General features: G+C 47.8%; 1 protein-coding gene, 1 long non-coding RNA gene and 5 pseudogenes across 2 annotated transcripts; 2 read left to right on the top strand and 5 right to left on the bottom strand.

Moving 5' to 3' along the window:
• The window catches only part of LOC138444681 (UL16-binding protein 1-like), an 11,904-nt pseudogene extending 1,633 nt beyond the window's left edge, over positions 1-10,271 (bottom strand).
• Positions 10,272-18,471: 8,200 nt separating this feature from the next.
• LOC138444680 (homeobox protein NANOG pseudogene) lies at positions 18,472-21,819 on the bottom strand (annotated as a pseudogene).
• Positions 21,820-44,520: 22,701 nt separating this feature from the next.
• Positions 44,521-46,683, bottom strand: LOC138444679 (tyrosine-protein kinase RYK-like; annotated as a pseudogene).
• Positions 46,684-51,599: 4,916 nt separating this feature from the next.
• Positions 51,600-93,642, top strand: LOC138444982 (uncharacterized). Its single transcript, XR_011258687.1, has 3 exons — positions 51,600-51,825; positions 72,900-72,999; positions 90,953-93,642. It is a non-coding gene; the product is annotated as an uncharacterized lncRNA (long non-coding RNA).
• LOC138444969 (retinoic acid early transcript 1E-like) lies at positions 59,011-61,925 on the bottom strand (annotated as a pseudogene).
• Positions 88,337-103,865, bottom strand: LOC138444963 (UL16-binding protein 1-like). The gene is made up of 5 exons (XM_069598711.1): positions 102,418-103,865; positions 93,579-93,842; positions 93,068-93,343; positions 92,286-92,418; positions 88,337-91,124 (listed from the first exon to the last, which is right to left on the bottom strand). The coding sequence occupies exons 1-5, from the start codon at positions 102,488-102,490 to the stop codon at positions 91,100-91,102; spliced, it is 771 nt and encodes a 256-aa protein (XP_069454812.1). The 5' UTR covers positions 102,491-103,865; the 3' UTR covers positions 88,337-91,099.
• A 21,714-nt stretch (positions 103,866-125,579) lies between these two features.
• On the top strand, positions 125,580-138,617 carry LOC138444953 (UL16-binding protein 2-like; annotated as a pseudogene).
• Positions 138,618-143,829: the final 5,212 nt, after the last annotated feature.

Below are 143,829 nucleotides of genomic sequence, written 5' to 3'. Positions count from 1 at the left end.
TGGGGGGAAGGGAGGAGCCCAGTCCTCACGGGGCTCTGACAGCTAACGGGGGAGCAAGGTTTCCGACACAGCCACTCAGTCCTGCTGTGACACCAGAGATGGTGACCTGAGGATGCAGTCCTCAGGAGCTATAGCAGAGGCGGTATTGACAGATTGCCCAAAGTGGAATTGATGACATTTGAAAGATTCTGGAAAGAGGGTATAGTGAGAAATAAATCCAGAAATCAAAAAGATGTCTACAGGTTGGGATCAGCAAAAATCCATGTTCAGTCTTCCAAGGCCTGTGCTGTGAGGAGAGACATCAGGAGTGGAAGAGGAAGGAGGATGACAGGGCGTCCCCGGGCCATTGCTCTCCCAGGAACAGCTCACCTCTGACGGATCACATTCTAACACACACACACACACACACCACACGGGAGTGGGTCCATGTCACCAGGAGAGGACGACCACTTTCTCCTACTCTTCTCACTTACCCGAGGTCTTCAACATTTTCTCCCAGCGCACCAAGAAAGCCTGAAGCCAGGCCCGACAGCCTCCCATGGAGACCTTCTTGAAGAAGTCGGTCACAGCCCTGTCATTCTCCCATTTCTCTCTCATCTGTCTCCCTCCAGGATGAACCACTGTGCAGTGTCCATTCTCCGAATCAAAGAGGAGGCACAGTTGTCCATTGAAGCCAAACCCGCAGGATGCACTGGTGTGTCCATTGTCTTCACGCCAGCATGTGATCCTGGCCTGCAGGGTCAGAGGGCCTGATCCCATGGAAGGAAAGAAAGAGCTCAGCCTCTGGGCTTAACAGATTCTTAACCACCTGGGTCCACCTTCCCTGGGCCCAGCTAATCTGGCCCTGGTCTCTCCTGCAACAGCTGTTCTTTCAACTGGACTACTAGGGAAGGACAATATCAATTTTTTTTTTTTTTTTTTTTTACCCAAAAACAGTGGATGCAGCTAAGCCCCGAGTCTACTCCTCCTGCATTTGGATTTTCCAACTCACCCTTGTCTGTGTATTTCTCCGGTGTAACGTCAAGCACGTGCTCCTGGAGCAAGTCTCCAGTGTCTCTGAGTGTGCGAGTCTGTATTTCCCAGGTGCTCATATTTTTCACTTCCTCTCCCAATGGACTCATGTACTTGATCTGAGCTGTACCACAGTCATAGGAGAGAAAGATCTTTTGATCAACTTCTCCTTGAACCTCACACCATGGCTGACCATATCTGGGCTGAGGATCGATGGTGAAATGATAGGAAAGAGAATGAGGGTCTGTGAAGGCAAAACACAGTGAGGGTGAGGTTGGGGAAAAAGACCCTGAGGCCCCTTCCCCCAGTTATGTGAGAGCGGAGTAAAGTGCAGGGCTGGGCTGACAGAGCAATGACACCCCACAACACACACCATACAGCCAGTGCCCCTCCTCTCCTTGTGGAGAAGGAGGAGTCCCCTGCCTGGCAAATTGCACACATCCTGGCTGTGTCCCCTGGTCCACCAGGTCTGTTCCCAGCATCATAACCTTTGCAGAGACGTGCCAGGCTGCTATGCAGGAAAAGTCTAGATGACAGAGGACGGTCAGAATCTAACCCCGGGTCCTGTGAGAGATGGGGAGCCTGTGGGGATGCCCCTGAGGAAGCAGGACCACAGGGAGAGGGGCAAAGAGGTGACAGGTGAGCACAGAACCCCAAGTTGGAGAAGGAAGAGTTAATAATTACAGGTCACAGGACTTAGCAAGGCCGGGGAGATGCTGCTGATCTCCCATTAGGATGGGTCTCGGGAGCCTGGAGAAAGGCCTGGCCCACATGGCATGAAAGAGAAAGTCCAGAACTTCCAAGGCAGGTGGTAGAGGAGGGAATCAAAGCCTTAGGGAAGTGAATCTGCCCAGGCAGACACGGTATGAAAGGGTGGGAAAGTGTGCAATCCACCAGCTCCATGGGACAGCATGATGAACTCTATGGAGCCTGAGAGGAAAGCGTGGATGAGAAACATCTGCAACAGCTCAAGGTTGACTTTTGTGAAAATCAGGGATAGTGGTAGGAGAACATGTTCCCATGGGCTTCCGGCAGGAACAGGATGGTAAATGGGGAAAAATCAGATTTCAGGTGGAGTGTTGTATGTCAGCAGCAAAGTTGGTACAATGGTCAAAGTGATTAGTGAAAGTCGCTAGTCGTGTCTGACTCTTGTGACCCCCATGGACTATACAGTCCATGGAATTCTCCAGGCCAGAATACCGAGGTGGGTAGCCTTTCCCTTCTCCAGAGGATCTTCCCAATTCAGGGATCGAATTCAGGTCTCCCGCATGGCAGGCAGGTTCTTTACCAGCTGAGCCACAAGGGAAGCCCAAGAATACTGGAATGGGTAGCCTACCCTTCTCCAGCAGATCTTCCAGACCCAGAAATTGAACTGGGGTCTCCTGTGTTGCAGGCAGATTCTTTACCGACTGAGCTATCAGGGAAGCTGAAAGTGATTAGAGAGTCCCAGTGCCAGCCAGGGCCTGACTGCCGAGAGCACAATGCCGGCTCAGAGCACAGGGTGATCTAGAGGCAGAGAGATGGCCAGTGAACCTGGATGCAAACTGCTTGACTGAGAGACAGAAACCAAGGAGAGACAAACACAAGACCGGATGAAAAAAAGGGAGGCGGATGAAAGAGAAGTGGGAGAACGACAGGGCTGTGACGGACTTCTTCAGGACGGTCTCCATGGGAGACTGTCGGTTCTGGTATCACACTTTCTTGGAGCTCTGGGAGCAAATGTTGAAGACCTCGGGTAAGTGAGAAGAGTAGGAGAAAGTGGTAGTTCTCTCTTGGTGACATGGACCCACCCCTCTGTGTTTGTGAAAATGATCCGTCAGAGGTGAGCTGTCTTGGGAGAACAATGGCCCGGGGATGCTCTGTGACCCTCCTTCCTCGTCCACCTCCTGGCGTCTCTCCTCACAGCACAGGCCTTTGTACTGTTGGACACGGATTCTCACTGACCCTAAACATGAGAGCATCTCTGTGATTCCAATCTCCTTCTTACTATTCCCTCTTTCCAGAACCTTCTTTTAAATGTCACCAATCCTCCTGGAAATCTGTCAATACCGCCTCTGCTGTCAGCTCCTGAGGACTCCATCCTGATGTCACCATCTCTGATGTCACAGCAGGACTGAGTGACTCTGTTGGAAATCTTGCTTCCCCATTAGCTGTCAGAGTCCCATGGGGACTGGGCTCCTCCCTCCCTCCCATCTCGCCTGAGGACCTGTCACAAGGGCCTCCACGTGTGGGTGCAAACAGGCTGCATAGTAGGGGTACCTGGGTCAGGGGGGCTGAGGCGGCATCTGCCGAGTTTGGGGTCTGGACGAGGGCTTCACCCTCATTCTCCTTGCAGCATCACCGACCACGGGGCCCCCTACAGTGAAGTCCTCGGTCACAGCCAGCAAGCACACCACCTGGATCCTCCCCGTGCTCCTCACCAGTTTTGTCATAACTATCTTCCTGGGCTGAGTCCTTTCCAGGAGCAGGTACTGAGGGCAGAATTCAGAGGGAAGGCAGGGGCATAGGGCCTGGTGTGAGGCCGGGGTAGGTGAATCCCAGCCAACCCCTGCTGCTCACTGAACCTCCTCACCCTGGAAATGAGCAGGGGGATAAGACCCCATATCACCCAAGAGCAATAATTGCAGACCCAACTCCAAAGGCCTGTTCTCACAGGAAGTGGCCTGGGTCAAGCAGGCAAGGCAGGAGCCCCACAGCAGAGACTGGGGGAAGGGCTGAGGCCAGGCCTGTGCTCCTGGAGCAGCAGCAACTGTTGTTCAGCCTGTGGCCTACATGTCAGCAGCCTCCTGGGGACCCAGAGCCTCCATCACTGAGGGACCCTACCTTGAGCAGAGGTGCCTGGGGGTGGTGGGCCCCAGCTGGGGTGGAGGCGCCCAGCTGGGCGGGACCGTGAAGAGATGGGGGGGCAAAGACCCTGGTCCTGAGAGCTGTGTGTGCTGCTGCCTCAGAGGCTGGAGGGGCACGAAGGATGGAGGTTTCCCTGCAGCTCCCCAAGGCTGTCAGGAAGCAAGGCCCCTCCTCCGGGGACCTGCTCCCTGGTCCTTTAGGCCCCCCTCGGGGAGGATCAGGACCTGAGTAAAGGGAGCAGATTGATTCCTCACTAGTTCCAGTCCTGAGCCTGAGTAGGGGGTGTCAGGGCCTGGGGTGACTCTGTGATGCAGGAAGGAAAGAGGAGGTGACAAGAAGCTGCGGCCTAGGGTGGGGGTGGAGGATATAGGAGCCAGTGAGGGCAGGGCTTGACGGGGGACTGGCGAGGGGCAGCCCCAGGAAAGTGACAGGAGTTCCTCAGCCCCCTGGACCAAGGCTCTTTCTTTTCTGCAGGTGACTGTGCTCCCAGGAAGCGCGGCAGGTGCTCTGTCTGCCTTTCTCCTGCTCTTCACTTTAGATCCAGGAGATCAGACCCCATGAATCCTGAGTCTGTTTTCCAGTTACAATGTCACAGTAGATGCATCACCTCATGGGCTTTATCACATTTGGGGAAATCCTACTCAGCATCTCTAAAACACTAAACAGAAACAGTTTATTTCTCCACTTTCTCCTGGTGCTAAGTGATGGAACTTCTACACTGAAATGCTCAAGTAGTTGAAGAAATCTCCACAAACAGAACATTTTTCATCATATTCTAGTTTGTGGATAATTAGATTCTGCCTCGTGACCTCGTTCTTTCAAATGATATTGCAAGAAAAATACCATCTGCTATTACAGGACTCAGAGATTCTTTCTGTGTCTGGGGAAATCACCTCAGCCTATTTTCAATAGAAGATAATTTTATTCATGACTATTTCCCTTAATAGTTTATTATGCTGAAAGGGAAAGTGTTAGTCACTCAGTCCTGTCCAACTCTTTGCGACTCGGTGGACTTTAGCCCTCTAGGCTCCTCTGTCCGTGGGTTTCTATGGGCAAGAACACTGAAGTGGGTTGCTGTTTCCTTCTCCAGCTGACCTCTCCAACTCAGGCATTGAACCGCGTCTCCTGCGTTGACAGGCGGATTCTTTACGATCTGAGCCACTGGGGAAGCCTGTTTATGATGCTAGCGCTATTTAAATCAACATCTCAGAACTCCAGAAAACTTGAAATATTTAAGATTTTTGTTTTGTAACCCACAAGAGAGGTCATGATGTTTCACCGTTTCTCCGTCTTATGGGATTCAGTGCCCCTGGAGATTCTGAGGAAACAGGGTCTGAGAGGACACCCTGTGTTCACGGCAGCGCTGCTCACAGTAGCCGGGACCTGGAAGCCACCTAAACGTCCACCCACAGGTGAATGGATAAAGAAGATGTGGGACATATACACAGGGAAGTATTACTCAGCCGTCAGAAAGAATGAGATAATGCCATATGCAGCAATGTGGATGGACCTGGAGATTGTCATATTGAACAACATAAGTCAGACAGGGAAGCAGAAGCACCTTCTGACGGCCCTTATATGTGGAATCCAAAAAGTCGTGATACAAGTGCTCTTACTTACAAAACAGAAAGAGACTCACAGACTTAGAGAATGAATTTATGGTTGCCAGGGGGAAAGGATTGGGGGAAGGGATAGTTAGGGAGTCTGGGATCAACATGTACACACTGATTTATTTAAAATGGATAATCAGCAAGGACCTACTGTATAGCACATAGAACTCTGCTCAATGTTATGTGGCAGCCTGGGTGGGGATGGGAGGGGATTTGGGGAAGAATAGATGCATGTATGGAAGTGAAAGTGAAAGAAGGTTAGTTACACAGTCATGTCCGACTCTTTGGGATCCCATGGACTGTCAGCTGCCAGCTCCTCTGTTCATGGAAATCTCCAGGCAAGGGAGTACTGGAATGGGTTGCCATTTTCTTCTCCAGGTCTTCACGACCCGGGGATCGAACCCGGGTCTCTTGCAGTGCAGGCAAATTCGTTAGCAACTGAGCCAGCAGGGAAGATAGAGACATGTAAGTAAGTAAGTGTTCGTTGCTCAGTCGTGCCCGACTCTTTGCAACCCCATGGTTGCAGCCCACCAGACTCCTATCCATGAGATTTTCCAGGCAAGGATACTGGAGTGGGTTGCCATTTTCTTCTCCAGGGGATCCTCCCAACCCAGGGATTGAATCCCGGTCTCCTGCACTGCAGGCAGATTCTTTACTGACTGAGCTACAAGGGAAGCCCTGTATGTGTGTTAAATCCCTAGCCTAGCTTCTCTGTGCTGCTCATTCAGGACTCCTGCACTTCTCTCTGGGTGTATATTTCCGCCTTGCTTCCGTCTTAAAATGAACTATTTCTGTATGTCCCCAGTAATAACTTTGGTATCTGTTTTTACAGTTTTTGCCTCCTTGAAACATTCTTGCTTTCAAAGATGGTAAGAGCCAAGGGAACTTTGCATCTCGCCCCTGGTGTTTAGTGTCTAGAACTCCTCATTTTACACCAAGCTACCCAGGTTCAATTCCTGGGCAGGAAACTAAGATCCCTCTTTAGCACCGCTCACTGCTGTCTCTCTGAGATCAATATTAAGGAAATAGACACCTTATATTACTACATCTTATATTAAGGTGTAAATATGCACCTTAAATATACAGGTAGAGGGGCTTCACAAGTTTTTCATGGGAGATTTCGCCTCTGCCAAGAGCTTAAAAAAAGAGAAAGTCCTTCCAAAGTTAACCCGGGTCCTTCCCTTTCTAGGCCCTTTAATGGCTATTGTTGTTCTTTCCTTTCTAGTCCTTGTTTATTTAACCCTTTGATTGACTTTGTGTCTGTAGGATCTACCAGTTTGAAATAACACTCCTGGTGGCTCAAGGAATATAGCCTGTTCCAGTGGAGGGAGGCCCAGATCCATGTAGGTCCTTGTGAGGGACTTCTGCACCTTGAGGGGAGGCTCAGTTCAGTGGTCTCTGTCCAGTAGGGAGAAGTTTTGATAGAAGAAAGCTTCAGCCCCTTAACCCTTAAGAATAAGGGTGTAGACCCCTCAGTGGGTAACGAGACAGGCTGGGACAGTTTGCTGCAGTGAGTGTACCTGGACAAAAGTCACATCAAGCATCAAAACACAAAGAAATTGTAAGGGGCTAAAAGTAATTGCATGCATGTGCAGTTGGCGAAAATAATCAACAACAAGATACAAATAGACCAAAACTGAAGGCAATTTCAGAGCAGCCAGGAGCAAAAGCAGGGTACTGGTCATGATCCCTGCACACAGCACCACCAAGGGGGAACAAACACCCAGGTCACCCCCCTGGCCTGAATCCAGGACCCGCCCCCACCCTCATCTCATATGCAGGACTGGCTCCCCTACCCTCTGGAGCCAGCAAGGAAACATGTTACTTGTTTTTGCTCCCTCATGAGAGTCCCAATAAAGCTTTTCTTCCCCTGAATTTGTGTCTGGCCTTTTACCAACTTCTATTGATGGAGTCCAGGAGCCCTGGTCGGTAACACAGGAGGGCTTTTGCTGAAGGTCAGGATGCTGCTCGCAGGTGTCTCCAGTGGGCTTCCAGCAGAAACAGGGGTTGCACGCATGCAGATCCCAGGTGGGGTTGCACCGTGTCAGGAACAAAGCAGGCGCAATGGTTGATAAGATTAGAGAGATGGGACGGCTGCCAGGTCCTGACTGTAGAGTATGACACTGGTTCCCAGCACAGGGCGATCCTAGAGGCAAACACCCAGATGGGCGGCCAACCTAGACACAAACTGCACAACTGAAAGGGATGAGACAGGGAATGCCCTGGGGCTCCACTGGTAATTATTCCTTAAAAAATTTTCATTTTATTTATTTATGGCTACACTGGATCATTATTGTTGGGTGCCAGCTTTCTTTAGTTGTGAGAAGCAGTGGCTACCCTCTAGCTGTGTGCTGGTTTCTCACTGTGGTGATTTATCTTGTTGCAGAGCGTGGGATCTAGGAGACAGGGCCTCAGTAGTTGTGGCATACAGGTTTAGTTACCCCACTGCACGTGGGATCTTCCTGGACCAGGGATCAAACCCGTGTCCCCTGCATTGGCAGGTGGATTTTAACTGCTGCACCACCAGAGAAGTCCTCAATCCTATCATTTAATGATTCTTGTGTCCCAGTGGTTAAAACTGTGGTATTAATCTTTCTCTTATTTTCAGTGTCAAAAGTACTCAATGAGTAAACTTAGCAGAATCTTTCAGTCTTTTGTAATGTATTTTCCAACTTGAAAGTGCTCAAAGAATAATAGGAAAATAGCTAGATTTTATGTGTATTTCATGCCTTGACTAAAAGTACCATTTTGGTTTTTCACTGATGCTTTTAGACTGATAATTGCTTTCAATAAGATTTAACTTGTTTTCTTCATTTGATATTACATTTGTAACGCAGCATTTTAAAAAATTCCAATAAATTGAATGGGATGTTCAACAAGATCTAAGGTAAGTATAAGAATTCTGTTTATTTTCAAAGGTAGTGAGAATGGTATGATTTTGTCCTAGCACTTTGAACTACACAAGGCTCAGAATGTACTTTATGGTTAAAGATTTGCCATATGTTATCATGAGGGGATGCTAAGGAATTCAGTTTAAAGTGATGAAATCACTATCTGGTTCTCATTTTCTGTCCCAGAACAAATTCATAAATCCCCTCATAAGGATGCTCCTGTTTAATAAATGTATGCAACTAGTATTTAGCATGGAAATAATACAGGTTGAACTGTGTACATTTACTTTCTAAGGCAAGGTAAGAAATTAGAATATATGTTGAAAGATGGAAAGTACGTTATTTTCAGGTCAAATAAGTTGAATATAGGAAAGATTTGTTCTCTAGTTTTGTGCTCTTACAGCTTACTGAAGGATGTAAACATATTTATCTATATGCCTATATATTTAACAAATAGCAAAATGTGTGTAGCCTATGTGTATGCTATGTTTGCTGCTTGGGTTTCAAATGATAGGCTACTTACTTCCGTCAACAGTCAAAACTATTTGAGTGTGAATTTGTCACCAACTTATTCTTTTTTTGAGTAAATAATTTATTAATTTATTAAATCTGAGTCTAGCTAAAAAGTATATATATATATATATATATATATATATATATATATATATATATATATTTCCAGAGTTTCCAGCTGACCTAGTAGTTAGGATCCCAGGCTTTCCCTGCCATGGCTTGGGTTCAAACCGTGGTTAGGTAACTGAGATCCCACAAACCACAAGGCGCAACCAAAAAAAGAAAAAGAAATTTCCTTGTCTCCTTTATGTGGAGCTCAGAGTTTGCATTTAAAATAGAAGCTACTACATATACACACTACTATACATAAAATAGATAAACAACAAGGACTTACTATATAGCACAGGGAACTATACCTGATATTTTGCAATAATCTATATGGTATATATATGTATGTATAATATATAACTGAATCACTTTGCTGTATACCTGAAACTAACAAAAGATTATAAATCAACTATACTTCAGTAACATTTTTAAATTAAAAATAAAATAAAATATAAGCTACTATTAGCACAAACAGTGCATTGTGTTACCATGTGCATATTTAGTGTTTGTAAATATGATGTTTATAATAAAGTATTTTGAGTCCATCAAGAAGAAAAAGGGCCCAGGTGAATAAAGAAAAAGATTGCTTAAGAAAAGGAAGTCAGCATTTCTGCAAAGGGAGAGATTTGGGGTTCTCTAGTCAGAAGGGAGTAGAGGGCTTCTCTCTGGGGGATCCTGGAGAGTTTAAAAATAACTGAAGCTTCTTCAGTCAATGAGGAGAGCTGATATTTGTCGAGCATCTCTTGGGCACCAAGTGAAACCGAAAGTCATGTCTGACTCTTTGCAACCCCGTGGACTATACAGTCCATGGAATTCTCCAGGCCAGAATACTGGAGTGGGTAGTCTTTCCCTTCTCCTAGATCTTGGCAACCCAGGGATTGAACCCAGGTCTCCTGCATTGCACGTGGATTCTTCACCAGCTGAGCCACAAGGGAAGCCTGAGAATACTGGAGTGGGTAGCCTATCTCTTCTCCAGCGGATCATCCCGACCCAGGAAGTGAACCGGGATCTCCTGCATTGCAGGCAGATTCTCTACCAACTGAGCTATCAGGGAAGCCCGCTCTTGGGCACCCAGGGCTTGGCAAATGTGACCTCACTTTTTCCTCGCTCCTTGGTGAGAGTGGTCCTGCTTCTCTCCCTGAGCGACTGAGGAAGAAACTGAGGTGAAGTGAGGCTGCCCACTCACCCAGCTCACCAGTCGGAAAGGAGTCATGAGGGGAGGCGTGGGCAGCTCTGGCTGTGGCTTGAGTTTTGTTTCACCTCCGTGCTTTGCGCCTCTGTAAGACGACATGACACTTAGGACAGTAGGAAGTGGAGTCACCGCTGCAGATGAGTGTGGAGGTGCGTCCGCAGAGAGAGATTGAAGTTGGGGGTAGTTCAGGGAGAAATCTCTCTGGACACCCCAGAAGCTGTGGGTGAGCCCAGCGGAGCAGCTATGACAGCCCAATGGCAGCCTGGCTGGTGACGCCCTCTGTCACGGGCTTGGGGTGGGCACTTCCTCTTGGTCCAGGGTGAGGGTGAGGGAGAGAGCAGTGACTGCAGGCAAAACCCTCAGCTACTGGGGCACACGTGGCTCATACCAGGCTGCGTGTTGCTTCCTGTTGTCTTGAAGCTGAGGCAATCCACACAGTGACTCACACCACCTACTTGATGTCTCCTGTTGACATCGGTCAAAGCTGAGACAACAAGGATCTGACCAAGATTAGCTCAGTCCCCAGGCTCTCCTGATCCCTGACCACACCCACCACTCCTTATAAGGAGCTCAGCTGAGCTGAGAGACACCTAAATTAACACCCTTACTGTGAGAACACAGGCCAGAGTCTGAACCCAGAGGAAGTGCAGCTCTCATTCACTTTCCCCCATGGGATGGCCTGCGAAGAGCCCACCTCCCTGATCAGAGAGCCCAGAGCAAAAGGCTCCAGCAGCTTTATGGACCCTGAGGTGGGGGTAGGGGAAGAACTCAGTGTAAAGAGACCTGGGCCTGAGTCCGAGTGGGGACAGGAGTCTTCAAGCTTTCTCCATTCTCTTCTCTTATGGAGGCCTTAGCAGAGGCACCACAAGAGAACCTTGGCCCAGGGCCTCAGAAAATGAGACTAGGAAGGAGGAAAGTGTGAGCAGTGTGAACATCTCTCAGGTCCGGGCCCTGAGAGAGACTGCAGTGCCCAGCTGTCAGCAGTCTGGGGTGAGGAGGGCAGCTCTCCACGTGAGGCTGGCCAGAAAGGTCACACAGGTTTTCCAGCCCAGAGTTGGACTCTTCACCTCTCTGTGGAGAGGGTTGCTTCTTTTGTTTTCCCATCACCTTTCTGTTCACTGGCTTGTACCATCTCTTCCATTCCATCAGAGTTAATTCCAGTCCCTGCCAAAAGTTTTGGAGAGTTCTGGAAAAGTGTCAGCACACAAGCTTGTACCCTTTCTCAGGCTCTGGAGAGCAGGGCGACCTATTGGGCAACCCACAGCAGGATGAGGGGTCTTCCAGCTTTAGGCAATGTCCCAGGTCCACGTTTTCAGATCCTAGTTGTTGGCACTTAGAGCTGCCCCCATCCTTTTTACCAGCCCAGTGGCAAACACCCACGTCATCATTGCCCGGGTATGGCCTCTCTGTGGCTGCTCCTGCTGTAAACCAGTTGACTCAGAGCAGAAATCAGGTGCAGGAAGGGTCAGGGTTGAGGCCTGCTGCCAGGAAAGTAGGACCAGTGATGAGCCAGAATTGTGCCCCCTTAACTGTTTTGTGTGTGTGATAAAATACACATAGCAGAATCTACCATCTTAGCTAATTTTTTAAGTTAATGACTTAATTTATTTTTGGCTATACTGGGTCTTGGTTGCTGCACACCGGCTTTCTCTAGATGTGGTGAACATTTGTTGTAGTGCACGGGCTACGGGCTTCGCATTGAAGTGGCTTCTTTTGTTGTGGAGAACAGGCTCTAGGCACACAGGCTTCAGTAGTCGCCATGTGAGGGCTCTAAAGCATGCCAGCTTCAGCAGTTGTGGCATGCAGCCTCAATAGTTGTGGTGCATGGGCTTAGTTCCTCCGCAGCACATGGAATCTTCCTGGACCGGGGACAGAACCCATGTCCCCTGCATTTGCAGGTGGATTCTTACCCACTGTACCAACAGGGAAATCCCATCTTAGCTATTAAATATTTTAAAGTGTACACTCCAGTGATATTAAATGCTTTCACATTGTTCTGCATTCATTACCACCATCTTCCTCCATAGACCTTATCACTGCAAAACTGTAACTCTGTACCCATCAAACATTAGCTCCCCATTTCACCTTCTCCTTGACCCATGAAAACCACCATTCTACTTTCTGTCCTAGTATTTTGTCTACTCTAAGAATCTTGTATATGTGGAATAACACAGTATTTGTCTTTTTGTGACTGTCTTATTTCACTTAGCAGAATGTCCTCAGTTCAGTCCAGTCACTCAGTTGTGTCTGACTCTTTGGGACCCCATGAACCGCAGCATGCCAGGCCTCCATGTCCATCACCAACTCCCAGAGTCCACCCAAACTCATGTCCATTGAGTCGGTGATGCCATCTAAGCATCTCATCCTCTGTCATCCCCTTTTCCTCCTGCCTTCAATCTTTCCCAGCATCAGGGTCTTTTCAAATGAGTCAGCTCTTCACATCAGGTGGCCAAAGGATTGCAGTTTCAGCTTCAACATCAGTCCTTCCAATGAACACCCAGGACTGATCTCCTTTAGGATGGACTGGTTGGATCTCCTTGCAGTCCAAGGGACTCTCAAGAGTCTTCTCCAACACCACAGTTCAAAAGCATCAATTCTTTAGCACTTAGCTTTCTTTATAGTCCAACTCCCACATCCACACACAACCACTGGAAAAACCACATCTTTGACTAGAGGGACCTTTGTTGACAAAGCAATGTTTCTGCTTTTCAATATACTGTCTCGGTTGGTCATAACTTTCCTTCCAAGGAGTAAGCGTCTTTGAATTTCATGGCTGCAGTCACCATCTGCAGTGATTTTGGAGCTCAGAAAAATAAAGTCTGACAGTGTTTCCCCATCTATTTGCCATGAAGTGATGGGACTGGATGCCATGATCTTAGTTTTCTGAATGTTGAGCTTTAAGCCAACTTTTTCACTCTCCCCTTTCACTTTCATCAAGAGGCCCTTTAGTTCTTCTTCACTTTCTGCCATAAGGGTGGTGTCATCTGCATATCTGAGGTGATTGATATTTCTCCTGGCAATCTTGATTCCAGCTTGTGCTTCCTCCAGCCCAGCATTTCTCATGATGTACTCTGCATAGAAGTTAAATAAGCAGGGTGACAATATACAGCCTTGATGTACTCCTTTTCCTATTTGGAACCAGTCTGTTGTTCCATGTTCAGTTCTAACTGTTGCTTCCTGACCTGCATACAGGTTTCTCAAGAGGCAGGTCAGGTGCTCTGGTATTCCCATCTCTTTCAGAATTTTCCTCAGTTTATTGAGGTGTTAGAAAAAAAAACAAAAAACTTGATCTTTCCCTGGTTCAATTACTTGAATTTCACTCTATTCTTCATTATCAGAAATGTTTTGACAGAGAATATTTGAGGAAGAAACCATCTCAATCTTGGCTAATACATTTCATAAGGAAAATAGGGAATCGGAATGTTCTTGAATAGTTGTTTCTAAATTTTGATGTGCAAAGAGGCTGAAAAATGTAATGGCAAGTGGATAAAAGGTTCAGAAGAGAATGTAGGTATAATCCTGTTACAGTGTATTAATACTCCATTAAAATTGACATACAAATACCACCCATATTACACATATTGAAACACTTGCAGGAGTATATACTAAATTGTTCACTATTTAATATACTCACTTCATTATGTATTTCTCTATTGCTTACACTAGGTTTAAAAATAAAATTCTTTTAATTTGGCAATCAAAATTTCTGGTCTTTTAAAAAAAAGACATTACGGTTTTAAAGACTTCCTTTGATTCCTTGGTGGTTGTGGATTTTTACTATCCTCTGCCTTAATTTTTTATCTTTTGATACTGATTGGGCACAGACATCAGAGACAAATGGCATTGCTGTAAATGACTTATTTCCAAAAGCAAATCAAGTGATGAATATCAGAAATCTGTCTCTCTTCTGCTTTATTTTCTATTCCCCCCCTCCTTTCTCCCTCCTCTTACTTGTTTCTTGCTTCTCCAGTATCTAGCATGACCCTAGAGAAGGAAATGGCAACCCACTGCAGTATTCTTACCTGGAGAAACCCCTGGACAGAGGAGTCTGGTGGGCTACAGTCCACGGGGTCGAAAGAGTCAGACGCGACTGGTGACAGCACACCACACATCTCGCTTGACACTTTAGACGAGGTGCTCCTGTCCTTCCTGCCCCTAACGCATCTTCCGGAATTAGCTGTCCCTTGCCTCTTCCCATGTCTCACAGCTGAACTTAACCCAAAGCAATGACAAGGTTGTAGGAAATGGTAACTGGGCGCAGCTCAGTGCTGGAGAGCTAAATTTGGAGTTTCCTGGGTTTTACCACTTTATGTGGCTATTTTCCCAAAAGTTTTCAGGCTCTCGTTCACCATTTAATTATTTCCTCAAATTCATTGTCAATTCATCACATGCAGTTGTTTAGAGCCAAAAATTTTGTAAACATCAGACATGTTATCTTTTAAAAAATTCTACTTTAATCTCTTCTAAGAATTTTTCCTTTTACTCATGCATCTAAAGTATAAATGAAAAGCCAGGTGGTAGCAACGATATTCTGATTTTTTTAAAGTCACACTCAAATCTGCTTGAATTACAAGACTAAACAGTGCTGGCTCAGTGATTTCATGTGGTACTATCAATCAGTGCTTTCTGTTTCGATTATCTGCTTCATTAAGCATGATGCTTGGCACAAAATCCATGTATCTGCCAGTCAAATGAATATTGCTTTGAACTTAGGTCTTGGCACAAATTAACAATCCCTGACTTCCTCTTTAGTCAAACATCTATTATGATGTGGCAAAATACAAAACTTCTTTCTATAAAAATTAGTAATGAACAAATAAGAGGTTGTAGTAAAATAGCCAAACAGGACAGAGGAAACAACAGTGAAGTACATGGTATCTTAGCCCTTCATCTTAACAACTGAAATTCTTAACAAGGAAAGCCTCTCACTCTCAGAAAATATGAATAATCCTTTGTCACACATCTTTGTTCTTTTGCTCCCTGTTCTTGAGGTTAGATTCTAGATCCTAGAGATACCCAAAGATGGTGTTATAATTTAGCTATCCATAGCCAGACACTTTTTATCATGTCTGAAAGCTTCTGAAATCCCTTTGATTGGACTCCAGTCATACCCTCCCCACAATTCCCACCCCTCCCAAATTGATACAAAAGGCACACAATTGGCACACAAGGTAGAGAGGTTGTTTTTGTTTACTTGCTGGCTCAGTTCAGTTCAGTCGCTCAGTCACGTCCGACTCTTTGCGACCCCATGGACTGCAGCATGCCAGGCTTCCCTGTCCATCACCAACTCCCAGAGCTTGCCCAAACTCATGTCTACTGAGTCGGTAAAGCCATCCAATCATCTCATCCTCTGTCATCCCCTTTTCCTCCTGCGTTCAGTCTTTCCCAGCATCAGGGTCTTTTCCAATGAATCAGTTCTTTGAATCAGGTGGACAAAGTGCTGGAGCTTCAGCTTCACCATCAGTCCTTCCAATGAATATTCAGGACTGATTTCCTTCAGGATTGAGTGGTTTGATCTCCTTGCAGTCCAAGGGACTCTCAAGAGTCTTCTCCAACACCACAGTTCAAAAGCATCAATTCTTCACTGCTCAGCCTTCTTCATAGTCCAACTTCCACATCCATACATGACTACTAGAAAAACCATAGCTTTGACTAGATGGACCTTTGTTGGCAAAGTAATGTCTCTGCATTTTAATATGCTGTCTAAGTTGGTTATAGCTTTTCTTCAAGGAGCTTTTCTTCAATCTTTTAACTTCATGGCTGCAATCACCATCTGCAGTGATTTTGGAGCCCAGAAAAATAAAGTCTGATACTGTTTCCATTGCCTCCCCATCTATTTGCCATGAAGTGATGGGACCAGATGCCATGATCTTCGTTTTCTGAATGCTTAGTTTTAAGACAGCTTTTTCACTCTCCTCTTTCACTTTCATCAAGAGGCTTTTTAGTTCTTCACTTTCTGCCATAAGGGTGGTGTCATCTGCATATCTGAGGTGATTGTTATTTCTCCCGGAAATCTTGATTCCAGCTTGTGCTTCACTGAGCCCAGTATTTTGCATGATGTACTCTGCATAGAAGTTAAATAAGCAGGGTGACAATATACATCCTTGACTAACTCCTTTCCCAATCTGGAACCAGTCGATTGTTCCATGTCTGGTTCTAACTGTTTCTTCTTGACCTACATACAGATTTCTCAGGAGGCAGGTCAAGTGGTCTGGTATTCCCATCTGTTTAAAAATTTTCCACAGTTTGTTGTGATCCACACAGTCAAAGGCTTTGGTATAGTCAGTGAAGCACAAGTAGATGTTTTTCTGGAATTTTCTTCATTTTTCTATAATCCAGCAGATGTTGGCAATTTAATCTCTGGTTCCTCTGCCTTTTCTAAATCCAGTTTGAACATCTGGGAGTTCACAGTTCACGTACCATTGAAGCCTGGCTTGGAGAATTTTGAGCATTACTTTGCTAGTGTGTGAAATGAGTGCAATGGTGTGATAGTTTGAATATTCTTTAGCATTTCCTTTCTTTGGGATTGGAATGAAAACTGACCTTTTCCAGTGTGGCCATGGCTGAGTTTCCCAAATTGCTGGCATATTGAGTTCAGTACTTTGACAACTCCAATAATTTGGCCACCTGATGCAAAGAACTGACTCATTGGAAAAGACCCTGATGCTGGGAAAGATTGAAGGCAGGAGGAGAAGGGGATGACAGAGGATGAGATGGTTGAATGGCATCACTGACTCAATGGACATGAGTTGGAGTAAACTCTGGGAGTTGGTGATGGATAGGGAGGCCTGGCAGAGAAGGCAATATCATCCCACTCCAGTACTCTTGCCTAGAAAATCCCATGGATGGAGGAGCCTGGTAGGCTGCAGTCCATGGGGTCGCTAAGAGTCAGACACGACTGAGTGACTTCCCTTTCACTTTTCACTTTCATCCGTTGGAGAAGGAAATGGCAACCCACTCCAGTATTCTTGCCTGGAGAATCCCAGGGATGGGGGAGCCTGGTGGGCTGCCGTCTATGGGGTCACACAGAGTTGGACATGACTGAAATGACTTAGCAGCAGCAGGGAGGCCTGGAGTGCTGTGGTCCATGGGGTTGCAAAGAGTTGGACATGACTGCGTGACTGAGCTGAACTGAGCTGACTTTGACAACATCCTCTTTTAGATTTGAAATATCTCATCTGGAATTCTGTCACCTCCACTAGCTTTGTTTGTAGCGATGCTTCCTAAGGCCCACTTGACTTCACATTCCAGGATGTCTGGCTCTAGGTGAGTGATCACACCATCGTGGTTATCTGGGTCGTGAAGACTTTTTTGTATATTTCTTCTGTGTATTCTTGCCACCTCTCCTTAATATCTTCTGCTTCTGTTAGGTCCATACCATTTCTGTACTTTATTGTGCCTATCTTTACATGAAATGTTTCCTTGGTATCTCTAATTTTCTTAAAGAGACCTCTAGTCTTTCCCATTCTATTGTTTTCCTCTATTTCTTTGCATTGATCAGTTATGAAGGCTTTCTTATCTCTCCTTGCTATTTTTTGGAACTCTGCACTCAGGTGGATATATCTTTTCTTTTCTTCTTTGCCTTTCATTTCTTTCCTCAGCTATTTGTAAGGCCTCCTCAGACAACCATTTTGCCTTTTTGGATTTCTTCTTCTTGGGGATGATTTTGATCCCTGCCTCCTATACAATATGTTGAACTTCCGTCCACAGTTCTTCAGGCACTCTATCAGATCTAATCCCTTGAATCTATTTGCCACCTCCACTGTGTGATCGTAAGGGATTTGATTTAGGTCATCCCTGAATGGTCTAGTGGTTTTTCCTACTTTCTTCAGTTTCAGTCTGAATTTTGCAGTAAGAAGTTCATGATCTGAGCGACAATCAGCTCCTGGTGTTGTTTTTGCTGACTGTATAGAGCTTCTCCATCTTCAGCTGCAAAGAATATAATCAATCTGATTTTGGTATTGACCATCTGGTGATGTCCATGTGTAGAGTTGTCTCTTGTGCACGTTAATTATTAAGTCCTGTCCAACTCTTTTGCGACTGCATGGACTGTAGTCTGGTAGGCTCTTCTGTCCATGGGATTTTCCAGGCAAGATTACTGGAGTGGGTTTCCATTCCTCTCTTCCCAACTGAGGGCTTGAACTGGTGTCTCCTGCACTGGCAGATGGGTTCTTTACCACTGAGTCACCTGGGAAGCTCCAAGGTAGAAAGGTACAAAATTCTAAAAGAAGAAAAATTCTAGAGAATACAGTCACTGCTCATATTAAAGATAGAATAATATAGCTATCTATAAAAACCATCACTCTGCATTTATAGAGTAATTTTGGGATAAATCCATGATTTGCTGCTGGGAACTCATATGCTTAGCAGTTTGCTATGTTACATTATAGCTTTCTCCAGCAGTCTCCAAAGTGCCTTCCAAATCGCTGACAGGACAGTTTTGCTGGCCCTGGATCTGGGGCGGCAGGAATTCCTCGATATGTTTGTTGAATTGATTGTTCCAAGTCTGGCTCTTCCAGGCTTGGGGATACCAGCTCTGACTCTTTCTGGGGTGGTTGCTTCAAGACCAACTGTTTCAGCTTTGGCTGCTCCCAGGTGGGATATCCTAGGTCCGTTCACTCCGTATAGGCAGGTTTCCAGAAGAGGTCACCAAGCAGGCCTGTGCCAGAAACAGAAACCCAGGAATTCTGTGGCCCTGAGTCACAGAGTCACTTTTACTCGGTCAGTTGTTTTTCTGGTTCTGGAATCAGGGCTTCACCTGTTGTAGCTAAGTTTCAGGATATTGGAAAGTTCTTGCATCTGCTGGAGGCTGATTCCTGCCTCTGAAGTCTGTCGTTGAGCACAGACACCTGGGTCTGATTGAACATGGTTCTGATCTTCTCTTTCTTACCTGGGACCTTCTCTTCCTTCTTCAGTGCACTTTTCTCGGCAGGTATGGGCAATAGTTTTACTCTGGAGCTTGTGGAAGAATCAGGACTGTCCAGTCTCCTTGTCAAGGGTCTCAGCAGATGACTCTTGCAAGGACACCTGGTTTCCTTCAGGCCCAGAAATTTCAGACATTGGTGAAGAGTCCCTGGAATTGGATGCTTTGGGGCCAAGCAGGCTGGGTCTACACTCATGTTGTGGAGTTGAAGCAGACAGAGAAAAAACCTGTGAGCTAGATGGTAGGAAGAGTTCAGGCTTAAGAACCTAGGTAGAAGAGCTTAGAGAAAGGTGAAGATCTCCAGGTGTAAAAGAATTAAGAAGATGGAATGAATGGAATCAACTGTCAGATAACAGGAGCCAACCAGCCCAATCTAGAGAAAGGAAAAAAAGAAAGTCTTGATTCTTAAATGAGGCCATACTCTCCAGCAGGCAGGGGTCCCTCCCTTGCCTCTCCTGTCTTTACCCAGCGTACCGGCTGCCCTCCTAATAATGACTGTGACCAAATTGAAATCAGGTGAGAGATGCTTGCTGCGATGACCCAGTGGAGTTTATGACTCCACCATAAAGTGGATGGTGGAGGTGTGTGATATTGTTGAAAAAGAAATAGAAGATAAAAATCCTCGTCTTTACCTCTATTCTGAGCAGATGTTGTTCCTAGATGCTGTTGTCTTCAGTTTAATAAAAATATTTTGTTGTTGTTTAGCCACTAAGTGGTGTCTAACTCTTTGTGACCCCAAGGACTACAGTCCACCAGGTTCCTCTGTCCATGGGATTTCCCAGCAAGAATACTGCAGTGGGTTGACATTTCCTTCTCCAGGGGAACTTCCTGACCCAGGGATCAAACCAGTGTCTCATATACATGTCTCCTGCATAGTAGGCAGATTCTTTACTGCCAAACCACCAATAAAAATACTGTTGTTGTTTAGTCACTCAGTCATGACTGACTCTTTGTGACCCCATGGGCTGCAGCCAGGCCTCCCTGTCCCTCACCATCTCCTGAAGTTTGCCGAAGTTCATGTCCATTGCATTGATGGTGCCATCCAGCCATCTCATCCTCTGATGCCTTCTTCTGTTTCTGCCCTCCATCTTTCCCAGCATCAGGTATTAATAAAAATATTAGTTCTTTGCAAATGTTCTGCTCCTCTACCACACGTAGCCACTATTTTCTGACTAGAAACTGAGGGAGGGAAAGCAGTTCAGCCCCTGGGCCTGGGGGAGGCATCAGTAGGTAAAGGCAGGTGACCCCAGCTGGCACCTGTCCCCAGGCAGCTATTGTGTGGCATTTCCAGGCTAAAAGAAAAAAAGTTTGACAGGCAATGTCAGGGGGGTGTCAGTTTCTTCCCTGTCCCTGCCCTTTTTTGGTTCTCTTACAGCCTCCCTCCCCTTCCCCCATCCTCACTGGTGTCTCCATTTAACCCCTGATGTGCTGTAGACACCTCCACATGGATGGCTGAGGACTTCCCCAGGGAACATGCTGATGCCACTACAGTAGCCTTAACACATATTGGGGAGGGGTCAGCCGTGTGAAGAGGAGAGTGCCAAGTGACTCAAGAGACAGAAAGCCCCTCCTGAGTCCCGCAGTTAACCACTGAGCTGAAAAAACAAAAACCTTCTGGTGGGAAGTAAACATGATATGATCAGTTGTAGGGTGGCCTCTTGTCAAGATAAAGTCCTTGTATGGGGCCTGGGAGGATGCCAGGAGTAGAAGACTCTGGAAGTAGAGAATTCCTGGAGTCAATGCTGTGGGTGGGGTGGAGTGTTTCCCAGGAACTTGGCTCAGGCTCCTGAGCCCTGTTTCCCCTGAAACTGCTTCTCCTGCTGCTAGAAAGAGTCCAGGACACATGTGGCCGTGGGTATCTAAGGGTGGGCCCGGTGAGGGAGGTGGGTCTCTCTGTGCAGGTTCCTAGCTTCCTGCCTGAGCTGCTGGACAGACCTGGGGGAAAGCTGGGACAATCTGCGATGGGGTGGGGGGTGGTAAGAGGAAAGACAGGAAGGGGAGGAGGAAGGTGAAGGGAGAAGAAAGGACTAGGGAGCGATTAGGGGACAGTGAGGGGGACCCAGCCTGGAGAGGGGCACAGCAAAGTGCTAGTGGTAGAGGGTTCGCGCCCCGCCCCTCCCCACTACCCCCTCTTCCTTCTGGGTCATTTCCACCTCCAGTCTTTGCCCCACACTGCCCATCCCTTGTCACCAACACCTCTTGACCTCTTCCCCACCTCCATTCAGTGTCTCACACTCTTCTCTTCACACACAAAACTCCACTTCCCTTGGTGTCCCCACTCCCACCTGTTGCACCCCCAGGAGTCCCTCCCCGTGAGCTTTGTAGGCAGGAGGGGACTGAAGGGAAGACAGTTGCGCAGAGGCTCCAGGCTGATTGGAACCTGAAGGAGGGAATGCAGCTCAGCCCCTGGGCCTGGGGGAGGCGTCAGCAGGTGAAGGCTGATGACCCCAGCTGACACCTGTCCCCAGGCAGCTATTCTTGTGTGGCATTTCCAAGCTAAAAGAAAAAAAGATTGAAAGGAAGTGACAAGGGGGTGTCAGTTTCTTTACTATCCCTGCCCATTTTGGCTCCCTACAACTTCAGTTCCAGGTCCAGGCCAGGAATAAGCCTGTTAATTTATTCCAAAGTCCAGGCCAAGGAAAGGCCAGTCATAGGAAGTCAGTCGTTATGGCAACCGCTCCAACAACAGCCATCACCCACCTTGGCCCCATACTCCCCATCCATGTTTCTTCTCCCAGCCCCCACCCTCACAGACACCAGCCCCCTCATACTGCACACTGCCCTCCGTCACCCACACTCCACCCTGACTCTCCAGCTCCACCCACTCACACACCCCTCATACACTCCGTGCTTCTCACTTATACTCCTTCCACCCTTGTGCACAGAAGCCCTCGAGAAATTTTCCAGGCAGGTCTCCTCACACCCTCTCCCCGCTTTGCACACCCCCACCCTCCACCACACACTCTCTTTCACACACAAGTGCCTGCTTGCCTGCCCTCCACACTCTCCACTCTCTCCCAAGACACGCTGGGCTCCCCTCCCACAGGGACCCTGGCTTCCTCACACTGTCTGTACACACTGCTTCACACAAATTCCACACAGAAGGCTCCCATCTACATCCACTGCCATCCAGAAAATTCCCCCTCACAGGGCATTTCCCTTCACTGTCTCTCTCCTCTCTGGGGCCCCCAGGGCACCCCCCTCCGGGCCCTCTGCATACACATACTGTCCACTCCCCTTCTGTCCCAGGCTCAGCTGTCCACAGTCACACACACACACACACACACACACACACACCATCAAACACCCAACGTCCTGACATACTAATGAGTTGTAGTTGCTCCCCTCACACCCAACACACTCTCCCCAGTGGCCCCTCACTCTCCTCACACTTACCCTCCTCATCACAAATAAGTGTGTCACTGCCACACACACTCCTCTCTTCTGCCCTTCTCTCAGGCACAACCCCCTTTCTATCTCACACACACACACACACACACACACACACACACACACACACTCATAGTCTGATGAGTCCTCCCCCAAGACAGGGGGCCCTGCAGCAGTCTCAGAGCCCACACAGAGCTCGGGGTGGTTCTGGGGAGAAAGCTGGCTGCCAGGACTCTGTCCCAGGGCTGAGCCAGGAATTTTAGGTCTCTATCAGTCAGTCCTAAACTAAATCAACCCTGGATATTCATTGGAAGGACTGACGCTGAAGCTGAAGCTCCAATACTTTGGCCACCTGATACAAAGAACTGACTCATTGCAAAAGACCCTGATGCTGGGAAAGATTGAGGGTGGGGCAACAGAGGATGAGATGGTTGGATGGCATCACTGACTCAATGGACCTGAGTTTGAGCAAACTCTAGAAGATAGCAGAGGGCAGGGAAGGCTGGCGTGCTGCAGTCCATGGGGTCACAAAGAGTCAGACAGGACTAAGTGACTCAACAACAACCTGGATCCTACCCAAAACAGTGCTTTCTCTCTTTTGCTGCTCTAGCCCCACACCTAAAGGAACTCACCAAATACACTCCTACTAGCGTACAGCCCTGAGACCCCACGAATAGTCATATTCATGTATTAATCAACCTAAAATTAGTTTTTGTATATTGTGTCAAATAGAAATTCCTTCTTATTTACATCATCAACCAGTTATCCCTTTCCTGTGTACTGATCAGCACACCCTTCACTGGCATTTCTTGCCACACCTACTAGACGTCAAGTTTCTAGACATCCCTGGGTCTATTTCTTTGCTCTTTTCTAAAACTGGTCTCCTGTCTGCATTATGACTCACCAACTACCTTTGGTGTTAGGGATGTAGCTCAAGCCAATGCTGGCTGGGTTGGAAGTTAAGTCCTTTCATAAAAATTACCAGACTCAACAGCTTAAAACAATCAAAATTTATTCTTTTGCAGCTGTGGGAAATAGAAGTCTGAAATAATTTGTATCCTTGATATACAGGAGTTTTAATAAAAATTTGTGATTCTCATCAGAAAAGAAAAATGTACAACATCTTTATAACCGATTTAACTGATTTTATTCCAGACAGGAGAAAACTTCCAATTTGTCTAGATATTAGTGAAAACTGAGATATTAATTTTTTGTTGAAATGTGACACCCCTATAGTTTAGTGCACAAATCTCAACAAATGGCCAGTCAGTCAGTTCAGTTGCTCAGTCGTGTCCAACTCTTTGTGACCCCATGAACTGCAGCACGCCAAGCCTCCCTGTCCATCACCAACTCCCAGAGTTTACTCAAACTCATGTCCATTGAGTCGGTGATGCCATCCAACCATGTCATCCTCTGTCGTCCCCTTCTCCTCCTGCCTTCAATCTTTCCCAGCATCAGGGTCTTTCAAATGAGTCAGCTCTTCGCATCAGGTGGCCAAAGGATTGGAGTTTCAGCTTCAACATCAGTCCTTCCAATGAACACCCAGGACTGGTCTCCTTTAGGATGGACTGGTCAGATCTCCTTGCAGTCCAAGGGACTCTCAAGATTCCTCTCCAGCACCACAGTTCAAAAGCATCAATTCTTCGGTGCTCTGCTTTCTTTATAGTTCAACTCTCACATCCATACATGACCACTGGAAAAACCATAGCCTTGACTAGACAGACCTTTGTTGGCAAGGTAACGTCTCTACTTTTTAACATGCTGTCTAGGTTGGTCATAACTTTTCTTCCAAGGAGTGAAGTAAGAGTCTTTTTATTTCATGGCTGCAGTGATTTTGGAGCACCTTAAAATAAAGTCTGCCACTGTTTCCCCATCTATTTCCCATGAAGTGATGGGACCGCAATGCTGTGATCTTTGTTTCCTGAACATTGAGCTTTAAGCCAACCATTTCACTCTCCTCTTTCACTTTCATCAAGAGGCTCTTTAGTTCTTCTTCACTTTCTTCCATAAGGGTGGTGTCATCTGCATATCTGAGGTTATTGATATTTCTCCCAGCAATGTTGGGTGAGTGGTGGCTGCTTGGTGCTGGAGCAGCCGTGAATAGGTACTCCATGTCCAAGGTCAGGAGCGGTGGCTGCGCTTTGCTGGACTGGCCGTGTGGAGATACCCCATGCACAAGGTCAGAGAAACCCCAGTAAGACGATAGGCACTGAAGCGGCTGTGAGGAGATACCCCTGTCCATCACCAACTCCTGAATTGAGTCAGTGATGCCATCCAACCATCTCATCCTCTGTCCTTATTAAGGAATGTAGAAAAAAAAAAAATTGTCCTTTCCTCCTCCTTGGGAATTCCAGACCCCTATCTCCTTCTTTAGAGCTCCAGACCCCTTTTTCCTCCTCGGGGACCCTGGAATTCTTATCAACCTGCCTAGGAATTGACTCTCTCAGCTTGAAGATGAACCTCTCTTCCCTGTGTCTTCACATGACCCTCCATGTAACATACCAGGTCTGCTCCATTTTCTTACAAGAATACCAATCAGATTGGATTAGGGGTAGACCCTAATGGCCTAATTTTAACATTATTTATATAAAGGCCTTGTTATTAAATATGGTCATATTCTGAGGTCCTGGGGGTTTAGGGTTTTAACACATGAATTCAGGGGAATACAATTTTGGCCATAAAAGCATGAAGTAACTTAACTATACATAAAAGTGAGAACACATAACGTATATCTCATTAAACCACACATATTTATTCCTAACTCATTTTCCTCTTGCTGCTGCTGTTGCTACTAAGTCGCGTCAGTCGTGTCCGACTCTATGCGACCCCATAGACGGCAGCCCACCAGGCTCCCCCGTCCCTGGGATTCTCCAGGCAAGAACACAGGAGTGGGTTGCCATTTCCTTCTCCAATGCATGAAAGTGGAAAGTGAAAGTGAAGTCGCTCGGTCGTGTCCGACTCTTCGCTACCCCACGGACTGCAGCCTACCAGGCTCCTCCGTCCACGGGATTTTCCAGGCAAGAGTACTGCAGTGGGGTGCCACTGCCTTCTCCGCATTTTCCTCTTAATGGAGTTTAAAAGTGCCAACAAACACTCCAATTCCGCCTAACATGGAGGGAACTCATGGAAAAGCATCAGGTAAAGCTGATACTCTGATTATGAGCAAGCATCTTATTTAGCAAATTCTTCAACATGACTAAGTCAATACATGGTAAGGGCCAATCAACAGCCATGGAAAGTCAGGAGTTCTTTAGCTTCTTGGTAAAAACACCTCCGAGTAGAAGAGAATATACTAGATTGGCAGCCAGACTGTCCATAAGGATCAGTTTCTTCATCCAAGGGCTCATCTAACATTTCCACCTTCTCATGGTCAATGGAAGAAACATCAGATGATGGAATGAAGAGCTGTTAGAACATTAGGTAAACTGTTGAACTGAATCATGGTATTGTCAGAAAGGAAACATTTTTTTCATGAAAGAACTGGGGAAACGGTAGGTGTGATCTCAAGAAGACAACACCCCACCCCAGCCTTTTGAAGTTTAGACCCTGCCTCTCCCCTCCCTGCCACAAGAGGGAAACTGGATTTGCTGCCTGCACAGCCTCTTCTACCACAACAACTGAGTAATTTTAGACCTACCAGGAAGTGTGGGGGCCCCTGACTACGAAAGAGCATCCTTCTAGGTGCCAGTAGACAGGGGCTTGGGTGAGACCTGTGGCTCACCTCTCCCAAGTCCTGACCAGAACAAACCTGCCCAGGAACCAGAGGCCAGCCTGATTCTCACCTGCCGTGGTCCCTGATTTCTTCATACATTTCTTGATGATGATGACAATTAGGCAGGTGAAGATGATGATCCATAGGAGGATGTATTTAGTTAACGGGATAGATGCAGGCTGGTTATTGGGGGCCTTTGTGAGCGGTTGTAAAACAAAAAAGCACAAGCTTTGTCATATCTAAGAATCCACTTTCCTCAGCATCTGCTGTCCCCAGACAGCACCTGTCCACGTAACATAGATGCTGGCTTATTATGTGAAGCCATTGGGCTAGAAAGAGGAATGGAGTTGGGCTCTGTCCTCATAACAGAGCTCATATTTCTACTGAGGGAGACTATTTGATAATCTTGCAGGTGGACACGTTTACTGTGGGGAGTCCTTTTTAGGGAGAACACAGCTGGAGAAGTGCTTAATTAGGTCTGGGGAGGGGTGAGGGCTTCTCTAAGTGACATTTGAGCAGGTTAAAGGATCAGGACAACAAGAAGGAGAGAAGGTATGGAAACACAATATGTATATAAATCTGGGGGCCATTTAGCACGGCTAGGGAACTGGGTCATTGGTTAATGAGGAAGGGGGCTCCTGTGCTGAGGGAGGTGGGCTGGGACAGGAGGATGCTGGCAAGTTCTGTGCTATGCCCATCACTGACTCTCCAGACAGGAAGTCCACCAAGAGATCAGTCACTCCATCCATCCATCATATTTTCAATTACACACACATATGTGCTCACATCCACACATAAAGGCTCTAGACCTTTGAAGAGAGCTGCCACCTCCCCCACACCCCGCTCAGGTACCTGTGGGCTCTGGGAGCAGCATGTTCTCCCAGTGTTTCAGGAATTCCCTAAGCCAGTAGCTGCAGTCTCCTGTTGAGATGGTCCTGAAATACTCTGCCAGTTCCTGGTTGTTCTCCCACTCCTCCTTGATGCCTGTGGCGCCAGCATCGATGACTGTCCAGGTTATGCTCATGGTGTCAAGGAGGAGGGCTGTCCATCCATTGAGGCTGAAGTGCAAGGATGCACCAGAGCATTGCTCGGCTTCACACTGACAACACAGGCTGACCTGCAGGGAGGGAGGACCTGCACCCCACACACACAAGTAATCATCCTGGACTCTCCACAGTCCCTCCTCCCCAGTCACTCAAGTGTGTCTGCACATCTAGGGACCTGTGATCTTCCGACCATGACTTCCCCCTCTTACCCATCAGGTCCACCGGGTCTCTAAAGCTGGATCGTGTTCAGTCCTTTCACAGGAATCTCCTCCTTGCGTGCACTCTTTCTCTTGCTGTCTCCAGCTCCCCACCCCCTTCCCATACTTACCATTCATCTCCTTTTTGTTCAGTTTGGTGACAGGCAGGACCGTCCTGAGCTCTTTTCCTGCTTCTGCCAGTGTTTCGCTCAATTCAGTCCACACTTTCGTGTCGTTTACCTCCTTCCCCAGGAAACCCAAAGGTTTGACCTTGTTGCTGTCACTGTCATACTGGAGGAAAGGCTTTGTGTCCACAGAGCCCTGGACTTGGCACCAGAGCTGGCCAGGTCTGGACTGAGATTTGACAGTGAGGTCAAGGCACAGAGGGTGGGCGTCTGTGAGAGAAAACCACAGGTATGGCTGGGAGATTCCCCTCCAGGGCCTGGTTGCAGAGGCAGGGGTCTCTATCCCAGACCCCCTCCCTCTGCTGCATTCTCAGTCCTGCCTCACCTTTAACTGTCTGAGGTTTAATCTCTTTGATGCCACCTGGATCCCTTGGGTCCAATATTGTTAGCAGGAAGATTTATCTGACATATTTTTACCATCATGTACCAACATCTGAGGCAGCAAAAACAAGACAATCTCTGCCTTCTAGTGACTTAAAAATCCATCTGAACAAACAGGACTTTCAACAGGAATGGAAAAAAAAAAAGGCCCCAGAACACAGGCTACATTCATGATGGGCCCCTGGTCATCAGGAAGGTTTTACTGCAGTAGGAGGTGGGGTTTGCCAGGAGAGGGAAAGCTGCTACAGGAGTCTTGGGCTGGAGTCCCTGCACACTGGGTGTCACCTCCTGGGCAGCCAGTCCAGCTAAACCACACCCTCACCATCCTAAGAGCAGGGGGACAGGCCCCCACCAGGGTGGAGCCCCTTCCTTTCCCCTCCTCCCATGCTCCACTTCCCCTGCCAGAACCCCAGGTCCCAGGACACTCACTGCCCAGTCTTCCTGGGTTCTATCAGCAGCAGTATCAGTAAAAGACGGCCTGCAGTGTGAGCTAGAGACAGTCCTTCCAGCAGTTTTAGGAGAGTAAGGGGCAAATTGTAGCCTGGAGGGTGTCTATACCTCTGCCCGCTGCCCAAAGTCTTCAGTCCGAGACTGAGGAAGCCTTGTTGAAAAACAATGCAAAGAACAAGTATACCGAGGAAGTATCTTGCAAGTATTCAAATTCATTAAAAACAGCAAAAACAACCAGAAAAAACAGCGGCGACATTAAAAAGCAAAATTCACTTTAATACCCCACCCTTGAAGACCCCTTAACTTTTGTGAACAAAATGCTCCGGGTAGTGTTGGCTTCTCCCCTCCTTCCAATAACAGCTGCCCCACCCGACCCCCGACCCCCGACCCCCAGCTGCCTCTTTTGCTTCTTTTTCCATCTTCTGCTCAGTCATTCTGCATCCCTCCCCCCGCCCCCCAACTTCCTTCTCCATCCTAACCTGGCGGACATTTTCTTCAGTGATCAAAATTCACTCTCACCCAGTGCACTCCAGCGTTAATCAGACTGGCCGCAGGCGACCGCATGTGATCAATGGAAGGCGTGTGTACAAGGAGTTGGAGCCAAAACTCCAGAAAGGCCTGGACGCTGTAACTAAATAACTATAGCAATAAATGAAGTGCCCTAACTTGGCATTCTGCCAACTCCTAAGACCACTTGAGCAGCAAGCTGAAAGCTGAAAGCGGAGCTGTGGGAATCTCAGTCCTTTCTTATCAACCAGCAGTCCGAAAACTCTCCTTCCAGATAGTTCCCCCCAGCCTTCGCATCTCCCCCCGCAGCCCTCTTCGTCCCCACCCCCTCCCGTGGCCCCGAGCATCCACCGCGCAAGTGGCTCAACTCCGCGGTCTCAGGGGTGGTGCCTTCCGGGTGGCGGGAGAAGACGGAGCCCTCGGTGGGAAGGCCCGCCCTGGGGTCTCACTCGTCGCCCACTCCTCCCTCCTCACCCGGCTCCCGGGTAGAACGCCTGTGATCGGCGGGGCGCGGTCCTCGCCTGCCCGCTCCGTCCGAGGTGGCAGGTTGAGATGGTCGGTGTTCGAAATCCCAAGAGAAATCCGGAACGGAGATTCCAGCTTGAATCACTCTCGCCCGTCGCGACGCGGAGCCCTGACTCCGCAGGGGCTCTGTTGGCTGCGTCCAGTCGGTGACAAAGAGGGGCCCCGGGGCGGGGAACAGACAGCCCCGGGAAGAGGCGGGAGCACCCAGGCTGCGGAGCCCCGCGAGCGAGGTCTCAGCCCAGCAGCGCCGCATGCGTGGTGACCACGCGGTTCTGGCCTCTGGCGAAACTGGACGGACCGGACTTCGCGTACGCGACTGGAGACTGTTCTCTCTCTCTCTCTTTTTTTGTCTGTACCTGAAGATGTGTACCTGAAGGAGTAGTTAATTCCCTGCTAACACTTAGAGGGTGGTCCCAAGGAGCTTACACTGTGCCTTGCCAATCGTCTGTGTCAGGACTCAGAAGCCTAGCGTGTATCCCAGTCGCTTGTGCCCCCTATTTCCTAGAATTCCAGCTTCTTCTCCCCAACTACTTCTACTCTGCTATTTTAGGAATTTGCCCCCCTAACCCCTCCCCGCACCCATGCTTCCTAAACACTAAACAGACATTTTTACTGCAGCCACACTGCAGTCCCTCTTTGATGGGGTTATGATAAGTCCAGCTAAATAAACAGATGAAACACACACATAAGTACACGACCCCGGACAGCTAGTTTACTCTCCAACTGTCCTCCCCACCTCCCATCTCACTAATCTCACCAACCTTCTCGGAGGTCTATCATCAAGGCTGGGACAAGTCAGAGGGCAAAGGGCACCACCCAGCCTCTCTAGCCACAGTCCCTCACTGCCCCTCACCCAGAGTTGCCCCCTTATTCACCTTGAGCCTCCAGGGTCCCAGGCATACAGGTCTTCCCCAGCCTACACGCACCCCTCACTTCACACTGCCTCCCACACTCTCTCTCTTGTGGTTTTGGTTCATGTAAGATGTGTCAGAGTGCCATTTCCTCTGTTGTGGCTCATAATCACTTTCCAGATCATCTGTCCTGGGGCACCACTGGGTGCTTGTCCTGAGAATGTGTGAAGTCACCATGGCAGAGGGTACTAAGTTGCTTCAGTGGTGTCCGACTCTTTGAGGCCCCATGGAGTGGAGTGGGCTGCCATGTCTTCCTCATGACAAAGGGACATTTAGCCTATAAATACCAAGAGTTTGTGAGGAGTGTCTGAGAGTTCCAGTCTGGGGAAAAGCTGATCTAACTTTTCCTTAAATCGTTTGTTTCCATGAGAAATCTTGGGCTTCCCAGGTGGTGCTCGTGGTGAAGAACCCACCTGCCCATGCAGGAGACCTAAGAGATGTGGGTTTGATCCCTGGGTCAGGAAGATCCCTTGGGGGAGGAAATGGCAACCCACTCCAGTGTTCTTGCCTGGAGAACCCCATGGACAGAGGAGCTGGCAGGTTACAGCCCGAAGGGTTGCAAAGAGCTGGAAATGACTGAGGTGACAGGCGCACATGAGAAATCTTGCACGTCAGGACTTCTGCTCTCATTCTCCCTCCATGTTATATAATGATTTGGTATTTGTATATATTGTGAAGTTGAAAACCATAACCGTCTAGGTAACAACCATCACCACACCCATAGTTACAATATTTTTTATCCTTTTGGTGGAAACGTCTAAGATCTACACTCTTAGCAATTTTCCAATATATTGATACATTCCAGTTGTCCCTAGGTGTCTGCTGGGGATTGGTTCCAGAGCCACTTAGGATACCTCAGTCCTCTGATGCCTGGGTCCCGTAGGCAGCCCTCTGTATCCATGGGTCCCCATTGGAGAATTCAACCAACTCCAGAATCAACCAATGACAGATTGGGTAGTACTGCATTTATTGAAAATAATCTGAGTTCAAGTGGACCCACAGAGTTCAAACCAGTGTTGTTCAAGGGTCAACTGAACAGTATTATAAACCATGCTATACACTACATCAAATCCCGTATGATTATACAGTGGAAGTGAGAAATAGATTTAAGGGATTAGATCTGATAGAGTGCCTGATGAACTATGGACAGAGGTTCATGACATTGTACAGGAGATAGGGATCAAGAGCATCCTCATGGAAAAGAAATGCAAAAAAGCAAAATGGCTGTCTGAGGAGGCCTTACAAATAGCTGCCAAAAGAAGAGAAGCAAAAAGCAAAAGAGAAAAGGAAAGATATAAGCATCTGAATGCAGAGTTCCAAAGAATAACAAGAAGAGATAAGAAAACAATCAATGCAAAGAAAGAAATAGAGGAACAGAACAGAATGGGAAAGACTAGAGATATCTTCAAGAAAATTACAGATACCAAGGGAACATTTCATGCAAAGATGGGCACAATAAAAGACAGAACTGTTATGGACCTAACAAAAGCAGAAGATATTAAGAAGAGGTGGCAAGAATACACAGAAGAACTGTACAAAAGAGATCTTCATGACCAAGATAATCCCGATGGTGTGATCACTCACCTAGAGCCAGACATCCTGGAATGTGAAGTCAAGTGGGCCTTAGAAAGCATCACTACGAACAAAGCTAGTGGAGGTGATGGAATTCCAGTTGAGCTGTTTCAAATCCTGAAAGGTGATGCTGTGAAAGTGCTGCACTCAATATGCCAGCAAATTTGGAAAACTCAGCAGTGGCCACAGGACTGGAAAAGGTCAGTTTTCATTCCAGTCACAAAGAAAGGCAATGCCAAAGAATGCTCAAACTACCACACAATTGCACTCATCTCACATGCTAGTAAAGTAATGCTCAAAATTCTCCAAGCCAGGCTTCAGCAATACATGAACCATGAACTTCCAGATGCTCAAGCTGGTTTTAGAAAAGGCAGAGGAACCATAGATTAAATTGCCAACATCCGCTGTATCACTGAAAAAGCAAGAGAGTTTCAGAAAAACATCAATTTCTGATTTATTGACTATGCCAAAGCCTTTGACTGTGTGGATCATAATAAACTCTGGAAAATTCTGAGAGAGATGGGAATACCAGACCACCTGACCTGTCTCTTGAGAAATCTGTATGCAGGTCAGGAAGCAACAGTGAGAACTGGACATGGAACAACAGACTGGTTCCAAATAAGAAAAGGAGTACGTCAAGGCTGTAAATTGTCACTCTGCTTGTTTGACTTCTATGCAGAGAACATTATGAGAAACTCTGGGCTGAAAGAAGCGCAAGCTGGAATCAAGACTGCCGGGAAAAATATTAATAACCTCAGATATGCAGATGACACCACCGTTATGGCAGAAAGTGAAGAGGAATTAAAAAGCCTCTTGATGAAAGTGAAGGAAGAGTGAAAAAGTTGGCTTAAAGCTCAACATTCAGAAAATGAAAATCATAGCAGCTAGCCACGTCACTTCATGGGAAATAGATGGTGAAACAGGGGAAACAGTGGCTTCCTGGGAGCACCATCTTCTGCAGAAAAGAAAGAGGTGTTGGTCCAGGAGGCTGAGGAACTCCTGTCATTTCCTGGGGCTGCCCCTCACCAGCCCCTCCTCCAGCTCCGCCCTCACTGAGGGGCTTTTATGTCTCCACCCAACCCCCACCTCAGGCCCAGCAGCTCCTTGTCACCTCCTCCTTCCTTCCTGCATCACAGAGTCAGGGCAGGCCCAGACACTCCCTGCTCAGGCTCAGGACTGGAGCCAGTGAGGAATCAATCTGCTCCCTTTACTCAGGTCTGGATCCCCTCTGAGCGGGGCCTAAAGGACCAGGGAGCAGGTCCCCAGAGGAGGGGCCTTGCTTCCTGACAGCCTTGGGGGACTGCAGGCAAACTCCTTCCTTCGCACCCCTCCAGCCTCCGAGCAGCACACACAGTTCTCAGTTCTCTTCCTGGTCCTCCCAGCTGGGTGCCTCCACCCCAGCTCAGGCCCACCATCCCCAGGCATCTCTGCTCAAGGCAGGGCCGCTCAGTGATGGAGGCTCTGGGTCCCCAGGAGGCTGCTGACATGCAGGCTAAGTCACAACTGCAGCTGCTCCAGGAGCACAGGCCTGGCCTCAACCCTTGCCCCAGTCTGTGCTGTGGGGCTCCTGCCTTGCCTGCTTGACCCAAGCCACTTCCTGTGAGAACAGGCCTTTGGAGTTGGGTCTGCAAAGGCCTTCCCACCCCTTCCTCCTGGGATGAGAGCCTGGCCCCTCTCATCTTGGCCCCTGGGTGGGTCCCCTCCCCACTGACACATCAGGTGGAGCCCCCATGCTGCTCTCAGCCCCCGGGAGTCCTGCCCTCAGCCTGAGTGCCTGCTGTTCTCACACCACCTACCCTGGGCCCTGCCAGCCAACAGTCTGTGCTCAGTCAGGGGACTTGGCTAAACCCTTTAAGCATCAGTGGGCCCTCAGCCTAGTGAAGGCCCCTCCCTTTTCACAATGTCACCTGACAGTGGGGACCTCTCAGAACTCAGGGCTGAGCTTGTCTGAGTTCTGCTCTCACGTGATATGGGGTCTTATTCACTGGCTCATTTCCAGGATGAGGTGGTTCAGTGAGGGGCAGGGCTTGGCTGGGATTCACCTTTCCTGGCCTCACACCAGACCCTGTGCCCCTGCCTTCCCTCTGAATTTTGCCCTCAGTACCTGTTCCTGGAAAGGACTCAGCCCAGGAAGACAGTTATGATGAAACTGGTGAGGACTACAGGGAGGATCCAGGTGATGTGCTTGATGGCTGCGGCCGTGGACTGCACTGTAGTGTGGACTGTGGTCGGTGGTGTTGCAAGGAGAGTAAGAGTGAAGCCCTTGTCCAGACCGCAAACTCGGCAGATGCCTCCTCACCCCCCTGACTCAGTACCCCTACTGTGCAGACAGCTGGCACCCATCACATGGAGGCCCCTGTGATAGATCCTCAGGCCGGACGGGGGGCGGTGGGGGAGGGAGGAGCCCAGTCCTCACGGGGTTCTGACAGCTAATGGGGGAGCAAGGTTTCCAACACAGCCACTCAGTCCTGCTGCGACATAAGAGACGGTGACCTGACTCAGCAGATGTGGTATTGGCAGATTTCCAGAAGAAGGACTGGTGACATTTAGAAGAAGATTCTGGAAAGAGGGTACAGTGAGAAATAAATCCCAGAAATCAAAAAGTTGTCTACAGGATTTGAATCAGCAAAAATCTACATTCAGTCTTCCAAACGCCTGTGCTGTCAGGAGAGACGTCAGGAGGTAGAAGAGGAAGGAGGATGACAGAGCATCCCGGATCATTGTTCTCCCAGGAACAACCCACTTTTTAAATTTATTTTTTTACATTCAATTTTTATTTTTATTCACTCCAAAAACATTGTTAATTGGGGAATAGCCATTAACAATGTTATGATAGTTTCAGGTGAACAGCGAAGGGATTCAGCCATAGATATACATGTACCCCTTCTCCCCTAAACCCCTCTCCCATCCAGGCTGGCACATACCACTGAGGAGAGTTCCATGTGCTATACCATGGGAGCTTGTTGGTTATCCATTTACATATAGCGGTGTGTACATGACCTTCCCAGAGTCCCTAACTATCCCTTCCCCTGGGTAACCATAAGCTTGTTTTCTAAGACTGTGAGTCTCTTTCTGTTTTGTAAGTTTTCTTGTACTATTTCTGTTTAGATTCCACATATAAGGCATGTCGTATGGTATTTCTCCTTCTCTTTCTGACTTAGATCACTCAGTATGACACTCTATAGGGCCATCCATTTCAGGGACAGCTAGGATGGATCACTTTGCCAAAACATACACACACACAGACACACACATGCACACACACAGGGTGGGTCCATATCACCTTGAGTGGACTACCATTTCTTTATACTCGTCTCACTTACCCAAGGTCTTCAATATTTTCTCCCAGCGCACCATAAACTCCCGAAGCCAGGCCCGACAGTCTCCATGGAGACCTTCTTGAAGAAGTCGGTCACAGCTCTGTCCTTCTCCCACTTCTCTTTAATCCACCTCCCTCCAGAATGATCCACTGTCCAGTGCCCATTCTCTGAATCAAAGCGGAGGCACATTTCTCCACTGAAGCCAAAATGCCAGGATCCACTGGTGCGTCCATCCTCTTCACACCAGCACGTCATCCTGCCCTGCAGGGTCAGAGGGTCTGACCCCACCAAGAAAATGAAAGAGCTCAGGCTCTGGACTTGACGAATTCTTTGCCTCACCATGTCCACCTCTCCTGGGCCCATGTAATCTGGCCCTGTTCTCTCCTCCAAGGCCTGCTCCTTCCACTGGACTACTAGGGAAGGACCAATACCCAATTGAATTTTGTATCTATAAACAATGGATGCAGTTCCTTCAGTATTTGGACTTCCTAACTCACCTCTGGACTCGATGGACATGAGTTTGACTTGATGGAAATGACTTAGAGAAACCTCTGGGAGATGGTGAAGGACAGGGAAGCCTGGCGTGCTCAGTCCATGGGGTTGCAAAGAGTGGGACGCGACTGAGCGACTGAACTGAACTGAATTGAACTCACCTCTGGAAGTGTCTTTCTCCAGTATAATGTCAGGCAGTTGCCCCTTGAGGAAGTCCCCGATGTCTCTGAGTGTTTCTCTGTTTCCCAAGTGTTCATAGTTTTCACCTCCTCTCGCAATGGACTTGTGGACTGGATCATGGCGCCAGCACAGTCATAGGAGAGAAAAGCATTCCCATCTACCTGGCCTTGAACCACACACCACGGCTCTCCAGGACTGGGCTGAGGATCGACGGGGAAGTTGTAGCAAAAGGAGTGAGCATCTGTGAAGGAAAACACAGGTGAGGGCAGGCTTTGGAGAAGAAGACCCATTACCTCCTCCCCCCACTTATGTGAGAGCAGAGGAAAGCTGCAGGGCTGGGTTGGTAGAGCAGGAAGACCCCCCTGCCCTCCAACACCACCTATAGGCTGAGCAAGTGGAGGAACCACATAACATTATCTCTACTCTGCTCATAAGGCCCACACAGAACCCAAAGCTCTAGAAAGGAGAATTCACAATTGGGGTCACAGGATTGAGCAAGGCCAGGGAGATGCTGCTGATCTACCATGTTGATGGGTCTTGGAATCCTGGAGAAGGCCTGGCCCACATGGCATGAAAGAGAAAATCCAGAACTTCCAAGGCAGGTGGTAGAGGAGGGGATCAAAGGCTCAGAGAAGTGAAAGTGCCAGGGTGGACACGGTATGAAAGGGCAGGAAAGTGTGCAGTCCCCCAGGTTCTATGGAGCCCGAGAGGAAAGAATGGATGAGAAGCATCTCCAACAGCTCCAGGGTGACTTTTGCTGAGGGTCAGGGTCGGTGGTGGGACTGGTGTTCCTGTGCGCTTCCAGCAGGAGTGAGGATGGAGAAGGCGGAAGAGCTGATGCCAGGGGGAGTGTCCTATGTCAGAAACAAAGCAGATGCAGGGGCCAAGGGGACCAGAAAGCCCCCCTGTAGCCAGGCCTCACTGCAGAGAGTACCACGCTGGCTCCTAGCACAGGGCGATCCTAGAGGCAGACAGATGAGCAGTGAGCCCGATTAAAAACTACACGATTGAAAGGAAAAATTATATAAAAAAACAGAGACAAACACAAGGCTGGATGTTCAGGACGCTGAGTGCAGACATCCCAACAAAATGTTCAGATCCTTTGTGCAGTATCCAGCACTGAGTCAGGTCTTATATTCAGAATCCATTCCTAGAGACAGAGATGCCAGGCATCAGCAAGGAGGGCCCTCTTATCACCACAGCAAGTGCAAAAGTCCTTCTGGCCTTGGAAGCCACACGGTCATTGACTGGGGTAAGTGTACACTTGGCAGAGAAGCCACCACCACGTTCATAAGGACCTAGAGTGGGACTGTCATCATGTCCAGCAGTCTGAAACATCATAATGGCCCACCTGTTATTACTGTGGTGCCTGAGATCTGTGTAAGGAATACACATCTGTCCTACGTCCTGCCCACAGGAGTGTCACCCATTCACTGGTCCTCATAGTGCTCATTTCACATCCACTGCATTTGCATATGAATGGAAAATCTTCACAGTTAGTAAATTACCATGTGGTGAGGGCTACCACAGCAGCGATTTCCAAGTTCACACTTCTGACACGGACCTTCATCCCCCAATAGTACATGCAAGCAATATCATATTCTGGAGAAAATGACAGAGAGGAGTACCAACCTACAACCCTCCAGGGCTGCAGAAGTGTCGTCCCTATCCTATCTCCATTTAATTCCCAGTGTGTCCATAAATTTCTATAATTGTACATATGACATATTCAGGCTCTGCAGACCATGGTTTTCTGTTACAACTGCTATCCTAGCACAAAAGCAGTCACAGATGAGCGGTGAATGATGACCTGCTTCTTGGGCAGATGAGCCAGCAGAACCTGTGACGTCAGAGGTATCTGTGGTGGGAAAGATGCTATGTGCTGAATATGGCATTTTACTTGGAGGTTCACAACACAGACCCTTTATGCCCTGAAGCAAGGCGATGTGATTTGCAGTGAGGACTACTACACCATTTAAATGTGGCTCCTGGTATGGTCCTGGGGGCTGGTGGAGGTGAGGCCTCTGGTCAGGAAATGTCAACATTGTCTATCATGATTTGGGCTCATCAAACCCTAATCATTAGTTCAGATAGACCAGCCATCAGAGGATTAAAGAAATATTGTGGTTTGGCATAAGTAGGGCCAGAGGCAACAAACAAGAGAGAGCATCAGGTGGTTTAGGCCTGACATCAGAATTGTTGTAGGAGCACTATTCGCCAGGGCCTGCCCCTGTGGCTCAGTGGTAAGAAATCCTCTTGCAATGTTGGAGCTGGAGTACAGGTGGGATCTATCCCTGAGTGAGAGGAGATCCCATGAAAGAGAGCATGGCAACCTAGTCCAGTGTTCTTGCCTGGACCCTCGTGGGCTATCGTCCATAGGATCATAAAGAGTTGGACATGACCGCAACGACTAGGCATGCACACACTATTCTCTGCGCATGCCTGAGGCTTCGTGCAATGTCCCCTATGTCTTCATGGACCATGGAAACCACCCTAGAGCAGAGGGGTCAGGGGACATTAGCCCATATCTGCTGGACCCACAATCCTTTCACATTCACACCACCCAGAACCTACAAGGCAGGACAGAGCAAGTTTTTGGTTCACCAACAGGCAGCTAAGGCATCCCTTGCACTAGTCCCTAGGGGATGAGTCATCTGTTAGCGTATTGTGGCCCAGGGCAGTCACATTGTTCTTCTTTTTTTTTTTTTTTTTCAGGTCATCTTTGCCTGCTCTTGTAGCACAAACGTGGAGATGTATAATGCACACAGACACCAAATGGCCTGTCGAGACCAACAGTGTTACTCTCTGTCTTTTGAAGAAAAGGTTCTCCAACTCCTGTCTTAAATAATAGCTATTTTAGGCCACTGTCTCCATAGTCTCAGGGAATATGAATGTGGGACCGAAGGGTAGAAGTGGGGGTGCGCATGCTCACCCTCATGCCCTGTGTCACACACTTTTGGAAACTCTTCTCCCATCTCTCCTGCTTTATGTCCTGGGGGCCAGGCTGGGAGGCTTCTGCTGGGGTGAATTCTCAGGCAAGAGGATAGGGTGCCAGTTGACAGAGAGAGATTCAGGATCCCTTTACAGATGGGAAGTTGTCGGAGGCCATGAGGTTCTTGGGATGGGGAAGGATACGGAAAAAATAGTGTTGTAACCAAGCACATGGTATTAAAAGATGCTTACTCCTTGGGAGGAAAGTCATGAGCAACCTAGATAGCATATTCAAAAGCAGAGATATTACTTTGCCAACAAAAGTCTGTCTAGTCAAAGCTGTGGTTTTTCCAGTAGTCATGTATGGATGTGAGAGCTGGACTGTGAAGAAAGCTGAGCGCCAAAGAACTGATGCTTTTGAACTGTGGTGTTGGAGAAGACTCTTGAGAGTCCCTTGGACTGCAAGGAGATCCAACCAGTCCATTCTGAAGGAGATCAGTCCTGTGTTCTTTGAAAGGAATGATGCTAAAGCTGAAACTCCAGTACTTTAGCCACCTCATGTGAAGAGTTGACTCATTGGAAAAGACTCTGATGCTGGGAGGGATTCGGGGCAGGAGGAGAAGGGGTCGACAGAGGATGAGATGGCTGGATGGCATCACTGACTCGATGGACATGAGTTTGAGTGAACTCTGGGAGTTGGTGATGGACAGGGAGGCCTGGCATGTTGCGATTCATGGGGTCGCAGAGTCACATAACTGAGTGACTGAACTGAACTGTAACTTGAGATGAAGCTTGAGCTCATTCCAGACTCTAGGCCTCTGACTTCCCTTTTCTTAGAACATTTTATTTCAAAATCTTGTTGTCACTTTTGCTCTTACCAGTTTTACAACTCAGGCCTGTTTTCTCCAGGCCCTGGGCGCCATCTCTTTCTTCTTTCTCTTAAGGTGACTTACTAAGGCCATTGCTTACTGAGACGCGCCAGCACACTCTGTGACCACGCCCACCCAGATGAAAGGGAGAGTGAGAGACTAAGACAAGCCACACACCTGGTGGAAACGGAGTCAGTGGCGGACACTGCTTTGCCAGTCTGTGTGACATGAGCTTCCCTACTGGGTATTATCTGAAAATGTATAACTTCCCTTGCTGCTGTTTGGTCCCTAAGTCATATCCAACTCTTTGAGACCACATGGACTGTAGCCAGCCAGGCTCCTATGTCCATGGGATTTCCCAGGGAAAAATATTGGAGTGGCATCTGTTTACAGATGTTTGTTTTTTTGGTTGCCCTAGCCTATGTTTCTGCGTGCAGGCTTTCTCCAGCTACAGCTAGCAGGGTCTCCTCTCTAGTGGCGGTGCTTGGGCTTCTCACTGAGGTTTGTTCTCTTGCTGTGGAGCACTGGCCTTAGGCACGTGGGGTTCAGTGGTCATGGTATTGGGTTTGGTAGTTATGGCCTGCAGGCTCTAGAGCATGGGCCTTGGGAGCCATCTCTTTGAATCTGAAGTATTAAAGGAGATAGTGCTGGCATCTCCCAGTCTCTGTAGGAGGGTAGGAGCCTATATTTGGCTCCCAAGTAGCTCAGTTGGTAAAGAATCTACCTGCAAGGTAGGAGACCCTGGTTCGATTCCTGGGTTGGGAAGATCCCTGGGAGAAGGGATAGACTACCCACTCCAGTATTCTTGGGCTTCCCTTGTGGATCAGATGGTAAAAGAATCTACCTGCAATGTGAGAGACCCAGGTTCAATCCTTGGGTTGGGAAGATCCCTTGGAGGAAGGCCTGGCAACTCACTCCAGTATTCTTGCCTGGAGAATCCCTACGGACAGAGGAGCCTGGAGGGCTATAGTATGTGGAGTCACAAAGAGTCAGACAGTAATGAGCAACTACGCACAGCACAGCACAGGAGCCTATACTAGTCAGCTGGTCCTGCCATACAGAGGACCACAGACTGGATGGCTTACACAACAAACACAGGTTTTTCTACAGTTCTGTAGGGAGGAAGTCCAAGATCATGGTGCAGGAGGGTTTGTATCTTCCTAAGATCAATGTATCTTATTTTTTGATGCATTTCAAACTTGAAGACAATACAACATTTGCCTCAAACACTTTATCATGTAGTTCAGTAACGAATGGTCTTTTCTGCCTTTGAATCTGTACTCTGTTTCCCCATGTCACCTTGAACTTCTAATGTAATGAATATTGCTGCATTTTCTTTAATGGACTGTATTAATTTTTTAGTTTTGATATTTAAAGGTTAAGGTTTAAATTTTAGTTTCCCCAGATAGAAATTAAGATGCACCATTTTTATTTTTTGGTTGTGCCATGAGGCATGTAGGGTCTTGTTCCTTAACCAGGAAACCCCTACCCCTAGCAGTCTAAGCATGGGGTCTTTACCACTGGACCACCAGGGAAGCCCCTCGATCCACCATTTATATATATATATATATATATATTTATTTATTTTTTATAATATATATATTATAAATATATTTTATATTTACCTTTTATCTCAGTAAGAGATACATGATCACTAAAGGGAGCCTCCCCAACTGCATAAATAGTACAAATTGAAGAGCTCTGGTCCATGGATGAAAATGAAGAAAGAACATAAGATAAAAATAGACATCGGGAATCAAGACAGCCTTTCATTACCGTCCCTTTTGGTTGTTGTTGTTAGTGTTAGTCCTGTTTAGGATGATCATCTCCAATACATTTTTAGGGGATATATCAACCAGGCTCCCCTCTAAGTTTCAGAAAACAATAGGGACCTCAGTTCTAGAATTCTCCCAGAGGATTCATGAACGTGATGTTAGCAAGACCACAGTCATAGGAGAGAAAAACCTCTCTGTCCACCTGGCCTTGAACCTCACAGCATGGCTGTCCAGGTCTGGGCTGAGGACTGATGGTGAAATTATAGGAAAGAGAGTGAGCATGTGTGAAGGCAAAACAGTGAGGGTGAGGTTGGGAGAAAAAAACCCATAGACCTCCTCCCCCAGTTATCTGAGAGTGGAGTAAACCTCTAGGGCTGCCTGACAGAGCAGGACAGCCCTGTCTTTGCCCCCTACCCCAAACACACCCTAGCTACTGGCTGAGGAAGAGGAGGTAGCTTTGATCAGGCAAAAAAATCACATAGCCCTAGATATGCCTATGTCCACTCTGTTCAAAAGCTCCACACCTAGCATGAACTGACACAATTTTTTCTAGAGGTGGGCCAGGCCAGCTCAGAAGGAGAGGCCTAAACACAGAGGACTATGAGAATGTCTCCGAGTGTCCTGAGAAGAAATGGGGAGCTTTGGGGGCTGCTCCCGAGGAAGCAGGATCACAGTGGGGGAGGATGAGCACAGAACGCAAAGCTGAGGAAGGGGGAGTTTATAATTATGGGTCACCGGGTTTAGCAAGGCTGGGGTGACATGTTGATCTCCCACTAGAATGGGTATTGGAAGCCTGGAGAAAGGCCTGGCCCACATGGCATGAGAGAACATCCAGAACTTCCTCGGTAGGTGGTATAGGAGGGGATCCAAGGCTCAGAGAAGTGAATCTGCCAGGGCAGACACAGTATGAAAGGGCAGGAGAGTGTGCAATCCACCAGCACCATGGGAAAGCCTGATGGACTCTATGGAGCCCGAGAGGAAAGCACGGATGAGAAGCATCTCCAATAGCTCAAGGATGACTTTTGCAGAAGGTCAGGGATGGTGGGAGGAGACTATGTTCCTGTGGGCTTCTATCAGGAACAGGGATGGAAGTTGTGGAAAAATCAGATTCCAGGTGGGGGTGCTCTAGGGCAGCAGAAAAGTAGGTGCAGTGGTCAAAGTGATTAGGGAGTCTCAGTGCCAGCCAGGGCCTGACTGCAGAGAATATGATGCTGGCTCATAGCACAGGGCGATCCTAAAGGCAAACAGATGGGCAGGAACCTAGATACAAACTGTACCATTGAAAGAATTAAAGAGAGACAGAACACAAGGCTGGATGATCAGAAAGCCAAAGGCAGCCATCCTGATCCAGGCCCATTTTCTGGATCTGAGCCACCAAAGATAGAAGCCACGTTCTAAAGAGCAGGGCCCTTTCATCACCACATCTAGTGCAAAAGTCCTTCCATTCTTTCCCAAAGAGCCACATGGTTATTTACTGGGGTAAGTGAACCTGCAGAAGCAGAAACTACTCTCACATTCACATTGCACTAGTGTGTTTCTAGTGCACAGGAACCGTAGCATCATCATGGTTCCCCAAGTGTTGAAGCGATGCTCGGAGTACCAGGCCATCAATGGACAGCAGTCTCAGGTTCTGCTTACAGTGGTTATCACTGGGTCCACAGACCTCACAGCAGTCATTTCACATATCCTGGACTTGTGACGGGCATGGAGACCTGAGTAGCTAGTAAATTATTGTGGGATGAAGTCTACCATATTAGTGAATTCCAGATTCAAACTTCAGACCCTACCTCCCCATCAGCCAACAGTATGTGTACACAATATCCTGGAGGAAATACAGAGACAAGTACCAGTCTACAACCACTCGAGGGCTGCAGGGGTGTGGTCCCTATCCTATCTCCGTTTAATGCCACTGTGGCCTTAGGTTTCCTGTAATGGTATAGAAGAAATATTTGAGGCTTCGCAGACCTTAGGTCTCTGCTACAACTTGCTGTCCCAGCACAAAAGCAGTCACAATTGGCAAAGAATGAGCATGGCTGGAGCTGCTTCTTGGGCAGATGACCCAGCAGAACTGGTGATGTCAGAGTATCTGTGGTCAGAAAGCTGCTACGTGCCATTTTCTACCTGAAAGCTCACAACACAGACCCCGAGTGTCCTGAAGCTAGGCCACGCCACTTGCAGTGGGGAAAGTCACACCATTTAAACGTGGCTCCTGGTGTAGGCCTGGGGCCTGGCAGAGATGAGGCCTCTGGTCATGGACTGGGGTTGCCCACTGTGGTGTGTGCTCATCAACTGCTAGTCATTAGTTCAGCTAGGCCAGCCGTCATAGGATAGAAGTGGTTATGTGTTTTGGCATAAGCAGGGCCACAAGGAACAAATAAGATGCACCAGCAGCTGGCCTAGATGTTTCACTAGAATTGTTATATGGCCACTATCCTCTGCTCACACCTGTGGATTCCTCTGTGGCACTTTGGACCAAGATAGCTACTCTGTAATAAAGGAGCGGGGGCGTTAGCCCATAGCTGCAGGACGGTTTTTATTTTCCTAAGAAAAAGTACTCCATGTTGAAGATAAATCATTCCCAAGACTAGTGAAAGAAAGCAAAACTTTAAAGGTGAATCAACTGCATTACCTTGTAGAAGTTAAGAAAATAAAAAGCAGTTGGTAGTAAGATTGTTAGTTCAAATATGTGTGTTTAAACAATTTTAAAAACTATTTTGTAAAAATGTACCTATACCTCTAAGGCAACTATGTGTAAAACATTTACACAAACTTTTTCAGTTAAACCTAATAAAAGTAATATTGAGAAAGTATTCCACATCATTAAGTCTGTCTTAGGAAGTTGAGATGCTAAAGCATTCCTAAGGCATGGTGTTCTGGAAGATAAATGTGCTTCTGTGGTACTGGGTGATGTATGTGACTGGCTGGCTCCAAGTGGGCCTTGACAGGCACCTTCCTCCTGACGCTGGGGGACTGAGAGGAGAGTCAGACACAGGCCCCCAGGGCCTCATGGAACCCTGTGAGACACCATGCCCTTTGCTGGAACTCCACCTCTCCTCTGGATCGAAGGCCCAGCACAAGCCATCACAGCAAATATTTCATCAGGACAGTTGATAGTCTGGGCTATTTGGTAACCCTCTTTCAGGTACTGGGCCACATCAAATGAGTAGACGTCCACTGAAGGGCATTTGGCCAGAGTCATAAACACATGGGCCCTTTTAGTAGCAGCATGCTAAGTTCTTAGTTGTGGCATGCAGGATTCAGTTCCCTGACCAGAGATCGACCCCAGGCCCCTGCATTGGGAATTATGGAGTCTTAGCCACTGGATCACCAGGGGAGGCTGGAGAACTTATTTTTAACCGGAATTTCAAAAGCCATCCATCGATCCTGTGTTTTTGTTGTTCCTCAGTGAGAGTCCATGGAGAACAAGACTTGGAGAGGGATTGGCTTTGCTCTTAACTTGAAGTTGTCATCAATCATAGAGCTCCTAGCTGCCAGGTCTTTGTGGATGACTTCTTTCTGACCAGGTAGCTCATTCCACAGGTAATCTGAGCAGCCATGTGAACTAGGTTTTGTTGAGAAGTTTCCTGCTGAGTATTGGCCTCTACATATTTGCACTGTCATAAGAACAATTTAAGATACCCCCAGTTCATGTAAGGCAATCCACCACGGGCTTTTCCCATTCTTCTGTTCACACATGGGTAATAGGAAGATTTCTGTGATGAAGATCTCATAGCTCACAACTTTCAGGAAGCATTGTTGTCCCCTGAATTTCAGAAGCTCGATCTCTAACTGTTTTTACAAATGCTTGTTGTTCTTTATCTGAATCTTTTTCATCTACATAAACCCCATGGAAAGTATATCAGAAGGTACCTCCTTAGAGTACATCTTTTGAGTTCCCCTCTCTGGAAAGATATTTTGATATCATTCACCTTAGCTCTGGCCTCCAAAAGAGCGACACTTCTCAAGTCCTCCTCCTCTACCCAGAGGGTCGGATAACTGGAGATGGGAGTTGTACTGTTGGGTGTGTTGCCTCCCACATACTGAGACATCTGGGAATGACTGGGACTGAGACAGCCCTTGGGAACTACTGCTGGCGCTGATGCTATCTTCCAGTTCAATCCTTTTCATACGATGAAGATGCAAAACAGCTAATACTAGTACTGCAAGAAACATAACTGGACAGCAGATCCCTAGGCTGATATAAAACACACGTGCAGACATGGCTGGAGCTGCCTGTACAGGATCATAAATGGGTTCTTCTGCTCGTCGTTTTGTCCAATGCTGAAGTTTTCTTTCCTCAATTTCTGGATGGCAACTTTTCCTTCGTTTCAACTCTAAGATGTGAAGCTTTTTGAAGTTACTGTCAAGTTGAGCTGCATTTAGTATCATAACTTCAGAATCTACTTTGCCAGAACAGGACAGCTGGAGCCCAAACACTGATACAGTGCGTGGGAGTTCCAGGGCAGGGGCGCCGGGCCGCAGGCAGCCTAGCAGACCCGAGCGGTACCGGCGGCGGCCTTTGGGACTCGTGTCCGCGGGAGACAGGCCAGCACATCCGTCTGGCTAGGAGCTCCCGCCTCCAGCGCCCAGGAGAAGCTCGGCTGCCCGTTGCCGCCCACCCCAGCCGGAGCCCCTGAGGGCTGCCGAGCTTTCCTCGCCCTGGCCGTCCTGCAGGTGTTAACTGATCGGTGATAAAGAGCGCTGGTCCTTTAAGGGCCGAGAGCAGTAGGGACCAGAAGGGGCTCTGCGCACACATCTCGAGCTTGCGCTTTTCGGGGCGGCTCTTGGTCCCTTCCCCGCGGGGAGGCCGACGGGTCCCAGCCCGCCCGGGCTCCAGGACTCCCAAGGGGCGGGCTGGGCCCTGGGGGGCCTCAGCAGCATTTTCTGTAGCGTTCTGGACCTCTCAAACTCCCCGCATTACTGCTTCACCCAAGGCACCCCTGTTCTGCCCAAGAGAGCAGGCAAGTAGCTTGGGGGAGCTACCGAGGAGCAAAGGGGCCCGAACCCCCGCGCACACCACCACCCCTGTTCAGGTCGTAACTCATCCAACTTCCCTGAGCCCTCCCACAGCTTCATCCCCGAACTGAACCGGACAATCAGAAGCAGCAGCAACAGGAAGCCAAGGCGGGTCTCAGGGCCACCCATCTCTCCCTTTGCCACCTGGATCCCAGTTTTGCAGGAGGGAAGGATGCCGGGTGAGAGAAGCGGGTCCTTTCCTCCGAGGCACGCTCAGCACGTCTGTGGCAGCCGGCGTTCCCCGCGCGGAGGCGCCGCCCTAGGGCTCTGCCTGCGCTGTAGGCACTGGACGCTGCCCAGAAGCCAGGGCTGCTGCCACTCCCTCCTCTTCCCACTCCTCGGAGCTGTACTTGAGCGGTGCTTGGGCTGACAGCCAGAATATTCCTAGTTAGATCATTTTGTCATTTTGGTCTCTCTAATTAATAGAAATTGATCAGAGGTCAGGGAAGAATTTCTGGCAAGAAGGTCATGGAGGGGTGAGCTCAGGGCTTCCTGCTTCGCCATCTTGAGCTTGCCTTGGATGATCACTGACCTCTTCATTGTATTGAGTTTCCTTAGGCTTTTCCATACCATCTTATGAAAACCTGAAGGAACTTCTCTGCCAACCCAGTTACTGTTTCCGGTGCCAGTTCAGGGGGCAGACTTAGTTGATAAATGCTGACTATGTTCTGACTGTTCCACTGACCTGCCCTTCTCTCATCCCTCTCCCTCTCCTCCGGCTTCCTGAGTCCCAGAGACACAGCAGTATTGAAATCAGGCCAGCTCATCACTCTGCAAGTTTGCTTCGGTCCCATTTGTTTCTTTCTCCACAATTTCAATACCAGTGCATTTTGAAGAAGGATTCTGTGTAATTCTACAGGTTGCTTGCCCCTCATTTTTTTTTCCTGTATAATTGTACAACCTTTGAAATTTATATAAAACAGAAAACAAAAAGATGAGGGAAAGCAATAAAGAAATAGGTCCTCATCAAACTTATATACTTTTGCACAGCAAAGGAAACCATAGACAAAACAAAAAGGCAAACTACAGACTGGGAGAAAAGATTTGCAAAGGATGCAGCTGAAAAGGGCTTAATTTCCAAAATATACGAAAAGCTGTTACAACTCAATAATAAAGACAGGGAACCCAATCAAAGAATGGGCAGAAGGTCTGAATAGACATTTCTCCAAAGAAGGCTTACACATGGCCCATAGGCATGTGAGAAGATGCTCAATATCAATATTTTTATTTTAATTAATTACAAATTTTTATTGTATATTGGAGTATATAGTTGATGAACGGAGAAGGCAATGGCACCCCACTTCAGTACTCCTGCCTGGGAAATCCCATGGATGGAGGAGCCTGGTAGGCTGCAGTCCATGGGGTCAAGAAGAGTCAGACACGACTGAGCGACTTCACTTTCCCTTTTCACTTTCATGCACTGGAGAAGGAAATGGCAACCCACTCCAGTGTTCTTGCCTGGAGAATCCCAAGGATGGGGGAGCCTGGTGGGCTGCCGTCTATGGGGTCACACAGAGTCGGACACGACTGAAGCGACTTAGCAGCAGCAGTTGATGAAAAATGTGTGTTAGTTTCACGTGTACAGCAAAATGATTCAGTTATACATATACATGTAACTATTTTTTCACACATTCTTTTCCCATTTATGTTATTACAGAATATGGAGCAGAGTGCCCTATGCCACACAAGTCCTTGCTGGTTATCTATTTTAAGTACAGTAGGGTGTATATGTCAATCCTAAACTCACAGTTTGTCTCTCTCCATCACCTTTCACCTCTGGATATATGCCAGGGAGTGGGACTTCTGAATCATATGGTAGCTCTGAACCTGCCTGCAATGCAGGAGACCTGGGTTTAATCCCTGGGTCAGGAAGATCCCCTGGAGAAGGAAATGGCAACCCACTCCAGGATTCTTGCCTGAAGAATTCCATGGATGGAAGAGCCTGGAAGGCAACAGTCCCTCGGGTGGCAAAAAGTCAGACACGACTTAGCAACTAAATCATCCACATGGTAGCTCTGTTTTTAGTTTTGAAAGGAATCTCCATACCATTCTCCACAGTGCGTGTATCAGTTTACATTCCCACCAACAGTGTGGGAGGGTTCCCTTTTCTCCACAGTCTCTCCAGCATTTATTGTTTGTTCAGTTCAGTTCAGTTCAGTCGCTCAGTCGTGTCCGAATTTTTGTGAGCCCATGGACTGCAGCACACCAGGCTTCCCTGTCCATCAAGTCCTGGAGCCTACTCAAACTCATGGATTTTCAATATGGCCATTCTGACCAGTGTGAGGTTCCTTGAAGGGGGAAGGAGAATAAATGTCAGAGAATGAGCAGTAAAGGCTAAAGCGTCTCAGCCCCAGGATCCAGGGCACCAACTGGGCAACAAGGACAGACTTTAGGAGACAGAGCAGGGTTGGTTGCATAGGCCTCTCATTGCAGTGGCTTCTCTTGCCCCAAAGCACTGGTTCTACTTTGCTTGGGCTTCCAAAGCACATGGGTTTAGTCGTCCTGTGGCATGTGGGATCTTCCCTGACCCGGGATCAAACCTGTGTCCCCTGCATTGGCAGGTGAATTCCTATCACTGGCCCACCAGAAAGCCCCTGCCACATCTTCTTTATCCATTCATTCGTCGATTGTCATTTAAGTTGCTTCTGTGGAGTCTAAATAGCTCAGACTGTAAAGAATCTGCCTGCTATGCGGGAGACCTGGCTTCAGTCCCTGTGTTAGGAAGATCCCCTGGAGGAGGGCATGGCAACCCTCTCCAGTATTCCAGCCTGGATAATCCCATGGACAGAGGAGCCTGGTGGGCCACAGTCCATGGGGTCGCAAAGAGTTGAACACGACTGAGCTACTAAGCACACACACATTCTCCTTCCCCTGATGGTGTCTAGGCCCTGGTTCCCACCTCTTACCCTGGGCCCACAATTCTCCAGATGAACAGCCTCAGGTTCTGAGTCCTTGCCTCATGTCTCCCCCAGGGTCTGGGTCTGTTCTGAGCAGGCCTTCAAGGCGTTAATTCTCCTCCAAGAGAAGGGTTTGGGCCTGTTACTGTCATAATGAAGGAAAGTCTGTTTCTCCAGTGCCCTCGTGGAGCCTCCACCTCACATCAGGGCTGGAGTGACAATGAAGTTGTAGACAAGTTAAGGGTCTGTGAGGAAACTCAGGTGCCAGCTGGCATGGGGAGTGCTGACTCACTCTTCATGTGCCCCACAAAATTCGTCTGTTGCAACTTTGGCCCTGAATGTGATGGTATCGGAAGATGGGTGTGTGGGAAGTGATTGGTGGGTTCGGTTCAGCTCAGTTCAGTCTCTCAGTCATGTCTGACTCTTTGTGACCTCGTGGACTGCAGCATGCCACGCTTCCCTTTCCATCACCAGCTCTTGGAGCTTGGTCAAACTCATGTCCATTGAGTTGGTGATGCTTTTTGACCATCTCATCCTCTGTCGTCCGCTTCTCCTCCTGCCTTCAATCTTTCCCAGCATCAGAGTCTTTTCCAGTGAGTCAGTACTTCACATCAGGTGGCCAAAGCATTAAAACTTCAGTTTCAGCATCATTCTTTCCAATGAATAATCAGGACTAATTTCTTTTAGGATTGACTGGTTGGATCTTCTTGCAGTCCGAGGGACTTTCAAGACTCTTCTCCAACACCACAGTTCAAAAGCATCAATTCTTTGGCACTCAGCTTTCTTTATGGTCCAACTCTCACACCTATACATGACTACTGGAAAAACCATAGCTTTGACTAGATGAACCTTTGTCACCAAATAATGTCTTTGCTGTTTAATATGCTGTCTAGGTTGGTCATAGCTTTTCTTCCAAGGAGCAAGCATCTTTTAATTTCAAGGCCACAGTCACCATTTGCAGTGAGTTTGGAGGCCCAGGAAATAGTCTGTCACTGTTTCCATTGTTTCCCCATCTATTTGCCATGAAGTGATGGGACCAGATACCATGATCTTTATTTTCTGAATGTTGGGTTTGAGCCAGCTTTTTTACTCTTCTCTTTCACTTTCATCAAGAGGCTCTTTTGTTCCTCTTTGCTTTCTACTATAATAGTGGTGCTATCTGTGTATCTGAGGTTCTATTTCTCCTGACAGTCTTGATTCCAGCTTATTCTTCATCCAGCCCAGCACGTAGCGTGATGTACTCTGCATATAAGTTAAATAAGCAGGGTGACAATATACAGCTTTGATGTACTCCTTTCCCAATTTGGAACCAGTCTGTTGTTCCATGTCTGGTTCTAACTGCTGCTTCTTGACCTGCATACAGATTTCTCAGGAGGCAGGTAAGGTGGTCTGGTATTCCCGTCTCTTTAAGAATTTAGCAGAGTTTGTTGTGATCCACACAGTCAAAATAATGGGTGAGAACCATTATAGAAAATGACCCTGTGTTCCCTCCACCCTTCCACAAGGTGAGTGCACCATGAGAAGACAGCCCTCTGTGAACCAGACATCTTCCAGTGCCTTGATCTTGGACTTGCCAGATTCCAGAACCATGGGGAAAACTTTCCTGTCGTTTGTAAGCCACACAGTGTATGGTTACTTGCTATAGCAATCCCATGGGACTAAGACAGGGAGGAAGGGAGCTCTTTCAAGCCTGGTGTCTAAGACATGGGTTTCAAGTCCCCTGAAAGGCAGGACAGGCAGAGAGGACCCCAGACTTACTGGTGTCTCAATTTAACCCTTGATGTTGTGTAGAGACTGTGGCTGAGGACTTCCCCAGGGTACATGCGTATGCCAGTACAGCAGCCGTAACACACATTGGGGAGAGGAATCAGTTATGTGGAAAGGAGAGTGCCAAGGGCAGGACATGTGAAAAAAAAAAATGTGACCCTGTTTGTATCCCGCAGTTAACAACCTAGCTGAAAAAACGAACCATCCTGTGGAAAGTAGTGGTAAGTATTAGGGCGACCTCCTCAGGACAGCAGGGAGGAGTTGGCAAGTGGGCATTGGCTCTAGGGTTTCCTGGATGGGGGCCAAGGGGTGGTGCAGGAGGGGTGGGATGGAGTGTGTTTGGGTTGGCGAGGGAAAGGGAGAGGGAGGAGCAGGGCAGGGGAGGGAGGGTAGGTTGTTATTAAAAGCTGCTGGGGAGTAGTCTCCAAGGTCACAGCTCAGGCTCCCAAGTCCCCACTTTTCTGTCGAAGCTGCTTCTGCTCCCTCTGGACAGAGTCCAGGATACACGGGCCGTGAGTGTCTAAGGGTGGGTCCGGGGGTCTTGCCATGCAGGCTCCTGGCTTCCCACCTGAGCTGCTGGAGAGATCTGGGAACACCTGTGATGAGCGTAAGAAATGAGGGAAGGTGGGGAGAAGGGTGAGGTGGGGAGGAAGGAGTTGGGGGACAGTGAGGGGTCTGGGCCTGGAGAGCTGGGAGGGGCACAGTGGAGAGGGTTGGGTCCCCTCCTCTACCTGTTGTGCCCCCCACAGGAGTCCCTCCCCCTGAGCTTAGTAGGCAGGAGGGGATTGAAGGGAATCCTATTGCTCAGAGGCTCCAAAGTGAAAGGCACTCAGTCGGGTCCAACTATACAGTCCATGGAATTCTCCAGGCCAGAATACTGGAGTGGGTAGCCTTTCCCTTCTCCAGGGGATCCTCCTGACCCAGGAATCGAACCGGGTCTCCTGCATTGCAGGTGGATTCTTTACCAACTGAGCTATCAGGGAAGCCCCAGGCTGACTAGAAACTGAGGGTGGGAACGCAGTTCAGCCCCCGGGCCTGGGGGAGGCGTCAGCTGGTGAAGGCAGGTGACCCCAGTTGACACCGGTCACAAGGCAGATATTCTTGTGTGGTGTTTCAAGCTAAAAAAAGAAAGTAAATGAAAGAGGGTATCAGCTTTTTCCCTGTCCCTGCCAGTTTTTGGTTCCCTTGGAACCTCGGGGTCCAGGCCAGAGGGTCCAGGCCCAGAGAAAGGAGAACCTGGGGAGCCGGTCACCACTGAGGCCTCTTCAGCAACAGTCCTGACACACTGCTCACCCCACACTCTCCATGCACACCTGTCTTCCCACACTTCAGCCCCCACAGTTACACACACAAGCCCCCTCACTGTCCACACTGCCCTCCATCACCCACAGCCCAGCCTGACTCTCCAGCCTCCCACACAGCCCCTCACATACACGTGTTCCCCACCTAGGCTCCATGCCTCTCACTTATACGCCTTCCACCCTTGTGCACGTCTCCCTTCCTGAAACTTTCCATGGAGGTCTCCTCACAGCCCCTTCCCTCTGTGCACACCCCATCCCCCACCCCCACACACATTATTTCACACACAAGTGCCTGCTTGCCTGACCCACCGGCTCTCCACCCTCTGCAAAGTCACACCACGTTCCCTTCCCACAGGGACCCTGGCTTCCTCACACTGTCTGTACACACTGCTTCACACAAATTCCACACAAAAGGCTGCCATCTACTTCCACTGCCATCCAGAAACTTTCCCCTCACAGCCATTTCCCTTCACTGTCTTTCTCCTCTCTGGGTCCCCCAGGGCACCCCTCTCTGGGCCCTCTGCATACGCATACTGTCCACTCCCCTTCTGTCCCAGGCTCGCCTGTCCACAGTCACACACACACACACACACCAAGGTTCCCAATATTCTCACACACTAGTTGTGGCTGCTGCCCACACATCCAACACACTCTTTCCAGCATTCCCTCACTCTCTTCACATTCACCTTTCTATCACAATTAGTGTCACTGCCCCACACACGCCTAAGTAGGAAATGGCAACCCACTGCAGTATTCTTGCCTGGGGAATCCCATGGACAGAGGACCCAGTTCAGTTCAGTTGCTCAGTCACGTCCAACTCTTTGCGATCCCATGAATCGCAGAACGCCAGGCCTCCCTGTCCATCACCAGCTCCTGGAGTTCACTCAGACTCGCGTCCGTCGAGTCAGTGATGCCATCCAGCCATCTCATCCTCTGTCGTCCCCTCCTCCTCCTGCCCCCAATCCCTCCCAGCATCAAAGTCTTTTCCAATGAGTCAACTCTTCGCATGAGGTGGCCAAAGTACTGGAGCTTCAGCTTTAGCATCATTCCTTCCAAAGAAATCCTGGGGCTGATCTCCTTCAGAATGGACTGGTTGGATCTCCTTGCAGTCCAAGGGACTCTCAAGAGTCTTCTCCAACACCACAGTTCAAAAGCATCAAGTCTTCAGTGCTCAGTCTTCTTCACAGTCCAACTCTCACATCCATACATGACCACTGGAAAAACCATAGCCTTGACTAGACGGACCTTAGTCGGCAAAGTAATGTCTCTGCTTTTGAATATGCTATCTAGGTTGGTCATAACTTTTCTTCCAAGGAGTAAGGGCTTTTTAATTTCATGGCTGCAATCACCATCTGCAGTGATTTTGGAGCCCCAAAAAATAAAGTCTGACACTCTTTCCACTGTTTCTCCATCTATTTCCCATGGAGTGATGGGACCGGATGCCATGATCTTCATTTTCTGAATGTTGAGCTTTAAGCCAACTTTTTCACTCTCCTCTTTTACTTTCATTGAGAGGCTTTTTAGTTCCTCTTCTCTTTCTGCCATAAGGGTGGTGTCATCTGCATATCTGAGGTTATTGATATTTCTCCCGGCAATCTTGATTCCCGCTGTGCTTCTTCCAGTCCAGCGTTTCTCATGATGTAGTCTGCATAGAAGTTAAATAAGCTACAGGGTACAGGGTCGCAAAGAGGCAGACAGGACCGAGCAACTAACACAGCCACTCTTCTCTTCTGCCCTCCTCCTCTCACGTATACCCTCTCTCTGTCTCTCTCTCTCACACACACACACAGTCACACTGACGAGTTCTCCCCAAGATACTGGGCCTTGCAGCTGCCACAAAGCCACACACAGCTCAGCGTGGTCCTGGGAAGTGGCTGGCTGCCAGGACTCCGCCCCAGGGCCAAGCAGGAATTTTAGGTCTCTGCCTGGGTCCTACCTGGAAATGTGCCATCTCCTTTTTAATGGCCCAGCCCCATATCTGAAACTATTCAGCAAATGTGCTCCAACAGGCATATAGCCCCAAGCCCCCACGAACAGTCACCTTCATGCATTAGTCAACCTAAAATGAATGCTTGTGTGTTGTGCTGAATAGAAATCCTCTTTTAGCTACAGGATTAGTCTGTTCTCCCACTGTCATCTATTGATCAGCATACCCTTCGCTGGTATTTCTTTCCTCGTCTACTAGGTGTCACATTTCTAGACATCCCTGGGTCTGTTTCTTGGCTCTTTTCTAAAACCACTCTCCTGCCTTCCTTCTTGCTCACCAGTTCCCTTTGTGCTGGGAATGCAGCCTAAGCCCCCACAAGCTGGTCAGGACAGTGAAGTCTTCATAAAAATGACCACAAACTCTATGGCTTGAAACAACCAAAATTTATTCTTTCAAGATTGTGAGGGTTAGAAGTCTGAAATCAAGCTGTCAGTAGGGCCCTCTCTGAAGGCTCTAAGGGAGGCTCCATCTTTTCTCTTCCTGACTACTGGTGGTTGCATGGAGAAGGACATGGCAACCCACTTCAGTATTCTTGCTTGGACAATCCCCATGGACAGAGGAACCTGGTGGGCTGCAGTCCATGGGGTCGCAAAGAGTCAGACATGACTGAGGTACTATGCACAGCACTGGTGGTTGCCAGAAACACTTGGCATTGCGTAACTCCAGTGTCTACTTCTGTCCTTCCATGACACTCATGTGTCCTGTTTTCCTATATCCATCTCTGCCGGGGTCTAGCCCTGGTGGATCCAGGGTAATTCGAAGCAGGGACAGAGTAGGCGAGGAAAAACTTATTTGTTTAGAAATATAAAAAGAGGTTAGGAAGAAATAGTATAGTAGGAAAATTTAGTGGAGAAAAGAGGCTGAATAACTTGGTTTACACAGAGAACTAATAAAACCTCAGGACAAGAGGTTTGCACCATCTACGTTAGGCCACCAGCGCCCGTTTGAATAGCAGAGGGTACCCCGCCTTGGGCTCCCTCTCTCGTGGATCTTAGAAGCCAGGACAAGTAAGTAGACATGGCGAGCCTCCATGCCCCAGATGGGAATTCAGCCAGAAAATAGAGTAAAGAAGACACGAGGGAAACCAGACTTTCCAGTGACTGGCCCCTCCTCTATTGTCCGGAAAGGCCTTTTATACTTTTGATTGTACATAGAGATCAATGGATAATACAAAATTATGCAGCATCAGCAGCCCTGACTCTTATCGAGACCAGGCTTTCTCTCTGTATACCTAGTTGTATACACAAGTCTTAGGTGATTTACATCATCTTCTGGCCAGAAGGCCAATTAACACTTTACGGCCCTATTCTGATAAGGGTCTGTCAACCAGAAGACTTATTTGTGTTGTTCTTCCCAAAGTCTGGTGCCACTCTCAGAAAGCACTAAATAAAGTTGCATTCTTACATAGCAAGGACACAACAATTTATAACAATGAAAGAAGTACAGTGATTTATAACAAAGAGAAAAGTAATTAACTCAAAAGTCTAGTGTTGCTAACATCAAAACTACTATATTCCTTTTTCTATATCCCAATTACATGGATTAATATCCTTCAGGTGCCTAAAAGATAAAGAATATGGAGGCCTGGCAGCTGTCATTGACTCAACAGTGAAACCCATCACCAATATAGTTTTTAGCTCTTTAGAAAAGGCTCTGTATCTTTAGATGCTTTAAGCTTTGTGCCTCTCACGGTTAGGGACCGTAAACAATCACAAGTTGTAAAAGTCTGGGCAGACTGGTCAGGTAAGTTAGAAAGCCATCAAAGGGGTTTAAACCGAGACATTCTTTTTATATGCAGGAGACTGTTAACTGGAGCCCTAAGTTAATTCCTTTGAGAGGAAGATGATCAGGGATGGCCCTCCGATATGTCAGAGGAGTGGAAAGCACAGTACAATAAGGCAGGCAGACTCTGGTTTTGGGGGGTAGATGTTCAGGAAAACCTAGGGGGAACCCCTGAAGCCAGATCACACCTTTCCATATGTCTGGCTTCCTTTCTCATGACCTTTGCCATGGGCAGGATTCCTCACGCTGGCTCCCGGCACATCTCTTCTTTGTGTGCCTACATTTCTTTAAAGGCATGCCTCCTGATAAAGGCACTAGTCTTTGGATTAGAGCCCAACCTAATCTACGCTGACCTCACCTTGGTTGGATTACATCTGCACACACCCTATTTCCAGGTGAGGTCTCCTTCACCTAATGGTAGGACTTCACCACATTTGGGCCCCTAAAACAAAGGAGTTTCAATAAACATTCATGTGATTCTCATTGGGCAAAAAAGGTACAGTGTATAATTGAATTCTCCGCATCACTGAATATATTCCTGACAGGAGAAAACTTCGTTTGTCTAGACATTAGTGAAAACTGAAAGGTTAAAATTTTTTCTGATGTTGTCTTCTTCTCATCCTGGTATGAATGTATGAGCTCAAACATCCTCTGTGTTTGAGCATTGTTTTTAGGTGTTTCTGAGGTCAGCAGTGTTCTCTGTTAGCCAGTTCAGTGCAGTCGCCCTTTCTAAGTGGAAAATATTCATCCAAGAGCTAATTCTCTACAGTTTTGTTGTGCATGAGCTGGTTTAGAGCACCTGATAAGGGTCCATCTAGGTTGTGGATAGTCCTTTAAATAATATCTTTTCCAGTATGCATAATTTCCTGGTTGCAAGTCATGGAACATCTAATCTTCATCCATAAATTATGGAGATGTGATTTAGAAGCAAGCTTAGAATGTCTTTTTAATAATTTGATTAGGGGCTTCCCTGGTGGCGCATTGGTAACGAATCTGCCTGCCAATGCAAGAGACACGAGTTCAATCCCTGTCCGGGAAGATCCCACATGCTGTGAAACAGCTAAGCTCATGGGCCACAAATACTGAGGCTGTGCTCTGGAGCCTGGGAGCCTCAACTGCTGAGCCTGTATGCCCCAACTACTGAAGCCCACAGCCTAGAGCCTGCGCTCTGCTACAAGAAAAGTCATCACAGTGAGCTGCTTTTGTACCGTAACTAGAGAGCAGCAAGTAGAGAAAGCCCACACACAGCACTGAAGACCCAGCACGACCAAAAATAAATACATCTTAAAAAGATAATTCAGTTAAACTGCACAATCATGTAACACAACAAATAGGAGTACCACAGCGTATCTATTCTTTTGTGTCCAGCACTTGCCTCTCAAATCCTTTTTATGAGGCATCTATGTTTTTACTGCAGTAATTCATTCTTTATTGATTGCGTTATAGTGTTCCATTTCTGGCTATATCACACCTTATCCTTTCTTCTGTCCTGGATACATCTTTATGCATTAACTGTTAGTATCTTAATATGCATATTAATCTACATGATAATTCAACTGGTAGCCTCATACTTTTGTGTCATGACATCTAGGCAGTTAGCACTTGACTGTGGTTTCTGCATATGTATTAATCTGCTAGGTTTCTAAAGAAAAGCTATTTTTCTACACTCAGAACACCAAATATGATACCAAAATGTGGGTTTTAGAAACTCTGCTCCAGGAACCAGGACTCCAACCAAACGTATACTTCCTATTGTGTCACAACACAGACTATAACCACACACCACCGACTGAGTGGTTTCAACAAGTCTTCCTGGAGGTGAGGATTTTATCACATGAATTAAGAACATTCAGCCCATAAAAGCATGTGGTAACTTAACTATACATGAAAGTGAGTGTGAACACATAAATTATGCCTCATTAAATCACAGAAGTATATCCCTAATGCATTATCTTCGTAACAGAATTAAAAAAATTCCAACACTGCCCCCCGTCCCAATTCCACCCCACATGAAGGGAAGTCTGATGGAAAGAATAGAACTGGAAGTCTTAACTGATTGTGAGCAAATATTTGACTTTTGCAAATCCTCAAAACGACCAAGTCAATACATCTTAGGGGCCTATCAACAGCCATGGAAAGTGAAGGAATTCTTAAGCATAAGCTTCTTTAGCTTCTTGTTAAACCCCACTCTGAGTAGAAGGTAGTATATTAGATCAACAGCCAGACTGTCATCAAGGGTCAGTGTTTGCCACCCAGAGTTGGGTTAACATTGTACCTTCTCACAGTCCAGGAGAAACATCCAAATGATGGAATAGCTGTTAAAACATTGGGGGAAATGTTCAGCTAGATAATGCTATCATCAGAGAACAAAAGGTTTTTTTCATCAAAGGGCTGGGAAAGCCTGAGTAACATCTCAGGACAACACCCCACCCCACCACATTGACATCTTGTACCCGAGGCCCCCAAAAGAGAAGACACTTGTCTTCATCCCCACTCCCACTGCACGGTCCTGCTGCCCACACCAGCCTCTTCTACCCCAACAACAGGGTGGTTCCCGACCCTACAGGGAAGTGCGTGGGCCCAAGACAAAGACGGAACATCATCTTGGTAAAGATGGGTCCAGTGGACAGGGGCTTGGTGAGACCCGAGGCTCACCTCTCCCAAGTCCTGACCAGAACATGCCTGCCTAGGAGCCAGAGGCCGGCTGGCTTCTCACCTGCTGTGGTCCCTGATTTCTTCATAAGATTCATGACGATGAAGCAATTAGAACTAACTGGGTGATGATCAATAGGATAATGCAAGTGACCAATCAGATGGATGCAGACTGGCTGATATCTGGGGCCATTATTAGTGGTTCTAAAATGAAAAAGCAAAAGCCTTGTCAGATCTAAGAATACACCTTCCTCAGCACCTGCTGTCCTTAGCACCTGTCCCCCATATAGTTACTGACTCATGTGAAGGCACTCTTCAGGTGCAGGTATGGAAAGATTAATGGGCTTGTGCTCTGTCTTTGTGGAGCTAACATTTCTCCTGAGTTGTGTTAGTCACTCAGTCATGTCCGACTCTTTTGAGAGCTCATGGACTGTAGCCAGCCAGGCTCCTCTGTCCATGGGATTCTCTGGGCAAGAAAACTGGAGTGGGTTACCATTTCCTACTCCAGGGGATCTTCCCAACACAGGGATCGAACCTGGGTCTCCTGCCTTGCAGGCAGATTCTTTACCGTCTGAGTCACTGAGACAGCAAATGTCCATCTGATTGTCTTTCAGGTGGACATGTTTACTGTGAGGAGTTCTTTTTGAGGAGGACACAATTGGCGGCACTTAATTCTCTCTGGGAAGGGATAAGGGCTTCATTAAGTGACACTGGAGCTGGTTAAAGGACCAGTATGACAGGAGGGAGAGAAGGCCTGGAAACATAATGCATATATAGATTTGGGGACCATCGTGCAGTGCCTGGGGTCTGGGTCATTGGTTAATGGGGAAGGGGGCTCCTGTGCTGAGGGAGGTGGGCTGGGACAGGAGGATGCTGGCAAGTTCTGTGCTATGCCCATCACTGACTGTCCAGACAGGAAGTCCACCAAGAGATCAGTCACTCCATCCATCCATCATATTTTCAATTACACACACATATGTGCTCACATCCACACATGAAGGCTCTACACCTTTGAAGAGAGCTGCCACCTCCCCCACACCCCGCTCAGGTACCTGTGGGCTCTGGGAGCAGCATGTTCTCCCCGTGTTCCAGGAATTCCCTAAGCCAATAGCTGCAGTCTCCTGTTGAGATCTTCCTGAAATACTCTGCCAGTTCCTGGTTGTTCTCCCACTCCTCCTTGATGCTTGTGGCTCCAGGATTGATGACTGTCCAGGTTACGCTCATGGTGTCAAGGAGGAGGACTGTCCATCCATTGAGGCTGAAGTGCAAGGATGCACCAGAGCATTGCTCAGCTTCGCGTTGACAGCACATTTTTACCTGCAGGATGGGAGGATCTGCGCCCCCCACACACAATGAATCTTTCTGGACTCTCCACAGTCCCTCCTCCCCAGTCACTCAAATGCGTCTGCACATCTAGGGGCCTGTGATCTTCCGACCATGACCTCCCCCTCTTACCCATCATGTCCAGCGGGTCTCTAAGGCTGGATCATGTTCAGTCCTTTCACAGGAATCTCCACTTTGCATGCACTCTCTCTTGCTATCTCCAGCTCTCCACCCCCTTCCCATACTTACCCCTTGTCTCCTTTTTGTCCAGTTTGGTGACAGGCAGGACCATCTTGAGCTCTTTTCCTGCTTCTGCCAGTGTTTGGCTCAATTCGGTCCACACTTCCGTGTCGTTTACCTCCTTCCCCAGAAAACCCAAACGGTTTGACCTTGTTGCTCTCACTGTCATACTGGGGAAAGGCTTTGTGTCCAGGGAGCCCTGGACTCGACACCAGGGCTGGCCAGGTCTGGACTGAGATTTGATAGTGAGGTCAAGGCACAGAGAGTGGGCATCTGTGAGAGAAAACCACAGGTGTGTCTGGGAGTTTCCTCCTCCAGGGCCTGGTTGCAGAGGGAGGGGTCTCTATCCCAGACCCCCTCCTCTGCTGCATCTTCAGTCCTGCCTCTCCTTTAACTGTCTGAGCTTTAGCTAAACACTTTGGTGCCACCATGGATCTTTTCCGTCCATATACTATTAGCAGGAAGATTTATCTGATATATGGTGGCTCAGGAAGTAAATAATCTGCCTGCAATGCAGGAGACCCAGGTTTGATCCCTGGAGAAGGAAATGGCAATCCACTCCAGTATTCCTGCCTGGAGAATGGACAGAGGTGCCTACAGAGTGCATAGGCTGGCAAAGAGTTGGACACACCCATGGATGGAGGAGCCTGGTAGGCTGCAGTCCATGGGGTCTCGAAGAGCCAGACACGACTGAGCGACTTTACTTTGACTTTTTACTTTTATGCATTGGAGAAGGAAATGGCAACTCACTCCAGTATTCTTGCCTAGAGAATCCCAGGGATGGGAGAGCCTGGTGGGCTGCCGTCTATGGGGTCGCCGAGTTGGACACGACTGAAGCCACTTAGCAGCAGCAGCAGCAGCAGCAAGTGACTAAGTATGCACATGCCAGCTTGTGAGGCAGCAAAAACAGAAGACAGTGTCTGGTTTCTAGAGACTTCAAATCTATCTGACAAGACAAGACTTTCAACAGAATGGGGAGAAGGATGCCATAGGACACATGCCGCATTCACGATGGGCCCCTGGTCATCAGGAAAGTCTTTCTGGAGTAGGAGGTGGGGCTTGCCAGGAGAGGGAACGCTGCTACAGGAGCACAGGCCCAGGCACCATGCCTTGGGTGGGGTCCCGGAAGGCAGGGTGTCCCCTCCTGGGCAGCCAGTCCAGCTAAACCACACCCTGTCCTAAGAGCAGGTGGACAGGCGCCCACCAGAGTGGAGCCCCTTCCCTCCCCATTTTCTCATGTCCCCCCTCCCCCACCAGAGCCCCAGATCCAGGACACTCACTGCCCAGAGTCTTCCCGGCTTCTGTCAGCAGCAGTGTCAGCAAAAGATGACCTGCTGTGTGAGCCACTGACATTCCTCCCTGCAGCTTTAGGAGAGTGACCTGCAAAAGGTAGCCTGGGCTGTGTCTATACCTCTGTCTCCTGGCACCGCCCAAAGTCTTCAGTCCTAGACTGAGGAAGCCCTGCTGAAAAACAAGAAAAATAACACTTATACCCAGGAAGTATTTCTTAAGTTTCAAATGTAATTACTCATTAAAAAAAATAGTCATGACATTACAAAGCCAAATTCACTTTGAATAACTATCCTCCCTCCAAAACGCCCCTTCCTGTGTGAGCAAGCAAAGCCCATGTTTTGCTGGCTCTTCTGCTCATTCCCTGAACCACTTCCTGCTCTGATCTTTCTTTGAACTCACTTCCTCCCTTACCTACACCCCACCGCCACTGCCGCTGCCATCTCCTGCTCAGTTATCCCTTCTTTTCTCCTACATCCACTTCCCATCCTAACCTCTCAAACTTTCTCTGTAATGATTACGATTCCCTACATGGTAGTCACTCAGTCGTGTCCGACTCTTTGCGACCCCATGGACTGTAGAGCCTGCCAGGCTACTCTGTCCATGGGATTCTCCAGGCAAGAATACTGGAGTGGGTTGTCATTCCCTTCTGTTAATCAAACTAGCAGCGGCCGACCCCACCAGGTCTGCCATATCGGAGGAGGGTGTACAACAGGGTCCAATAGGCCTGTTGGAGCAGAGCTCCAGAACAGCAGGGAATTTATTATCATTTGCTCACCTGCAAGTTGGCAAAATCCTCCTAGAGACCCGGAGAAGCAAGCTCACCGTAAAACACTGACGGATTTTCCGGAGCCAAGCAGCAGCAGCGGTCCCCTCCAGCCTTTCCCAGCTCCCTCCCCTGCGCTACCCGTCTCCAGCACGACATCCGCCGCGCAGGTGGCTCAACCCCGCGGGCTCCACGTTGGTGGCTTCAGGGTGGCAAGAGAAGACAGAACATTTGTGGGGACCCGTCACGGGTTCGTACTCTCCGCACCCGGCTCCTGCGATCAGCGGGGCGCGGTCCTCGCCTGCCGGTTCAGCCAAGGTCAGGTTTCGCTCAGGTTGAGGTTGGAGTTCGCAACCACAAAAGTTCCGAAACTCTCCTCGGGGTTTCGTTTTGGGGTTTTCAGTGTGACTCGCCCTTTCGAATCTCAGCCCGACGCCCCGTGGCCCCGGCTCGGGGGAAGCTCGGCCGGCGGCGTTCGGAGAGGCGTCGCTGGAGCGGGGACCCCGGGCGGGCGCGGAAGAGGGACCCCGAGCCCAGGTGCTGCGGTCTGGGGACGTAGCCCCGGGAGGCCCGCCCGGCAGGTGAGTGAGTCTCTGTAAGGAAGTGCCCAGGGTTGGGGGTGATGACCAGGCTCTTTCCGGTTGTCAGTTGGGCGCCGCCGCTGTGATTTCGGGGACCCAGGACCTGGAACGGAGGCAGGCTAAGGAGCCAAGGGCGACTTCTCGGTCCTGCCCGGGCGAGTTTCCAGGCGCTCAGGCTCCGCCCCTCTCTTCTCTACCATCCTATCCCGTGTTTCCTGGCCACCTGACCAGCTGCCCCAAGTCAGTCCTTCATAGATGGCATTCCTTATAAGGGCAGCTCAATTAGAACTGGACATAGAACAGACTGGTTTCAAATAGGAAAAGGAGTACATCAAGGCTGTATATTGTCACCCTGCTTATTTAACTTATATGCAGAGTACATCATGAGAAACGCTGGGCTAGAAGGAAGCCCAAGCTGGAATCAAGATTGCCAGGAGAAATATCAATAACCTCATATATGCAGATGACACCACCTTTATGGAAGAAAGTGAAGAAGAACTAAAGAGACTCTTGATGAAAGTGAAAGAGGAGAGTGAGAAAGTTGGCTTGACATTCAGAAAACTAAGATCATGGCATCTGGTCCCATCACTTCATGGCACATAGATAGGGAAACAGTGGAAACAATGGCTGACTTTATTTTTCTGGGCTCCAAAACTACTGCAGATGGTGATTGCAGATGTGAAATTAAAAGACGCTTACTCCTTGGAAGGAAAGTTATGACCAACCTAGACAGCATGTTAAAAAGCAGAGACATTACTTTGTCAACAGAGGTCAGTCAAGTCAAGGCTATGGTTTTTCCAGTGGTCATGTATGGATGTGAGAGTTGGACTAGAAAGAAAGCTGAGTGCAGAAGAATTGATGCTTTTGAACTGTGGTGTTGGAGAAGAGTCTCGAGAGTCCCTTGGACAGCAAGGGAATCCAGCCAGTCCATCCTAAAGGAGTTCAGTCCTGGGTATTCATTGGTAGGACTGATGTTGAAGCTGAAACTCCAATATTTTGGCCACCTGATGTGAAGAGCTGGCTCATTAGAAAAGACCCTGATGCTGGGAAAGATTGAGGGCAGGAGGAGAAGGGGACAACAGAGGATGAGATGGTTGGATGGCATCACCGACTCAATGGACATGGTTTGGGTGGACTCTGGGAGTTGGTGATGAACAGGGAGGCCTGGTGTGCTGCGGTTCATGGGGTCGCAAAGAGTCGGACATGACTGAGTGACTGAACTGAACTGAAATAGATGAGCTAAATAAAATACATGGCAGCAGTTACTCCCACCGCCCTTCTAGATGGTCTGTGATCAAGTCTGGGACAAGTTAGAGGGTGCAGGGCACCACCCCACTTCTAGGGACAGTCCCTCTCTGCTCCTCCCCCACAGTGGTTCCACGTTCACCTTGAACCTCCAGGGTCCGAGGGACACGGTCTTCCCCAGCACCCCTCACTTCACACTGCCTCCCACACGGAATGTCTGTTGTGTATTGGTTTGATCTGATTTCAAATCCACTTGCTTTTGACTTAAATGAAGTTGTACTACTTGTTTATGACTTAAATGAAATGTGCTAGTCCACTTGTTTATAACAAAAACACAAAAGTTAGTTTTTCATGGTAAAGTTATTTTGAGGCTAGAATGATGTAAGATGTGACAGCGTGTCCTTTCATCCGTTGTGGTTCCTAAGCACTTTTTAGATCATCTGCCATGGGTCCTCCCTGGGAGCTTGTTCGGAGAGCACACCCATTATGGAGTGAGTTCTTTATCTATTCTGATGTCGGTCACTTACCAGATATATGTGAGCTCGTTCTTGTGTTCAGCCGCTCGATTGTGTTTGACTCTTTGTGATGCTGTGGACTGTAGACTGTCAGGCTCCCCTATCCATGGGATTTGCCAGGCAGGAATACTGGAGTGAGTTGCTGTGTCCTCCTCCAGGGAATCTTCCTGATCCAGGATCGAACTTGTGTCTCCTGCGTTGGCAGGCAGATTCTTTACCAATGAGCCACCTGGAAGCCCTACCAGACACATGACTTGCAAATATCTTCTCTCATTTTTTCACTTTCTTCATGGTATCCTTTAAAAGGCAATTTTTAAAGAAAAATTTTGAAAAAGTCTTTTTTTTTTTTTCTGTTGTCATTTGTGGCTAGTATTGTATTTAAGAAGAGTTTTGTCAAATGCAAAGGCAAAAATTCACTCATCTTTTCTTCTAAGACTTTCATAGTTTTATCTCTTCAATGTATGTCTATGATCCAATTTGAGTTAGTTTTGTATATGTGACTCTCCAGTTGCCCCAGCACCTTTTGCTGAAAACACTCTTCTTTGCCCATGACTTGAAAACCAATTGACCATTGTTGACTTAAAAAATAGTCACAACCTAAAAGTTGAGAGCTGTGTTTTCTTTGGTGGAATTTTTTAAGACATAAATCCCGGAGGTAGCATCTCAAGTAGCCTTGAGAGAACTCTTCCAAGAAGGCAGCGGGGAGGACTCAGGTGATGTAGAAGTTTGCAACACAGGGCAGGTAGTCTGAACATCAAAAGTATTTTTGTGAATTAAAGAAAACCAGATATCTCAAGTTAGGGAATTTAGTGCTTTCCTATATATGGGAAGATGCAAGAGTTTGGGCTCACTGAAATCATTGCTTTCATACGCATCTCAGCTCTCTGAGGCCACTTGTCTGTGTCTTCACCCTCCAAGTTCCTCAGGGCTCCCAGTAGCAAGTGGCTGCAGCCTGATTCCTGCCATATCACACAGGTGTTCTTTTCCGTCCTGAGTGCTCTGGAGGGCCGGAATCGCTGATGACTGTGACATCCTTTACTGACATAACAGGAAATATTCCATTTTCCAGTCCTTTCCCTTGGTCAGAAATTCAACCAATATTTGGGAGACATTTCATGACCAATTTTGGTCCCACGGTGCTGGGAGGCTCATCCCAGGTCAGGTGAAGGTTTTCGTTGATATATCGCTCCAGGTGTTAGTTTCTGGATTAGAGCCATTGATAGAGAATGAAAGATTTCCTGGGTCCTCTGTCTTTTAACCTATTGTGATCCAGGAGATAGTTCTCTTCTTTTCTTTTCCCATACCTAGAGTCACACTATTATAATTATTGATCATATACAGAACTAAATATTTGATTAATTGTTTTAAGTCACTGTTACATTTGTTGGAAGCCTGGTTATACACTCTAAGAGACAACAGTCTTATAAAATAGAATATAAGTAATGTAACTGTTAATAGCTGGAGAAGGCAATGGCACCCCACTCCAGTACTCTTGCCTGGAAAATCCAATGGATGGAGGAGCCTGGAAGGCTGCAGTCTGTGGAGTCGCTGAGGGTCGGATACGACTGAGCGTCTTCACTTTCACACATTGCAGAATGGCAACCCACTCCAGTGTTCTTGCCTGGAGAATCCCAGGGACGGGGGAGCCTGGTGGGCTGCCGTCTGTGAGGTCACACAGAGTTGGACACGACTGAAGTGGCTTAGCAGCAGCAGCAGCAGCAGCTGTTAATAGCAACATTGACAGAGTCATAGTGTAGTAGAGACACAGGCATAAACAATTTGGAAATGAAAAATAAATTAAAACCAAGATTAGTATCACTAGTTGTAATCCAGTTGTAATAAACCATCAAATCCATAGGAGAGCCAGCTGGAGAATCCAAATTTTGCCAGTATCAGGTAGAGAGAAAAAGTTAAATGTTTCATCTTTGTTTACAAAGGCTTAATATATCAACTTGGGACAGTATCAGAGAAAAAGGTTTACTGGAAGACAGATTCAAGTTAGTATGTTTTATAAAATCAAAGTTATAAATTATATTTATCTATTTAGTCTCATGTACTTAACTCCTATTGATCTGCATGAATTAGTCAAGTTTTCTATTATAGTGTGTCATTTATTATCCAGTTTAGTGGCATTACCTAAAGGCTATCAGAAACTTACATTTGTTTAAACAGGTTCTTTTTATGAGTCTTTTTGAAAATCTTTATTTTGTACAAGCAATATAAAATTATAATACTCTATGAAGGACAAATTTAAAATAGTATAGTTAAAACTTTGAATACAATGTAATTAGCAGGAAACTTGGATATTTCTGTAACATATAACCTTTTAGGATAATAACTAGAATTATGACAGATAATATTATATCAGGACATATCAGATGTTAGGGATAAATTTTTGAATATCTATATCAATGACATTTATCAATACAATACAACCTAAAGTTTACCTTCAATAACTTGACAATGTTTTTGAATTAAAAATAAACTTAATTTAGTATTTTTCTCTGAGATGTCTCAGAGATTTTTTTGAAGCATCTCTGAGTCAGCTGGAGGCTAAAGGAGTTTTAGTTAGATTTTACTATTTGGGAAGTTTGTTAGAAATATTAAAAAAAAGTTTTAAAAAACAACAGGATCATAGGTCACTGAAACAGTACTTATTCACTTCACCAAAGTCACAAAAACAGTAAATATGGCTCGCCTAAGGGCACAGAAACTCATGCAATTTGTTTTCAAACAGGAGCACTTTTAACAGAAAGAGAAATCAAATTCCAGTCTTGCATTAGCTCACTTAACAAAATCCATTTAGTTAGCTTCAAGGCTCAGATGGTTAAGCATCTGCCTACAATCCGGGAGACCCGGGTTCAGTCCCTGGGTTGGGAAGATCTCCTGGAGAAGGAAATGGCAACCCACTCCAATATTCTTGCCTGGAAAATCCCATAGACAGAAAAGCCTGGTAGGCTACAGTCCATGGGGTCGCAAAGAGTCGGACACGACTGAGCGACTTCACTTAGCACTTAAGTGTTGTTCATCCTAACTATGTATAAAATTTTTCCTCCTCAGGCTTCCTTTGCATAATCTCTCATCACTTTCTGTATCCATCCTGTCTCTCATTTTTCCATCTAAATATGATCAACCAGCTAATTGTTTTCCTGCATAAAATATAATCTCATTTCTCATATATTTTTTAACTGAAAACATATATTTTACTTCTTACTATATACTGAAATGTTACTGTATTATTCCTTATAGCTTTAGTGACATGTTTAAATTAGAATCCTGAACACTTAAAACCTTAGTTTTTAGTAAAAGCTAAGAATTAAGCAATGAACTGTCTTTTACATTGGCATTTTATAGATTGGTTATCATAAACACCGGTGATAAGGTTTTAAAACTTTTGTTCTCTTATAGAGAACATATTGATGTGATAGCAACATTTTTTAATATTTCTAAATACCTTTAGTTTTTCTATTTAGTAATTGATGTTTCAGTATATTTTATTTTGATCACTTAAATTAGCACAGTTCTAGGACTTTCAGCCAGTCAGTCATTTCAGTTGCTCAGTTGTGTCCGACTCTTTGCGACCCCCTGGACTGCAGCATGCCAGGCTTTCCTGTCCATCACCAACTCCTGGAGCTTGCTCAGACTCAGTTATCAAATATCTAGAAAGATTATTTTAGGTAGACATTTCTAAAATTTAATTATTTTAAAGAGTTTATCGGAATGTTTTTATCTCATTTACATTTACTTTCAGATTTCATAATATCAAGTTATTTTTCTTATAACAGATCTAGCAAGGTCTTATGTATTAAATCTAGGTACAATACGGAGTTACATAATTTTGATGACTCTTGAGATGTCTATATCAATTAGATAAACAAACAGTAATACCAGATATCAACTTAATATTGAATATTTGCCAGTTTACATGAACCTGAAAGTTACTTTAGCCACTGTTTTTAAATGTAAGTGCTTTTTAGTAAAATTAAATAGTTATTTATAAATCTAATCTTGATAAAACTTTTTAGAAGTAGAGATATCTCACATGTATAATGTGTACACAGAAATATACAGGCAAAACCAGCGATCTCATAGCTTCACTTAAAAGCTTAACCATGAATCGGGTATTATAATATAAAGTTATTAGTTTACAAAGAACAGCTGAAATACATTAACATTGTTTGCTCAGATGACTAAGGCTTTGCTATCTGTGCGGTTTGGTTAACAGAACATTCCCAGCCCTTTTAATTTTAAAGCTGCCACTTTTCCCCTTGGTTTCAACTCTTGTCCGATGGAACTAATTAGGCTCAGTCTCAGTCCTTGTTGCTTGTATTTACACTTTGGTTTGTAAGAGATTTCTAAGAGAAAGCCAGTTGCTTCTACAGTTTTCTAAAGAACAGTTCTGTCACCTAAAGATATTAAAATCAGTGACAAGATCTTTAACAAAACTGAAATTTCTTTTACTAATTGTCTGTTTTAGAACTTTAGAGTTTAATTTACCATGCCTTCAAAGGTTTATATAAAATATTTAGCAAAGATACTTTTGAGTTTACAAATTACACCCAAAGCAAAATCACTATTTTTATTAGTCCTAGTATGTTAGTTCCCAGTTTGTTTTTTTTTTTCCTTTCTTGTGTGGCTCAGGTAACATTATTGGTTAGTATGTTTAGTTATTATCTCCTGGGTGGCAATCTATATCTCTTGTCTTATAATACCAAGCAGGAGAACTATTCTCCAGTGAAACATGTCTATCTCATAGTATAGTTAAATAAGAGATTTAACCATTTTCTATAAATCCATTTAGATATACCAATTTTATATACTCTTATCTAAATTCCATTAACTTATATACCTTTTAACTTTAGTTTCTATCATTATTGTTGTTCAGTAGCTCAGTCGCATCTGACTTTTTGTGACTCCATGGACTGTAGTCCACCAGGCTCCTCTGTCCATGGATTTCCCAGGCAAGGATACTGGAGTGGGTTGCCATTTCCTTCTCCAGACGATCATCCTGACCCAGCGTTCAAACCTATGTCACCTGCATTACAGGCAGATACTTTACCACTGAGCCACAGGGGAAGCATATTGGAATTTTTTTTCTCTTTTGTTCCCTGTCCATTTTATCTAGTTTTATATAAAAAGCTCTGGGATCCCCAGAGTGGGGCTGAGCCAAGATGGTCAGGCCCCTTGGTCTAATTCTTGCCCCAAATAACTGGTGGTCAGATATCTCAATGTGAATTTTTCTAGCCCCTTAAATAACGGCTGCAGCCTGAGGGCTGCTAGATCATAGGTGTTCTTCCTGAGTGCCCTTAGGGCTCACCAGCTCTCGTAGGAAGGCTGAGCAATCACTGGTGACTATAGCATCCTCATTTGCTGATATGGCAGAATATATTCCATTTCTCACTTTCTTAAACATCTTTTATCTCCCCTAAGCCTACATCCCTCTCCTCTCTCATTTCCTTATTAATGTGATATTTTGTGTGTGTATGATATAAACTGCTTTTTATTATTTATTAAAATTTTTTTGGATTGTGGTATTGAGCTATCTATTATATAAGTTTCAGGTATACAGCACAGTGATTCACAATGTTAACATGTTATTCTCTGCTTATAGTTATAAAATATTGACTGTATCCCTGTGCTGTACAATTAAAGGTAGTATTTAAGTCTGAATTCTAAGGAGATACTCATTTTTTCCGTGGGTATCTCCCATATATACATGAGGTATACATGTTAATAAACTTAGCCACCTGATGCAAAGAACTGACTCATTGGAAAAGACCCTGATGCTGGGAAAGATTGAAGGCAGGAGAAGGGGACAACAGAGGATGAGGTGGTTGGGTGGCATCACTGACTCGATGGACATGAGTTTGAGTAAATTCTGGGAGTTGGTGATAGACAGGGAAGCCTGGCGTGCTGCAGTCCATGGGGTTGCAAAGAGGCAGACACAAGCCACGGAACTGAACTGAAACTTTTGTTTCTTTTTCTCTTGTTAATCCATCTTTTATTAGAGCCTAGAACTCAGAGGGATGGAGGGGAAATTATTTTTCCTCCCCTACAATACGAATATTTTATAAAATAATTTTATGTATCTATTGATTTAGTCGTGGCTGTGCTGGGTCTTCGTTGCTGTGAAGGCTTTTCTCTAGTTATGGAGAGATTTTCTCTAGTGATGGAGAGCCGGGGCTACTCTTCAGTTGTGGTACGCAGACTTCTCCTTGCAGTGGCTCCTCTTGCTGTGGTGCACCGCTCCAAGGTGCGAGGGCTCAGTAGCTGAACCACGTGGTCTCAGGAGTTGTGGTTCCCGGGCTCTAGAGCAATAGTTGTGGCACAAAGGCTTAGTTGCCCTGCGGCACTGGAACCTTCCTGGATCAGGCAACGAACCCCTGTCTGCTGCATTGACAGGCAGATTCTTTACCACTGAGCCAGCAGGGAAACACCCCAGTATTTACAAAAGACTCATTCTTTCTCAAGCTGAGCGCTTTGTCTGGCTTTTGCTTGTCAGACTTGAGGTGTACCTTAGGTCTTGAACTACAGTGTGCTTCCTTGACCGCAAGCCCCAAGCTGAGCTCTGAAGTCCATCGCCGTGTTTGTGTCAAGGTCATTCTCCCCATGTCTGCTCCCAGCCAAGAAGTAAGCCTGCTAGTCTTGGGGGGCTGAGGCAGGCCCCTTCCTGGGGGACATGGATTTCTCGAGAGCCTTATGGAACTTTCCCCAGACGACATGGCAGTGTGGGATGCCACCACCCTGCCTCCTGCCCCTCTCTCCTTCATTTTGGGTCAGAACTGCGTCCATCTGAATGGTTCTCCAGCCTCCTCAATCTTCCTCCTTTTCTCTCACAGGGTTTTTTTTTTCAATGAAATTCCTGTAAGTTAATCCCATCTTGAAATCTTCTTCTCAAACCTGGGCTACCGTCTGGATTTATGAGCTGAATGCATCTTATTTATTGAATATCAGGAGAAAAGTAAGAGAAGGGGGAACATGTAAGTTAAGCAGGGCTGTCCAGGTTTGGAATGAGTATGGAGAGTGAAAAGGTAGTCCAGAGAGTGAGCAGCTGAGAAAGGAACACTCAGGTGAGCGCTGGGTTGGGAGAAAAGGATGCTTTATGTCCCCAGTGTCCCTGAGACCACAAGGAAACCTCTGAAGGGCTGGGCCACCAGTGGGAGGGGCCTCCATTCTGGGTCCCAGTGGTCTCAGCCCCCAAATCCTCAGCCCTAACTCCTCTGACTCTCTGAGGTTCACAAAAAATGGCAAATTCTGCAGATCACTGACTGTGTGTTCACGGGTGCCAGGTGCATTCCCACGGTCAGACGTTGGGGGAGCAGCTACTATAAGCAGAGCATGAGGTGGGGTGTGGAGAAAATTATGACAGTGCAAGACAGGGTCTGTCCTCCGCCAGGGCTTCCAGGTGGCTCAGCAATAAGGAATCTGCCTGCAATGTAGGAGGCGCGAGTTGGATCCCTGGGTTGGGAAGATCCCCTGGAGAAGGAAATGGCAACCCACATGAGTATTCTTACCTGGAAAATCCCTGCTGGGCTACAGTCAGTGGGGTTGAAAGAATCAGACATGCCTGAGCTACTAACACATGTATCCTCCAAAGGCTCACAGTCTGTCTGGACACACAGGACGTTCAGCAGATAGTGAAGAGGCAGAACATCCTGGAAAACGTGGTAAATGAACACGGGGCGCAGAGTGGCCAGAGGCCTCCTGGGGAAGAAGGCAGGACACAGCAACAGGCAGAGTGAAGAGGAAGACTAGAGGCAGGAGTTATAAACCAAGGGTCTGCTTTCCAGAAGATCCAGAGAAAGGTGCAGTGCCAGGAGGGGTCTACCTTGGGGTCTAAGAGGCAAGATTCCAGAGCAGTGATGAAAGAGATGTTCACATATTGGGATATAGGGAAGTCATTCTGGCTTATACATGAGTTTACCTGAATTTTATGTTAGTTAAAACAGCCTGTTTGTGGCCTATCAAACACACACTGTACGTCTGCTTTAATTACTAGGGAAAAGGACACCCTGACCAGAAGGAAAGAATGTCCATGCTAAAAATGAAGAATTAAATGCCCTTCCTCCTGGGATTCCAATGCTCGTCCTTCTTTGAGGGTAAGTCGCCCTTCCCAGGGGCCAAGGCTGTACCGACTGGATGTGTACATGCTGGTCTGTTCTTTCTTGAATCATTGGAGAAATATAAGCCTCACTTCTTTAATGTTCTTTGTTCTGACGAGATATTAGATTGTGCAGAAAACCCTGCTTCTCTGGAGCATTCTCTCAGAGTAATCTGAAAGCTGGCTGCTGGGCTAGTTGTTCGTTTGGCTCCAACAGAACTCTTTTCTATTCTTATTATAAATTGTTTCTTGGTGATTTCTGTTGACAGAGGGCTAGGCTCTCTCTCAAACACTGGGAGGGGACACTTCCCTGGTACCTCCTGGCTAATCTACAGGCTCCTCTAAACACAACTGGAAATCAGACAGACAGACAGACACACACACGAAGAAAGAAACAGGCAAAGCCCCAAGCACCTGGCTCAGAAGATTGAGGGAAGGATGAGAAAGACTCATCTTCTTCCTTCACCAAGACAGAGTTCCCTCCTCTTTGGCTGAGGGGACCCAGCTCTGCAGAACAATGACCAATTCCAGGAGAGAGAAAAAGCATCGTGCAGCCATGCTCCAGAGACAAGGCAGAGGCAAGAGCCTCAGCTTCACCTAAGGACACAGGGATGGGAGGCCAGGCCTGAAGCCGCAGCCCCTCCTGCCCTTCCACGTCCTGTGCTTCTGTTAGGGGTGGATCCCCAGAAGTGGCACCAAACCGGGTTCTGGTGAGGGAGGCAACAGTGGGCCCCTGGGCTGGACACCTGGTATTTGTCAGGTGGAATAACATTCAAGCTTTGTCCTCACTCCAAGGACAAAGTTAGTGGCAAAAGTTGAGCTCTGCTGAAGCAGAGATGAGGTGCCCACTCCTGAGGTTAAGGAAGACTTCCCTGTGTGCACATGTGCAGGAAGGCTTCTTGGAGGTCAAAAAGGGAGGCCCCCCATAAAAAGTGTGAACATGTACCTATAGGCCTCTGTGGTGGGATCCAACTTAGAAAAAACATTGCACATGTTACAGTTCGCAAGGGGCTCATAGCGTATTGTTAAAATATGGCCCATTGTGGTGACCTGACAATCAAGGGATGAAGTCACAGTGGCCACATTGCCCTGGGGGGCAGACTGTACCTTCCTTAAGGCGATATCCTGTTTTCCCCTGCTGGTGCCAGTTTCTCAAGACTACGTGACCACCCGACCCTGAGACCCCTTCAACTAAGTGACCATAAGACCGCAGCTGTAGGCTAAAGACAAACTGAGGCCCCCTTCCTCCAGGGCACAATTTCCCATTAATGGGGTATGAGAAGGGTTGGCTGTAAAAAAGAGAGCACTGGTTTCTCTCTCTAGCCAGTCACTTTCTTTCTTTCCTCCTATAATAAATCTTTCTCTGCTTGAATGCCTGGCTCACTCTTTTTCATCGCACTTGCCTTACATTTCTGGTGCTGAAACATGGGAGGGAAGACCCAGTGCGGCTAGGTGCGCTCCTCTCCTGAGCCCACCTTTGGTGCTTCCCTCCCTTGGACCTCGCTAAGAAACTGAAGGGAGTCCCCAGGATGGGACTCTCCACTAGCCTTCCTGGACTGACATCCACACACAGGCTCTAATTTCATCAGCTGCAGGAGTGAGTGAATTCCTGCTCTCTGGGATCCTCTTTCTCTGGTCTGGTTTTTGAAGCCCTAGAGCTAGGCAGAGGATCCCCTCAGCCTTTGGGACCTGGTCTCACTTTGAAATAGGGGATGCCCATTTCAAAAAAATAAAATGCTGAGCACTGAAGAACTGGTGCTTTTGAACTGTTGTGTGGTGTTGGAGAAGACTCTTGAGAGTCCCTTGGACTGCAAGGAGATCTAACCAGTCCATCGTAAAGGAAATCAATCCTGAATATTCATTGGAAGGACTGATGCTGAAGCTGAAACTCCAATCCTTTGGCCACCTGATATGAAGAACTGACTCATTAGAAAATACCCTGATGCTGGGAAAGATTAAAGGCAGGAGGAGAAGGGGATGACAGAGGAGGAGGTGGTTGGATGGCATCATGGATTCGATGGACATGAGTTTGAATAAACTCCGGGAGTTGGTGATGGATAGGGAAGCCTGGCGTGCTGCAGTCCATCAGGTCGCAAAGAGTCGGATACGACTAAGTGACTGAACTGATTTCACTGTAGACCCTGACGCTGTCTGGCTGTCTGAGAAGCCCGTGAGAGTGGGTATGCCTTTTCTCTGGGACCTTTCTCCTCGTTTTTCTCTCGCCCCAGTTTGCCCTCCCTCCCTATTCGTCTATAATGGGAAATTCTCAGTCCCAACCTACAAAATCTACCCCTTTAGGCTGCCTTCTCCAAAACCTAAAAACCTTGGGTTTTCAAGGAGAGATAAGGCCAATGCAACTCACTTATCACCCTAACACTGTCTGGCCACAATCTCAACTGGATATTAGGTTCCAATGGCCAGAAAACGGAACTCTCCGTTCCAGTACTTTACGGGACCTCTATAACTTTGGCCGCCACAATGGCAAGTGGTCAGAGATCCCTTATGTTCAGGCTTTCTTTGCTTTCCACCCTTGGTCCTCTCTGTACTTCCTGTTGTACTCCTCAGATACTTTTAGGCCATCCTGGGCCACATCCCCCCAATACTATATCTCCTGATCCCTGTTCGGATTTTTCCTCCTCTTCTTTTGAGCCTTCTGACCACAGTGCACCTCCAATCGCCTCTAATCCCACTGTAGCAGACCCAGTTCCCCAACCCCCACCTTAGGTTCCCCCTCTCCTCTTGCTCTCAGGTGCAGGCTGCCACCACTTCTCACCCTCCCTCCAAGCCTGTTTGGAAGGGGCTCTGGGGCTTTGATCCACCCTGCTACCTGAGTCTCAAGTCCCATCCCGACCTCCCTAAATCCCCTCCTCACACTTGGCTGCAAAGGGCCTTAAAGAAACAGGACCCTGAATCTCTACTGCTCCCCTCCTTCCCTTAGTAGAGGTGGCTGGTACAGAAGGCATTGTTTGGGTACACGTCTCATTCTCCCTCTCCGATTTATCTCAAATCAAGAAACATCTTGGTTCTTTTTCCTCTGACCCTGACACTTGTTTCAGTTCAGTTCAGTCGCTCAGTCATGTCTGACTCTTTGAGACCCCATGGACTGCAGCACGCCTGGCTTCCCATCGGGAAATCCGGGAGTCCATCACCAACTCCTGGAGCTCACTCAGACTCATGTCCATCGAGTCAGTGATGCCATCCAACCATCTCATCCTCTGTCGTCCCCTTATCCTTCTGCCTTCAATCTTTCCCAGCATCAGGGTCTTTTCCAATAAGTCAGTTCTTTGCATCAGGTGACCAAAGTATTGGAGCTTCAGCTTCAACATCAGTCCTTCCAATGAATGTTCAGGATTGATTTCCTTTAGGATGAACTGGTTAGATTTCCTTGCTGTCCAAGAGACTCTCAAGGGACACTTTTATTTAAAATAATTTAAATACCTCACCCAGTCTTATGACTTGAGCTGGCATGATATTTTCATTATACTCTCTTCTACCCTCCTCCCAGAAGAGAAAGAACAAGTCTGTCAAGCTTTTCAGGCTCATGCCCATGAAATACATCAAACTGATGGTACTATACCTGTAGACCTAACTACCAACCAGGGACAACTTTGATTGGGCCTACCAGGCAAGGCGTCTTGGGTGAACAGCCTATAATCACATGGTGACTTGCCTTACTACAGCCCTCCAAAAAGCAGGACATAAGGCTGTTAACTTTGATAAACTCAGAGAAATAACTCAAAGACCAGATGAAAGTGCAGCACAAATTCTACCTAGATTAACAGAAGGCATTGTTCTGTTAACCTAGCTAGAATTCTGTCCCTACAAAAATATACAAAATTAGATCCAAGTTCAAAAGAAGGTACTGTTGTCCTGAATACCCATTTTATTTCCCAATCATCCCCAGACATTCAAAAAAAGCTAAAAAAGGCATCAGGTGACCAAAGTATTGGAGCTTCAGCTTCAGCATCAGTCCTTCCAATGAGTGTTCAGGATTGATTTCCTTTAGGATGGACCGGTTAGATCTCCTTGCTGTCCAAGGGACTCTCAAGGGACACTAATCCCTAATGCCCTAATGCCTCTCTAGGGATCCAGACATCTCCTGGTCCTGACCAGGAGTCCTCAGACCCAGCTCTGCCCAGGCTCCTCGGACTGGCCGCTGAAGTCTGAAGGTACCCAGGACCCCAGGCCCCAACTCTCATCACCTTTACGGAGTCCAGGGTATCTCACAGTGGCAAGGAAGCTGATCTCTTTTCTTATCAACACAGGGGCCACCTGTTCTGCCACACCTGCTTATTCCAGAAAAACTAAAGTCTTTCAGATCTCTGACGGTTTAGCGCCTACACCACAGATTACCAAGCCTCTGCCTTGCACACTTCAAAATACCCCATTCTCTCATTCTTTCCTCGTACTCCCAAATTGCCCCACTCCAATCCTTGGAAGCGATCTGCTCTCCAAATTCAAGGCTTTTCTCACTGTTCCAAATCTTTCTCCTGAGATGGCCTGGCTACTGCTTCTCAAACCTACTATTTCTTCACCTCCCCCACTACCTTCCTCATCTATAAACCCTATAATCTGGGATACTGATAACCCCTCCATCGCCTCCCACCATACTCCCATTTATATTTGTCTAAAAGATTCAACAAAGTTTCCCAATCAACCTCAATATCCTATTTCCCTAATACATCAACAGGGATTAAAACTCAACATCTCTAAGCTGCTGCGTCAGGGTCTCTTGTGCCCTACTCACTTTCCTTATAACACGCCTATCCTACTTATTAAAAAGTCAAATGGCTCCTACCATCTGGGTCAGAACCTGACCCAGGGATTAAACCCAGGTCTTCTGCATTGCAGGCAGGTTCAGAGCTACCATATGATACAGCAATCCCACTCCTGGGCTTATATCCAGAGGTGATAGGTGATGGAGAGAGATAAACTGGGAGTTTAGGATTGACATATACACACTACTATACTTAAAATAGATAACAAGCACTTATTGTGTGGCATAGGGGACTCTGCTCAATATTCCATAATTACATAAATGGGAAAAGAATTTGTAAAAAAATAGATACATGTACATGCTTAATTGAATCACTTTGCTGTACACCTGAAACTAACACACACTTTTAATCAACTATATACTCCAATCAATATAAAGTAAGATTTTTAAATTAATTAATTCCAAATAATAAATATTGATATTGAGCCTCTTTTCACATGCCTATTGGCCATGTGTATGCCTTCTTTGGAGAAACGTCTATTTAGATCTTCTGCCCATTCTTTGACTGGGTTCCCTGTTTTTATTATTGAGTTGTAAGAGCTTTTCATATATTTTGGAAATTAAGCCCTTGTCAGCTGCATCATTTGCAAATCTTTTCTCCCAGTCTGTAGTTTGCCTTTTTTTGTTTTGTTTATGGTTTCCTTTGCTGTGCACAAGTATATAAGTTTGATGAGGATCCATTGTTTTATTGCTTTTTCTCATTTTTGTTTTCTGTTTCTACCGGAGTAGAAGCCATCTTGAATTGGCCTTCTTTCAGGAACTTAAATTCCCCTGGATGGTTGCTGGGAGTAAGAGAAAGTTGTTTTGTTTTGTTTTGTTTTTGAATGACAAATAATATTGGATCATTATAACTTATGTAATTTTCAAAGTTGTACAATTCTACAAAAAAAAAAAAAAAAGGAGGGGCAAACAACCTGTAGAATTACACAGGATCCTTCTTCAAAATGCACTGGCATTGAAATTTTGAAGGGAAAATAAACAAATGGGACCGAAGCAAACTTGCAGAGTGATGAGCTGGCCTAATTTCAATACTGCTGTGTCTCTGGGACTCAGGAAGCCGGAGGAGAGGGAGAGGGATGAGAGAAGGGCAGGTCGGTGGACCGGTCAGGACACAGACGCCGTTTATCAACTAAGTCTGCCCCCTGAACTGGCACTGGAAACAGTCGCTGGGTTGGCTGAAAAGTTCCTTCAAGTTTTCATAAGATGGTATGGAAAACTCTTAGCGACGCCATGGACTGCAGCCCACCAGGCTCCTCCGTCCATGGGATTTTCCAGGCAAGAGTACTGGAGTGGGGCGCCATTGCCTTCTCCACGGAAAACCCTAAGGAAACTCAATACAATGAAAAGGTCAGTGATCACCCAAGGCAAGCTCAAGATGGGGAAGTAGGAAGCCCTGAACTCTCCCCTCCATGACCTTCTTGCCAGAAATTCTTCCCTGACCTCTGATCAATTTCTATTAATTAGAGAGACCAAAATGACAAAATGATCTAACTAGGAATATTCTGGCTATCAGGCCACGAAACGCCTCCAACAAGTGGTAAGAGGAGGAAGTGGCGACACCCTGGCTTCCAACTAGCAGGCTGGGGAAGCCACAGGTTAATGACTGCACAGCCTTATCTGGGGCGGGGAGTCCCGGTGGAGCAATGGCGGCAGTGCCAGAAGTGCAGTGTCTGCCTCCCCAGAGGCAGACCTCTGACCTGGCATCCTCCACGCCTGCAAAATCGAGATCCAGAGGCAAAGGGAGAGATTGGTAGCCCTGAGACCCGTTTTGGCTTCCTGGACTTGCTTCTCATTGTCTGGTTCAGCGGGACTCCCAGTGGTGAGTTCCGGAATGAAGCTGCTGGGGGGCGCGGGGAAGTTGGGTGCGCGGGGGTTCCAAACGTCCTCCGGGGTTGCGCAGCCGCCCTCTCCTCTTTTCCCTCCCCTGGGTCCTTTACTCCCCTGTGGCTCCCCCGGGCTACTTGCGGGCTCTCCGGGCCAGAACAGGGGTGCCTTGGTGAAGCAGTAACGCCAGAGTTTGGGAGGTGACAGTAGAAGCAGGGGCCAGAACGCTACAGGAAATGCTGTTGAGGCCCCCAGGGCTCAGCCCGGCCCTGGAAAGTGGGAGGGGACCCAGAGCCGCCCTGAAAACCAGAATCCCATGATCTGCCCATCTGCACCGTCGCAGCCGCCTGGCTCCTGTCCCCTGTGGCAGCCGCCCAGCTCCTGAGCCAGGCTTCAGGAATACATAAACCATGAACTTCCAGATGTTCAAGCTGGTTTTAGAAAAAGCAGAGGAACCAGAGATCAATTTGCCAACATCTGCTGGATCATGGAAAAAGCAAGAGAGTTCCAGGAAAACATCTATTTCTTCTTTCTTGACTATGCCAAAGCCTTTGACTGTGTGGATCACAATAAACTGTGGAAAATTCTGAAAGAGATGGGAATACCAGACCACCTGACCTGCCTCTTGAGAAACCTATATAGAGGTCAGGAAGCAACAGTTAGATCTGGACATGGACAACAGACTGGTTCCAAATAGGAAAAGAAGTCCGTCAAGGCTGTAAATTGTCACTCTGCTTATTGAACTTCTTTGCAGAGTACATCATGAGAAACACTGGGCTGGAAAAAGCACAAGCTGGAATCAAGATTGCCGGGAGAAATATCAATAACCTCAGATATTCAGATGACACCACTCTTATGGAAGAAAGTGAAGAGGAACTACAAAGCCTCTTGATGACAGTGAAAGAGGAGAGTGAAAATAGTTGGCTTAAAGATCATATTCAGAAAACGAAGATCATGGCATCTGGTCCCCTCTGTTCAGTTCAGTTCAGTTCAGTCACTCAGTCATGTCCGAATCTTTGCGACCCCATGAATCGCAGCACGCCAGGTCTTCCTGTCCATCACCAAACCCCGGAGTTCACTCAGACTCACAGCCATCGAGTCAGTGATGCCATCCAGCCATCTCATCCTCTGTCGTCCCCTTCTCCTCCTGCCCCCAAACCCTCCTAGCATCAGAGTCTTTTCCAATAAGTCAACTCTTTGCATGAGGTGGGCAAAGTGCTGGAGCTTCAGCTTTAGCATCATTCCTTCCAAAGAAATCCCAGGGCTGATCTTCAGAATGGACTGGTTGGATCTCCTTGCAGTCCAAGGGACTCTCAAGACTCTTCTGCAATACCACAGTTCAAAAGCATCAATTCTTCGGCGCTCAGCCTTCTTCACAGTCCAACTCTCACATCCATACATGACTAATGGAAAAATCATAGCCTTGACTAGACGGACCTTAGTCGGCAAAGTAATGTCCCTGCTTTTGAATATGCTGTCTAGGTTGGTCATAACTTTTCTTCCAAGGAGTAAGCGTCTTGGAATTTCATGGCTGCAGTCACCATGTGAAGTGATTTTGGAGCTCCCAGAAATAAAGTCTGACACTATTTCCACTATTTCCCTATCTATTTTCCATGAAGTGATGGGACTGGATGCCATGATCTTCATTTTCTGAATGTTGAGCTTTAAGCCAACTTTTTCAGTCTCCTCTTTCACTGTCATCAAGAGGCTTTGTAGTTCCTCTTCACTTTTTGCCATAAGGGAGGTGTCATCTGCATATCTGAGGTTATTGATATTTCTCCCTGCAATCTTGATTCCCGCTGTGCTTCTTCCAGTCCAGTGTTTCTCATGATGTACTCTGCATATCAGTTAAATAAGCAGGGTGACAATATACAGCCTTGATGGACTCCTTTTCGTATTTGGAACCAGTCTGTTGTTCCATGTCCAGTTCTAACTGTTGCTTCCTGACCTGCATATAGGTTTCTCAAGAGGCAGGTCAGGTGGTCTGGTATTCCCATCTCTTTCAGAATTTTCCACAGTTTATTGTGATCCACACAGTCAAAGGCTTTGGCATAGTCAAGAAAGAAGAAACAGATGTTTTTCTGGAACTCTCTTGCTTTTTCCATGATCCAGCAGATGTTGGCAATTTGATCTCTGGTTCCTCTGCCTTTTCTAAATCCAGCTTGAACATCTGGAAGTTCACGGTTCATATATTGCTGAAGCCTGGCTTGGAGAATTTTGAGCATTACTTTACTAGCATGTGTGATGAGTGCAATTGTGTGGTAGTTTGAGCATTCTTTGGCATTGCCTTTCTTTGGGATTGGAATGAAAACTGACCTTTCCAGTCCTGTGGCCACTGCTGAGTATTCCAAATTTGCTGGCATATTGAGTGCAGCACTTTCACAGCATCATCTTTCAGGATTTGAAAGAGCTCCACTGGAATTCCATCACCTGCACTAGCTTTGTTTGTAGTGATGCTTCCTAAGGCCCACTTGACTTCCCATTCCAGGATGTCTGGCTCAAGGTGAGTGATCACACCACTGTAATTATCCAGGTCGTGAAGATCTTTTTTGTATAGTTTTTCTATGTATTCTTGCCACCTCTTCTTAATATCTTCTGCTTCTGTTAGGTCCAGCCATTTCTGTCCTTTATCGAGCCCATCTTTGCATGAAATGTTCCCTTGGTATCTCTCATTTTCTTGAAGAGATCTCTAGTCTTTCCCATTCTGTTCTTTTCCTTTATTTCTTTGCATTGATCGCTGAGGAAAGCTTTCTTATCTCTTCTTGCTATTCTTTGAAACTCTGCATTCAGATGCTCATATCTTTCCTTTTCTCCTTTGTTTTTCGCCTCTCTTCTTTTCACAGCTATTTGTAAGGCCTTCCCAGACAGCCATTTTGCTTTTTTGCATTTCTTTTCCACGGGGATGGTCTTGATCCTTGTCTCCTGTACAACGTCACGAACCTCATTCCATAGTTCATCAGGCACTCTATCTATCAGATCTAGGCCCTTAAACCTATTTCTCACTTCCACTGTATAATCATAAGGGATTTGATTTAGGTCATACCTGAATGTTCCAGCGATTTTCCCTACTTTCTTCAATTTAAGTCTGAATTTGGCAATAAGGAGTTCATGATCTGAGCCACAGTCAGCTCCTGGTCTTGTTTTTGTTGATTGTATAGAGCTTCTCCATCTTTGGCTGCATAGAATATAATCAATCTGATTTCGGTGTTGACCATCTAGTGATGTCCATGTGTAGAGTCTTCTCTTGTGTTGTTGGAAGAGGGTGTTTGCTATGACCAGTGCATTCTCTTGGCAAAACTCTATTAGTCTTTGCTCTGCTTCATTCTGCATTCCAAGGCCAAATTTGCCTGTTACTCCGGGTGTTTCTTGACTTCCTACTTTTGCATTCCAGTCCCCTATAATGAAAAGGACATCTTTTTTGGGTGTTAGTTCTAAAAGATCTTGTACGTCTTCATAAAACCGTTCAACTTCAGCTTCTTCAGCGTTACTGTTTGGGGCATAGACTTGGATTACTGTGATATTGAATGGTTTGCCTTGGAAATGAACAGAGATCATTCTATCGTTTTTGAGATTACATCCAAGTACTGCATTTCGGACTCTTTTGTTGACCATGATGGCTACTCCACTTCTTCTGAGAGATTCCTGCCCACGGTAGTAGATATAGTGGTCATCTGAGTTAAATTCACCCATTCCAGTCCATTTTAGTTCGCTGATTCTTAGAATGTCGACGTTCACTCTTGCCATCTCTTGTCTGACCTCTTCCAATTTGCCTTGATTCATGGACCTGACATTCCAGGTTCCCTTGCAATATTGCTCTTAACAGCATCGGACCTTGCTTCTATCACCAGTCACATCCACAGCTGGGTATTGTTTTTGCTTTGGCTCCATCCCTTCATTCTTTCTGGAGTTATTTCTCCACTGATCTCCAGTAGCATATTGGGCACCTAATGACCTGGGGAGTTCCTCTTTCGGTATCCTATCATTTTGCCTTTTGATACTGTTCATGGGGTTCTCAAGGCAAGAATACTGAAGTGGCTTGCCATTCCCTTCTCCAGTGGACCGCATTCTGTCAGACCTCTCCACCATTACCCACCCGTTTTGGGTTGCCCCGTGGGCATGGCTTAGTTTCATTGAGTTAGACAAGGCTGTGGTCCTAGTGTGATTAGATTGACTTGTTTTCTGTGAATATGGTTTTAGTGTGTTTGTCCTCTGATACCCTCTTACAACACCTACCATCTTGTGTTTCTCTTACCTTGGGCGTGGGGTATAGGGAGAAGCCAAAGCTTGGCTCTAGTCAATCTCTCAGCTCTGCCCCAGCTCCATGTGACACCAGCCCAGGCTAAGACAATCACTGCAGGTCCCTGGGATCCTGATGAGTTGTGTGACCGCATTGCCACACTCAGGCTTATCTGGAAGAAGCCCTGACTCACACCCAGTCCGGCACCATGCTCTACTTTGGGGTCACCCAGCTGCCGCCCACAGAGAGCAGCAAACTCTGTGAATCAACAGGTGCAAAGGAAACAAGAAGGTTCTCAACTGACCCACTAGAGTCTCTGTGTGGGATGGACCTGTTCTGGGAGGCTGGTTGGTGGACAAGAGACCCACAAGGGTGGGCAGGACTCTGGGTTTGGTGGGGTAAGAGCTTGGTGGGGCCAGGTGAGCTGCATGGCGAGAGACTCCCTTATGAAGGGCTGGTAGCCTGGGTTGAGTCAACTGGAGGAGGCAACCCGGAAGCCCCTGGTAGACTCAGACCACAGGGAGGAAGGACTGGAAGAACAGGAGGAAGTCAGAGGCTGCCGCCAGAGATGGGTTGGGTTGGCCCCGTGTGAGGAGCACAGGCCCTAGGGACCTGGGCACCCAGACTCACCCCATGCCTGCCCCTGACCCCAGGGCTCACTCCAGATCCCCAGGCTTGAGGTCAGAGGTGGAGGGCTGGGGAGGTTGCAATTAATACCTGAGGCAGGCTCATGGATGTGGACTATAGATACCTCCAGAAACAGGAATCTGGACAAAATTCTGACTGTGCTAGTTTCTTCATCTTGCCATGCCTCAACTTACACATTTGTAAATGGGAAACGCTACCTATGGGAATGAATAGAGGCTGAACATTCATTTAGGACCTGAGGAGATCATGCAGGTGGCCCCAAGTGTGTATATGCTGAAGACTCGCCAAACCCTGTCTCAGGAATTGTTATTGTTTAGTCACTAAGTCGTATCTCTGTGATCCTGTGGACTGTATGACTGTAGCCTCCTCTGTCCATGGGATTTCCTCAGGCAAGAATATTGGAGTGTGTTGCCATTTCCTCCTCCAGGGAATCTTCTCCATCCAGGGATGGAACAGACATCTCCCACATTGCCAGGTGGATTCTTTACCACTCAGCCACCTGGGAAGCCCCTTATCAGGTGTTAGTGCTGCTAAAAAAAACACAAGGAACACAGGGATCCAGAGAAGGGGATGGATAGAAGAAAGGGGAAGGACAGATCAATGAAATTTTGAGGAACATCAGTCCCACAGAGGGTGTGGGGAGCCTGGTGGGAGCCCCCAGGAGAGACTCCAGTGGGAGGACTCTGGGGACTCATTCCCTTCTCCACTGGCCAACCAGGCTCCTCCCCAAGGGTGGGTCACCCCGGGGCTCCAGGTGGCAAGGGCTGTAGGCACCAACTTCAGTTGTGTTTCCTGGTCCTGCTTCTGCTGCCCAACTGTGTCCACAAAGCACAAGGTGGGGAGCTCCCGGTGAACCTGCTGGAAGAGGGTGGGGATGATGCATTATAACCAGAGAGCGGGACCCGAGCTGCCTTGGTTAGAGAGCCCACGGGCATGGGGTTGCCTCTGCCTCCTCCTCCTCAGTCCTTAGGTGAGTTCCTTTCCTTGTTGGCAGCTGCTGGGCTGATTGGCCACTTTCAGGCCAGCAAAAGGGCAAACTGGTTGAAACAGTGATGCTCAGACAATGGGAGGTGGGGAGGCGAGAGGACAAGGAGAGCATGGCAGGAAACACTACTATCCCTAAGCTCCCAGCCCCTCAGCCATGCCTCCAAGAGTGGGAGCCCACATGGTAGGGCTGGGACAGGCGACCTTCCTGTGGGGAGGAACCTGGACACCCCCTGTAAAGCGCACACCACTGATATCATCTGTCCACACAAACCCTTCTCCTCCACACGACCCCCTGCCCTTGACTCCCAGGCCACTTTACCAGCCATGAACCACCCGTGCCGCCCGGGCTCTCCCTTCCCCAGACACATCCCCTTAGGGGCCACGGCTTCTCCTCTGCAGCTCACTAAGTTCATTCCACATCTCTGCATCCCGAGAAGCCCAGGGCCTCCAATGCCTTCCCACATGTGAAGGGACCCGAATCACACTCTCCACCACTGACGTCTTATCCCCTTGCCTGAGGACTCACCCCAACAAAAGCCTCCCAGCCTGGTCCCCAAGAGGGATGGGAGCCCATTCTTCCAAAGTGTGACATGGGGCCTGAGGGTGAAGAAGGGCACCCCCACTTCTGCCTTTTGGTCCCACATTCATATTGACCACAGGCTGTGCAGATGGCAGCCTGTAATGGTTATTGATTAAGACAGGAGCTGGGGAACTCTTCTACAGAAGACAAATCTGTCTCTTCAGGCCTTTTGGTGTCTGTCTCTGTGCACCTCCAGGTTTGTGGTGCGACAACAGGCAAAGACAACGTGAAAAACCAAAGGAACCCCTCTGACCACTGCCCTGGTTTTCGAACCCCAGCACTGGGCGACTCATCACCTGGGGAATTATCCAGCGGCTGCCGTGGCTGCCTGTTTATAAATCCCAACCCTGCCCTGTCCTGCCTTGTAGCCTCTGGTGGTGGGAATGTGATAGGAGGGTGTGTCCTGCAGTTACAGGCTAATGTCCCCCTCCTTTGCTCTAGAGTGGCTTCCTGGGTCCAAGGGGCCACGGGGACCCTGTGTAACCACAGAGGTGAGCAAAGGATTGGGAGGTACAACAGTTCTGGTGTCAGGTCTTGGTCCCCTGCTGGTCATCTTTTTGCTCCTTGTGGCCCTGCTTATGCCAAACCACATGATCAGTTCTATCCTATGACAGCTGGCCTCTCGGTAATAACTACCAAGTGGATGAGCCCAGTTCATCAAGACCGGAGGTCCCTTCTCTACCAGACTCAGGACCATATCAGTAGCCATGTTTAAATGTTAGGCTTTCCTCACTCAAGTGGAGTGGTCGTGCCTCTGACCCTGAGGGGCTGGGTTGTGATGGTCAGATTAGGATGTCACAAGCTGTCCCTGGGTGAGGGCATGGCAACCCACACTGGTATTCTTGCCTGGAGAATCCCATGGACAGAGGGACCTGGTGGGCTACAGTCCATAGGGTCGCAAAGAGTCAGACATGACTGAAGTGGCTTAGCAGGCAGGCAGGTTACCCCTGGCACGATTTCCCCACTGATGGACTTCTGTGTCACGGGTGCCGCAGGGTCCTAGGGTCCCAGTGGCAGATCCCGCCACACTCCTTCCTTCATGTCCTTTCCATGAACACCTTCCACAGCTGAGTTCAGCAGTTGCAGAGGCCTCTGGTCTGCAAATCCTGAAATATTTAGTGTCCAGACATTGGTAGAAATGCTTTAGACCAGGCAGATATAAAAAGGAGATGTGAAGGGATCAGAGCCCTGCATGCTTTCGGGTTACGATTGTTCACTAATCTCTGTCATTTTACCAAGAAAAAGGTGTTCTTGCAACATTCTGTTTGTAGCAAAGGAAAGGCAATATGAGAATGTACTCATACTTCTCAACTATGGCAGCCTTCACCCCATTCCTAACCTCAGAGACTTTTCCATCACTGGTTCAAATCTGGAGAATGTGAAATAAGCACTGTGTGGGTCTTCACACACCGTGAGACCCCTGTAAGCACGATGCAGGGCGGTTATGTATTCAGCACCCTGCATCTCATGCATCACATTAATAACAGCGGGGCTGTGATGATGCTTCAGGTCCCTGGACATGATGTGAGTCACGCCCTGGGTCCATAGGAATGTGGGGTGGCTTCTGCTTCCCAGTGGGCACTTACCTGGGTCAATGGCCACATGGCTCCCAGGGATCGGGAAGGCCAGAGGACTGCTGCACTGTGCTTGCCATGGTGATGAGGGCCCGCCTGCTGGAAACTGCATCTCTCTCAGATAACGGGTTCTCGGTTCTGATAACTGGCTCAGAAACCGGGCAAAGTATCCAGACAAGCTGTTGCGATGGCTGTTTTCAGCATCCTGATCATCCAGCTTGTGTTCTATTTTCTTTTCATTTCTTGGGTTTTTTGTTTTTTGGTCAGCTGCCTGGCTTTTGGGATCTTAGCTCCCTGACCAGTGATCAAACCGGGCACCTGGCAGTGAAAGCCTGGAGTCCTGACCAGTGGAGCCCCAGGGCGTTCCCTGTCTCATTCCTTTCAGTCGTGCAGTTTGTGTCTAGGTTGGCCGCCCATCTGGGTGTTTGCCTCTACGATCGCCCTGTGCTGGGAACCAGCATCATACTCTGCAGTCAGGACCTGGCAGCCGTCCCATCTCTCTACTCATATCAACCATTGCGCCTGCTTTGTTCCTGACATGGTGCATCCCCACCTGGGATCTGCATGCGTTCAACCCCTGTTTCTGCTGGAAGCCCACTGGAGACACCATCTCCGAGCAGCATCCTGACCTTCAGCAAAAGCCCTCCCTAGCCCCGACTAGGGCTCCTGGACTCAATCAATAGAAGTTGGTAAAAGGCCAGACACAAATTCAGCGGGAGAAAAGCTTTATTGGGACTCATGAGGGAGCAAAAACAAATAACATGTTCCCTTGCTGGCTCCAGAGGGTAGGGGAGCTGGTCCCGCAAATGAGATGAGGATGGGGGTAGGTCCTGGGTCCAGGCCAGAGGGGGTGAGCTGGGTGATTTGTTCCCCTTTGGTGGTGCTGTGTGCAGGAATCGTGACCAGTACCCTGCTTTTGCTCCTGGTTGCTCTGAAATCGCCTTCGGTTTTTAGTCTTTTTGTATCTTGTTGTTGATTATTTTCCCCAATTATACATGCATGCAATTATTTTTAGCCCCTTACAATTTCTTTGTGTTTTGATGCTTAATGTGACTTTGGTCCCGGTACACTCACTGCAGCAAACTGTCCCAACCTGTCTCATTAACCACTGAGGGGTCTACACCCTTATTCTTAAGGGTTAAGGGGCTGAAGCTTTCTTCTATCAAAACTTCTCCCTGCTGGACAGGGACCACTGAACTGAGCCTCCCCTCAAGGTGCAGAAGTCCCTCACAAGGACCTACGTGGATCGGGGCCACCCTCCACTGGAAGGGGCTGTAGTCCTTGAGCCACCAGGAGTGTTATTTCAAACCGGTAGATCCTACAGACACAAAGTCAATCAAAAGGTTAAATAAACAAGGACTAGAAAGGAAAGAACAACAATAGCCATTAAAGGGCCCAGAAAGGGAAGGAACCGGGTTAACTTTGGAAGGACTTTCTCTTTTTTTTTTTTTAACTCTTGGCAGAGGCGAAATCTCCCATGACAAAATTGTGAAGCCCCTCTACCTGTATATTTAAGGTGCATATTTACACCTTAATATAAGGTGTAGTAATATAAGATGTATATTTCCTTATTATTGATCTAGAGGGACAGCAGTGAGCGGTGCTAAAGAGGGATCTTAGTTTCCTGCCCAGGAATTGAACCTGGGGAGCTTGGTGTAAAATGAGGAATTCTAGACACTATTCCCTGTGGTCATGTATGGATATGAGAGTTGGACTGTGAAGAAGGCTGAGCGCCGAAGAATTGATGCTTTTGAACTGTGGTGTTGGAGAAGACTCTTGAGAGTCCCTTGGACTGCAAGGAGATCCAACCAGTCCATTCTGAAGATCAGCCCTGGGATTTCTTTGGAAGGAATGATGCTAAAGCTGAAGCTCCAGTACTTTGGCCACCTCATGTGAAGAGTTGACTCATTTGAAAAGACTCTGATGCTGGGAGGGATTGGGGGCAGGAGGAGAAGGGGACAACCGAGGATGAGATGGCTGGATGGCATCACGGACTCGATGGACGGGAGTCTGAGTGAACTCTGGGAGTTGGTGATGGACAGGGAGGCCTGGTGTGCTGCGATTCATGGGGTTGCAAAGAGTCGGGCATGACTGTGTAACTAACCTTCTTTCACTTTCACTTCCATACATGCGTCTATTCTTCCCCAGCTCCCCTCCCATCCCCACCCAGGCTGCCACGTAACACTGAGCAGAGTTCTATGTGCTATACAGTGGGTCCTTCCTGGTTATCCATTTTAAATAAACCAGTGTGTACATGTTGATCCCAGACTCTCTAACTATTCCTTTCCCCTCATCCTTTCCCGCTGGCAACCATAAATTCATTCTTTAAGTCTGTGAGTCTCTTTCTGTTTTGTAAGTAAGAGCACTTGTATCACTTTTTTGATTCTGAGTATAAAGGATGTCAACAGGTGCCTCTGCCTCTCTGTCTGACTTATGTTGTTCAATATGACAATCTCCAGGTCCATCCACATTGCTGCATATGGCATTCTTTCTTTCTTTCTGATGGCTGAGTAATACTGCCCTGTGTATATGTCCCACATCTTCTTTATCCATTCACCTGTGGGTGGATGTTTAGGTGGCTTCTAGGTTCCGGCTGCTGTGAGAAGAGCTGCGTGTGTCCTCTCAGACCCTGTTTCCTCAGAATCACCAGGTGCACTGAATCCCATAAGACGGAGAAATGGTGAGACATCATGACCTCTCTCGTGGGTTAGAAAACAAAACTCTTACATACTTCAAGTTTTCTGGAGTCCTGAGATGCTGATTTAAATAGCACTAGCATAATAAACAGGTTTCCCAGTGGCTCAGATGGTAAAGAATCCACCTGTCAACGTAGCAGACACAGGAGACGCGGGTTCAATCCCTGAGTTAGAGAGGTCCCATGGAGAAGGAAACAGCAACCCACTTCAGTGTTCTTGCCTGGAGAATCCCATGGACAGAGGAGCCTGGCGAACTATAGTCCACGGGGTCACAAAGAGTCAGACACAACTGACCGACTAACACTTTCACTTTCAGCATAATAGATTATTAAGTGAAATAGTCATGAATAAAACTCTCTTCTATTGAAAATAGGCTGAGGTGATTTCTCCAGACACAGAAAGAATCCCTGAGTCTTGTAATAGCTTACGGTATTTTTCTTGCAATATCATCTGCAAGAACGAGGTCACAAGGCAGAGTCTAATTATCCACAAACTAGAAGACGATGAAAAATGTCCTGTTTGTGGAGATTTCTTCGAGTACTTGAACATTTCAGTGTAGAAATTCCATCACTTAGCACCAGGAGAAAGTGGCGAAATAAATTATTCCTGTTTTTTTTTTTTTTTAAAGATGCTGTGTAGGATTTCGTCAAATGTGATAAAGCCCATGAGATGATTCATCTACTGTGTCATCGTAACTGGAAAACACTGAGGATTCATGGGGTCTGATGTCCTGGATGTAAAGTGAAGAGCAGGAGAAAGGCAGAGAGAGCACCTCTCAGGCTTCCTGGAAGCACTGTCTCCTGCAGAAAAGAAAGAGGCCTTGGTCCAGGGGGCTGAGGAACTCCTGTCACTTTCCTGGGACTGCCCCTCCACACCCCCCACTCCAGCCCCGCCCTCACTGAGGGGCTCCTATGTCCTCCACCCCCACCCCCACCCCAGGCCCAGCAGCTTCTTGTCACCTCCTCCTTCCTTCCTGCATCACAGTCACCCCAGGCCCTGACACCCCCTGCTCAGGCTCAGGACTGGAGCCAGTGAGGAATTAATCCCTTTACTCAGGTCCGGATCCTCCCCGAGGGGGGCCTAAAGGACCAGGGAGCAGGTCCCTAGAGAAGGGCCCTTGCTTCCTGACAGCCTTGGGGGGCTGCAGGCAAATCTCCTTCCTTTGCTCGCCTCCAGCCTCGGAGCCAGCAGCACACACAGTTCTCAGGACCAGGGTCCCTGCCCCCATCTCTTCCTGGTCCCCCAGGCTGGGCGCCTCCACCCCAGCTCAGGCCCACCCATCCTGTCACCTCTGCTCGAGGCAGGGCTGCTCAGTGATGGGGCTCTGGGTCCCCAGAGGAGGCTGCTGACGTGCAGGCTGAGTCACAACTGCAGCTGCTCCAGGAGCACAGGCCTGGCCTCACCCCTTCACCCAGTCTCTGCTGTGGGGCTCCTGCCTTGCCTGCTTGACCCATGCCATTTCCTGTGAGAACAGGCCTTTGGAGTTGGGTCTGCAAAGGCCTTCCCACCCCTTCCTCCTGGGATGAGAGCCCAGCCCCTCTCATCTTGGCCCCTGGGTGGGTCCCCTCCCCGCTGACACATCAAGTGGAGCCCCCACGCTGCTCTCAGCCCCCGGGAGTCCTGCCCTCCCCCTGAGTGCCTGCTGTTCTCACACCACCTACCCTGGGCCCTGCCAGCCAGCAGTCTGTGCTCATTCAGGGGACTTGGCTAAACCCTTTTAACTTCCAACAGGCCCTCAGCTGCCCCCCTACTTCCCACTGTCCTCTGACAGTGAGGACCTTTCAGAACTGAGGCCTGAGCTTGTCTGAGTTCTTGCTCTCAGGTTATATGAGGCCTTGTTCACCTGCTCATTTACAGGATGAGGAGGTTCGGTGAGGGGCAGGGCTTGGCTGGGATTTCCCTCCCTGTCCTCACACCAGGCCCCGTGCTCCTGCTTTCCCTCTGAATTTTGCCCTCAGTACCTCTTCTTGAAAAGGATCCAGGCTATGATGCTTAGTATGACAAATATGGCGAGAACCACAAGGACGATCTCGGTTATGCGGTTGCTGGCTGGGGCCGTGGGCTGCACTGTAGCGGGGACTGTGGTCGGTGGTGCTGCAAGGAGAGTAAGAGTGAAGCCCTTGTCCAGACCCTAAACTCAGCAGATGCCTCCTCACCCCCCTGACTCAGTACACCTACTATGCAGACAGCTGGCACCCCTCACATGGAGGCCCCTGTGATAGATCCTCAGGCGAGACCGGGGGAAGGGAGGAGCCCAGTCCTCAGGGGGCTCTGACAGCTAATGGGGGAGCAAGGTTTCCAACACAGCCACTCAGTCCCGCTGTGACATCAGAGATGGTGACCTGAGGATGCAGTCCTCAGGAGCTGACAGCAGAGGCAGTATTGACAGATTTCCAGAAGAAGGACTGGTGACATTTGAAAGAAGATTATGGAAAGAGGGTACAGTGAGAAATAAATTCCAGAAATCCAAAAGATGTCTACAGGTTTGGGATGAGCAAAAATTCCTGTTCAGTCTTCCAAAGACCTATGCTCTTAGGAGAGACATCAGGAGTGGAAGAAGAAGGATGACAGAGCGTCCCCGGGCCATTGCTCCCCCAGGAACAACTCACCTCAGACAGATCACATTCTAACACACACACACACACACACACACACACATACACACACAGACACACACCCCACACGGGAGTGGGTCCATGTCACCATGAGAGGACGACCACTTTCTCCTACTCTTCTCACTTACCTGAGGTCTTCAGCATTTTCTCCCAGCGCACCAAGAAAGCCTGAAGCCAGGCCCGACATTCTCCCATGGAGACCTTCTTGAAGAAGTCCATCACAGCCCTGTCATTCTCCCACTTCTCTCTCATCTGTCTCCCTCCAGGATGAACCATTGTCCAGTGTCCATTTTCCAAATCAAAGAGGAGGCACAGTTGTCCATTGAAGCCAGACTCCCAGAATGCACTGGTGTGTCCATTGTCTTCATGCCAGCATGTCATCCTGGCCTGCAGGGTCAGAGGGCCTGATCCACGGAAGGAAAGAAAGAGCTCAGCCTCTGGGCTTGACAGATTTTTACCCACCTGGGTCCACCTCCCCTGGGCCCAGCTAATCTGGCCCTGGTCTCTCCTGCAACAGCTGCTCTTTCCACTGGACTACTAGGGAAGGACAATATTCAATTCTTTTTTTTTTAACCGGAAAACAGTGGATGCAGATAAGCCCCCAGTCTACTGCTCCTGCATTTGGATTTTCCAGCTCACCCTTGTCTGTGTGTTTCTCCGGTGTAACATCAGGCATCTGCTCCTGGAGCAGGTCTCCAGTGTCTCTGAGTGTGTGAGTCTGTGTCTCCCAGGCGCTCATTCTTTTCACTTCCTCTCCCAATGGACTAAGGTAGTTGATCTTAGCTGTACCACAGTCATAGGAGAGAAAGACCTTTTGATCAACTTCTCCTTGAACCTCACACCATGGCTGATCATCTCTGGGCTGTGGATCAATGGTGAAATTATAGGAAAGATAATGAGCATCTGTGAAGGCAAAACACAGTGAGGGTGAGGTTGGGGAAAAAAGACCCTGAGGCCCCTTCCCCCAGTTATGTGAGAGCAGAGTAAAGTGCAGGGCTGGGCGGACAGAGCAATGACACCCCACAACACACACCATACAGCCAGTGCCCCTCCTCTCCTTGTGGAGAAGGAGGAGTCCCCTGCCTGGCAAATTTCACACAGCCTGGGTGTGTCCCCTTGTCCACCAGGTCCATTCCCAGCATCATAACCTTTCAGAGACGTGCCAGGCTGCTATGCAGGAAAAGCCTAGATGACAGAGGACTGTCAGAATCTAACCCCGGGTCCTGTGAGAGATGGGGAGCCTGTGGGGATGCCCCGGAGGAAGCAGGATCACAGGGAGAGGGGCAAAGAGGTGACAGGTGAGCACAGAACCCCAAGTTGGAGAAGGAAGAGTTCACAATTAGGGGTCACAGGACTTAGCAAGGCTGGGGAGACACTGCTGATCTCCCACTAGGATGGGTCTGGGAAGCCTGGAGAAAAGCCTGGCCCACATGGTATGAAAGAGAAAGTCCAGAACTTCTGAGGCAGGTGGTAGAGGAGGGGAATGAAGGCTCAGAGAAGTGAATCTGCCAGGGCAGACATAGAATGAAAGGGCAGGAAAGTGTCCAGGCCACCAGGCACCATGGGAAAGCCTGATGGAGTCTATGGAGCTAGAGAAGAAAGCGTGCATGAGAAGCATCTCCAACAGCTCAAAGTTGACTTTTGTGGAAATCATGGTTAGTGGTAGGAGACCGTGTTCCCGTGGGCTTCCAGCAGGAACAGGATGGAAAATGGGGAAAAATCAGATTCCAGGTGGAGTGTTGTATGTTAGGAGCAAAGTTGGTACAATGGTCAAAATGATTAGTGAAAGTCGCTAGTCGTGTCTGACTCTTGTGACCCCCATGGACTTTACAGTCCATGGAATTCTCTAGGCCAGAATATTGTGGTCGGTAGCCTTTCCCTTCTCCAGAGGATCTTCCCAATTCAGGGATCGAACCCAGGTCTCCCGCATGGCAGGTGGATTTTACCAGCTGAGCCACAAGGGAAGCCCAAGAATACAGGAGTGGGTAGCCTATCCCTTCTCCAGCGGATCTTCCCAACCCAGGAATCAAACTGGGGTCTCCTGTGTTGCAGGTGGATTATTTACCAACTGGGCTATCAGGGAAGCTGAAAGTGACTAGAGAGTCCCAATGCCAGCCAGGGCCTGACTGCTGAGAGCACAATGCTGGCTCAGAGTACAGGGTCATCTAGAGGCACAGAGATGGCCAGTGAACCTGGATGCAAACTGCTTGATTGACAGAAAACAAGCGAAGACAAAAACAAGACTGGATGATCAGCAGGCTGAAAGCAGCCATCCCTTCCAAACACCCCTAGCAAAATTTCCAGAACTGAGCTACTTCTCAGAAGGCATCACCAGAGTAAGAAGCCACGTCCCAGTGAGGAGGGCCCTTTCATCACCACAGCAAGTGCAGAAGTCCTTCCATTCTCTCCCGATGAGCCACATGGTTATTTACTGGGGTAAGTAAGTCCAGTACTTTGGCCACCTGATGCGAAGAACTGACTCATCAGAAAAGACCCTGATGCTGGGAAAGATTAAAGGCCGGAGGAGAAGTGGACGACAGAGGATGAGATGGTTGGATGGCATCACCAACATGATGGACATGAGTTTGAGTAAGCTCTGGGAGTTGGTGATGGACAAGGAAGACTGGAAGGCTGCAGTCCATGGGGTCAAAAAGAGTCAGACATGGCTGAGTGAGTGAAGTGAGCTGGAACTACTCCCACATTCATATGGGACCCAGTGTGTTGCTAACATCATGCACAGGAACGGTAGCATGATCATGGCCCCCATGCTGTGAAGTGATGCTCCGAGGACCAGGCATTTCATAGACACCTGTCCCAGGTCCTGCTAACAGTGCTTATCTCTGGCCCACAGATCCACTCAGTGTCCATTGCACATGTCCTGGACTTCTGACATGAATGGACAGTCTGTGTTGTTAGTAAACTACCATGGGGGAGGGTACCATAGTCGTGAATTCCACATTCATTCTTCTGACCCTGACTCCCCATCCCCTGATAGTATGTGTAAACAACATCATCTCCTGGAGGAAATCATGGAAACAAGTAGCAACCTACAGTCACCCTAGGCCTGCAGAGCTGTGGTCCCTATCTTATCTCCACTGAATTACCACTGAGGTCCTAGGTTTCCTCTAGTGGTACATATGAAACATTTCAGGCTTTGCAGACACTAGGTCTCTGCTGCAACTGCTGTCCTGGCACAAAAGCAGTCACAATTGATGAATGATGAGTGTGGCTGGACCTGCTTCTTGGGCAGATGACCCAACAGAACCGGTGACATCATAGCTATCTGTGTTCAGAAAGGTGCTACATGGTGTATGTGGCATTTTACTTGGAGGCGCACAACAGACTCCTAGTGTCCTGAAGAAAGGACACACCACTTGCAGTGAGAAAGCCCATACCATTCAGTGTGGCTCCTGGTATGGTCCTGCGGCCTGGCAGAGAAGAGGCCTCTGGTCATGGAATGTCAGAGTTGCCCATCATGATCTGGGTTCATCAACCCCTAACCATTAGTTCAGATAGGCCAGCCGTCATAGGATAGAAGTGATTATGTGGCTTGGCATAACCAGGGCCACAGGGAACAAATAAGATGCACCAGCAGGGGACCTAGGCCTGACACCAGCGTTGATACAGGGCCACTATCCCCTGATCACATCTGTGGCTTCATGCAGTGTCCCCTATGGCTCCTTAAACCAAGGAAGCCATCTACAGCAAGGGGGTGCATTAGTCCATAACAGCCAGATCCACACTCCTATCACAGTCCCACCACCAGAAGCTACAAGGCAGGACAGGGTAAGTTTCTGGTTCGTAAACAGACAACTGAGGAAGCTCTTGGATGATTCTCTAGGGAATGGATCACTCATTATTGGGGTCAGAAACCAGGACAGTGGACAAGTCTGGTTCTCAGTTGATGTACACATTATATTTGGCTTCTGCTGTTGCACAAACGTGGAAGCTCCTTTTGCACCCAGATACAGATACCAAATTGCCTAAAGAGACCTTGAGATTTACTTTCTTCTGTAGAAAAAAAATTTGTCAACTCCTACTTTAATCAATAACCATTATAGGCTGCTGCTGTCCCAATTCCTAGACACTATGAATGTGGGACCAAAGGGTAGAAGGGGGGATGCCCAGCCTCACCCTCGAGCCCTGTGTCACACTCTGGGAAACCCTGTTCCCGTCCCTCCTAAGTTAGGTCCTGGGGGCCAGGTCAGGGGTTTTGCTGTGTGAGTTATCAGAAAAAGGGATAAGATGCCAGTTGAGAGAGGGCATGTTTAGATTCTCTTGAAGAGATAGGAAGCTGTTGGAGGCCCTGAGCTTCTTGGGATCATGGAAAAATGGGTAATAAATGGTCTTGTAACCAAAAGGGCCCTAGGGCACCTCAGTGGGAAAGACCCGCCCCCATGGTATCTGTCTGCCTCCTGTTTGTAGAAAAGTTTTAGTCAGCCAGGCCTCCTGTGAATCTCAAATGGTGATTTCAGAGCTAAGGGTTAGAACATGTGAAGATGGAGAAAGGAATACTCCTCAGGCTGGGAAACTGATAACAATTTAGACTGTGGGCAGCCACAGAGCAGTGTCATGAAATTCCCAGTTCCCTGAAAGATTACAAAGAGCTGACACAAGCCTCAAGTTGTTTCTACAGGAAGCAGACCCCCAGCACATCAAAACTGCTGGCTGCAAGCATGCAGACCCCCAGACTGGTTGAAACCATAAGCTTGGTGGTGCTCAAACGTTCGCCTTTTGCCAACCACCCTGACTGTGCTCAAGACGCTGATGCGCCCTGCAGCAGCCACCTCTGCCCCCTTTCTAACCTGGAAACTTGGAGGCGGTCTGAAGACATTAGGCCACTATTTTCCCAGGGCTCCTGGACAAACCAGCTTGTCCTTTTCAACAACTTGTTACTTTCATAGGTGGTTGGATCTGGGTCATAACCAGCTTCAACTAGTAACAGCCTGAGCTGTCTGGGAGGAGCTTTGACTCCAGGGAGGCGCTGATCAGTGGCTAGGCATTGAGCGCCTTCCTCATGATGCATATGTAATTTTTTTTAAAAAATAAATTGAATTCTTTAATTTTTTCAAATGTTTAAAAAAATCCATTTTATACTTAAGCCAGCCTTGAAGATAAGCACAAAATCTGTTTACTTTTTTTTTTCTACACAACACAACTCAGGCACCCATTCTGTGCATAGTAAAAGGGATTATTTACTATTGACCTGACCCAAAACCACTTCTGGCACTGAGAAATGATAGGATCTGCCAAATTTAAGATGTTTCAGTAAATTCCTCTCCTACTTTCCCCAAAGTAAGAAGGCAGAACTCCTCTGCATTAAAAAAAATTTTAAAAGGCAACTTTCCATGAAAGAGTAGTTTATGTTTCTATTGTATTTTTCTTTTTTTTCCTTCTGGCTTTTAAGTTTTCTTCCTCCAACACTGCTTTTTCTTGTACAAGGCGAGAGCATCTTTTCATTTTTTTTTCCTAAGACAAAGTATTTCATCTTATAGACAAATAATTCCCAAGATTAGTGATAAATATTTTTTAAAAAAAGAAAGGAAGAGAAGAAACTTAAGGGTTTCCCTGGTGGCTCAGTAGGTAATGAATCCACCTGCAATGCAGGAGACCCCAGCTCAATTCCTGGGTCAGAAAGATCCCCTGGAAAATGGAGAGGCTACCCACTGTGGTACTCTTGAGATTCCCTGGTGCCTTAGATGGTAAAGAATCCACCTGCAATGTGGGAGACCTGGGTTCGGTCCCTGGGTTGGGAAGATCCCCTAGAGACGGGAAAGACTATCCACTCCAGTATTCAATCCTGGAGAATTCCATGGACTGTTTAAGTCCATGGGGTCGCAAAGAGTCAGACAGGAGTCAGCAACTACTCACGGCACATTCAAGGATGAATCAACTACATTACTCCGATGAAGTAGAAACTAAAAAGCACTTGGCCCTAAGCTACTCCAAGTATTTGGGTTGAAACAATCTTCAGTTCAGTTCAGTCGCTCAGTCATGTCCGACTCCTTGCGACCCCATGAATGACAGCACGCCAGGCCTCCCTGTCCATCACCAACTCCCAGAGTTCACTCAGACTCACGCCCATCAAGTCAGTGATGCCATCCAGCCATCTCATCCTCGGTCGTCCCCTTCTCCTCCTGCCCCCACTCCCTCCCAGCATCAGAGTCTTTTCCAATGAGTCAACTCTTCGCATGAGGTGGCCAAAGTACTGGAGTTTCAGCTTTAGCATCCTTCCTTCCAAAGAAATCCCAGGGCTGATCTCCTTCAGAATGGATTGGTTGGATCTCCTTGCAGTCCAAGGGACTCTCAAGAGTCTTCTCCAACACCACAGTTCAAAAGCATCAATTCTTCAGCGCTCAGCCTTCTTCACAGTCCAACTCTCACATCCATACATGACTACTGGATAAACCATAGCCTTGACAAGACGGACCTTTGTTGGCAAAGTAATGTCTCTGCTTTTCAATATGCTATCTAGGTTGGTCATTGGAGAAGGCGATGGCACACCACTCCAGTACTCTTGCCTGGAAAATCCCATGGATGGAGGAGCCTGGTAGGCTACAGTCCACGGGGTCGCGAAGAGTCGGACATGACCGAGCGACTTCCGTTTCACTTTTCACTTTCATGCGTTGGAGAAAGAAATGGCAACCCACTACAGTGTTCTTGCCTGGAGAGTCCCAGGGACGGGGGAGCGTGGTGGGCTGCCGTCTATGGGGTCGCATAGAGTTGGACATGACTGAAGTGATTTAGCAGCAGCATCTAGGTTGGTCATAACTTTTCTTCCAAGGAGTAAGCGTCTTTTAATTTCATGGCTGCAATCACCATCTGCAGTGATTTTGGAGCCCCCCAAAAATAAAGTCTGACACTGTTTCCACTGTTTCCCCATCTATTTCCCATGAAGTGATGGGACCAGATGCCATGATCTTCCTTTTCTGAATGTTGAGCTTTAAGCCAACTTTGCACTCTCTTCTTTCACATTCATCAAGAGGCTTTTTAGTTCCTCTTCACTTTCTGCCGTAAGGGTGGTATCATCTGCACATCTGAGGTTATTGATATTTCTCCCAGCAATCTTGATTCCAGCTTGTGCTTCTTCCAGCCCAGCGTTTCTCATGATGTACTCTGCATAGAAGTTAAATAAGCAGGATGACAATATACAGCCTTGACGTACTCCTTTTCCTATTTGGAACCAGTCTGTTGTTCCATGTCCAGTTCTAACAATCTTAAAAACTATTTATTTTATAACATTGTTTAAAAATTTCTTGGTCACAAAAGTTATACAAACATTTTCAGATTAACCTAATGAATGTGATATCTAGAAAATATTCCACGTCACTAAGTCTGTCTTAGAAAGTTCAGATGCTATGGCTTTCCTAAGGCACAGTGTTCTGGAAGACAGTGTGCTTCTGTGGTGCTGGGTGATGTATGTGGCTGCCTGGCTCCAAGGGGACCTCAGCAGGCACCTTCCCCCTGACGCTGGGGGACTGTGAGAGGACAGTCAGACACAGGCCCCCAGGGCTGCATGGAGCCCTGTGAGACACTGGGCCAGCTGCTGGAACTGGGCTTCTCCTCCGAATCTAAGGCCCAGCACAAGCCATCACATTTCGTAGCACATTTTCCTTCCTTTCAAATTTTTGAAGCAGGGAAGTTTTTGAAGAACTTACTGTCAATACTAATACTGACAGTTGACAGACTAATCCTGTCAGTGCAGCACTGCATTTAGTATCAGAACCTCATCATCTACTTTGCAGAGAAGGAAAGCTAGAGCCAAATCACTGATACAGGGCCTGGAAATCCCCCCACCCCGTGCCCCTCGCACCCCCACCCCCAAGCAGAAATGCTGGCCTGGGGAAGGTCCACGAAATTGTCTACTTGGAAACCTGCTTATATTCAACTTGGACTCTGCAGGCCACGTGAAAGGCAGGACATCTGTTTCTCTGGGTAAGAACAGGTTAAAGGATAGACGTAGTGCCCAACAAGATCAATTCTCTCTCTCTCTTTTTTTAAATTTATTTTTATTTTATTTTACTTTACAATACGGTATTGGTTTAGCCATACATTGACATGAATCCACCACGGGTGTATATGAGCTCACAATCCTGAATCCCCCTCCCACCTCCCACCTCATATCATCTCTCTGGATCATCCTCATGCACCAGCCCCAAGCATCCTGTATCATGTATCGAACATAGGCTGGTGCTTCGTTTCTTACATGATTGTATACATGTTTCAATGCCATTCTCCCAAATCATCCCACCCTCTCCCTCTCCCTCAGAGTCTAAAAGTCCGTTCTATACATCTGTGTCTCTTTTGCTGTCTCGCATACAGGGCCATCATTACCATCTTTCTAAATTCCATGTATATGTGTCAGTATACTGTATTGGTGTTTTTCTTTCTGGCTTACTTCACTCTGTATAATCGGCTCCAGTTTCATCCATCTCATTAGAACTGATTCAAATGTATTCTTTTTAATGGCTGAATAATACTCCATTGTGTATATGTACCACTGCTTTCTTATCCATTCATCTGCTGATGCACATCTAGGTTGTTTTCATGTCCTGGCTATTATTAAAAAAGTTCTGCATCTAGACCAATGGGCCAGCGCACATGATCCCTGCACAGGAAGAGGCTCGCACCGACCGGGTCCGGGGTGGAGCCGAGCAGGGGAGCCCAGGAACGGGGAAGGAGCTGCGCCTTGGAGCCCGGGGATTACCCGGGGGGTAGCGCAGCGGAGCCTCGGGGTCCAGGGGTGGAGCCCTGGGGCCGGGGGTGGACCCCAGGGAACACGGTTGGAGCCTCGCCATGGAGCCCAGAGACCAGGGTGGAGCCAGCAGCTGCGGCTTGGACAAGAGCAACTCAAGCACGTTTAAGCCAGGAGCGCGCGGCCACCGCCGCCGCCTGGGCACCCGGGTCCGCTCTGCGTTTATAACTTACCCCCGGGAAAGAGCGCGGGTCCTTCAAGGGCCGGCAGATGGAGGGACCAGAAGGGTCTCTGTTGCACAGGTCGGGGCGGGAGGGCGTGCTTTGTGGGGTGGATCTGGGTCCCTTCTCCCCGGGAAGGCCGACTGGTCCCAAACCGCCCGGCTCCAGGGCTCCCACTTTGCAGGGGCGGGCTGGACCCTTGGGGGTGGGGGTGGGGGTGGGGGTGGGGGTGGGGGTGGGGGTGGGGGTGGGGGTGGGGGTGGGGGGCGGTTCACCGCATTTCCTGCCGCGTCCCGGCCGCCCGCTTCTCCCAGAGTCACCTTCCAAACTCCCTGCATTACTATTTCACCCAAGGCACCCCTGTTCTGGCCCTTAGAGCCGGCAAGAAGCCGGGAGGAGCCTCCGAGGAGAAAAGGGGCCGAGGGAAGGGAAGAGGAGGCAGCGGCGGCGACACCATGCAAGAAGTTTCGCGAACCCCCGCGGACACCATCCCCATCCCCTTTCCGGGTCAGAACCCATGCAACCTCCTCGCGTTCCCCTGCAGGTTCATCCCGGAACTCACCGCTGGACGTCCCGCTGAACAATACAATCAGAAGCAAAACGAGGAAGACAAGACTGCTCTTGGAATCACCCATCTCTCCCTTTGCCACCTGGATCCCAATTTTGCAAGAGTGCGAGGCTGCCAAGTCAGAACCTGTGATCTTCTTCCGCTAGGCGGCAGCTGCGGTCTGGACCTGAGCCTCTGCGCTGACTGCCTGGGCGGTCCCTCCGCCGACAGGCCCCGCCCAGGTTTCTCCATGGAGGCTTCTCGCCAGGGTCTGGGCTGGGCACTCTCGTCAGCTCCCTCACTCACAGGCTTGCCTTCCTGTAAACCAGCCTACCCGCCTGTTTACCCTGGGCGCCAACGTGCACTGGTTACAGGAGACCTCCACGCCCTTGTTCCTTCAATTCAGTTCAGTCGCTCAGTCGTGTCCAACTCTTTGCGACCCGATGGACTGCAGCTCGCCAGGCCTCCCTGTCCATCACCACCTCCTGCAGTTTACTCAAACTCATGTCCACTGAGTCGCTGATGCCATGCAACCATCTCATCCTCTGTTGTCCCCTTCTCCTGCCGCCTTCAGTCTTTCCCAGCATCAGGGTCTTTTCCAATGAATCGATTCTTTGCATCAGGTGGCCAAAGGATTGGAGTTTCAGCTTCAACATCAGTCCTTCCAACGAATATTCAGGACTGATTTCCTCTAGGATGGACTGGTTGGATCTCCTTGCACCAAGAGTCTTGTTCAACACCGCAGATCAAAAGCATCAATTCTATGGCACTCAGCTTTCTTTACAGTTCAACTCTCACATCCATACATGACTATTGGAAAAATCATAGCTTTGACTAGACAGATGTTTGTTGGCAAAGTAATGTCTCTGGTTTTTAATATGCTGTCTAGGTTGGTTGTAACTTTTCTTCCAAGGAGCAAGAGTTTTTTTAATTTCATGGCTGCAGTCACCATCTGCAGTAATTTCTGGAGTCCAAGAATATAAAGTCTCTTACTGTTTCCAATGTTTCCCCATCCATTTGCATGAAGTGATGGGACCAGATGCCATGTTGAGCTTTAAGCCAACTTGTTCACTCTCTTCTTTCACTTTCATCAAGAGTTCTTCTTCACTTTCTGCCATAAGGGTGGTGTCATCTGCATATCTGAGGTTATTGATATTTCTCCCAGCAATCTTGATTCCAGTTTGTGCTTCCTCCAGCCCAGCATTTCTCATGATATACTCTGCATATAAGATAAATAAGCAGGGTCATAATATATAGCCTTGATTTACTCCTTTCCCAAACTGGAACCACTCTGTTGTTCCATGTCCAGTTCTAACTGTTTCTTCCTGACCTCCATACAGATTTCTCAAGAGGCAGGTCAGGTGCTCTGGTATTCCCACCTCTTGAAGAATTTTCCACAGTTTGTTGTGATCCATAGAGTCAAAGGCTTTGGCGTAGTCAATAAAGCAGAAGTAGATGTTTTTCTGGAACTCTCTTGCTTTTTCAATGATCCTTCTTCCTTAACTTGTTCCTTATCAGATCGGGGCACTCAGACCAGTCGTCGGAGTTGGGGGGAGACAAAGGAGAAAAGAAAATACTTGTTTAGGCCACTGGGTCGGGTCAGTCAGTGGACAAGCTTGTCCCTAAGTACCTGAATGATCAGGGCATCGGTCATAGTGAAGAAACCCCACCAGAGTTGCCATCTGTTACAGAAAGGGAGACTCCTTGCAGGGTCTGAGAATGGGCTTTTGTCTAACACTGAGAAGTGAATTGTTCCATGCTGACAAAGCAAGGGGCTTTTTTGGGAAGGGGCTACAAGGTGGAGAGCAGCAGGGTAAGGGAACCCAGGAGAACTGCTCTGCCACATGGCTTGTAGACTCAGGTTCTCTGGTGATGGAGTTAGTTTCTGGGTCATCTCTGGCTAATCATTCTTACTCAGGGACCTTCCTGGTGTCAGAAATGTGTTCTGGTGAGTTTTATTGATATTTCTGACAGTTTATTTATATAGTGCTTCAGTTCAGTTCAGTTCAGTTCAGTCGCTCAGTCGTGTCCGACTGTTTGTGACCGCATGAATTGTAGCACACCAGGCCTCCTTGTCCATCACCAACTCCCAGACTTCACTCAAACGCATGTCCATCGAGTCGGTGATGCAATCCAGCCATCTCATCCTCTGTCGTCCCCTTCTCCTCCTGCCCCAAATTCCTCCCAGCATCAGAGACTTTTCCAACGAGTCAACTCTTTGCACGAGGTGGCCAAAGTATTGGAGTTTCAGCTTTAGCATCATTCCTTCCAAAGAACATCCAGGACTTATCTCCTTTAGAATGGACTGGTTGGATCTCCTTGCTGTCCAAGGGACTCTCCAGAGTCAATTCCAACACCACAGTTCAAAAGCATCAATTCTTCAGTGCTCAGCTTTCTTCACAGTCCAACTCTAACATCCATACATGATCACTGGAAAAACCATAGCCTTGACTAGACAGACCTTTGTTGGCAAAGTGATGTCTCTGCTTTTTAATATGCTATCTAGGTTGGTCATAGCTTTCCTTCCCAGGAGTAAGCATCTTTTAAGTGCATGCCAGAACTAGAAGTCACTTCCACTTACTATGGTGTTTATAGTTTATGAGCTTCATAAAATTAGTCCACATAATACTATATTTATTACAAGTATGATAGATATTTTAATGAACTGCCCACTCACTTTTAGTCACTGGAAACACTTATGTTGATTATAGACTTAAAAAAATATGGACTTCCTTGGTGGTCCAGGGATTAAGACTCCATGTTTCCAATGCAGGGGCATGGGTTCGGTCCCTGGCGAGGCAAGTACTACATGCTGCATGGTGTGGGCCCCCACCCCCTAAAAAAGCCACAGCCGTTGGTGACAACATGGATGGACCATGAAAGTGAAAGTGAAAGTCGCTCGGTCGTGTCTGACTCTTTGCTCGGTCGTGTCTGAACCATATAGTCCATGGAATTCTCCAGGCCAGAATACTGGAGCGTGTAGCCTTTCCCTTCTCCAGGGGATCTTCCCAACCCAGGGATTGAACCCAGGTCTCCCGCATTGCAGGTGGATTCTTTACCAGCTGAGCCATTAGGGTGGTCCAAGAATACTGGAGTGGGTAGCCTATCCCTTCTCCAGTGAATCTTCCGGACCCAGGACTCGAACTGGGGTCTCCTGCATTGCAGACGGATTCTTCACCAACTGAGCTATCAGGGAAGCTAAGGGGAATAAGTCAGACAGAGAAAGACAAATATTGTATGCCTTTGCATGTGGAACCTAAAAAACAAAACAAATGAACAGAATCATAGATACAAAGAACAAACAAGTGGTTGTCAGGGTGGGTGGAGGGAGAAAGAAGTAGGGGATGGAGATTAAGAGGAACAGACCTGCAGTTACAAAATAAATGAGGCAAGGGCATGAAAAGTACAATGTGGGGAACATAGTCAGTCAAGTTTAACATCTGTGCATGGTGACAGAAAGTAGCTCGATTTACTGACTTACGGTGATCATTTTGAAATATATAGAAAAATTTAATCACTATGCTGTATGCCAGGAACTAACATAGTGTTGTATGTCAGTTATATTTCAAACACAAATAACAACCTCAGAAAAAGAGATTAGGTTTGTGTTTACCAAAGGCGGGGTCGAGGTGGAAGTGCTGGGAGAGGGGGAATTGAATGAAGTTAGCCAAAAGGTACAAACTTCCAATTATAAGATAAGTAATCACTAGGGGTGTAATATACAGTATAGTAAATGAAATTAACACTGCTGTATGTATGATATATCTCATCAGAGGATGAGATGGTTGGATGGTATCACTGACTCAATGGACATGAACTTGAGCAAACTTCGGGAGATAGTGAAGGACAGGGAAGCCTGATGGGCTGCAGTACATGGGGTCTCAAAGAGTCAGACATGACTTAGCGACTGAACAACAATGTTACATGTTAAATTTCTTAAGTGGGTAAATCTTAAGAATTCTCATCACAAGTAAAAAACGTTTTTTTTCTTTTGTATCTAAATGAAGTGATGGATATTTACAAAACTTGTGGTAATCATTTTACGGTGTATATAAGTCAAAGCATTATCTTGTATACCTTAATCTTATATGTTTTTGTACATCAATTATATCTCAAAAATGGAAGAAAAAATAGATTACTAAAAAAAACAAAAAAAAATTTAAAAAGTCACATTGTAGAATACAGCACCCTTTAAAAACTGAACTCAACCAAATTAAATCAGATACACTAGATAGTTTGAAGACTCTCAGAGAAGCTTAATGAATAGTTTGAAATAATTTAAAATACAATTTAGAATATATCTAAACAGCGTGAATTATAGTAACACTTTGCTGTTGAGGAGAAATCATTAGTTTTGCATTTAACATAGAGTTGCACAATAGGAAAAGATGAATTGGGAGAATTGTGCCTCTATGAATACAAGCGAGCAGTGAAAATCCATACTACACAGTTACTTCATTGGATGGTTAGACATTTCCTTGTAATATGAGAATTTTTTTTTCTTTTTACCTTGAAACTACATAATTAGCTGTCAGTTTTAGCTACCAGATACCACGTGATGCAATAGCAGAAGTGAGAAAAGCACATGTTATTTTTTCTGCTACAATCAGTTTCAGATCATCTTTTACAAAACATTTTGGCTGAAGCCCATCTTCCCCATGATGAACTAACAAACAAGGAACAAGGAATAGCAACAAAGATGAACAACATTTAAATGTTGTTTAAACTGATTTCTACAATAATGAATGAAAATTGTCAGTGGGAGACAGTAATATTTATCCAGGGAAAAAAGGTATAAAATGGAAAGCTAGTGACATATGCTTTTCATGAACATGTTTTGCCTTATTAGCAGGTATGTGCTAAACATGTAATTGCACTTATTTTAATATTTAACAAATCAGATAGTAATTTTGTTTTCCATTTTTTCTGATGTTTTTGTGTATTATGTAAGACATTTTCTCTTATTTTTTCCCCACAATATTGAATGCCTGAAATTTGTTCCTGTCAGGATGCCATCCATTTTAATTGCTATCAAAATATTTTTTGTCTTTTCATAAAAGTAAAGCTTATCTCAAAGGAGTGTGCTTGATTTCTCAAAGACTCCTTTGAAAAGCTCCTATCTACCCACGGTAATTTGAATTCTCCTTCATTTCTCTCTCTTTTGGAAAGGACTCCTTTGGTCTCCCTTCTGAGCCATAAGATTCGTCTTTGCGAGATAGTACTTAGCTTCTCTGCTTCTCGTGGAGAACATGAATTTGGTCACTGGCACTCCTTGGCTGAATTTACAGCAAGTCATGCTCATTTTCTCACAAAGGCTTTGGCTGCTTCTAAGTCGCTTCAGTCGTGTCCGACTCTGTGCGACCCCATAGATGGCAGCCCACCAGGCTCCCCCATCCCTGGGATTCTCCAGGCAAGAACACTGGAGTGGCTTGCCGTTTCCTTCTCCAATGCATGAAAGGGAAAGTTGAAAGTAAAGTCCCTCAGTCATGACTGACCCTCAGCGACCCCATGGACTGCAGCCTACCAAGCTCCTCCATCCATGCGATTTTCCAGGCAAGAGTACTGGAGTGGGGTGCCATTGCCTTCTCTGTCTCACAAAGGCAGGTTTACTCATTTGTTCCATAACCATTGGTGGGAAAGAGAATGGATTGGGTCCCGGCGTGAGCAGTTAAGTAATGCCCTGGAATAAGAGAGGAGAAGGAGAAGTAAAAATAAAAGGAGAGGAAATATGAGACAGAATGCTCTAAGTCATCAGAAGGTTTCAGATGGTGCCCAGCTGTTACTCATGTGAAGAACACTTGCCCAGGATTCCTTGAGTGGTTTATCGCCATCTCCATTGGCTCTCTCCAGTTGGGGGGGGGGGGGGACCTTCTCTTGATAGTTCTTGAAGACACCATCTAAGACTTTCTCTCAGGGTTTAGGATTTTGGTAGGGGTGGGGGTTGGGGTGGAGGGAAGGGAGTCTTTTTCACGTTGCTGTGAATCTCCCTGGAGGGAAAGAACCCAGAAAACTACTTGCTCAGATGGCGAGATGGGAAAATGGAAATATATAGAGAAACTTCTAATATTTATGTTGCAACAGTGAAGTCAGATTAGATTTTATTCTCTAGAAGTTTAAGCTGAATAAGAACACATGAGAACCATTCCTGTGTGTTCTAATGGGGTAAGATTCATGATGAAATATTCACCTTTAACTGAGAGTTGAGATATTTTCAGTTTACAGTTTTGGTTCTGAGTCTCCAAAGCAAGAGGGACACATAACTCCTTCTTAAAGGACAGCTGAGTTTACATGGGAGGGAAATTTGTGAGGGCCAAACAAGAAAAGAGAATTGAAAGACAGTGTGGTTAGCCAAGTTGGGGGGAGGGGATTTCCAGAGGATGGTGGAAGGGCACGGAAAGGAGGTGAAGGTTCTTGGCCTCAGGATGCTAAGCGTTTAGATTTCACTCCTATCTAGGCACCAGCCTATGGGCTTTATCAAGGTGAGGAGTTGCATCTGGGACACCGTATAAAGCTGAGAGTGAAAAGATGATTTAGAAAGACATCTCAGGGCCACAGAGAGACAACAGTAAAAGGGGACAGCAGGCATACTTCTCTATCTTCGCCCGAGAGATCTGTGTAAAACAAACGAGAAACCCTCTGCTGAGAATTAATAGCTATAGGCTGTCTTTACCTGGTTTTAGGGTTAGAATTTACTCTGCCTGACCCATCAAGGGATCTCCAGGTCACAAAACTAACATAAAAATGATTCCTGCTAGCAAAGATCCATGTGTGTCTACAGGACTAAACTAATAATCCTCCAGAAGAACACAGTCTCAAGTAGGCTGCTGACATTACCCATAGATAAAGGCCAGCCAAAGAAAACCTCATGGCTTAAACTTAGAAATTGCATCAAGACTCAAAGCACAGTAAGTGAAACAAGTCTATCCAACTCAGTAGGAACCATTATATATATATGGTTAAAACTCCCTGCTCCGGTGAACCAGCGTTTTAGACAAAGCAGCATAAAGAATCCATGAACTAGATGATTGATCTGAAGAAATTAATCAAAATTCAGCAGAGAGTTTCATTCTGAAACTGAGAGAGAGATATAAGAGAAAGCTATACAATAAGAGAGCCAACCTACATCTAACAGGACTTTCAAAAGCAGAAAGGAAAAAAATGAGGGAGAGGAAATTTTCAAAGAGCTAGGAATTTCCCAGATTCTTATGAAAGACGTTAATTCTCAATTTCTGGAAACAACAAACCCCAAGAAAGATACACATGAATAAATTAATTACTAGATGTACCCTAGTGAAATTTCAAAATATCTTTAAGATCTTAAAAGAGAAAAAGGAGAAAAAATTAAAAGTGACTATTGATAAAATATAGGCTATCTGTAATGGAAAGACAATCAAATTGACAACAGACTTCAGATTAGTTTAAAAAAATTCTGAGCCATCATCTCTTCAAATATGACTTTTTCCTTGTTTTCTTTTACCTCTTCCTTTGGGATTCCAGGGAAATGTGGGGTAAACTTCATTGTGTCTGCCATGTCTCTTACTCTTTCTTCTGTATTTTTTCACCCTTTGGACTTTTTGTACCTCATTCCAGATCATTTCTTTTTAATTACCTTCCAGTTTACTAATTCTCTCTTCAGCCATGTATAACCTGCTATTAGATGCATGTATTGAATTCCTAATTTTAGTTACTCAGTTTTACAGTCATAGGTTATTCCATATATCAAGTGTATATAATTTCTAGTGCTACATTGAATTTCCATCTTTTTTAGACCCTTAAACATGCTAAGTATGGCTATTTTAAATTCCTGCCTGATAGTTCTAAAATCTAAAACAGTAAGTAGTTACTAGCCACATTTGGCTCTTGAGCACTTGAAATGTGGCAAGTCTGACTTGGGATATTGTAACTGTAAAATGCATGCCAGATTTTGAAGACTTGGTACAAAAAATGTCCAGTATCCCATTATGAATTTTATATTGATTTTATATTTATATTGATTACATGCTGAAATAGTTTGAAATAGCAATTTGGGTTAAGGGACCTACTTCCCTTAAGCAGTAGTAAGAAAGGCCCAAAGATCAGAAAGGAGGGGATCTACTTCCCTTCAGCAGTAACGAGATGGAACCAGAGAGCAGTAGGGAAGTGACTTGCTGGTCCTTCAAGGGCCGAGAGAAGCAGGGAAGGGGCCTACTTCCCTCAGCAGTAGTAAGAAGGGACCAGAGAACAGTAGAGAAATTACCTACTTGCCTTCAGCATTAGTAAGAAGGGACCAGAGAACAGTAGGGAAATTACCTACTTGCCTTCAGCATTAGTAAGAAGGGACCAGAAAGCAGTAGAGAAGGGACCTGGTGGTCCTTTAAGGGCAGAGAGCAGTAGGGAAGGAACCTACTTCAGTTCATCAGTAATACGAAAGGACCACAAGGAGCTCTGTGCACAGATCATCAATTCAGTTCAGTCGCTCAGTCGTGTCTGACTCTTTGCGACCCCATGAACTACACCACGCTAGGCCTCCCTGTCCATCACCGACTCCTGAGTTCACCCAAACCCATGTCCATTGAGTTGGTGATGCCATCTAACCATCTCATCCTCTGTCCTCCCCTTCTCCTCCTGCTCTCAATCGTTCTCAGCATCAGGGTCTTCTCAAACGATTCAGCTCTTCACATCAGGTGGCCAAATTATTGAAGTTTCAGCTTCAACATCAGTCCTTTCGATGAACACCGAGGACTGATCTCCTTTAGGATGGACTGGTTGGATCTCTTTGCAGTCCAAGGGACTCTCAACAGTCTTCTCCAACACCACAGCTCAAAAGCATCAATTCTTTGCCACTCAGCTTTCTTTATAGTCCAACTCTCATGTCCATACATGACTACTGGAAAAACCAAGGCCTTGACTAGATGGACCTTTGTTAACAAAGTAATGTCTCTGCTTCTTAATATGTTGTCTCGGTTGGTCATAACTTTCCTTCCAAGGAGTCTTTTAATTTCATGGCTGCAATCACCATCTGCAGTGATTTTGGAGCCTAGAAAAACAAAATCAGCCACTGTTTCCATTGTTTCCTCATCTATTTGCCATGAAGTGATGGAGCCAGATGCCATGATCTTAGTTTTCTGAATGTTGAGCTTTAAGCCGACTTTTTCACTCTCCTCTTTCACTTTCATCAAAGAGGATCTTTAATTCTTCTTCACTTTCTGCCATAAGGGTGGTGTCATCTGCATATCTGAGGTTATTGATAGTTCTCCTGGCAATCTTGATTCCAGCTTGTGCTTCCTCCAGCCCAGTGTTTCTCATGATGTACTCTGCATATAAGTTAAATACGCAGGGTGACGATTTACAGCCTTGACATACTCCTTTTCGTATTTGGAACCAGTCTGTTGTTCCATGTCCAGTTCTAACTGTTGCTTCCTGACCTGCATATAGGTTTCTCAAGAGGCAGGTCAGGTGGTCTGCTTTCCCATCTCCTTCAGAATTTTCCACAGTTTATTGTGTTCCATACAGTCAAAGGCTTTGGCATAGTCAATAAAGCAGAAATAGATGTTTTTCTGGAACTCTTTTGCTTTTTCGATGATGCAGTGGATGTTGGCAATTGAATCTCTGGGTCCTCTGCCTTTCCTAACACCAGCTTGAACATCTGGAAGTTCATGGTTCATGTATTGCTGAAGCCGCGCTCTGGAGAGCAGCGGCTGAGACAGAGGACAGGAGCCAGGCAGCTGCGAAGGCTCAGAAGAGCAGATCATGGGCTTGAGGTTTTCAGGGCGGCTCTGGGTCCCTTCCCCGGGCTCCAGGACTCCCACTTCCCGGGGCCGGGCAGAGCCCTGGGGGCCTCAGCAGCATTTCCTGTAGCGTTCTGGCCCCCTCTTCTCCTAGCGTCACCTCCCAAACTCCCCTCACTACTGCTTCACCAAGGCACCCCTGTTCTGGCCTGGAGAGCCAGCAAGTAGGCCAGGGGAGCCACTGAGGAGTAAAGGACCCAGGGGAAGGGAAAGAGGAGAGGACTGCGACGCCTCCCTGCAAGAAGTTTCACGAGCCCCCGCGCACACCACCACCCCCATTCAGGTTGTAACTCACCCAACTTCCATGCGCCCCATGGCAGGTTCATCCCGGACTCACTGCCAGGAGTCCCGCTGAACCAGACAATGAGAAGTAAGTCCAGGAAGCCAAGTCATTTTTGAGATTGCATCCAAGTACTGCATTTCAGTCTCTTTTGTTGACCATGATGGCTACTCCATTTCTTCTGAGGGATTCCTGCCCACAGTAGTAGATATAATGGTCATCTGAGTTAAATTCACCCATTCCAGTCCATCTTAGTTCGCTGATTTCAAGAATGTTGATGTTCACTCTTGTCACCTCCTGTTTGACCACTTCAATTTGCCTTGATTCATGGTCCTGACATTCCAGGTTCCTATTCAATATTGCTCTTTATAGCATCAGACCTTGCTTCTATCACCAGTCGCATCCACAACTGGGTGTTGTTTTTGCTTTGTCTCCATCCCTTCATTCTTTCTGGAGTTATTTCTCCACTGATCACCAGTAGCATATCGGGCACCTACCAACCTGAGGAGTTCATCTTTCAGTGTCCTGTCTTTTTGCCTTTTCATACTGTTCATGGGGTTCTCAAGGCAAGAATACTGAAGTGGCTTGCCATTCCCTTCTCCAGTGGACCATATTCTGTCAGACCTCTCCACCATGACCCATCCGTCTTGGGTGGTCCCACATGGCATGGCTTGGTTTCATTGAGTAATACAAGGCTGTGGTTCACGTGATCAGATTGGCTAGTTATCTGATTGTGGTTTCCGTCTGTCTGACCTCGGATGCCCTCTTACAGTGCCTACTGTCTCACTTGGGTTTCTCTTACCTTGGATGCGGGGTATCTCTTCACGGCTGCTCCAGCAATGCGTAGCCACTCTCCTTACATTGGACGTGGGGTAGCTCCTCTGAGATATTTAATCAATAGAATTTGATGAGGCCAGACGAGAAATCCAAGCTAGGTTTTATTGGTGTTCCTGAAACTAGGGTCTGGCTGCTTCCTGCTCAAAAGCCATTAAAGAGGTCATGTTGATGGAAAGGAAAGTTTGCCTTATTTTGGATGCCAGCAATGGCAGAGGGGACCGGGGTAGAGGAGTTTCATGGTGGATTGGTGGTAAAGAGTCTGCCCAGAATTTACCCATCAGTGCAGGAGGTGTGGGTTCAATCCCTGCCTCAGAAAAATTCGTTGCAGAAGGAAATAGCAACCCACCCCAGTATTCTTGCCTGGAAAATCCCATGGACAGAGGAGTCTGGCAGGCTACAGTCCATGGGGTCACAAAGAATCACACACTTAGCGACTAAACAACATATGGAGGTGAGGGGGCTGTGGGAAGGATGGACATCTGTCCAAAGGCTGACTCCCCTCAACTGACAATCAGTGGGCAAGAACTTTTATAGACAGAGGGAGGGGGCTTCATACAGAAAGAGCACAGTCAGCTCTGACAGTCATCTCCAAATGGTCGTGGATGGTCTGACCAAAGTCATCTTGATTGTTTCAAGTTCAATTAATTTTTGGTTCCATGGTTGGCTTGTTCTCATCTCCTTGAGGACAATTCTTGGAATTGTGGCAGCTTAAATCATGGCTACAGTCTGGTCATCATGTAGCTAATTTCTTCCAACAGGTGGGAATTTATGTATCTATAAGACAGCTCACAGGATAGAGCTCAGAATATTATCAATAGCCCTTGAGAAGGACCTCAAAGTCCTTGACGATGCTTAATGACTACATTATTCTTATTTGGTCTCCTTTGACTATTTTCCTTAGTTTCTTCATTTTCTCACTTCTCTGATTAATCTTAGTGTGTGGCTAGAGCTTTTCCATGGACAAAAGGCAGGCTGAGGACATGGTGGGGCAAGGACCATAGGGTCCCACTCTGTTTCATTGGAATTCTTGCTACAGTTCGAGGGAAGGGAAACAAGTTCCTTCGCTTGATCCTGAGGGGGACACCCTGGTCCCTTATGTGGGGTGAGGGTGGGGGTGGATCCGTGGGTGAGGCAGGAGGGGTGGCTTAGGTGGTCTGCCCACCCCGTTGGTGCTGTTGCATGTCGGCTTATACTCACTACCTTGCCTTTCCTCCCAACACCTCAGTAGTGGCAGTTGGGGCTTGATCATTTTGTATCTTGTTGCTCATAACTGTCCCAACTGTGCATGAATGCAGCGCTTTTGCTCCCTTTATAGTATCTTTACATTTTGATGCTTGATGAGACCTTAGTCCAGGTCCCAGCCTGTCTCAGGTGTGACAGAAGCAGGAGGAGAAGAGGGAATTCTGGCTTGGACTCCCCGGTCATAAACTTTCCCATGGTCTATACTCAACACCCAGAAAATGACTTCTCAGAATAACTGAACCCCCTTCTATCTGATTTCATCAATCTAGTTAATTGGAAGAACTGCTGTATGGAGTTAATTTCACAGTGTGTAGTGAATTAACTTCTCATCCAGACATCTAAAAACGGTTCTGGTTACATGTCATCCTTGTGGGATGAATTGAGGAAAGAGTCACTGAACTCAATTACTGTGCTCCATGGTTCAGAGGAAGAGTGTGGTTGACACAGAGAGAGATCCTGGCCACACTGTGTGAGGAGATGGTCAACAGGGGCAGCTGCTGTCTCTGTGCCTGCCAAGTTCCTACTTCTCAGCAAGAGTCCAATAAATATTTATTGAATGAATACATATTCAGTTACTGCTTGTTTTCTAGTGTTAATGAAAATGTTACCAGTCCAGGATCATCAATATATGGTAAAATTATGGGCTGAAATATTGTCAGGGAACAGGATATTCCTGTTTTATGATAGAGGAATATTACAATATTTCTATCATTATTACTGTTTTATAATAGAGGAATATCCCTCTATTCTAACACAGAAATTAAGTTTAACCCACATTTTTTGTCTGTGAAAATATCAGAATGAAACTCACCTTTTATTTTTATCATCATCGTCATCGTGATCACTTGCTAGTCTGTATCTTATTGACATTCTGGAGACTTTGGTTTGACCTCTTTTATCCTCACTATTGAGGACTTTTTCTTCCTTAGGCAAGTTGCTGTGTGGTTTCCATTGCCTTTATTTTGAGAAGTGTGACCAGGGTAACCTTAATATTTCTTTTTGCTGCACTAAACATGAGATGAAGCTTGAACTCATTCCAGGCTCTAGGCCTCTGACTTCCTTTTTCTGAGAACATTCTATTTCAAAATACTGTCATTGTCATTTTTTTCTTTTACCAGTTTTACAACTCAGGACTCTTTTCTCAAGGCCCTGGGAGCCATCTGTTTCTTTCTTTCTCTTAAGGTGACTTATTAAGACCATTTAATACTTAAATGTGCTAGCATACTCTATGACCAAGCCCACCCAGATGAAAGGAAGAATGAGAAACTAAGAGAAGCTACACACCTGGTGGAAAAGGAATCAGTGAGGGATACTGACTTTCCAGTCTATGTGACATGAGCTTTCCTACTGTGTATTATCTAATAATGTATAACTTCCTTTGCTGCTGTTGCTGCTGTTTAGTCCCTAAGTCATGTCCAACTCTTTGAGACTTCATGGACTGTAGCTAGCTAGGCTCCTATGTCCATGAAATTTCCCAGGGAAGAATACCGGAGTGGCATCTGTTTACAGAGTTGGTTGTTGTTGTTGTTGTTGCCCTGGGTCTATGTTTCTGCGTGCAGGCTTTCTCCTGCTGCAGCTAGCAGGGGCTCCTCTCTAGTGGTGGTGCATGGGCTTCTCACTGAGGTGGCTTCTCTTACTGTGGAGCACTGGCCTTTGGCATGTGGGGTTCAGTAGTCACAGTATTGGGTTCGGTAGTTATGGCCTGCAGCCTCTAGAGTGTGGGCCTTGGGAGCCATCTCTTTGAATGTGAAGTATTAAAGGATATCGTGCTGGCATCTCCCAGTCTCTGTAGGAGGGTAGGAGCCTATATTTTGCTCCCAAGTAGCTCAGCTGGTAAAGAATCCACCTGCAAGGCAGGAGACCCTGGTTTGATTCCTGGGTTGAGAAGATCCCCTTGAGAAGGGATGGACTACTCACTCCAGTATTCTTGGGCTTCCCTTGTAGATCAGATGGTAAAAGTATCCACCAGCAATGTGAGAAACTCAAGTTCAACCCTAGGGTTGGGAAGATCCCTTGGAGGAGGGCCTGGCAACTCACTCCAGTATTCTTGCCTGGAGGATCCCTGTGGACAGAGCAGCCTGGACGGCTATAGTATGTGGAGTCGCAAAGAGTCAGACAGGACTGAGCAACTAGGCACAGCACAGCACAGGAGCCTATACTAGTCGGCTGGTCCTGCCATACAAAGGACCACAGACTGGATGGCTTACACAACAAACATAGGTTTTTCTACAGTTCTGTAGGGAGGAAGTCCAAGATCATGGTGCTAGAGGGTTTGTATCTTCATAAGATCAATATATCTTATTTCTTGATGCATTTCAGACTTGAAGACAATACAACATTTGCCTCAAACACTTCATCGTGCACTTCAGCAACGAACGGTCTTTTCTGCCTTTGAATCTGTATTCTGTTTCCCCGTGTCACCTTGAACTTCTAATTTAATGAATATTGCTGCATTTTCTTTAATGGACTGTATTAATTTTTTAGTTTTTATATTTAAAGGGTAAGGTTTAAAATTCAGTTTCCCTGGATAGAAATTAAGATGCATCATTTTTATTTTTTGGCTCTGCCATGAGGCATGTAGGGTCTTGTTCCTTAACCAGGGATCGAACCCCCACCACTAGAGTCTAAGCATGGAGTCTTTACCACTGGACCACCAGGGAAGCCCCCTTACCCAGCATCCAAGGCCAGTGGTGGCCAGGAGGAAACACCCCATGTCCGAGGTCAGGAGCAGTGACCCTGAGGAGCCACCCCAAGCCCAAGGCCAGGGCCGGCGGCTGGGAGGGGCAACCCAAAGAGTGGTGGATGAGCAGGCACAGGAGGGCCTAGAGGAGCTATCCCACGTTGAAGGTCAGGAACGGCAGCGGTAAGGAGATACCTCTCGTCCATGGTAGGAGCAGTGGCTGTGCTTTGCTGGAGCAGGCGTGAAAAGATACCCCATGCCCAAGGTAAGAGAAACCCAAGTAAGATGGTAGGTGTTGCAAGAGGGCATCAGAGGGCAGACAAACTGAAACCATACTCACACAAAACTAGTCAATCTAATCACACTAGGACCACAGCCTTGTCTAACTCAATGAAACCAAGCCATGCCTGTGGGGCAACTCAAGACGGGCAGGTCATGGTGGAGAGGTCTGACAGAATATGGTCCACTGTAGAAGGGAATGGCAAGCCACTTCAGTATTCTTGCCTTGAGAACCCCATGAACAGTAGGAAAAGGCAAAATGATAGGATACCGAAAGAGGAACTCCCCAGGTCATTAGGTGCCCAATATGCTACTGGAGATCAGTGGAGAAATAACTCCAGAAAGAATGAAGGGATGGAGCCAAAGCAAAAACAATACCCAATTGTGGATGTGACTGGTGATAGAAGCAAGGTCCGATGCTGTAAACAGAAATATTGCATAGGAACCTGGAATGTCAGGACCATGAATCAAGGCAAATTGGAAGTGGTCAAACAAGAGATGGCAAGGGTGAACATCGACATTCTAGGAATCAGCGAACTAAAATGGATGGGAATGGGTGAATTTAACTCAGATGACCATTATATCTCCTACTGCAGGCAGGAATCCCTCAGAAGAAATGGAGTAGCCATCATGGTCAACAAAAGAATCCGAAATGCAGTACTCGGATGCAATCTCAAGAACGACAGAATGATCTCTGTTAATTTCCAAGGTAAACCATTCAATATGACAGTTATCCAAGTCTATGCCCCAACCAGTAATGCTGAAGAAGCTGAAGTTAAATGGTTCTATGAAGACCTACAAGACCTTTTAGAACTAACACCCAAAAAAGATGTCCTTTTCATTATAGGGGACTGGAATGCAAAAGTAGGAAGTCAAGAAAGACCTGGAGTAACAGGCAAATTTGGCCTTGGAATGCGAAATGAAGCAGGGCAAAGACTAATAGAGTTTTTCCAAGAAAATGCACTGGTCATAGCAAACACCCTCTTCCAACAACACAAGAGAAGACTCTATATATGGACATCACCAGGTGGTCAACACCGAAATAAGATTGATTATATTCTTTGCAGCCAAAGATGGAGAAGCTCTATACAGTCAACAAAAACAACACCAGGAATCGACTGTGGCTCAGATCATGAACTCCTTATTGCCAAATTCAGACTTAAATTGAAGAAAGCAGGAAAAACTGCTAGACCATTCAGGTATGACCTCAATCAAATCCCTTATTATTACACAGTGGAATTGAGAAATAGATTTAAGGGCCTAGATCTGATAGACAGAGTGCCTGATGAACTATGGAATGAGGTTCGTGACATTGTACAGGAGACAGGGATCAAGACCATCCCCATGGAAAAGAAATGCAGAAAAGCAAAATGGCTGTCTGGGGAGACCTTACAAATAGCTGTGAAAAGAAGAGAAGCAAAAAGCCAAGGAGAAAAGGAAAGATATGAGCACCTGAATGCAGAGTTCTAAAAAATAGCAGGAAGAGATAAGAAAGCCTTCTTCACTGATCAATGCAAAGAAATAGAGGAAAACAACAGAATGGGAAAGACTAGAAGTCTCTTCAAGAAAATTAGAGATACCAAGGGAAGCTTTCATGCAAAGATGGACTCGATAAAGGACAGAAATGGTATGGACCTAACAGAAGCAGGAGATATTATGAAGAGGTGGCAAGAATACACAGAAGAACTGTACAAAAAGGATCTTCATGAACCGGATAATCACGATGGTGTGATCACTCACCTAGAGCCAGATATCTTGGAATGCGAACTCAAGTGGACCTTAGAAAGCATCACTACGAACGAACAAAGCTAGTGGAGGTGATGGAATTCCAGTTGAGCTATTTCAAATCCTGAAAGATGATGCTGTGAAAGTGCTGCACTCAATATGACAGCAAATTTGGAAAACTCAGCAGTGGCCACAGGACTCTAAAGGGTCAGTTTTCATTCCAATCCCAAAGAAAGGCAATGCCAAAGAATGCTCAAACTACCGCACAATTGCACTCATCTCACACGCTACTAAAGTGATGCTCAAAATTCTCCAAGCCAGGCTTCAGCAATACATGAACCATAAACTTCCTGATGTTCAAGCTGGTTTTAGAAAAGGCAGAGGAACCAGAGATCAAATTGCCAACATCGGCTGCATCATGGAAAAAGCAAGAGAGTACCAGATAAACATCTATTTCTGCTTTATTGACTATGCCAAAGCCATTGACTGTGTGGATCTCAAGAGACTGTGGAAAATTCTGAAAGAGATGGGAATACCAGACCACCTGACCTGCCTCTTGAGAAATCTCTATGCAGGCCAGGAAGCAACAGTTAGAACTAGAGATGGAACAACAGACTTGTTCCAAATAGGAAAAGGAGTACGTCAAGGCTGTATATTGTCACCCTGCTTATTTAACTTATATGCAGAGTACATCATGAGAAACACTGGACTGGGAGAAACACAAGCTGGAATCAAGATTGCCAGGAGAAATATCAATAACCTCAGATATGCAGATGACACCACCCTTATAGCAGAAAGTGAAGATGAACTAAAAAGCCTCTTGATGAAAGTAAAAGAGGAGAGTGAAAGAGTTGGCTTAAAGCTCAACATTCAGAAAACGAAGATCATGGCAGCCGGTCCAATCACTCTATGGGAAATAGATGGAGAAACAGTGGAAACAGTGTCAGACTTTATTTTTGGGGGGCTCCAAGATCACTGAAGATGGTGATTGCAGCCATGAACTTAAAACATGCTTACATCTTGGAAGAAAAGTTATGTCCAAACTAGATAGCATATTCAAAAGCAGAGACATTACTTTGCCGACTAAGGTCTGTCTAGTCAAGGCTATGGTTTTTCCAGTAGTCATATATGGATGTGAGAGTTGGACTGTGAAGAAGGCTGAGTGGCAAAGAATTGATGCTTTTGAACTGTGGTGTTGGAGAAGACTCTTGAGAGTCCTTTGGACTGCAAGGAGATCCACCCAGTCCATTCTACTGGAGATCAACCCTGGGATTTATTTGAAAGGAATGATGCTAAAGCTGAAACTCCAGTACTTTAGCCACCTCATGCGAAGAGTTGACTCACTGGAAAAGACTTTGATGCTGGGAGGGATTTTGGGGCAGGAGAAGAAGTGGACGACCGAGGATGAGATGGCCGGATGGCATCACTGACTCGATGAATGCAAGTCTGAGTGAACTCCGGGAGTTGGTTGTGGACAGGGAGGCTTGGCGTGCTGCAATTCATGGGGTCACAAAGAATCGGACACGACTGAGCGACTGAACTGAACTGAACTGAAAGGGAAACTCCCCTAGCACAGAAACCATACAAATTCAAGAGTTCAGGTCCATGCAAATGAAGAAAGAACATAAGATAAAAATAGACATCAGGAATCAAGAGAGCGTGTCATTATCGTCCCTTTTGGTCCTTGTTGTTAGTGTTAGTCCTGTTTAGGACGATCATCTCTAAGACATTTTTAGGGGATATATCAACCAGGCTCCCCTCTGATTTTCAGAAAATGATAGGGACCTCAACTCCAGAATTCTCCCAGGGGACTGATGAACGTGATGGTAGCAAAACCACAGTCATAGGAGAGAAAAACCTTTCCATCCACCTGGCCTTGAACCTCACACCATGGCTGTCCAGATCTGGGCTGAGGACTGATGGTGAAATTATAGGAAAGAGAGTGAGCATGTGTGAAGGCAAACATAGTGAGGGTAAGTTTGGGAGAAAAAAACCTATAGGCCTCCTCCCCCAGTTATGTGAGAGCAGAGTAGGGCTGCAGGGCTGGCTGACAGAGCAGGACGGCCCCACCTGCCACCCTCCACCCTAAACACACCCCAGTTACTGGCTAAGGAAGAGGAGGAAGCCTTGATCACGCAAAAAACCACACCGTCCTGGATATGCCTATCTCCACTTTGTTCAAAAGCTCCACACCTAGCATGAACTGACACAATTTTTTCCAGAGGTGTGCCAGGCCAGCTCAGAAGGAGAGGCCTAAACACAGAGGACTGTGAGAATGTCTCCGAGTGTCCTGAGGAGTGATGGGGAGCCTTTGGGGGCTGCTCCTGAGGAAGCAGGATCACAGTGGGGGAGAATGAGAACAGAACCCAAAGCTGGAGAAGGGAGAGTTGACAATTAGGGGGTCACAGGACTTAGCAAGGCCAAGGAGATGCTGCTGATCTCCCACTAGGATGGGTCTTGGAAGCCTGGAGAAAGGCCTGGCCCACCTGGCATGAAACAGAAAGTCCAGAACTTCTGAGGCAGGTGGGAGAGGAGGGGATCCAAGGTTCAGAGAAGTGAATCTGCCGGGGCGGACACAGTATGAAAGGGCAGGAACGTGTGCAGTCCACCAGCTCCATGGGAGAGCCTGATGGACTCCACGGAGCCCGAGAGGAAAGCACGGATGAGAAACATGTCCACACCACCAGTGAGATCTGCCAGGACTTGAAACCTGGGATCTGTGGACCTTTGCTCTAGTGCTTGCACCTGGACAATGATCTCCTCCAGCAACAAAATACAAAGACATTATAAGGGACTGAAAATAACTGTATGCATGCCAAGTTGGGGTTAATTATGAATGAAAAGATAAAAAACCCAACTGGAAAAGCAGGGTACACGGTATGATCCCTGCACAGGGCACTGCCGTAACGGTGGGCAGACCACCTAAGCCATCCCTCAGGTCCTAACCCTTGGCCTGCCCCTACCCTCACCCCATATAAGGGGCCAGCCCACCCCCCACTGCCCCCCCTCAAGGGAATGAGCAAGGAGACCCGTTGCTGGTGCTTGAGCCCTCACACTGCAGCACGTGTCCCAGGGAAGCTTCACCTGGATTTCTTATCTGGCCTTTTATCCACTTTTATAGATTAAGGTTCTGTGTGTGCCCTCCAAGAGTTTATTTCACCAGTCCTGTGTATGTTCTGGCAGCATTTTGGCGGGGTTAATGGCGACCTCCACCAAGAGGACTTATGCCATACCCATGTCTGCAGCACCCAGCCATACCCAAGTCTGCCGAACCCAGAGCCCCTGCCCCTGTGGCATCATTGACTCAATGGGCATGAGTTTGAGTAAACACTGGGAGTTGGTGATGGACAGGAAGGCCTAGCATGCTGTAGTCCATGGGGTCACAAAGAGTTGGACACGACTGAGCGACTGAGTGAAGTGAACTGAATGAACTGATTGATTAAGGAGGCCAAGAAGCCTGGTCGCTAACATGCTCTGTGGCAACCACGAAGGGCTACTGTCCCCTTTCTGCCAGAGCATCTGGGCATCTCTGTGACCTCGGGGTGCAATTTCCCCGTGGTGACAGGTGGCCACCTGAACCTCGGCTCAGAGTCACCAGTTTGATTGGTCTGACTTCCTGGCCCCTGGGGGCCTCAGGGCCCTCATTAAGCCACCATGCTCCCCCTCACCCTTTGTCTCTTTCCCTCATCTGTTATGTCTCCACTTCTCTCTCTCTCCTTTTCTCTCTCTGCCCTATCCTTCTGAGAGAGTGGACCTCGGCAAGAACAGCATCACTCCTCTCAACTTAGGAGACAAAGCTCCCTCTGATCAATGGCTCACTTTGATGGGTGACAAGCTGGTGGGAGAGACCCACCTCATACCCTGCAGGTCTTGGTCCAGCAGGCTCTGCCTCATAGGAGATTGTGAGAATGATAGAGGTTCAAACCTCTTATTAGATAGTGGCTGCACATCTGATCATACCGATATTCTCACTTCTATTTTCCTGCCGCCAAGAGAAGTTCCGTTGGGAACTCAGTGAACTGGCAGATTTCTCTATATGCTGGTTTACGCGTGGGTGAGAATCCCACCTCTGGGCTGCAGGCCCACAGCCGATATTCAAGGGGCTGGTTTCTGGGCTTGATCACCCCAGTGGGCAGTGGACAGGGTGCTCCCTCCCTCACTGGCCCTTTCTGGAAGCCTGCAGGTTGGTGCCTGAATAAATAGACACCCGCAGGTGCAGGGGCTGAAAAAACAATGGCTCCCTTCCGTTTCTCAGTCTTTTCTGTGCCTCCCTTTTGTTCCCCCTTGGTCCTCATACCTACACTCCTATCCTTTTGCATCCAAGAGACTCCCTGCTGGGTCATCTTTTTCACCACCACTTGTTTGCTTTGTGTTCCCACCTCAGGCTTGAGGTTCCCACTGGCCCCCTTGCAGAAGGGCCAGTTGAGAGATGAGTAGGGCTGGGCTGGACAAAGTGCCCCAGAGGCCACTTCCCAGTAAAGACCCTCTCTTTGTTTCTTATTTGTTAATTTTCTGTCATTGGGAGGTTCTCTCAGTCAATGCATTTAAAGGCATCTTTGTTTTATGTACTTTTCTCTGTCCAATTGCTCCTGCAAAGCTCTGCTACAATTGTGGGCATGGATTACTTGTTGTTCAGTCACTCAGCCATGTCTGACTCTTTGTGACCCCATGGACTGCAGCAAACCAGGCTTCCTTGTCCTTCACCATCTCCTGGAGCTTGCTCACACTCATGTCCATTGAGTCAGTGATGTCATCCAACCATCTCATCCCCTGTCGTCTCCTCCTCTTGCCTTCAATCTTCCCCAGCATCTTTCCCAGGTCTTTTCCAATGAGTCATCTCTTCGCATCAGGTGGCCAATGTACTGGAGCTTCAACTTCAGCATCAGTCCTTCCAATGAATATTCAGGACTGATTTCCTTTAGGACTGATTGGTTTGATTTCCTTGCTGTCCAAGGGACTCTCAAGTCTTGCCCAACACCACAGCTCAAAAGCATCAATTCTTCAGTTCTCAGCCAATTCTCACGTTGCTTTAACTATAGGTACTTTTGTTAGGAAAGTGATGTCTCTGCTTTTTAATATGTTGTATAGTTTTATCATAGCTTTTCTTCCAAGGAGCAAGCATCTTTTAATTTCATGGCTGCAGTCACTGTTCACAATCATTTTGGAAGGCTTTAAAAACAAAGCAAACAAAAAAGGGAGCTTCCATTTCTCCCTTCCAAAATGTAAGTCTTTCGCCTGGGTTCTCAGGAACCATCTGATCCATCTGTGGTCCCCCAGAGTGAGGGGGAAAAAATAGCATTTTAAAAACCGAAGCAGTAAACAAGGAGATCTCTGGTTCTGTCTTTACATGAAAATGAATTTGTAACTGAGCTGGATTTAATTGGGTTAAGGGAATGTAAGCACTATACAAATAAACTCTCAGAAATATCAATAAAGCTCACCAGAGCACATTTCTGACACCAGGGACGACCTGAATCAGAATGATTGGCCAGAGATGACCCAGAAACTAACTCCATCACCAAAGACCCTGAGACTACAAGCCATGTGGCAGAGCAGTTCTCCTGGGTTCCCTTACCCTGCTGCTCTCCGCCCTGTAGCCCCTTCCCAAAAAAGCCTCTTGCCTTGTCAGCATGCCTGTCTCCTGGAACCATTAACTTCCCAATGTTACACAAAAGCCCACTCTCAGACCCTGCAAGGAGTCCCCCTTTCTGTAACAGATGGCGACTCTGGTGGGATTTCCTCACTGCGACTGATGCCCTGACCATTCAGGTACTTAGGGACAAGCTTGTCCGCTGACTGACCCGACCCAGTGGCCCGAACAAGAATTTTCTTTTGTTCCTTGTCTCCTCCCAACTCACATGACTGGCTTGAGTGCCCCCGATCTGATAAGGAACAAGAGACTTAAGGCTGATAAGGGACAAGGTGAGAAACAAGAGCCTTAAGTTCAGTGGCTCAGTCGTGTCCGACTCTTTGCGACCCCATGGACTGCAAGCCCATCACCAACTCCCGGATTTTACTCAAACTCATGTCCATGGAGTCGGTGATGCCTTCCAACCATCCTCTCTCGTCCCCTTCTACCGTCTTCAATCCTTCCCAGCATCAGGGTCTTTTCCAGTGAGTCAGTTCTTCTTATCAGGTGGCCAAAGTATTGGCGTTTCAGCTTCAGCAACAAGAACTAGACGTCTCCTATCACCATTGCAAGTTGGCGCACCCGTAAGCAAGTGGGCGGCCGAGTACCCAGGGAAGCCTGGCTAGTGAGGGAGTGAGCTGTTAAGAGAGCACCGCCCAGCCCCCGGAGAGGGGGTTCCTAGTGGTTACTGCTAGGAAACCTGGGGCGGGGCCTGAGGGCGGAGGGGCGGGCCAGGCAGTCCTGGCAGGCGCCGAGGTCCAGAGTGCAGCTGTGGGCTAGCGGGAGAGGAGCGCGGGTTCTGCCTTGGCAGCCTCGCGCTCCTGAAAAATTGGGATCCAGGTGGCAAAGGGATAGATGGATAGCTCCAAGACCAGTCTTGGTTTCCTCGTTTTGCTTTCGATGGTCTTGTTGAGCGGAACGTCCAGCGGTGAGTGCGGGGATGACCCTGCGCAGGCCGTGGCTGGGGAACGCGAGGAGGTTGGATGGGTTATGAGCCGGGAAGGGGATGGGGGCGGTGTCCGTAGGGTTTCGCGAAACTTTTTACAGGGTGGCGCCGCCGCCCCCACCTCCTTCCCTTCCCTGGCCCATTTAGTCCTCGGAGTCTCCTCCCGGCTTCTTGCCGGCTCTCCGGGCCAGAACAGGGGTGACTTGGATGAAGTAGTAATGCCGGGAATTTGGGAAGTGACGCTGGGAGAAGAGGGGGCCGGGACGCGGCAGGATATAGGGTTGAAACCCCCCAAGGGTCCAGCCCGCCCCTGGGAAGTGGGAGCCGTGGAGCCGGGCGGTTTGGGACCAGTCGGCCATCCCGCGGAGAAGAGACCCAGACCCGCCCCGAAAAGCACACCCTCCCTCCCGACCTGTGTAACAGAGACCCTTCTGTTCCCTCCATCTCCCGGCCCTTGAAGGACCAGCGCTCTTTCCCGGCCGTAAGTTATCAATGCGGAACGGACCCGGGTGCCCAGCGGCGGCGGCGCGCACTCCCGGCTTAAACGTGCTTGAGTGCTCCTGTCCCAGCCATCGCTTCTGGCTCCACCACTGGCCCCGCGCTCCACCCCCAGCTCCCGGGCCTCACCCGCGATCCCAGGGCCGGTGCGAGCCTCTTCCTGAGCAGGGACCTGGTGCCTAGGCTCAGTGGTCTAGATGCAGAACTTTTTAGTAGAGAAGTGGCCTTGTTGGGCACTACGTCTATCCTTTAACCCAGCGAAACAGATGTCCTGTCTTTCCTTGGTCTGCAGAGTCCAAGTTGAATATAAGCAGGTTTCCAAGTAGACGATTTCGTGGACCTGTCCCGGGTCAGCATTTCTGCTTGGTAGGGTTGGGGCGTGTGAGGGGCACGTGGTGGGGGGATTTCCACACACTATATTGGCTCTAGCTTTCCTTTTCTGCAAAGTAGATGATGAGGTTATGATACTAAACGCAGCTCAACTTGACAGTAAATTCTTCAGAATCTTCCCTTCTTCAAAAATCTGAAAGGAAGGAAAATGTGCTACAAAAAAACTTCGGTCTTAGACAATGCCACTAGCAGAACTGTTTATGATCCTGTTCATGCAGCTCCAGCTACTTCTACCCATGTGTTTTATATCAGAGCAGGGGTTTGCCGTGCAGTTATATTTCTTGTAGTAATAATATTAACTGTTTTGCACCTTCATAGTATGACAAGAATTGAACTGCAAGACAGCATCAGTGTCCAGGAGTTCCCAAAGGTGGTCTCAGCCATGTCCCAGATGACTCAGTATCTGAGAGGAGACACACCCAACAGTGGTACTTCCATCCCGTTATCCTACCTTGCGGCTGGGCAGAGGAGTGTTTTGAGAAGTGCCACTCTTTTGGAGGCCAGAGCGAAGGTGAAGGATATCGAAATGTCCAAGGAGAGGATAACTCTATCCATGGAGAGGATATACTCCAAGAAGGTAGTTTAGGGCGTATTTTCCATGGGATTTATGTAGATGAAAAAGATCCAAATAAAGAACAGCAATCGATTGTAAAAACAGAGATGCTTCTGAAATTCAGGTGACAATGATACTTACTGAATGCTGCATGCTATGAGATCTTCATCACAGAAATCTTCCTCTTATTTCCCTTATGTGTATAGAAGAAAGAGAAAACCGCAGGTGATATTGCCTTACATGAATTGGGAGAATCGTAAATAGTTTTCACAGCATTGCAAATTGTGTGTCTGTGTGTATTAGTCAGTCAGTCCTGTCCAACTCTTGCCACCCCATGGACTGTAGGCTGCCAAGCTCTTCTGTCCGAGGAATTCTTCGGGCAAGAATAATGGGGTGGGTGGCCATTCCCTTCTCCAGGTGATCTTTCCGACCCAGGGATCAAACTCAGGTCTTCTGAATTGCAGGCAGATTCTTTACTGTCTGTGCCACCAGGGGAGCCTGCAGCATAAATTAGTAGAGGCCAATAATCCGCAGGCAATTTCTCAACAGGACCTGGTCCACAAGGTCAGATTGCCTGTGGAATGGATTACCTGGTCAGAAGAGAAGTCCTCCACAAAGACCTGGCTGCTAGGAGCTCTGCCATTGATGACAGCCTCAAGTTAAGAGTGCAGATAGCTCCTCTCCAGAGTCTTGTTCCCTCCCCATGGACTCTTACTGTGTGGGGGACAATGAAAAAGTGGGATCGATGGATGGCTCATGAACATCTGGTTAAGAATGAGGTCTCCAGACTTCCCTGGTGATCCAGTCGCTAAGACGCCATACTCCCAGTGAAGGGGCCCGGTTCTATCCTCGGTCGGGGAACTGGATCCCACATGCTACAACTAAGAAGTCAGCATGTTGCAACTAAGAGTCTTCATGCTGCAAAAAGATCTCAAGTGCCACAACTAAGACCCAATACAACCAAAACAAAAAAAAAAGAGAGAGATTAAAAAAATAACTTATTTTAGTTCTCCAGTGCTAGTGATGTGTGGGCCTTCAGTGTGATACTGTAGGAGTTCATGGCTCTGGGTCAAATACCCTACACAAATGTCGACTCTTTAGAGATATGGAAGGTTATCAAATATCCCAGCCAATCAACTGTCCTGATGAACCATTTGCTGTGATGGCTTGTGCTGGGCCTTAGATTTGGAGGAGAAGCCCAGTTCCAGCAGCTGGCCCAGTGTCTCACAGAGCTCCATGCCGCCCTGGAGGCCTGTGTCTGACTGTCCTCTCACAGTCCCCCAACATCAGGGGAAAGGTGCCTGCTGAGGCCCTCTTGGAGCCAGCCAGTCACATATATCACCCAGCACCACAAAAGCACATTGTCCTCCAGAACACTGTGCCTTAGGAAAGCCATAGCATCTAAACTTCCTAAGACAGACTTAATGATGTGGAATATTTTCTAGATATCACTTTCATTAGGTTGAACTGAAAATGTTTGTATAAATTTTTTGACCAAGAAATTTTTAAACAGTGTTATAAATAAATAGTTTTTTAAAACTGTTTCAACACAAATACTTGGACTACTTAGTGCCAAGTGTCTTTTAGGTTGTACTTCATCAAAGTAACGTAGTTGATTCACCCTTGAATGTGCCGGGCTTAGTTACTCAGTCATGTCCAACTATTTGCAACCCTGTGGACTATACAGTCCATGGAATTCTCCAGGGTTGAATACTGGAATGGGTAGCCTTTCTCTTCTCTAGGGGATCTTCCCAACCTAGGGATCGAACCCAGGTCTTCCACATTGCAGGTGGATTCTTTACCATCTAAGGCACCAGGGAAGCTCAAGAATACTGGAGTACTCGATTTTCCAAGGGATCTTTCTGACCCAGGAATTGAACTGAGGTCTCCTGCATTGCATGTGGATTCATTACCTGCTGAACCACCAGGGAAACCCTTAAGTTTCTTTCTTTGTCTTCTTCTTCTTCTTTTTTTTCTTTTTTAATATTTATCACTAGTCTTGGTAATTATTGTCTATAAGATAAAATACTTCATCTTAGGGAAAGAAAGATGAAAAAATGCTGTTGCCTTGTACAGGAAAAGGCAGTGTTGGAGGAAGAAAACTTAAAAGCTAGAAGGAAAAACACAGAAAAATACAACAGAAACAGAAACTACTCTTTCATGAAAAATTGCCTTTAAAATTTTTTTTTAATAAAGAGTTCCGCCTTCTTACTTGGGGGAAAGTAGGAGCGGAATTCATTGAAACATCTTAAATTTGGCAGATCTTAGCATATGGCACCCGGCTCCAGTACTCTTGCCTGGAAAATCCCATGGATGGAGGAGCCTGGTAGGCTGCAGTCCACGGGATCGCTAAGAACTGGACACAACTGGGAGACTTCACTTTCACTTTTCACTTTCATGCATTGGAGAAGGTCATGGCAACCCACTCCAGTATTCTTGCCTGAAGAATCCCAAGGATGGGGGAGTCTGGTGGGCTGCCATCTATGGGGTCGCACAACGTCAGACACGACTAAAGCTATTTAGTAGCAGCAGCAGCAACAGCAGCAGTTCTGAGAGCCAGAAGTGGATTTGGGGCAGGTCAATAATAAACAATGGTGATTTTATTTATTTTTACTTTCTGGAAATGGAGGATAACACCATTCCAGAAGGTGCAATCATGGTTTAAGGTTACGAATCCCTTTTACTGCACCTAGAACAGTGCTATGCACAGAATGGGTGCCCGAGTTGTGTTGCACACACACACAAAAAAAGTAAACAGATTTTGTGCTTATCTTCAAGGCTGGCTTAAGTATAAAATGGATTTTTTAAAACACTTGAAAAAATTAAAGAATTCAATTTTTTTTAATTACATATGCATCATGAGGAAAGCGCTCAGTGCCTAGCCTCTGATCAGTGCCTCCCTGGAGTTAAAGCTCCTCCCAGACAGCTCAGGCTGTTACTAGTTGAAGCTGGTTATGACCCACATCGTACCACTGGTGAAGGTAACAAGTGGTGAAAAAGGACAAGTTGGTTTGCTCAGGAGCCCCGGGAAAATAGTGACCTAATGTCCTCAGACCGCCTCCAAGTTTCCAGGTTAGAAAGGGGGCAGAGGTGGCTGCTGCAGGGTGCATCAGCATCTTGAGGACAGTCAGGTTGGTTGGCACAAGGCGAACGTTTGAGCATCACCAAGCTTATGGTTTCAACCAGTCTGGGGGTCTGCATGCTTGCAGCCAGCAGTTTTGATGTGCTGGAGGTCTGCTTCCTGTAGAAACAACTTGAGGCTTGTGTCAGCTCTTTTTTATCTTTCATGGAACTGGGAATTTCATGACACTGCTATGTGGCTGCTCACAGTCTAAATTGTAACCAGTTTCCCAGCCTAAAGAGTATTCCTTTCTCCATCTTCACATGTTTTAATCCTTAACTCTTAAACCACCATTTGAGACTCACAGGAGGCCTGGCTGACTAAAACTTTTCTACAAACAAGAGGCAGACAGATAGCATGGGGGTGGTCTTTCCCACTCAGGCTCCCTAGGGCCCTTTTGGTTACAAGACCATTTATTACCCATTTTTCCATGGCCCGAAGAAGCCCAGGGCCTCCAATAGCTTCCTGTCTCTTGAAGAGAGTCTAGACATGCCCTCTCTCAACTGGCATCTTATCCCTCTGTCTGATAACTCACCCAGCAAAACCCCCCGACCTGGTGCCCAGGACCTAACTTAGGAGGGACGGGAACAGGGTTTCCCAGAATGTGACACAGGGCTCGAGGGTGAGGCTGGGCATCCCCCCTTCTACCCTTTGGTCCCACATTCATAGTGTCTAGGAATTGGGACAGCAGCAGCCTATAATGGTTATTGATTAAGGTAGGTGTTGACAGATGTTTTTCTCTGGAAGAAAGTAAATCTCGAGGTCTCTTTAGGCAATTTGGTATCTGTCTGTGGGTGGAAAAGGAGCTTCCACGTAGGTGGAGCAGCAGGAGCCAAATATAATGTGTAAATCAACTGAGTACCAGACTTGTCCATGGTCCAGCTTTCGGACCCCAGTAATGAGTGACCCATCCCCTAGAGAATCATCCAAGAGCTGCCTCAGTTGTCTGTTTATGAACCAGAAACGTACCCTGTCCTGCCTTGTAGCTTCTGGTGGTGGGACTGTGATAGGAGTGTGGATCTGGCTGTTATGGGCAAATGCACCCCCTCTGCTGTAGACTGGCTTCCTTGGCTCAAGGAGCCATAGGGGACGCTGCATGAAGCCACAGGTGTGATCAGGGGATAGTGTCCCTGTATCAACTCTGGTGTCAGGCCTAGGTCCCCTGCTGGTACATCTTATTTGTTCCCTGTGGCCCTGGTTATGCCAAGCCACATAATCACTTCTATCCTATGATGGCTGGCCTTCTGAACTAATGGTTAGGGGTTGGTGAACCCAGATCATGATGGGCAACTCTGACATTCCATGACCAGAGGCCTCATCTCAGCCAGGCCGCAGGACCATACCAGGAGCCACACTGAATGGTATGGGCTTTCTCACTGCAAGTGGTGGATCCTTTCTTCAGGACACTAGGAGTCTGTTGTGAGCCTCCAAGTAAAATGCCTCATACAGCACGTAGCACCTTTCCAAACACAGATAGCTATGACATCACCAGTTCTGTTGGGTCATCTGCCCAAGAAGCAGGTCCAGCCACACTCATCATTCATCAGTTGTGACTACATTTGTGCCAGGACAGCAGTTGCAGCAGAGACTTAGGGTCTGTGAAGCCTGAAATGTTTCATATGTACCATCAGAGGAGACCTAGGACCTCAGTGGTAATTCAGTGGAGATAAGATAGGGACCAGAGCTCTGCAGGCCTAGGGTGACTGTAGGTTGCTACTCGTTTCCATGATTTCCTCCAGGAGATGATGTTGTTTACACATACTATCAGGAGATGGGGAGTCAGGGTCAGAAGAGTGAATGTGGAATTCATGACTATGGTACCCTCCACCCATGGTAGTTTACTAACAACACAGACTGTCCATTCATGTCAGAAGTCCAGGACATGTGCAATGGACACTGAGTGGATCTGTGAACCCAGAGATAAGCACTGTTAGCAGGACCTGGGACAGGTGTCTATTAATTGCCTGGTCCTTGGAGCATCACTTCACAGCATGTGGGCCATGATCATGCTACAATCCTGTGCATGGCGTTAGTAACACAATGGGTTCCATTTGAACGTGGGAGTAGTTCCAGCTCACTTCAGTCGCTCAGTGGTGTCCAACTCTTTGCGACCCCATGGACTGCAGCCCGCCAAGCTTCCCTGTACATCACCAACTCCCAGAGCTTACTCAAACTCATGTCCTTCATGTCGGTGACGCCATCCAGCCATCTCATCCTCTGTCGTCCGCTTCTCCTTTGGCCTTCAATCCTTCCCAGCATCAGGGTCTTTTCCAATGAGTCAATTCTTTGCATCAGGTGGCCAAAGTATTGGACTGACTTACCCCAGTAAATAACCATGTGGCTCATCGGGAGAGAATGGAAGGACTTCTGCACTTGCTGTGGTGATGAAAGGGCCCTCCTCACTGGGACGGGGCTTCTTTCTCTGGTGATGCCTCTGAGAAGTAGCTCAGTCCTGGGAATTTTGGTAGGGTGTTTGGGAGGGATGGCTGCTTTCAGCCTGCTGATCATCCAGTCTTGTGTTTGTCTCTCCTTGGTTTCTCTCAATCAAGCAGTTTGCATCCAGGTTCACTGGCCATCTCTCTGCCTCTAGATCACCCTGTGCTCTGAGCCAGCATTGTGCTCTTGGCAGTCAGGCTGGCATTGGGACTCTCCAATCACTTTCAGCTTCCCTGATAGCTCAGTTGGTAAAGAATCAGCCTGCAACACAGGAGGCCCCAGTTTGATTCCTGGGTCGGGAAGATCCGCTGGAGAAGGGATAGGCTACCCACTCCGGTATTCTTGGGCTTCCCTTGTGTCCCAGCTGGTAAAGAATCCGCCCCCAATGCAGGAGACCTGGGTTCGGTCCCTGAATTGGGAAGATCCTCTGGAGAAGGGAAAGGCTACCCACCACAGTATTCTGGCCTGTGGAATTCCATGGACTGTATAGTCCATGGGGGTCACAAGAGTCAGACATGGCTAGCGACTTTCACTAATCACTTTGACCATTGTACCAACTTTGCTCCTGACATACAACGCTCCACCTGGAATCTGATTTTTCCCCATTTTCCATCCTGTTCCTGCTGGAAGCCCATGGCAACACGGTCTCCTACCACTATCCCTGATTTCCACAAAAGTCAGCCTTGAGCTGCTGGAGATGCTTTTCATGCACGCTTTCCTCTCTAGCTCCATAGACTCCATCAGGCTTTCCCATGGTGCCTGGTGGCCTGGACACTTTCCTGCCCTTTCATATCATGTCTGCCCTGGCAGATTCACTTCTGTGAGCCTTGGATCCCCTCCTCTACCACCTGCCTCGGAAGTTCTGGACTTTCTCTTTCATGCCATGTGGGCCAGGCCTTTCTCCAGGCTTCTGAGACCCATCCTTTGGGAGATCAGCAGCATCTCCCCAGCCTTGCTAAGTCCTGTGACCCGTAATTATTAACTCTTCCTTCTCCAACTTGGGGTTGTGTGCTAACCCGTCGCCTCTTTGCCCTTCTCCCTGTGATCCTGCTTCCTCAGGACCATCCCCACAGGCTCCCCATCTCTCGCAGGACCTGTGGTTAGATTCTGACAGTCCTCTGTCATCTAGACTTTTCCTGCATAGCATCCTGGCATGTCTCTGGAAAGGTTATGATGCTGGGAATGGACCTGGTGGACAAGGGGACACAGCCAGGATGTGTGATCTTTGCCAGGCAGGGGACTCCTCCTTCTCCACAAGGAGAGGAGGGGCACTGGCTGTATGGTGTGTGTTGTGGGATGTCATTGCTCTGTCAGCTCGCCCTGCACTTTACTCCGCTCTCACATAACTAGGGGAAGGGGCCTCAGGGTGTTTTTTTCCCCAACCTCACCCTCACTGTGTTTTGCCTTCACAGACCCTCATTCTCTTTCCTATAATTTCACCATCGATCCTCGGCCCAGAGATAATCAGCTATGGTGTGAGGTTCAAGGAGAAGTTGACCAAAAGGTCTTTCTCTCCTATGACTGTGGTACAGCTCAGATCAAGTACATGAGTCCATTGGGAGAGGAAGTGAAAAATATGAGCGCCTGGGAAGCACAGACTGTCACACTCAGAGACACTGGAGACTTGCTCCAGGGGCAGATGCCTGACGGTACACCGGAGAATCACACAGACAAGGGTGAGTTAGAAAATCCAAATGCAGGAGCAGTAGACTGGGGGCTTAGCTGCATCCACTGTTTTCCGGTTAAAAAAAAAAAATTGGATACTGTCCTTCCCTAGTAGTCCAATGGAAAGAGCAGCTGTTGCAGGAGAGACCAGGGCCAGATTAGCTGGGGCCAGGGGAGGTGGACCCAGGTGGGTAAGAATCTTTCAAGCCCAGAGGCTGAGCTCTTTCTTTCCTTCAGTGAGATCAGGCCCTCTGATCCTGCAGGCCAGGATGACATGCTGGCGTGAAGACAATGGACACACCAGTGCATCCTGGGAGTTTGGCTTCAATGGACAACTGTGCCTCCTCTTTGACTCGGAGAATGGACACTGCACAGTGGTTCATCCTGGAGGGAGGTGGATGAAAGAGAAATGGGAGAATGACAGGGCTGTGACCGACTTCTTCAGGATGGTCTCCATGGGAGACTGTCCGGCCTGGCTTCAGGCTTTCTTGGTGCACTGGGAGAAAATGTTGAAGACCTCAGGTAAGTGAGAAGAGTAGGAGAAAGTGGTCGTCCTCTCATGGTGACATGTACCCACTCCCGTGTGTGTGTGTGTGTGTGTGTGTGTGTGTGTGTGTGCGTTTGAGAATGTGATCCATCAGAGGTGAGTTGTTCTTGGAGAGCAATAGCCCGGGGATGCTCTGTCATCCTCCTTCCTCTTCCACTCCTGACGTCTCTCCTCACAGCACAGGCCTTGGAAGACTGAACATGGATTTTTGCTGACCCCAAACCTGTAGACATCTCTTTGATTTCTGGAATTTATTTCTCACTGTACCCTCTTTCCAGAATCTTCTTTCAAATGTCACCTATACTACTTCAGGAAATCTGTCAATACCGCCTCTGCTGTCAGCTCCCTAGGACTGCATCCTCAGGTCACCGTCTCTGATGTCACAGCAGGACTGAGTGGCTGTGTTGGAAACCTTGCTCCTCCATTAGCTGTCAGAGCCTCATGAAGACTGGGCTCCTCCCTTCCCCATCTCGCCTGAGGATCTATCATAGGGGCCTCCATGTGATGGGTGCAAGCTGTCTGCACAGTAGGGGTACTGAGTGAGGGGGGTGAGGAGGTCTGCTGAGTTTAGGGTCTGGACAAGGGTTTCACTCTTACACTCCTTGCAGCACCATCGACCACAGTCCCCACTACAGTGCAGCCCACGGCCCCAGCCAGCAACCACATAACCAAGATCATCCTTGTGGTTCTCGCCGTTTTCGTCATAATAAGCATCGTAGCCTGGATCCTTGACGAGAAGAGGTACTGAGGGCAGAATTCAGAGGGAAAGCAGGGGCATGGGGCCTGGCGTGAAGACGGGGAGGGAAATCCCAGCCAAGCCCTGCCCCTCACTGAACCTCCTCATCCTGCAAATGAGCAGGTGAACAAGGCCTCATATAACCTGAGAGCAAGAACTCAGACAAGCTCAGGCCTCCGTACTGAAAGGTCCTCACTGTCAGATGACAGTGGAAAGTGGGGGGTGGCTGGGGGCCTGCTGGAAGTTAAAAGGGTTTAGCCAAGTCCCCTGGCTGAGCACAGACTGCTGGCTGGCAGGGCCCAGGGTAGGTGGTGTGAGAACAGCAGGCACTCAGGGCGAGGGCAGGACTAAGGGGAGTTGAGAGCAGCATGGGGGCTCCACATGCTGTGTCAGTGAAGAGGGGACCTACCCAGGGGCCAAGATGAGAGGGGCCGGGCTCCCATCCCAGGAGGAAGGGGTGGGAAGGCCTTTGCAGACCCAACTCCAAAGGCCCGTTCTCACAGGCAGTGGCATGGGTCAAGCAGGCAAGTCAGGAGCCCCACAGCGGAGACTGTGGGAAGGGCTGAGGCCTGGCCTGTGTTCCTGGAGCAGCAGCCGCTCTGACTCAGCCTGTGGCCTGCACGTCATCAGCCTCCTGGGGACCCAGAGCTCCATCACTGAGCAGCCCTGCCTTGAGCAGAGGTGTCTGGGGATGGTGGGCCTGAGCTGGGGTGGAGGCTCCCAGCTGGGCAGGACCAGGAAGAGATGGGAGGCAGGGACCCTGGTCCTGAGAGCTGTGTGTGCTGCTCAGAGGCTTGAGGGGTGCGAAGGAAGGAGGTTTCCCTGCAGCCCCCCGAGGCTGTCAGGAAGCAAGGCCCCTCCTCTGGGGATCTGCTCCCTGGTCCTTTAGGCCCCCTTCGGGGAGGATTCGGACCTGAGTAAAGGGAGCAGATTGATTCCTCACTGGCTCCAGTCCTGAGCCTGAGCAGGGGGTGTCAAGGCCTGGGGTGACTCTGTGATGCAGGAAGGAAGGAGGAGGTGACAAGAAGCTGCTGGGCCTGGGGTGGGGGTGAGGGTGGAGGACATAGGAGCCCCTCAGTGAGGGCGGGGCTGGGGGGGCTGGGGAGGGGCAGGCCCAGGAAAGTGAGAGGAGTTCCTCAGCCTCCTGGACTAAGGCCTCTTTCTTTTCTGCAGGAGACGGTGCTCCCAGGAAGCACGGCAGGTGCTCTGTTGTCCTGAGGAGTCAGTCTTTCCTTGGCTGCCTTTGTTTTCCTGGGTTCACTTTAGGGGCAAGAGATGAGACCCAGGAATTTGGAGCCTGCCTTCCTGTTATGATGACAAGGTGGCTGCACTGTTACTCCAGGTGTTTCTTGACTTCCTACTTTTGCATTCCAGTCCCCTATACTGAAAAGGACATCTTTTTGGGTGTTAGTTCTAAAAGGTCTTGTAGGTCTTCATAGAACCGTTCAACTTCAGCTTCTTCAGTGTTACTGGTTGGGGCATAGGCTTGGATTACTGTGATATTGAATGGTTTGCCTTGGAAACAGAGATCATTCTATCATTTTTGAGATTGCATCCAAGTACTGCATTTCGGACTCTTTTGTTGACCATGATGGCTACTCCATTTCTTAGAGGGATTCCTGCCCACAGTAGTAGATATAATGGTCATCTGAGTTAAATTCACCCATTCCAGTCCATTTTAGTTTGCTGATTCCTAGAATGTTGATGTTCACTCTTGCCATCTCTTGTCTGACCACTTCCAATTTGCCTCGACTCATGGACCTGACATTCTAGGTTCCTATGCAATATTGCTCTTTATAGCATCGGACCTTGCTTCTATCACCAGTCACATCCACAGCTAGGTGTTGTTTTTGCATTGGCTCCATCCCTTCACTCTTTCTGGAGTTATTTCTCCACTGATCTCCAGTAGCTTATTGGACACCTACTGACCTGGGGAGTTCCTCTTTCATTATCCTATCATTTTGCCTTTTCATATTGTACATGGGGTTCTCAAGTCAAGAATACTGAAGTGGTTTGCCACTCCCTTCTCCAGTGGACCACATTCTGTCAGACCTCTCCACCATGACCCGCCTATCTTGGGTTGCCCTGGGGGCATGGCTTAGTTCCATTGAGTTAGACAAGGCTGTGGTCCTAGTCTGATTAGATTGGCTAGTTTTCTGTGAGTATGGTTTCAGTGTGTCTGCCCTCTGATGCCCTCTTGGAACACCTATCATCTTACTTGAGTTTCTCTTACCTTGGGCATGGGGTATTTCTTCATGGCTGCTCCAGCAAAGCGCAGCCGCTGTTCCTTACCTTGGATGAAGGATATCTCCTCACTGCCGCCCTTTGTGACCTTCAACTTGGGATAGCTCCCCTAGGCCCTCCTGTGCCCACCCAGCCACTGCTCCTTGGACGTGGGGTTGCTTTTCCTGGCTGCCGCCCCTGACCTCGGACGTGGGGTAGCTCCTCCCAGCCGTTCCTGTGCTGTCGCAGCCTGGCACTCTTGACCACTGCCCCTGACCTCGGACATGGGGTATGTCCTCTCGGCCGTGCTTAGTGCACCGGTCACAGCCGCCTAAGCTTAGTGAGTAGTTGAAGCAAATTCTGGAAAAAGGATACAAAGAGATGAAAAACCCAACTGCCACTTTTGAAGAGCCCAGAGCAAAAGCAGGATGCCTCACATGCCCCCGGAACACAACAACACTTATTAAGGGTTCAGCCAGTCACCTAGCCACCCCTCTGACTGACCCCTGGACACACCCCTCCCCTCACCCCATAGAAGGAACCAGCTCGCCCCACCCCCTCGGGGAGTGGGCACCCAAGGAAACTGTCATTTGTTCTCACTCCCCTCTGCTGCAGTAGTCGCCCCAATAAAGCCTTGCCTCAATTTCTCTTCATTAAGAAATTTGATTAATTTCTATTGTCTGGCCTCTGATTGATTTCTACTGATTAAGGAGGCCAAGAGCCTGGTGTGTATCAATTTGGGGACAAGAGATACATGGGGGCTGGGAGGAGGACAGGACTCAGGCTTGGGTGGGGCACCAATTTAGTGGGTTCAGGTGATCAATGTGTCAGGGGAAAATTCTCATGCATAGGCCTGGGGGACAGGACCCTGGGTTTAATCTCTGGCAAGAGGTAACATGGGGACCACATATCCCCAGTGGAGGAGGCTGGTAAAGAGGCAAGTGATTAGGAGAGCAAGAGAAAGATGAAAGGACAGCGTTAGAGCCCTGGTCAGGACAGCCACATAGGAGACGACGGGCCACTCTGGACAGGCCTGGCCACCCCCAGACACAGAGTAGCCCCAGATGGGAGTGAAATCAACCGGGAGGTGATTTTAATGAGTGTCAACAATGAACATCCTTCCAAGAACATGAAACTCCACCTGATTGCTCTTGCTACTTCCTTAATATTCTGCTTGCATCCATTTCCATATCTATAAATAGGGAAGCCAGCCTCACTCAGTGAGAAGACATGAAATGGAGCTCTGCCAGTGCTGAGGTGTCAGCGCGACCTTCCGAGGTCAGGGCTCAGTCACCCCTGAAGCTAGCAAAAGCCGAGAGCCCCGTGATAACAGAGAGATGGATCCCTCTGTCACAGACGTTGACCTCTCAATGTCATTGATAGATCACTATGTCATAGATAGACCACTTCCCAAGAATTAGGAGGTCTTGTCAGTCCCAGAGAGTGATGGATCATCTCACTCTTCATCAGCGGATAGCCCTGAGATGTGAAAGTGAGATGTTCAGTGCTGGCTGGATGCTACATAAAGGTAAATTATGAGGGGGAATAAAATGGATCACACAGGCTGCTGCTAAGTCACTTCAGTCGTATCCGACTCTGTGCTATCGCATAGACGGCAGCCCACCAGGCTCCCCCGTCCCTGGGATTCTCCAGGCAAGAACACTGGAGTGGGTTGCCATTTCCTTCTCCAATTCACGAAAGTGAAAAGTGAAAGTGAAGTCTCTCAGGCCTGTCTGACACAGGCTACTAGTGTAGAACGAGCCGCCTGAAGAGACCGCCAGGGGGCGCGCGGTGGCAGCGCTGGATCCCGGTCTCCACGAGGAACCTGCAAATTCAGGTTCTGGCCTCAGTCCTCAAATTCTTTCTAATGAGCAGTTTACTTTGGCCCACAAAAGGTCTAGGACTACTCTGGGGGCAGAAAGTACTAGAAAACATATTGCTGATGACACTGCCGTTAAGGGCTCTCTTCAGGCCCTTTCAAGAGATCCGCAGAATTCTTTGGTGGAGATGGTTGAGGGGTGGTGGATGGCGTGAAAATCTTGAGTCTTTAAAAAAAAAAAAAAAAAAAGCAGGGCTTCCCTCCTACCTCAGTCGGTAAAGTTCTGCCTGCAACGTAGGAGATCCAGCTTCGATCCCAGGGTCAGGAAGATCCCAAGGAGGAGGGCATGGCGACCCACTGAAGTATTCTCGCCTGGAGAATCCCCATGGTTAGAGGAGCCAGGCGGGCTACAGTCCTCGGGGTCACAAGAGTCGGGCACGACTGAGCCAGTAAACCACCACCGCAGGAAGACAGGCGGGAATGGGGAGGAAGGTTGAGGGGCGAGAAGGACTCGGAGGAGCAAGGAGTGAGTCAGGAGGGGGCGGCTGGGTGGGGCCATGCGAGGCTTTGGACGCCAGACACCAGAGAAGGAAGCGCCTGGCTCCCCTGGACCGTCCGGGCGTCACCTGAGGAGGGCGGGGAGGCGACAGGGCGGGGCAGTGACACGGCGGGGAACCGGCGGGAGTGGCGGACTCTCAATATAAATACCTCTGATCTCCCCGCGAAGTCAGATCAAAGCACTTTCCACATGGTGATGGATTGGACCACTGACCCCGAAGCACCTCTTAGTTTGTCTGCCCTGCTTCTACTCCTGGCTCTCCGGTCTGCCCGACACGAGGCGGTGAGTTCATGGATTAACCTGCGGGGAGCGGACACGGGGCCTTAAGACCCCGAGAGGGATGAGGGTGTCCGCAGGGGTTCCGGGAACGTCGAGCGGGGACCCCCTCCCTGCTTTTAGACCTCCGCGTGTCTCTTTCCCGCTGGGCTCCTGCTCCCCGCCCCCACTCCCCAGCTTGTTGCCATCCCTCGTCCCCCGCCCCGGCACCCCTCCCCGCCCTGGCATGTAAAAGACACGATCTGGGTGAAAAAGGAATCACAGCATAAAGGGCAGGGAAGCTGGGAGAAATGGGAGCCCGGGCAGCAGCAAGAAATGCTGCTCCAATCCGCGGGCCACCTCTCCGGAATTTGGAGCCACTGGAGCTAGTGCAGGACAGGTGGGGGCCGCTCCCGAGGGACCGAACCCACGGGGTTCAGGGGAAGGCTGGGTGGAGTCTGACCAGTTGCGTTGGGCGGGCCTGGGCGGCAGAGGGCCCGGTGCGGGGGGCGGGGGGGTGGGCGGGTAGATGGGCAAAGGTCTAGGTGGAGTCCGCCACTTGGGCAGGAAGTGGGGTGGGGGGGGGGGTCGCTGCAGGAGGTGGGGTCAGGGAGATGGCTGGAGTCTACCCAAGAAGCCTCCTTAGAGTCCTGCTTGGTTACAACACTATTTTTTTCCATATCCCTTCCCATCCCAAGAAGCTCAGGGCCTCCAGGAACTTCCCATCTGTGAAGGGATCCTAAACCTGCCCTCTGTCAACTGGCACCCTACCCTCTTGCCTGAGAATTCACCCCAGCAGAAGCCTCCCAGCCTGGCCCCCAGGACATCCAGCTGGAGAGATGGGAGAAGAGTTTCCCAAAGTGTGTGACACAGGGCACAAGGGTGGGAATGGGCACCCCCACTTCTACCCTACAGTCCCACATTCATATTCCCTGAGACTATGAAGACAGTGGTCTATAATCGCTATTATTTAAGGCAGGAGTTGGAGAACCTTTTCTTCAAAAGACAGAGAGTAACACTGTTGGCCATTTGGTGTCTGTGTGCATTCTACATCTCCACATTTGTGCTACAAGAGCAGGCAAAGACAACCTCAAAAAAAAAAAAAAAAAGAACAATGTGACTGCCCTGTAATAGTAATAGTAATAGTAATAGTAATAGATGACTCATCCCTTAGGGCCTAGTGCAAGGATGCCTTAGCTGCCTGTTGGTGAACCAAAAACTTGCTCTGTCCGGCCTTGTATGTTCTGGGTGGTGTGAATGTGAAAGGAGTGTGGGTCCAGCAGATATGGGCTAATGTCCCCTGACTCCCTCTACTCTAGAACGGTTTCCATGGTCCATGGAGATATCGGGGACACTGCATGAAGCCTCTGGCATGAGCAGAGTAGGGTGTGCATGCTAAGTCGCTTCAGTCATGTCCAACTCTTTATGATCCTATGGACTATAGCCCACGAAGGTCCTCTGTCCAAGAGATTCTCCAGGCAAGAACACTGGAGTGGGTTGCTATGCTCTCCTCCACGGGATCTTCTCTCACTCAGGGTTAGATCCCACATCTACTCCAGCTCCGACACTGCAAGCAGATTCCTTACTGCTGAGCCACGGGGGCAGGCCCTGGAGAATAGTGGTCCTACAACAATTCTGATGTCAGGCCTAAGCCACCTGCTGCTCTCTCTTATTTGTTGCCTCTGGCCCTTCTAATGCCAAACCACAATATCTCTTTAATAATCTGATGGCTGGTCTATCTGAACTGATTAAGGGTTGGTGAGCCCAGATCATGATAGACAACGCTGACATTTCATGACCAGAGGCCTCACCTCCACCAGCCCCCAGGACCATACCAGGAGCCATATTTAAATGGTGTCGTATTCCCCATTGCAAATCTCATGGCCTTGCTTCAGGACATAAAGGGTCTGTGTTGTGAACCTCCAAGTAAAATGCCATATTCGGCACATACCACCTTTCCGACCACAGACAGATAACTCTGACGTCACAGGTTCTGCTGGGTCATCTGCCCAAGAAGCAGGTCATCAGTCACCAGTCGTCTGTGACTGCTTTTGTGCTAGGACAGCAGTTGTATCAAAAAATCATGGTCTGCAGAGCCTGAAATGTCATATGTACAATTATAGAAATCTATGGGCCACACTGGGAATTAAATGGAGATAGGATAGGGATGACACTCCTGCAGCCCTGGAGGGTTGTAGGTTGGTACTCTGTCATTTTCTCCAGGATATGATATTCTTTACACGTACTATTGGGGGATGAAGGTCAGTGTCAGAAGTGTGAACTTGGAAATCGCTTCTATGGTAGCCCTCACGGCAGGCACAGTAACTTACGAACTGTGAAGATTTTTCATTCATATGCAAATGCAGTGGATGTGAAATGAGCACTATGAGGACCAGTGAATGGGTGACACTCCTGTGGGCAGGACGTGGGACAGATGTGTATTCCTTACACAGATCTCAGGCATCACAGTAATAACAGGCGGGCCATGATGATGTTTCAGACTGCTGGACATGATGACAGTCCCACTCTAGGTCCTATGAATGTGGGAGTGGCTTCTCTGCCAAGTGTACACTTACCCCAGTCAATGACCGTGTGGCTTCCAAGGCCAGAAGGACTTCTGCACTTGCTGTGGTGATGAGGGCCCTCCTTGTTGATGCCTGGCATCTCTGTCTCTAGGAATGGATTCTGAATATAAGACCTGACTCAGTGCTGGATACTGCACAAAGGATCCGGACATTTTGTTGGGATGTCTGCTCAGGTTCCTGAACATCCAGCCTTGTGTTTGTCTCTGTTTTTTTAATATAATTTTCCCTTTCAATCGTGTAGTTTTTAGCAGGGCTCACTGCTCTTTTGTCTGCCTCTAGGATCACCTTGTGCTAGGAGCCAGCGTGGTACTCTCTGCAGTGAGGCCTGGCTACAGTGGGGCTCCCTGGTCACTTTGGCGACTGCATCAGCTTTGCTTCTGACATAGGGCACTCCCCCTGGCATCAACTCTTTCCCCTTCTCCATCCTCACTCCTGCTGGAAGCGCACTGGTACACCAATCCCACCACCGTCCTTGACCTTTAGCAAAAGTCACCCTTGAGCTGTTGGAGATGCTTCTCATCCATTCTTTCCTCTCGGGCTCCATAGAACCTGGGGGACTGCACACTTTCATGCCCTTTCATACCATGTCCACCCTGGCACATTAACTTCTCTGAGCCTTTGATCCCCTCCTCTACCACCTGCCTTGGAAGTTCTG

Source organism: Ovis canadensis, chromosome 8 (genome assembly GCF_042477335.2).
Source record: "Ovis canadensis isolate MfBH-ARS-UI-01 breed Bighorn chromosome 8, ARS-UI_OviCan_v2, whole genome shotgun sequence".
NCBI classification, from domain to species: domain Eukaryota; kingdom Metazoa; phylum Chordata; class Mammalia; order Artiodactyla; family Bovidae; genus Ovis; species Ovis canadensis.
This window is presented reverse-complemented; position numbering and strand designations above follow the sequence as displayed.

Bases quoted from the DNA above. Each gene is read 5' to 3' on its own strand.
- LOC138444963 (XM_069598711.1), bottom strand. From the start codon at position 102,490: ATGGGTGATTCCAAGAGCAGTCTTGTCTTCCTCGTTTTGCTTCTGATT. The intron at 93,843-102,417 runs GTGAGTTCCGGG...TTGCCTTCACAG, and splicing joins GTTCAGCGGGACGTCCAGCG to ATGCTCATTATCTTTCCTAT. The intron at 91,125-92,285 runs GTACTGAGGGCA...TCTTTTCTGCAG, and splicing joins TGGATCCTTTTCAAGAAGAG to GAGACAGTGCTTCCAGGAAG.